At 43.5% G+C, this 144,179-nt stretch overlaps 2 protein-coding genes across 5 annotated transcripts; one reads left to right on the top strand and one right to left on the bottom strand.

Moving 5' to 3' along the window:
- The first annotated feature begins 23,109 nt into the window (after positions 1-23,109).
- Asip (agouti signaling protein) lies at positions 23,110-113,508 on the top strand. 4 transcript variants are annotated; one of them, XM_051192675.1, is made up of 4 exons: positions 23,110-23,265; positions 109,249-109,418; positions 111,119-111,183; positions 113,283-113,508. In XM_051192675.1, the coding sequence occupies exons 2-4, from the start codon at positions 109,259-109,261 to the stop codon at positions 113,448-113,450; spliced, it is 393 nt and encodes a 130-aa protein (XP_051048632.1). In that variant the 5' UTR covers positions 23,110-23,265; positions 109,249-109,258; the 3' UTR covers positions 113,451-113,508. The 4 variants fall into 4 exon arrangements, with proteins under 4 accessions (XP_051048632.1, XP_051048657.1, XP_051048642.1 ...); XM_051192700.1 differs by lacking the exon at positions 23,110-23,265 and adding an exon at positions 24,062-24,127; XM_051192685.1 differs by lacking the exon at positions 23,110-23,265 and adding an exon at positions 93,172-93,255.
- A 5,535-nt stretch (positions 113,509-119,043) lies between these two features.
- Positions 119,044-133,447, bottom strand: Ahcy (adenosylhomocysteinase). The gene is made up of 10 exons (XM_051192602.1): positions 133,295-133,447; positions 127,564-127,754; positions 125,862-125,937; positions 124,134-124,283; positions 123,491-123,603; positions 122,855-123,062; positions 122,685-122,772; positions 122,476-122,593; positions 121,075-121,269; positions 119,044-119,872 (listed from the first exon to the last, which is right to left on the bottom strand). The coding sequence occupies exons 1-10, from the start codon at positions 133,320-133,322 to the stop codon at positions 119,741-119,743; spliced, it is 1,299 nt and encodes a 432-aa protein (XP_051048559.1). The 5' UTR covers positions 133,323-133,447; the 3' UTR covers positions 119,044-119,740.
- Positions 133,448-144,179: the final 10,732 nt, after the last annotated feature.

The raw sequence follows: 144,179 nt of genomic DNA, 5'->3' as shown, positions 1-144,179 counted from the left end.
ATGACCAGTATACAAAGAAATAAAATATAGGCGCTGGAGAGATGGATCAGCGGTTAAGAGCAGTGGATACTCTTTCAGAGGATCCGGGTTCAATTTCCAGTACCCACATGGCACAGCTCACAATATTCTCTAACTCCAGTTCCAAGGGATCTGACACCCTCACACAGACATACGTTCAGGCAAAATACCATTGAGCATGAAATAAAAATAAATAAATCTAAATGAAATCAGTCCTGATGCTTGACTGATCCAGCCCCTGACTCACATATAGCACTAACTTCTACTATGGAAATGGAAAGGACGATCAGAAGTTCAAGCTTGTCTTTTGTTTGTTTGTTTGTTTTTCAAATCAGGGTTCCTCTGTGATGTTTTGGGGGCTGTCCTGGAACTAGCTCTGTAGACCAGGCTGGCCTCGAACTCACAGAGATCTGCCTGCCTCTGCCTCCCGAGTGCTGGGACTAACGGTGTGCGCCACCATCACCCAACACAAGGTTGTCTTTAACTACATAAGCAAGTTCAAGGCCAGCCTGGGATACCCGAGATCCTATTGGAAGTAAAAGAGGCATATTTGTTTGTTTGGGAAAGACACTGAAATGTAATTACCCTCTGGAGTGAGGTCTAGCAAGAGAAAGGCCCTCAAGCCATAACCAGACCTTGAGGTGGGAAAGCAGGAAGAAAGGAAGAAACCAAGAGGCAGGGGCCTGAGAAAAGGGCTCAGTATTTAAGAGTACTTACTACTGTTCTTGCAGAGGGCCTAGGTTCAATTCTTAACACTGACATGATAGCATACAACCATGTGAAACACGGAGTCTGCCAGCCTCTCTTAGAAGTGTGTGTGTGTGTGTTGTGTGTGTGTGAAACAAGTTGCATTACAGAAGGTAGTTTAAAATAAGAGAGGATAGGTCAGGATGGTAGAGAGGCAAGCTTTCAGAGAAGTCCCAAAGCAACTTTAAATTTTTGAGATAGCCTATGTGACAAAGGAGACAGGTAGAGGAAAAACCATAAATTTGAGGCTGTAAAAACCATAGTACAAAGCAGACTCTTTATTCTCTGTTCCATAGAGAGAGAGGCGTGGTTTGATTTCTTCAGGCTTCCAGATCTGACCTTCTGACCAGTGTTTTAAAGGGGTGTTTTTTGTCTTACTTGACACAAGACAGAGTCATTAAGAAAGAGGAACTCTCTCCAGGTGGTGGCGGCGCACACCTTTAATTCCAGCACTCGGGAAGCAGAGGCAGGAGGATCTCTGTGAGTTCCAGGACAGCCTGGTCTACAAGAGCTAGTTCCAGGGCAGCTTCCAAAGCCACAGAGAAACCCTGTCTTAAGCAAAACAACAACAACAAAAACAAACAAACAAACAAACACAACGCCTCCTCCCCCCCAAAGGAAGATGAACTCTCAGTTGAGAAAGTAAGATTGGTCTTTAGGCAAGACTGTAATGTTTTCTTAGTTGGTGATTAATGTGTGTGTGGTGGGGGGGGCTAGCCCATTATGTATGGGCCTAGGTGCTATAAGAAGGCAACCATAAGGAACAAGGAAGTAAGCAGCACCCCTACGAGACCTCTACTCTGTTCCTGTCTCCAAGCTCCTGCTGACTTCCCTCAGTGATAGACTGGGATGTGGAACTGTAATTTGACATTATCTGCCTTTGGTCATTGTGCTACTGTATCACAGCAAAAAGAGACCCTCGCTAAGACAAGAGGACAGGCCAACGACCTAACAACGACCTGACAAAAACAACCCCCCCCCCACACACACACACAGTGAAAGCTTCCCAAAGAAGCAAAAGATGTGTAGTGCTTTGAATGTAATTGGTCCTCATAATCTCGTAGGGAGTGGCACTATTAGAAGGTGTGGTTTGTTGGAGTGGGTGTGGCCTTGCTGGAGAAAGGGCTTTGAGGGGGGCAGGCTTTGAGGGTTCATATACTCAGGAAACTGCCGAGTGTCAGCTTCCTGTTGCCTATAAGATGTAGCAGTCTCGGTTCCAGTATCACGTCTTCCTGCCTGCCACCATGCTCCCCACCATGATAACTGACTGAACCTCTGAAACTGTGAGCAAGCCTCCTCAATGAAATGTTTTCTTTGTAAGAGTTGCCATGGGCATGGTGTCTCTTCATAGCAATAGAAACACCAACTAAAACAAGCTGTCAGAAGTCAGGTTTGTGACTGTCCTTGGGACAATAAGAACCTGGAAGTAGGGAAGAGGGGGCCTCTCAGTACCGGCAATTTTCATTTTCTGTTTCTAGGCCTAGGCTTTGAATTTCTAGTGGGTTCATAGTGAAAATTCATCAAGCTGAACACTTTGTGTGTTTTCTCAATTAAAAAGAAATGCTACTTACAAGAAAATCCAAGCTGGGCATAGTGGCACACACCTTTAAGTTAGCTGTCCCAACCTGTAAGGTCTGAGTCCATTTGTCCTTCCTCAGCTAAGGCAGAGTCTTTCTGCTCTTTTCTTAACCACATGAAAGTCCCTGCTGGTAGAAGAGGCGAGTCTGTTTTCCCAGCAGATGTGGAGTCAATGATGGACGCTTGGGCAGGCTATGTTATCCTTACAAGTAATGAGACATGGAGGACAGTAACTTTTAATACAGGAAATTTGGGGTTATCTTAGAGTTCATTGGAGATGTTCTCAGCTCCAGCTTAGCCTGGAGGTCTAGGTTCCCTGAAAACTCAACAGCCATTCAAGCCACACTGAGCTAGTAGCTTTTGAGTTTTTGTCCAGAAAATTTGAAGAATGAGATTCATAAACTGTAGAGTTTGTAGATTACTGGGGGTGGGAGGGAGAAAAACAGAGCACTGTACAGTAAGTGTATAAATGGTGGCTTTCCTGTCCCACCCCATTCTGCAGCTGCTTTTAAAATAGTCACTCAGAGGCTTAATATTAATTACAAACTGTTTGGGCTATTGCTCAGGCTTGTTACTAACTAGCTCTTACATCTTAATTAACCCATTTCTATTAATGTATGTGTGTGTGTGTGTGTGTGTATGTGTGTGTGTGTATATATATATATATGTATATATATATACATATATATATATAGATGTTTAATAAGGATCTGGATAAACAATTAGGCCGAACAGATGTTTATTCAGGGAGAAATAACTCACAACATAGACAGGTGAACACCAGCAGGTTCCTGCTCCCAAGAATTCCTCCAGAAGTCCTCTTGTCCCTGTGCAGCTTGCAAGAGAGCATCCCCCCCCCTCCTCCTCAGACCTAGTTCCACAGATCACTTCCACCCCCGGCTCCACCCCTAATGGGTGTGGTCAGTGCCCCAGAAGGAGACAAAGTGAATATCCCACTACATATATATAATTTTTTTTTTTTTTTGGTTTTTCAAGACAGGGTTTCTCTGTGGCTTTAGAGGCTGTCCTGGAGCTAGCTCTTGTAGACCAAGCTGGTCTCGAACTCACAGAAATCCACCTGCCTCTGCCTCCTGAGTGCTGGGATTAAAGGCATGAGCCACCAATGCCCGGCTCTATTAATATATATTATGTATCTATATATAATAGGCATTACCTGTCTCTAGTACATCTTGTTGCTCTGGCAGTTGCTGGCATCTCCCTGACCCCGCCCTTCTTCTCCCTGTATCTCTGCTTTGATTTCCCTCCTGGCCTTGCTATAGGCCAAAGTAGCTTCTTTATTAACTAATGGTAATAAATAATATTCACAGCATACAGAGGGGTCTCAGGAAATAGCGTATCATTGAGCTTCTAGTCCAGGTTTGGGTTTTTTGATTTTTTACTTTTTCTCTCTTCCTTTCTTTCTTTCTTTCTTTCTTTCTTTCTTTCTTTCTTTCTTTAAGTCTTAAGAACAAAACATAGGAAGGGGATAGCTGATCAGTCCAGTTGGTCTAGTCAGATGTCCATGTGCCCACTCTCTGTTTTGGTCACACCCTCACGTATTATTGCTCCCAGGCGAGGCCAAGAGATAACGAGGAACTAGGAACTAGAACTGTCTTGGTATTCCAGGCCTCCAGCAGGGATATTTGTAGAGCTGATGTGTTGGGTTCTGTATTAGTTATTTTTTTTGTTACTGTTGTTGCTGCAGTAAAACACTCTAACAAAAGCAACCTAAAGAAGAAAGGGCTTATTTTGGCTTGGTGTCCATAATGGTAGGGAAGCCATCACATCAGCAGCAGGAAGCAAAGAAAGCAAGAACAGGAATTGGGTCAGAGCAATAAACCCTTAAAGCCCACCTCCAGTGACCTACTTCCTTCAACAAGGTTCTACCTTCTAGAGGTTACATAATTTCCCCAAACAGTGGCAGCAACTGGGAGACCAAGTGTCATTCAAATTATGACTGAGTCCTTTCACTAAGTCACTGGTTTCTTCAAGCTCCTATTTGCCTGACCTAGAATCCAAGGCTTGGAAAAGTCATAGGGTTGAGTAAAGTCTTGCCCATGTCCCTAATTATTGCAATGCCAAGGGTGGAGAGGGCCCTTTAATGTATTTAATATTTGAATTGGCTTGAAATAGATACCAAGACAATTATCATTGCAAATGTTGCCCTAGAAACAAATGGCAAGAAGAGCTGCTATAGGACATAAACAATTTTAAATATCGATCCCCCCCCCTTCTAAAAGCCCACCTACTGACGTTTTGAATGAGTCCTGATGGCCCTGGAGAGCAGAGTAAACATACATGGAAAAGAATGATGCCTGGAATCCTGTCTGCAGAGCTATTTCTCAACAAGGGAGAAGTCACACCCTTCACCCTCTGGCACCCTCAACAAGATCCATTGGTCAATTAGAACATTTCATATTTAGGACTTTTTTCCCAAACTGACACTTCTAAAAATACCCATAAAGGAGAGGAAGAAATTCTATAAGAACAACTTGGGGGGGGGGCAGGTGAAGACTGAGCAGCTGGCTCCCCAGCAGGCAATTTCAAAGCCCTAACACAAAACGAGTGTCACCACACTGGCCAGAATAGCAGCCTATTAAAACCAATTGTCTCCATTTGGCTGCATGTTTCCTTATGTCTGACTCTGCAAGGGCTCTAAAGTAATAGTGTCCCGTGTTTGGATTCCTGAACACTCACAATTTTGCTTTGAAAAGCCTCAACCTGAAGAAGGCTGAAACCAAATACTTGTACCTATAATTTACTTCTGAGTTAAGAGTCGGCCCCTTTTCTTCATCTGCCTGACTGGATCCTGGAGGGACCAAATCAAAAGGCTATAATGACCCCCATTTCCAGGTAATTGCCTTTGCATGGGCTGTCCTGCTACAGACTGTGCCCAAAGCAAAGCCACCAGCGCTAGAGTCCCCATGATGGGATGGATACCCGTGTCTTCAGAGGAGGACACGCAGACGCACTCTGTGCCTTCAGTGTGGGGCTCACTCTTTCCCTTCATTTTCACAGAGCTGTTGGAGGCTGGCTGGATCTCTGATGTCAGGTTTCCAGGTGCGGGTGGCTCCCTGCCTGCCTGGCTTTGCTCTCCTCATGGTCCGTGTTGCTGGCTGACCCTTCCATAAGGGACCTTCTTCTCCTTTCCCCGTGTATCTCAACAGGGCTCTGCCTTCTGCTACCAGGCAGGGTTCGGTCCTCCAGCCTTCTCTTTCCTGGTGCTGTTTTGGCTACCTGCCTATAAGGTGTGCTCCGTGGCCAGCTGCCTTCACAATGATTTAAGTGCTTACACATTTGGGGGAAGTTTGTGCCCAAATAACAGCAGAAAGTGTGGTTTTGGAATTCCAGTAAGCAGAATGCACTAGGGCAAAACCATCTACATACCAAACCTGGGAGGAAGTTTTCTATAGGAGAACCAAAGAAGCAAAACTGAATTAAGATGACAAAAAAGAGGGAGAATGGGAGAATAAACATGAATAAATAAGAAACTCAAATATTACTTTATCATATCTATTACACAGTACAAAACTGTTGAGAAGAGAATGTGGAAGAAGTTTCTTCTTTCCCCACTGGGTGGGGCTCAACTATCATTAAACAGGACCCTGTCCTTTCCTTTTGTGTATTTTTGTATTCAATAACAGATAATTCCAGATGGAAAAAAAGGATCCAAAATCAAGATGTAATTTTAAACTCTATGGTTTTACCAAGAAATCTGTGGTTCTCTGTGGCCTGTAGGGATTCTCAGTGTTTCTGTGAAACAATGTAGAACATACTATATTGGGTGATACATTGTTTCTTTTTTTTCCTTGAAAGGCATTTTTTACTGAGAGTTAATAAAAATTTAAATCTAGGCATGGTACAAAACACCTTTAATTCCATCCACTACTGTAGAGGTAGAGGCAGCAGGATCAGTAATTTAAGGTCACTTTGAACTACATAATGAGTTCACAACCAGCCTGGACTACATGAGATTCTGCCTCAAGAAAATAAGTAAATAAACTGAATTTAAGTTAATCAAAATGTACTTGTGGGAAAGTTTGTGTCCAGATAATATGGGAAAGTGTGATTCTGTACTCCACAAGTTTGGAGTGTTTTTGTTTGGTTGGTTTTTTTGTTTGTTTGTTTTTAGTTCCACCTTCACCACGATTTTTTGTTTGTTTGTTTTTGAGTCAGGGTTTCTCTATGTAGCCCTGGCTGTCCTGAATTCCCTCTGTAGACCAGGCTGACCTCTAAGGCAGGAAATCCACCTTCTTCTGCCTCCTGAGTGCTAGAATTAAAGGCATGTGCCACCTGCACCTGACTTCTTCTTGTTCTTGTTTTGCTTTGGTTTGGTTTTATTGTTTTTTTGAAACATGGTCTGATGTAAATCCACACTGGTCTTTGAATTGCTGTGCAGGCGAGGATGCCCTTGAACTCCCAATGGTGCTCTAGCTTCCCTCTCCCAAGTGCTGGATTTGTAGGCATGTGTTCCAGCTAAAAAACAGAAGAAAACAAAACAACAGAAAACAAAACAACAAAAACAAAAAACAAAACAAAACAAAACAAAAAAATGTTGAAAGAATAGCCAGAAGGGATTAGACAAAACACCTCAACAGTCTTTATTCCTTGGTGTGTACAACTGGTCAACAGGCAAGACTCTGGCTTTCTCGCAGTCTGAGGACTAGAAGTTTGAAACTCACCAGTTCAGATAAGGAAATAGAAAATCCCATATCCTGAGGACTGGAAGAAAGTTCCCTTCTTCGCTGAGCTTTCCACTCCCAGTGCCACTGATCCCTGGTCCTGCCTCAGCTTGCAGTCAGGAGCTGCCACTGGCAAGATCCTCCCTGCCATCAATAACCCACAGGTAAGCGGCCTTTCCTCAGGTTCCTTCCTCTTCCAGGGAGCAGGAGCTCAGGTGTGGGCGGAAGGGCAGTCAAGTGAGCTTCAGTCTAGGAAGATCTGTTTTTCCTCATCCTAGCCCCACATTAAGTTAACCCCAGGAGGGCTGCAGGAGAAGAGTTTTTGTGAGCTGTCTAATGTCTGTCTGTTCCCTCCCGGGGATGATAAAGTTACCAGGCACTCATGTTCAGATGCCATGAGATCCTCAACAATTTGTTAAGATAGTTTGAGCAGCAATCATTTCCTAGAACAATTTCAAAACTGGTGGGGCCCCACAACTGTAGGTAAACTCTTGGGAAGTTGTATATTAGAGTGCACTAACGGAGATCATTTACCTGTCTAATAATGCTGCTTATGCAAACAAAGCACTATTTGGCCCAGATGTTTTTACCCAGGAGAGAAGAAAGCAATGCTCTTCACATATCCTTTGATGAGATGAGAAACAACTTGTTCACTCTCTGAATTGAACAAAAACGGAGGAGGAGAAGACAAAGTACAAAATCAAACTCAACATCTGGATGGAATTTAGTACATACCTTCTGGGACCCCCTGGCTCCTGAATGTTTCAGCTAAGGACTCCCTCTTCCAAGGCTGCAGAGGCTCAAGGATACAGCCTGGCTGGAAATGGTACTTTGATGCCAGTTTCTGCAAGTTGGTTTAAATAGGTTGTCGGGATGCCATAGCCCTGACCAAAGCCTGCTAAGTGGGAGGGGAGCAAATGCCACGCAGGCATGATTGTGTTTGGGTGGACACCTAGCACGGAGGTGATTTATCACTTGTGTCTCCAGACCTGAAAGTGCTCTTCTGTGTTGTATGGTAGCAAAGGAGGATTCTGGCTGGGAAGAGGAAGATCCCAGAATTCCAGTGTGAGCCCAAGGGAGGAGTGCCATGATTCCCTTGTCCCGTGTCTTGCTGCCAACCTCACTGAAAGAAAGTCAGCATTCTATTCCTAATTATTGTGAAAGCACTAACCTGTTACATTTATTTCGCTTCACGTATCAGAGCAATGACCACATTCAAACACGCACAAATAGTATTAGTGTTACGCTTCAAAATGATAAGGTCTACTCAGCTACACGCTGGGAAAGGAAGAAAGGTATAATAAAGTCTATAAAGCATGAAGGTATACATTATTTTAGCCTCATCCAAAACAGTCCTGCCAACCTAGCCACCTTCCATGCACTCTGAAAAGCACTGCCTAGTTTAGTTATTACAACTCTTTAAACTGAGTTGTCTGTAAATAAAGAGGTTTATTTTAGTTTATGGGTCTGCAAAAAATGAAAGTATGAAAAAAGCTTTGTTGAGGGTGTTGTGCCAGAAAACTTCTAAGGGGAAATGAGTATGTGTGCAGGAGCATGGCAAAATGGGACAGTACTAGCCTCATCTTGTGGCAGAGAGGTGACTCAACCCTGTAGTGCCAGCTATTTGGGAAGCTGTGGAGGAGTTGTAACTTGAGTGGAATGATTTCACTATTCTCATGAGAACTACAGCAATGCCTTCTGGTAGGGGAATCTAACAGGGTTATACTATCGAGGAAATCTCAACGTAAAATCTGATGCAGGCAAACTGTATTCAGATCATAGCAGGAGTTTATCTAGAATTTATTCCTGTTTCAGTGGCTGAAAATGAACTACAGCTGGGTGGTGGATGTGCATGCCTTTAATCCCAGCACTTGGGAGGCAGAGCCAGGCAGATCTCTTAATTTGAGACCATCCTGGTGTACAAAGTAAGGTCCAGGACAGCCAGGATTGTTATACAGAGAAATCCCATCTTGAAAAACAAAACAAAAAACCTGACAGTGTCCCATTAAACTTATCCCAGAAACCAGCCCTTGGGTTTAATGCGTAGTCCTTCAAGTATGAGCATTAACATCAGGAGATAAGTACAGATTGGCTCCAGCTTTTCTAAATTGCCTGCAAGAGTTGAAGCTTCTAGAACCAGGCCCATGTTTTTGTTGTACAGAATTAAAGAGAATGTTTGGAACCAAAGGATATCAGAAACTTGCCACCTTTTTTGGGCAGAAGATGTAGGAAGCACACAAGGTCTTGTCTTGATCTTGGGGTATTATGGTGACTCCAATCTTGCTACTTTGGGGAGACCTGAGACAAAGTCCCACAAACAAATCACATACTCATTTTCAATAGCACTCTAACAGGAATGCCCTAGTTAGCCAACTTGGGCTATGATAAACATCATGACTGGAAGCAACTTTGGGAGAAAAGGGTTTATTTCATCTTACAGCTTGCAGTCCATCATGAAGGGAAGTTGGGGTAGGAACTCAAAGGCAGGAACCAGGAGGCAGGAACTGGAGCAGAAGACATGGAGGAGTTCTGCTTACTAGTTTGTTCTCCATGGCTTGCTTAATTTGCTTTCTTACAGAACTCAGGGCCATCTGCCTAAGGGTAGCACTGCCTAGAGTGAGTTGGATCCTGTCACAATTATCATTGATCAAGAGAAAATGACTTTTAGGCTTACCTACAGCCCAATCTGATGGAGGGATTTCCTCCACTGATGTTCCCTCTTTTAAAGTAACCCTAGCTTGTATTAAGTTGACTATTCAGCACAAGGAATAATCTCTTAATTAGATATTTTTTCCTTCTTAAAAAAGGTATGAGAAAGTGAAGGAACCCCATGTTTGTTGTTTTCTCTTTTTCTTCTTTGACCCAAGACATTTAAGACTTCCCCCGTGTCCTTGTTTTATTTCTGCTGCTACTCTAATAAAATATCCTGAGGTCATAATTACTATGACCTCATATGCTATGAAGGGACACCATTACCAAGGCAACTCTTATACAACAGAGCATTTAATTGTAGGCTGCCTAGCTACTGAGGACATCTACCCCACCTGAGAGCTGCATGGAAGCAGTAAGTGGAGAGAAAAGTTTTTACGTTATTCATGAAGTATGCTGGTTAATAGATTTTTAGCTTAATACTTAGCCACATTTAAAGAACATAAATAAGTACACAATTTCTCCCTTTTAGATTCCCTTTTTACTTAATCCTAAGAAGCCTTCACTTACCATTCCTACCTGGTGCCATAAATGATAGCTGGCAGTTATAGTGCTCTGTGTGTGAACCTTACCTGCCTTGGTGACCCTGAGAAACTCAAGCCTCACATTGCATTGCCAAAAGAATTACTGTTGTAAGTGTATTTATACCAGTACCCTCACTGTAGAAGAACTTTTTTGTAGTACAAAAAAGAGATGAATAGAAAGAACATGTGAGCAGATTCTCGTCCTTAGCCCTTAGATCCTAGTTCCTTCACTTATTGTAATGTCTCCTTTGGACCCTGAGGGGGGTTATGGCTGGTCCTTACAAGCCACTGATAGAACACTATGGTAGCAGAAACACAGAGAGGCAGGGAAAGAAGGTGCTGGGAGCAGGCACAATCATGAAAGGACTTAGTGACTCACTTCCTCCAACTAGACCCCACTAACTTAAACACTAGAACTTCTGAAGTAATGCCTCTGGCTAGGGAGCAAACATTTAACTCATGAACCTGTGCGGGTCATTCCATGTTTAAAGCTGATATTTTTCAAAACCAAACACAGTATTCATTCGCCTCATAGAAGCCAAGAGAGAGTTTATCTGAAACAAAATATGAGTGACTGTGGTCAGAGAACACAGGTTCACCCTCCCCCAAACATACACATATGTTTCAACAAGGCAACAATTTCATGAAGTTTTTATAGTAATGAAACGGAGAAAGTTATCAGTGAAGACAGTCTTTAAAGACATTGGTGAAAACAGCAGACGGGTAGGTTACAACAGAGCATCCTTTCCTGTGCTATCAGCCTCAGATGGGGGTCTGAGGACATTCTTAGCTTTTGAGTTGGTGGACACTGGGCACCTGTTTATCCAGTTCAAAAGGATTTACCCAATAGTTATACAGATGTTAGGTCACACACAGAAGTGGACAGTAAACAGTTAAGATGTTTGGCTCTGGCTCCAAACATTCCAATTACTCCACAGTCACAGAAGTTCTAGTCAGCCAATCAGCTGTTGCAGAATGTTCAATGTCAATGCGACTCCTTTCCAGGAACTTAAGTTCCTAGCTCCCTTGTCATCCAAGCATCACATTTTGTGCCTGTGGGTGCTAGATATGATTCCGTGTCTCGACAATGCTAGGATGACTCCGTGGTCCGATCTGATAAAGATGAGGCTGAGTGGGCAGGAAATCGTACCTTTAGAGACAGAAGCACTGCCCAGTCTTCTGTATGAGCATAAGAACATGGGTCTTCTCCCACAGACACTACCTTTTGTCTGGAACAAATGTAGTGGGCAGGTGTAAGTGGGTGGACCAGAAAGGCTACTGTGGACCTGGTGTGGTGTGCCTTGCTCCAACCAGTATGCCTAGAAACAATCTCTGCTTCCGTATCAGTAAAGATGGAAACTCAGTAGTTCTAACATAAGTGCTGGCATTTAAAGTCCCCAGGCAGAGATGCTCCGTGGATAAAAGTGCTCTCTGTGCCTGAGTTTCATTCTACACAGTAGAAAGCAAGTAAGGGACCGATGGCATATTATTTCTGGGGTTTGTCAGTTTACTAAATAGGAAAGGCATTGTGTGTGGCAGGGTGGGGGCATCTGACCAGGAAGATGTAGGGGAGCATGATGCTTCAGAGAACAGACAGTTTCATCCTTTTAGCCTTTATTGTTTGAAGCTTCCACTAGTCTGGGCCTCAGGAAAGTCCAGCTGGCCCAGGGGTCCAATAGGAATCTAAGAACAGGGAGCCTGTGGGGTAGGAGGCCTGCACTGTTCATAAATACAGGCATGCCAGGATCTTCACTCCAAAGAGTGTGTCCCCTGGCTGGCCTTCCTTTCTCATATTTTTCAGGCCCTATGATCTTTACTGTAAATCAAACCATATGGTTTTGAAATGGATTCCTGGCTTACTGAAAGCTTTTCATGTCTCTAGCACCAGGGTGCTCTTTAGCCTTTTTAAGCAACCACTTGGGCATCTAAGATGATTTTCTCACAGGCTGGGTGTGAAAGCCCACTGGACAGCACTCTGTGTAGTAGAGAAAGGGTGGTAAGAAACTATCCGTGTGAGATGAGATACCTCTGGGATTCACAGAGGCGAGAGCACCTGGCTCAGTCACCTGCCAGTGTGGCAACTTTCTCCCTCCTCCATGCTCCAGCTAGATCTGATTTCTAGTGAGAGATGGCCCTTTCCTGTAGAGAGCAGGACCCAGACCTTCTTGAAGAAATCAGGGAAGGAGGTATAATCTTAATAAGGGACCACACAAAGTTCAACCCCCTACATTGGCTCTCTAGACACCAAGGTCAGATTAAGGGATCAGGTATGTGTGGGAGGAGCAATGAGATTCACTGAAAGAAAACTGTGATTGGAGCAGTGAGAAGGTGAAGGATCAGCCACTTTCCAGAATGGGTCAAAGCTACAGGTACCACGAAGGGATGATGACAAGCTAAGGAAAACACCTAAGCAATCTTTATGTAGTTGCATGTTTCAGTTTTCAGTCACTTGTTCTTATTCAGGGCCAGTGTCCCTGTTCACCCCTCTGCATGGAAGCCTGTCTTAGCACATTTGCATATAGCTGGACCTTTGCCTCTAAGATTTCGTCATTCTCTGTATCGTGCAACCTCCCTTCCTTCCTAGAAATTACCTTGTTTGTTTACTTGTTTTGGTCTCATGCTCTAACCATAGTGTGAGTGCTAGGAAAGTGTCCCATTGATGCTGCCTGCTCAGGGTCTAAAATGTCACCCACAGAGCAGCAGGTTGAGAAAGATGCTCAGCAGGGAGGGGTGTGAGTAGGCAGATGGTGAGGAAAGAAAGCTAGCACCAGAGAGCCAGATGAAATTGGAATGGGATTCATATGGCCAGAAGAACTATAAATGATAAGGAGAGGAAATTGGAACCGGTTACCTAAATCTCCTGAGAAGTGGAAATAGAAAGTGAAAATAAAAGAACAACCACATTTTGCCTGATGCCTTCCAGCTTTGATCATAGCCAACAGGACTGAACACTGAACTTCCTATGTGCCCAGTGTTATGCTAAGAATTACAGCTTAAAATGACAGATGAAGTCACAGGCTTAGACAATGAGGCAAAAGTAAACTTGGGACTAGCTCTTTCCCGAGTTTTAAATCCCTGCACGGAATTGATCATCTAATGGTGAGAAGACAATTATAAAAAGCTCAGCTACATGAAAACAGGAAAGGAACCATAAGAGATGTCAACGAGCTTCAAGGGGAACATGTCAAGGGAACTATAAGAGAAATGTTTGTTCGTTTGGGGATGTTTGAATCCAGGCTGTCCTTGAACTCCTGATCATCCTTCCTCTATCTCCCAACTGCTGGAATTGCTGATGTAAAGATGAGTGAAGGGTTCATCAGGTAGAGAGACAGAAAATGTATTTCAGATGAAGTGACCACATGAGAAAAGGTATGGAAACCTCAGAATACTTGCTTACACGCAGAGAACAGTAGTCATTCCAGAAAAGGAAAAAAAAAGAGATCAACAGAATCTTTGTTTCTAAAAATCATTCCAGAGCATTAGAAATGGAAAGCGTTTTTGACTAAGGGAAAGAAGGACTCTTAAGGTTAAAGGAAAGCAGGGAAGAAAGAACTTCCCATGCCGGGCTTTGAGATGGTGCTGAAGAAGGGTGTGTCCTTGTGTGGCTAAGTCCCAGGGCAGCAGCCCTTTCACAGACCTCTGGGGTCACATGGCTTTGAATGGGTACCTGTGTACTCAGAGAGGCCAGTGAAGGCATTGCCTCCACCTCAGACCTCACAACCAGGCAGACCCAGAGAGGCGTCCAGGTGTAAACCACTGGGGACAAAGCACCAAGGACAGCAGGCATTGACTAAGGATGTCTCCACAAACAGTTAAAATCTCCTGAAAGGGGGCCAAGATTTTTTTTTTTTTCCTATCCATTATTCATGGAAAATCAAGAGCAGTTAGAAAACTAAGAAACTGGACATTTCCACAGCCTATACTTGTTAACAGTGTTTAACACCAGCCTTCACACTTACCTTTAAATCAGTTGTTTGTAGGCCCAAAGATGCCTCCAGCCTTATTTAACTCTGCCTTTCAGAAATTGGAGCCTTGACACATTCCAGGATGTATGCATATGGGTGTGCAATCTGCTGTGTGAGTGAGCCTCACCCTGGGCTACAGATTCCAGTTCCTCCCTCAACAACTCAGTGGGGACCTGAGGTAAGGGTGAACTCAGACCAGGATCTCACTTGAAGAGAAAGGGAAAGAAACTGGACAGAACTGGGGTCCTCACACGCTACTGTGAAACTCATCCGCAAGACTGCACTGCCCCCAGGTGGTCACAGCGCTCTGCACGACAGACTTACAGTGCCTGTCTTCCAGATGGATCTCTTCCCAGACTCAGTGGAGGGAAGAGCCAAAACCTTGTGTATTTCTTTCTGGCCTGTGCTGTTATCCACTGTTTGGCTGTCCTTGCCTCCCTCCCTCCCTCCCAGCTTCCCTCCCTCTCTCCTGCCTCATTCTCTACTACCTACCTTCTTCCCTTCCTCCCTAGGAGTTAGTTTGCTCCTTTTACCATGTGGGATTCAGATTGTTAGGCTTGGCAGCAAGCACCTCAACCCACTAAACCATCTCATTACCCCTTCAACAGTTTTCCCATCCATTTTCTCGTGTGTGTGTGTGTGTGTGTGTGTGTGTGTGTGTGTGTGTGTGTGTTATGCATATGCGTATGCAGGTATGTCTGCACATGAGTATGGATGTGTATGGAGTCCAGAGGTAAGTTTTGGGTACCTTCTTCTATCACTGCCCACCTTATTTTTTGAGGCATAGTCTCTCATTGAACCTGGAGTTGCCATTTTTGCCAAATTCCCAGAATCTGCCTGTCTCCCGTCTTTCCTGCAGTGCTGTGGTTACAGACATTCGTGGGCTGCTGTACTTGACTTGATATGTAGGTGCTGGATAAGGTCCTCATGCTGCCCCAGCAAGCACTTAACCCACTGAGCAAGAGTGAGAGTGTGTGCATACGCTCTTGGTTAAGAGCATGACTGGCCTATGTCTATGGGTAAGGAAGGGTGTTGGAGGTGCGGGGGAGCACTGGCTGCTCTTCTAGAGGACCCGGGTTCAATTCTAAGCACCTACATGACAGTTCACAACTGTCTATAGCTCCAATTTCATGGGATCTTATACCCTCATAGACATACATGCAGGCCAAACTCCAATGTACACTAAATAAACAAATAAGGAAAAGAAGGAAGGAGAGGTTGTTGGCGTAGTGACAGAGCTGACAGGAGCTCTTCAGGGGCCTCCTGTTTGTCTGACTTAACACATCCTGAAGACAGCAGCTCGGTAGCCCCCACTTAGGACACTTTGAGACACAAAAATAATACAGCAAGAGTACCTGCTCCCTCCTCAGTTCTGGGGGCCAGCGCGAGACACCGCCCCCTGGTCTTACGGGAACATCTGTGGGACAGTGGGGCACATGGCAAGGCAGAAAGATGTGTGCTGCCGGGTAACTGCCATTCCTGTGCCTTCCCCTAAGTCCCTGGTCTCGTGCCATCTGCAACTTTCAGTTTCACTGTGTTTTACTTTACTCTGCTTGTTCACAAGCAGTGGGAGCTCTGGGATTACAGACGTGTGCCACCACACCTAGCTTTCTGTTGTTACATTTATTTGTTTGTGTGTAGAACTGATGGTATATGTGTTCTCCAGAGTGCTCAGGTGCACATGTAGAGGTCGAGAGAACAGTTTATGGGAGTTGGTCCTCTCCTTCCACCATGTGGGTTCTGGGGATGGAACTCAGGCTGTTAGGCTTGGCAGCAAGCACCTTTACTCACTGAGCCATCTTGCTGACCCCTCCCCCCACATCCAACTTTCTGTGTGGGTTCCGGGGGGTCAAATTCAGGATGTCAGGCTTGTGTGACATGCACTCTTACCTGCTGAGCTGTCTCCTCAGTCCCATATTATTAATTTTTAATAATTTATTATTGTTTTTGCAGTGCTAAGGGTTGAACGTAGGGTCTCATTCATGCAGGTAAAGCACTCCACCACTGAGATATGTCCCCTGCCTCACCTAATATATAGTATTGTTTACTGGATGTTTAAAAAACTCAACTAACCCTTCCAAAACTTAAAGACATTCCAGTAAAAAGGGAAATATATATTATCTATCTGTGCCATTTTTTATAAGCAGAACATAATTCCAGAGGAAAAAAACAGTTGCTAAATTCTAAATAATTATTGCTACCAGAAGAAAACATTAAATACAAGTTTGTTATGAACATGTTTTTCTACCAACCTGGTCCCACAGCTGCGCCAGCCCCAAATAACACACAGAGACGCTGTATTAGATATAAAGCTGTCATCTATCCTATCTTTGTGAGTCTAAAGTCCTATATGTAACTTATTTTTGATCTTCACTAAGGAAAACTATAACCATAATTATGTGTCTTCAACTCCATCAAAGACCACAGACAGTTAATATATAAACTCTAGAAATGACAGAGACAACTAGCCTGCCTGGTCAGTCACCCAAAGTTCTTCTGTAATGTTCCATGTTCATCCCATAGGCCATAGTGTGTGTCTGGCAGACTCCTCAGCAAAGCAGGAAACTTTAAACTGTCCACCTGTATTGGCAGTTTGTCAGTCACTTTTCTCTGTGTCCTGTAGACTGTCTGGCAGATTCTTCCATGATGCAGGAACCTGTAACATTGTCTATCTTGTATCAGCAGTCACTTTTCTGTGGGTCCTGCATGTCCAGTTTATACAACATAAAGTCAAATAGTCCAGATAAGAGCAAATGGTTAGTCTTGCCATATTGAAAGCAAACTGCATAACACGTTTCTTCAATATCCATCTTCCTTTCTGATGCAGGTGGTATTGCCAGTTATGTCTCACTGTTAAGAAAAACCCTAAGCCATTTTAAATGCCATATTCTGTAGGTCTTTGAAAGGTTTGAAGAATGCCTATCCATCTCAAATACATCTTGAAAACCTAACTAATTTAACTCTAAGTTTTGACTATAATAGGTAACTATCTATAATCTGTACTAAATTGTACATTGTATTTCTAAATGAGCTATATAAACACAATACCTAAACAAGATGAGAAATATACATATCACAAAACTAACCTTAAATTTGTGTCAATAAATGAAAATCCATTCCAAAACAAAGTATTTATATCTATACCATAATCCTCTTTTTACCTTTAAAAAGAGATTTTTTTATAACCAACCCCAGTTAAATGAAAACAAACATTTATAGACAATATTTGGGAATATGGGTGTCGTTCTTTCCAAACTGCTTCCTGCTGGTAGGGAGTGCTGTCTTGGGGATCCTAAGAAGACACAGAAATCCTGGCTGTAGTAGTCTGCAAGGCTGCCTTGTCCCAACTGTTTTGAATGTTGGATCACCTGGGACACTGTTTCAGGGGGTCTGGCTTTGATCAAACCATGTTAGTCTGGAAGGAATCCATAGTTTTCTATTTTCTGTGGAAACAAAAATAGAAATCCTTTCCCCCAATAACCTGTCCTTGAACTTAAATTTTGAAGTCAAAGAATTTTTAAAATATATAAATTGGAATAATCTAGTAGCATTTCCTCAGCAGTCAAATAATATAAAGACAATACAATACCATATAGTATCGAGACTCTTTTTGTGCTTTCCATCTGTATGTGGCTTTTTTTTTTTTTTTTTGACACAGGGTTCCTCTGTGCAACTTTGGCTGCCCTGGAATTTATTCTGTATACCAGGTTCACTTTGAAATCACAGAGATCTGTTTGTCTCTGCTTCCCGAGGCTGGAATTAAAGGTATGCACCATTATACCCAGCTCATCTCTCCAGCTGCTCATACACACCATTGAATTGTTAGCAGTGCATCTTAAAAGCCCTATGGTTTTTTGCCACTATGCTGAGTCAGGAAATATCCCTTAAAAGAGCTGCGCAAATCTCTGCTTGTCTCTAGCAAAACAGAACCCAACCGAGAAAAATGCTGCTACCAAGAAGCCTTGCTTCTCTCTGTTCTTTTTGTTTCTAAAACCCCTTAAGTGAAAGTTCTCGGGTCCATGTTATGGCACCATTTTGTTATGAGTGGTTTTCCTGACCCACTGGTCCCACACAAGTTTATTTTCTGATTTAAAATGAAGTGTTGGCATCTGGCAATGGCATATCAACCCTGAATGTGATGTTTTCTGGGTTGGAGAGGGACCTTGCTTTCTCACTAGGATGTGATTATTTGGAAATCACCTAATGTATCTTTTTTTTAAAAAAGTTCTACATGTATTAATATTTTGCCAAGGGTGTTAGGTCCCTTGAAGCTGGAGTTACAGACAGGTGTGAGCTGCCACCAGGGTGGCTGGGAATTGAGCCTGGATCCTCTAGAAGAACAATCAAGTGCTCTAAACCCCTGAGCCATCTCTCCAGCCCTCACCTTCTGAATCTTAGGCATCTCATATATGACCTGCACTTTCGAAAACAAAAGATCCATTCATTAAAATGAATCAGGCCAGGAAGCTGGGCATAGTGGCACACACCTTTAATACCATCCCTTGGGAGGCAGAGCAGAGGCAGAGGCAGGTAGATCTCTGTGAGTTTGAGACCAGCCTAGTTTACTAGTGAGTTTCAAGACAGCCAGAGATACATAGTGAGTCTTTTGAAAAAAACAAAGCAAAAATAAAAGAAAGAAAATAAGGCCATGGGAATGGGGCTGAGGCCTAGAGGCTATCCTTACCCGTTTTTCAACCTTTTTACAGTCGTTACAGGGTAGCTTGGCACACATAACGCATGTTCAATAAATGCCTGGAGACTGGCTTCTTGAATTAACTGACATTAGAATAACTCAATCCAATTCTTGGTCTCTAGGAAGCCAAGAAGAAGATAAATTTTCTGAATATGCTTTCTCAACTCCCATTTATTCCAGTAATAGATTCAGCCTAAAGTCTAAGCAGGTTGCCAACATGCCGTAGGCCAGCATATCAGAATGGGTTCCATGCACCAAACCATACAAGTAACAGTTCTTTCTCCTCTTTTGGACTTAGGTGTATGGATTTTACAACTGCATTTAGTCTTGGAATGGTCTTACCCCACTAATCAATAAAATGACTTCCAAGTAACCTTTCCTCTTTAAGAATGTGTTTTATCATTACATTTGTTTATGTGTGTGTTAGGGGCATGTACTCAGAAGATAACTTGTGGGAGTTGGTTCTGTCTTTCCTTATTTGGTCCTAGAAACCAAACTCAGGTCATCCGGCTTGTGACAAATGCCTGAGCTGCTGAGCCATGTCAGCAGATCTATAATTTCCCTTTTAAAGGTCATTTAGAGAAAGTGGTGTGCTCTGAGTGTGTCTTACACTGAGATAAACTACACTACTGATCCAGTCCTCATGATTGTTTGTCAAATACCTTATCCACTGAATCATGTCACCAGCCCCTTTGTTTATTTTGTGGGATAGAGGGTGGGGCATGCCTTGCTACAGTCTGCATATAGGTCAGAAGGCAACTTGTGGGAAATGGTTCTCATCTTATATCTTGCAGGTCTGGGAAATGAACTGGATCCACCAACCTGGCAGCAAATGCCTTTACTCAGAGTCATTTCCCAAAGTCCCCCTCTCATTTGTTTTGGTTTGTTTTGTTTAGTCTCTTCTTTGTGACCACAGCTGCTAATGACCTCTAGCTATGGGACTGCTCCACTGGGGCTTCTGGGTGGATTTGGGGGGTAGTTTAAACTCTGCACAAGTTTCTTTGGTGTAAATCCTCTTTTTAGTTGTTTTGGGGTTTGCTTTGTGGGAATTTTGTTGTTATTGTTTTGCTTTGTCTTTTGACGTCACTATGTAGACCAGGCTGACCTCAAACTTGTGGCAATCCTCCTATCTCTACCTCCTAGGTGCTATCATTACAAGTATATGCAACCACAACTGTCCTGATGTGAGTTCTTTTGCTTATGATAGCTTAGTTGTCACACTTCTGATTAGGAAGCTGCCTCAAATTAAGGTGCAAATCACAAATTGTGGAGACCAGAGGCATTTGATGGACTTCAGGCAGTACGTGGATCTCTGTTAAGCCCAGCCTGCTTGTGTGGGAACATCCTGTCTTTGGAGCAGTTCGGCAAAGTTAATTAACTTTCTTGGGCTTCCCTTTGCTCATCTGTGAAGTGGGGAAAGTGATAGCTGTTTTACAATACAAAAGTGAATTTTAAATGAGATATAAAATCACATGCAGACAGATGCTCTGTTAAATAGAGTTCCTTCAAGTCTATCTCCAACACTCTAGAGGGAATGTATTCACCTGCTTTTCTCTCCTTATGCTTTACAAGCTGGAGGAGGCTTTAGCTCGGGGAAATATTACTCAAGGGCAGATTTAGAAAGGGTGAATGCCATAGGAAGCCAAGGCAACGGATGACTTTCTTCCTCGTGTCTCACGATACAACATTAAGAATGAAATGAGTTCTCTAACATAGCTCAACCCAGAACCTCAGAGATTGTGATTTTTCTTCATTTTTCTGATGCTGGTGATTGAACTGGAGCCTTGTATGTGCAGAGCAAGTGCCCCACACTGACTTGTGTGCCCAGCTTGCTAATGAAGTTAATGCTTTGTCCCTATGGCCTCCTTTCCATCCCTTGAACATATACCAAGCTAGTTTAAGCTGGCAAACGTGTGGAATGTGGAATACTTTTTTCTAGATGATTCTAGGGATTAAACCCAGGGCCTCTGACTTACTAGGCAACCCCTCTACCACTGAGCTACATCCTCAGTGTGATGAATTTAACCTTATGGAGTGAAATATGCCAGATCATACATATGGCTTTTTATCTGGCTCTCAAGAGCTTAAGGACTCATCACAAAAACATGGTATTTCTTGGTCCATAGTAGATATAATAATTTATAAGCTTTAACTTTTTCAGTAAGGATCTTGTTTTTATCAATATGTATTCTCTTAAATGTGTACTCTATAGGTTTGCAAATGAAGTTGCTTATTACACTGAATTAACCTGTTATCCCAGAGCATGCACCAGGCTTTGCTCACCTAACTCTTCTCTGTGGACTTTCATTATATGTTACAAAGTTATCACTATCTTCAGGTGGGAATGTGCTATTGGATAAGTGATTATAACTAGGCTAAATATAATAGTCTTATTCCTAGAGCCATGCCTAGTTAGCAGAAAATGATACCCCTCCACCCATGGGACTGATTAGGACAATGGTATGCCGGCACATATTCGGTACTGCCACAGGGTTAGGACCCCGGCTCAAACCTCCTCTTCATGGGAAGAAGGGCACAGGAGAATTTACGTTGCAAGGCATCTGTCAGCTGTCTCCTCTGTGTTTCATCATTGGATATTATGGAATAGTTGCTGATAAAATGCCTTTGTGTGATTTTTTTTCCTTCCATAAGAGCTGAAATGGAAGTGTTTCAAACTGAGGGAAAGTGACTTGATCTTGAATGGAACAGGTCTGTATAAACTAATGAGGAATTATTTCCACCCTTGGGTTTTAGCTGTGATGGTCAAGCTGTCTTACTCATCTTTGTCTCCCCATTGCAGAGGAAGTTCAGTAAATGTTTATTAATAAATAAGTCTGATAAAACACTGCAAAGACTTATAGAATGAAAGTGGTATGCCAGTAATAAGAACTTAGCGAACCCCAAAAGAAGAGATCAGTGTGGGCTCAGATAGTTAGGAAGGGATCTGTGGGAAGGGGAGGAGTTTCAGGGAAGGATTGCACTGTTTGGACAGAAATGGATTAAATATGGAATGATCTTCCAAACCACTTCAACTCAATGAACCTCGTTTTTCTCACCAAAGCAGCACAAGTGTGTGTGGGTATTTTGTTTTTTATTTTAATTTGAATTATTTTTTAGACAGGGTCTCTCCGCATAGTCCCAGCTGCCATGCAACTCATGCTGTCTGAGTTCTGGGCTTAAAGGCATGTACCACCATGCCTGGCAGTAAAGAAAATAAACTTACACCATAGGCAAAGGAGAGATGAGATCCTTGCAGGAGGGATTGGTGCAGAATTGATCTTTTTTTTTTTTTTTTTTTTTTTTTTTTTTTTTTGAGTAGTTTATTTTTCCTTTCTTGGCATATGTTGCCATTCCACAGGATTTGAATATTTTCCTGACAGAGTTCTGGAGTTCATAGTTTGCTGAGTAGTGCATTTCCTGTCACCCTACCTCACAGCAAGCATTTCCCAGAAAATGCCAGTAAGGACCTGGGAAGCGTCAAACCATTTCCCCGGACACACAATATAATAACCTGGGGAATCTTTGAATGCTCTGGAATTTTTGAATCCTCCTCTTCTGTTTTTGTTTTTCTCCTGTTTTAGTTAGTTGCTTTGTTTTTAAGATGGGACCTCATGTAGCCCAGGCTGGCGTCAAACCAGCTGTGTACCTTAGGATGACCTGACCCACCTTTCTCCACCTCCCCAGTGGTAGGATTGCAGGCATGCACCACAACGCCCAGCTCAAGCTTCTGCCCAGCCACAGTCCTCCTTTGCCTCACTGGGCTCCCCCAGGTTCAGATGCTGTCCATGTGTCTCAGGCCACACCAGATGCCACTAGCTCCATTCACTCTGCAGCAGCTCTGCTGAGGGCACTTTATTTGCCCAAAACGCTGAGGGTCCGAGAGGACAGATAACTCAGCTCAAGATCACAGAGTCTACGAGGGGCAGTTATTTCTGAAACCAACCCTTTGACTCTGATTCTCTTTCTACTGTGCCCTGGGTGTCCAAAAACACGAGCCAGAACAGGAACCAAGGATGATCTCCCAAAGTCATGAGCATAGTCAGACTTTACCTGCATGAGGCGAAGCCTTCGTACAACACAGAGCACTTCCAGGTCTGGAGACACAAATGACAAATCACCTCTTTACTAGGTGTCCACCCAGTCGCAAGTAAGCATGCCTGCACGCCATTTGCTCCCCTCCCACTTAGCAGGCTTTGGTCGGGGCTACGGCATCCCGACAACCTATTTAAACCAACTTTCAGGAACTGGCATCAAAGTACCATTTCCAGCCAGGCTGCGTCCTTGAGCCTCTGCAGCCTCGGAAGAGGGAGTCCTTAGCTGAAACATTCAGGAGCCTGGGGTCCCAGAAGGTATGTGCTAAATTCCATCCAGATGTTGAGTTTGATTTTGTACCTTGTTTCCTTCTTCTTTTCCTCCCTAATCATACTCAAAGAGTGAACAATTGTTTTCATGTTATCAAATAATGAAGAACGCTGGTTCCTTCTTTCCTGGGCAGGTCTGCACCGAATAAATGAACAAGACACGTACAGTGTCTGGGTGACACAGACAAGCATCTGAATTCGAAATTAGCATTCTAAACATTCAGCAGAATTACCAGGTGTGTGGACTGTATTGCAGACATTTCAGTAAATCCAATCAGCAACCAGCAAGTCCACTGTAATCTATAGCTTCCAGAACCATTTACCTGTGCTATAGTAAGCCCGTCTATTTTGAAATCTTCTAGAAAACTACTGTTGCACAAATAGGTCAAACAGTAAAATGTACATGTTACTTTATTAGAACTGGAGAGACTATCAATGAAACTTTGTAGTGACATCTGAGCATGAGTGCCTGGCAGTTTTATCGTCCCCGGTAGGGAACATACGGACATTAGACAGCTCACAAAAACCCTTCTCCTGCAGCCCAGCTCTCCTGGGGTTAACTTGCTGTGGGGCTAGGATGAGGAAAAACAGATCTTCCTAGGCTGCAGCTCACTTGACTGCCCTTCAGCCCACACCTGAGCTCCTGCTCCCTGGAAGAGGAACCTGAGGAAAGGCCACTTAGCTGTGGGTGCTGATGGCAGGGAGGGTCTTGCCAGTGGCAGCTCCTGACTGCAAGCTGAGGCAGGACCAGGGATCAGTGGCACTGGGCTGGGAACAGGAAGCTCGGCGAAGAAAGGAACTTTCTTCCAGTCCTCAAGATATGGGATTTTCTATTTCCTCATCTGAACTGGTGAGTTTCAAAATTCTCGTCCTCAGACTGCGAGAAAGCCAGAGTCTTGCCTGTTGACCAGTTGTACACACCAAGGAACAAAGACTGTTGAGGTGTTTTGTCTAATCCCTTCTGATTATTCTTGGCTTTCTTCAAGAATGGTTTTTCCTTTTGGGTGGGTGGGGGACTTTTAAATTTGATTCTTTAGTGGAAAATAGGTTTTAAAGGAAAACAAAACCGAGCCACCCACTGCACTTCGGGTGCCTTGCATTTGACCCAGCGCACAGAATGATTCCGAAGAATCTCTGCAGGCCTCCAGAGATGCTTGTAATCTGTATGAAGGACCATGGATGTGAAAACTCCATCTTCATTTCAGAGCCCTTCTTTTCACCTGGAACTGTCCTCATTGACTATAGAGATCGGTTACTGATGAATCCTGGGACAGGCCCTGTATAGTGAGAGGTGAGCGCATCCAGAAGAATTCTTTCTCTCAGTGAGTGTTTTAATTAATATTGTATCTATGCTGTAGTTACATAGCTTATAGGTGGCATACTTATTTCCTTTTCCTTGTCAAGCCCTCGCAACCTTCCTCAGTATTTAATTCAGTTTTGCTTCTTTGGTTCTCCTATAGAAAACTTCCTCCCAGGTTTGGTATGTAGATGGTTTTGCCCTGGTGCATTCTGCTTACTGGAATTCCAAAACCACACTTTCTGCTGTTATTTGGGCACAAACTTCCCCCAAATGTGTAAGCACTTAAATCATTGTGAAGGCAGCTGGCCACGGAGCACACCTCATAGGCAGGTAGCCAAAACAGCACCAGGAAAGAGAAGGCTGGAGGACCGAACCCTGCCCGGTAGCAGAAGGCAGAGCCCTGTTGGGATACACGGGGAAAGGAGAAGAAGGTCCCTTATGGAAGGGTCAGCCAGCAACACGGACCATGAGGAGAGCAAAGCCAGGCAGGCAGGGAGCCACCCGCACCTGGAAACCTGACATCAGAGATCCAGCCAGCCTCCAACCGCTCTGTGAAAATGAAGGGAAAGAGTGAGCCCCACACTGAAGGCACAGAGTGCGTCTGCGTGTCCTCCTCTGAAGACACGGGTATCCATCCCATTATGGGGACTCTAGCGCTGGTGGCTTTGCTTTGGGCACAGTCTGTAGCAGGACAGCCCATGCAAAGGCAATTACCTGGAAATGGGGGTCATTATAGCCTTTTGATTTGGTCCCTCCAGGATCCAGTCAGGCAGATGAAGAAAAGGGGCCGACTCTTAACTCAGAAGTAAATTATAGGTACAAGTATTTGGTTTCAGCCTTCTTCAGGTTGAGGCTTTTCAAAGCAAAATTGTGAGTGTTCAGGAATCCAAACACGGGACACTATTACTTTAGAGCCCTTGCAGAGTCAGACATAAGGAAACATGCAACCAAATGGAGACCATTGGTTTTAATAGGCTGCTATTCTGTCCAGTGTGGTGACACTCGTTTTGTGTCAGGGATTTCAAAGGGGCTCTTTCAGGTTTTACAAGACAGTCTGGAGGAATCTCAAAGTAGAAGAATTCCAACAAGCCCTATGTCACTTGCACAGGGACTGTTTCTCTCTTTCTTCAAGCTGTGGGTAAGCATTCAGGCATCAGGCAAACATGCCAAAGATTACCGTCAGACTCGGGAAGCAGTGAAGCCAAATGTTCAGACTGGACATAAGTGGCTGAGAACCAGATCCAGGATGCTAAGCAAACAAGAGAAATGTTCCCATAGGAGAGAAATGGAGCTGGGAACCAGCAAGCTCAGATGTCTGCCACAGGAGTTCAGGCCAATGTGGCACCTTTGTCTGAGTCAAGAAGGGCTAAACTGAGGAGGAAAGTGTGCAAGGGCAAGGAACTGCTTTCTCCTGGGCGGGGAAGATTTATTCAGCTTTGGGGGGAATCAGAAAGCTGTACAGCTGGAGTCTGCATCCAATCTAAATACCTGTGTAGCTGGCTCTAGCGGCAATGTGTGGAGCTCTTGGTGGGTTGTTTTGTGCTCACAGGCAGCTAGCTAGTTTGATGAAAAAGCAGAGGGATGGTCACTGGGATAGGGGAAGGGTTCGATTCACTCCTTTACTGGCCTCAGCCAGTCCTCTTGTAAATTGCTGGCTGGGGAGCCAGCCGCTCAGTATTCACCTGATCCCCACCACACACACACACACACACACACACACACACACACTGTTGTCCTTATAGACTTTCAATTTCTTCCTCTCCTTTATGGGTATTTTTAGGAAGTATCAGTTTGGAAGAAAAGTCCTAAATAGGAAATGTTCTAACACACCATTTTAATTATATTGCACACGTGTCAGGATACCGGGTGACACTCCTTGGATTTAAAGTTAGTTTTGCACTGTCTCTCTCCCCGCTATTGCCTGTGAGGCTTTTCTGCGCTCATTGACCTTCCCCGGCACCATCTCTGTCTTCATCTACTGGTAAAGTAAAAATGAGCTGCTTCTGCTGGTGGGGATTTGTGTAGGTGAGATGAGAGCGGAGCCAGTCTGTCTCAGCTGGGAGAGAGGGATGCCACCCCATGCTGTTGGTGGTGACAGTTGGTTATTTTAGAATCACTTAATTTTAAAAGCCATCCTCCTATCCTGCCACCCCCCAAAAATGCTGAATGTCCTGGGAATATTTAGATTTTTTTATTTTGTTTTGTTTTTATTTTGAGAAATGGTCTTATTTGGGCCAGGTTGGCCTGACAACTCCATGACCTTGAATTCTTGGTCCCCTGGATTTCTGGTGAGAAGTCTGTGGATTGAAGTGTACAACCAACATTGACTATGCTTTAAGTAAAAACCTTATTGAGAAAAATACAGTATTTGGCTTAATAAATTTTCACCGTGACTACTCCCAGAAAAACAGAACCTAGGCCTAGAAACAAGAAATGACAAGCACGGAGAACCCATCCCCTGCAGTCGAGACCCACCTCCTCCTAAGAATAGCCGCAACCCGGAGTCCTGACACCACACACTAAGTCTTGTCTGTTTGGGATCCGTGTGTGTGCACATGTGTGCATTTTTATAAATGGCTTCCTGCGCTTTTTGCAACAAATCAGCCCCATCTTGTTTTGTGATTTATATATTGGAAAGTTCAACTCAACTTTCCATCAGTACTGGCAACCCACATTTTGGAGGACATATCCATTTATGTGGAACCATTGGCCCATAAACCAAATGTCTGGAAGGATCAAATGATTAATATAAGACATTCCTTCTCATTCATAATTTCTGACTTATGTAATACTCTTAATTCGGTGATTTCTTGTATTTCAGTACTGTTTATTTATCCATTTATTTGGGTATGGGTTTTGAGTTTAGGGCTTCGTTTATGCTAAGCACTCTGGCCTGCATATCTTAATACTTGGCTTTTATTCCCATGATAATTTTTCTCAGCTCATGTATCAGATCCTTTTGAAAATTTCTAGGGCACTTACGTAGATGAAATAGACTAAAGGAGTATGTCCTTCTACTATGTTTCCTATATTCACTGAGGAATTACCTCCACCCTTTTACCCTCAGAAGGTGGTTCATTCTTTCAACCAACAGTATTTACTGAGTGCCTTCTATGTGATGGTTCTTCTATTCAAGACCATAAGAATACAGTGTTTTATTTTGAGACGGGTTTTTATTTATGTAGCTCATGCTGGTATCAGATTCTCAACAGCCCATCTGTCTCAACTTCCTGAACATGAGAACTACAGGGATGCCCACCATCCTCAGCTTACAATTCAGTGTTAAAGACAGAAAACACTGGGGTAGACACGGTTAGAAAAGCACTTGCCACACAACTGAGTCGGCACATAAAAATCTCAGTGCCGGAGAAGCAAAGACAGGATGATCTCCGGGGCTGGCTGTCTGGTCTAGCTGAATCCATGAGGTTCAGGGTCAATGAGAGAGAGACCTGCCTCAAAAATAAAGTAGAGTGATTGAAGAAGACACCTGATATCCACCTATGGTGTGCACATGTGCACGTGCAAAAGAGTGCACACGCACACATGAATGCACACTTGCATAACATGCACACAACTGGCATACTTAGTGCACACACAGAAATATGCACATATACACAAAAGAAAGTATTGAAAATGGAATATACATATATATGTATATATGTGTATATATATATATATAAAACTAGTATACAGAATTCTCAAAAAATAAAAATTTAAATTAAAAAAGAAAAATTGAAGAACAAACAACACAGGACAAAATTTAACAGATAATGGCAGTGCTAACAGGGAAATAAATAGGATAAGGTCAAAGGTTAACTGGGAGGTACTTACTTTGGAGGGAGCAGGAAAACTCTGAGGTGATGCGTGGGAATAAGACTTGGGGAATAAGAACCAGCTAAATTTGCCAAGAGCCATGGAAATCATGTTTCCAGCTGAGGAAACAGCAAGTCCCAGGACCAGGCATGAAACAGAAAGACCTGTGTGGCTATAAGTCAACTCGGAGGATAGAATAAATTATCCTGGAAAAGACAGATGGAGGCCAGATCATATAGGCCCTTATAAGCCACGGTAAAGAGTTTGGACCTAGGCAATAAAAATCATAGAGTTTTCAGCAGTGTTCCAATGTGTTCTCAGTTTTCCTTTTTTTTTTTTTTTTTTTTTTTTTTTTCCTTTCCTTTTTTTAAACATGCAGATACAGTTCACAGGTAGGGGACAATGTAGATGATATGTGTAGAGTATGATGGGTTCTGACATCTGCACTGCCAGGCAGGTTTCCAAAATGGCTAAAGTTTTTATTGTTATTTTAAGTCAGGTTCTTATGTTGCTCAGTTGCCTGAAACTTCTGAGCTCAAGGGATCCTGGCCTCCAAGTAACCAGTACAACAGGCTCCTACTGCTGCCTCTGGCTACAGTATATTTTTAAAGTTGTGCCAGCAGACGTGTAAGAATTCTCTTGCCAACTACATTGGTACATGCCAGGTTTCAAGAGACTGGGATGAGAGTAAGATTTTGAGGCACACCTGAGCTACATAACAGGATTCTACCTCAAAAAACAAAGCGATACAAAAAGCAAGCAAGCAAACAACCTGAAATTCTCACAAGCATTTGTTAATGAGAGATTTGGGGTGGAAGTGCTTTGGTTTTTGTTGTTTTGGTTTGTTTGTTTGTTTGGGTATTCTAAGTGAATTCAAATGATGTCCCACTTGGCTTTGTTTCTTTGCTGCATAATGTTTATTGGTCATTTATGTATCTTCTTTTACTGTCCCTGTTCCAGGGTTTAGTATTTAAAGAAAATTGTGTGGGTGCACATACATCCATGGTGTGTGTGTCATTGTGGGTACACATGCATGCCATGGTACACATATGAAGATCAGGAGATAGCTTTTTTGAATCACTTCTCACCTTCCACCTTTGCATGGGTCTGGGGATCAGGTCTTTAAACTTACTCAAGTGCGTTTACCAGCTGAGCCCTCTCACTAACCCTTCTTGTTTGCAAAGATAGGATCTTGCTGTGTCCCCTGGGATGGGTTCAAGCTCCTCAACTTAAGCCATTCTCCCACTTCAGCCTTCTAAGCACCCAGAGCTACAAGCACACACCATCACACCCACTGGATCTTTAAAAGTTGTACGAGTTTGCCTTTTTACTATTGAGTGGGTGTTATTTGTATATAAAGGTTGTTATTTCATCAGACATTGTGTGTTGTAAATATTTTCTTCAGAGTATACTTTGTATATTTATCTTATAACAGTATATTTTGAATCTGAGAACAAAAAAAGAAGTAAGCAAATAAACCCTTGTAGTTAGAAATAATTTAAAAATGATTGAAAAAGTGCATGAATCTTTTTATGAGTTGACCTTTTTATAATGCAATACCTTTGTTTCTGTTAGTTCCTTTGCTCTGAAATCTACTTTGGTTGCTATTGATTCAAACATTCAATTGTAAATAGAATTCTTCATTAGTCTAAGTAAAAAAAAAAAAACAAAAACAAACAAACAAAAAAAAACCCACAAGATATCACCGCATTCAATTTTGTTTTGTTTTGTTTGCCTAGTGTTTTCATGCTATGAGCTTTAACTTAGCTACGTTATATTTGAGGTATTTGAGGGTTTTTTTTTTTATAGATAGTATGTAGTTGACTCACTTAAAAATTCTCCTGGGGCCTTTAGAAATGGCTCAGTAATTAAGAGTACTTACTGCTCTTGCGGAGGACCTGGGTTCAATTCTAAGCACCCACATTGATGTCCACAACCATCTGAAATTCCAGATCCAGGGAATCTGATGCATATATATGTATGTGCAGGCAAAAACACACATACAATAAACTTTAAAAATCCCATTGTGACAATTTTGCACTTTGTGGTGTTTGATATAATAATGTATGCTAGAATAAGGTCTATATTTTCTCTCTTATTGACCTTTGTTTTTATTTCAGTTTCCTAAGTATTGGTTTATCATCTTGGACAGTTTTAGTGAGTGATGAAGGTATTATAGCATATACATTTAAAATTGCAGTCTGTGTACAGCCAGTGTTTTATCAGCTCAAGGGAGTATAGAAACATACCATTAGTATGTTGTTTTTTTCCTTTACTTCCCACTTTACAATGCAGTTATCTGTTTTTTTTTTTTTTTTTACACTTACACATAGAAAACCCCATCAGAGAAAATTATAGCCTTTGCTTTTAATCCTCAAGCATTTTAGATGCTTTTAAACCGCATTTATTTATTTTGGGGAGGAGACACATCTGAGGACTTGCAGGGGTCAGTTCTCACCTTCCACCAAGTGGGTCCCAGGGATTGAACTCAGGTTGTCAGGCTTGGCAGCAAGCGCCTTTCCCTGCTGAGCCATCTCACCAGTCCTCAAACAGTGGGAAACCTCAGAGAGTAGGAACTGAGAAGTGTATTTACATAGCTAGTTCCCATTTTATTGCTCCCCCTTCCTTCTGGCATTGTATCCTTCTGGCATCCTTTCCCCTCGCTCTGAAGAAAGCCCTTTCAGCAGCAAGTCCCCAGCCGCGTGTCCTCATTGTCTCCTTCTACCTAAGGGTATCCTTACTTCATGCTCATTTATCCTGGCTATAATCACTGCACATAGAATTCTGGGACAACATGTGTTTATCATGTTAAAAATGATATTTCACTTCTTTTTGGTGTGTATGGTTGTCGGTGAGAAATACACAGCCATTAGATCACTTTGTCAGTAACATGTCATTTTTGTGTTGTTCAATTTCTTTTGTTGTTGTTATTTTTCCATTTAAATTTTTCTCTTATTGTATGTTTCTTCTGTGTGTGTCTCTGAGTGTGTTAAGTGTGTGTGTGTTTGTCATAAAGTGAGGCTGGAGAAATGGCTCAGCAGTTTAGAGAACATACTTCTTTTTCAGAGGAGCAGTTTGGCTCACAGAACCCACACCAGGGGTTTTACAACTTCCTGTAACTCCAGCTCCAAGAGACTGATCCAATGTCTCTGGCATCCTTGGGAACCCATACTCACATCCACATATCTGTGTGGGCATGCACTTGCACACACACACAGTTAAAATAAATGTTTTTTAAAAGTATCCATTTCCTTCCAAACTCTGCTGCATGTCCAACCCACTCATGTCAATATGTGGTTTCGATTATTTTTCCTTTCAAGTAGTTTCTAACTATTTTTGTACCCGTGGATTGGAAGAGACAGGTGTGTTTATTTTCGAGACATTTGGAAATTTTTTCCATATAACTTTTCATTGTGGTGCTTAATTTAATACGGTTGTGGCTATATCAGACTCAGTAAGTACGCTTTCAGTCTTTTAAAATGTACTAAGATTTTTTTTTATGGTCAAGCATATGGCTTATATTAATGAATAGTCCAGCTATATTTGAAAAGAATGTGTACTTTTCAGTTTGGAGTGGAGGATTCAATAGCGGCAGTCAGGTCCATTTGGTTTACATTGCGTTATTGGCAACTTCCTAACCGATTCTGTGACTCTCCATTCCATCCAGTTCCAGGAGGAAGGCACAGACACCCAAGCAGCCGCTGTTATTCACCTACTTCTTCCTTTCCTTTGGCAACTTGTACTTCTATTTTGAAACTCTGTTGTTACATGAATATATATTTAGAAGTGTTACTTTTTTTTTTTTTTTAATTGTTTGGCAGTACTGGGAATTAAACTCAGGGCCTCAGCCATGCTAGGCAAGTGCTCTGCTCCTGAGTTATAGAACAAGACTAAAATGCTATTGTTTAAATTATATACTCTTCTATAATGAAGAAATATTCCCCTGCCTGTTGCTGTGTTCCTGTGTCCTCGGTTACTTTATCGGGTGTTTGTAGAGCCACTTCAGCTTTCCTGTGACGCCTCAGTACACTTCTCCTTTTCTTCCCATGTCCTTATGCATGAGCCTTTCTTGAAAGCAACACCCAGTGCAAAAGTCATGGAACCATCATTGGATTCCACCTACTATGCCATTCCTATTTTTAAAGTCTTTTTATTTTGAGATAATTTAGGATATTTACGAATGTGTGAAGTATGTATGTGTGTATGTGTACACATGTACGTGTGGTTACAGAAGCCAGGTGTTGATGTCTTCTTCCTCTATTGAGCTCCATCTTACTATCTGAGACAATCGCTTCTCTGAACCTAGACCCCTTCGATTTAGCTGGGCTGGCTGACCAGCTAGTGAGCTTCAGGGAGCCTCTTGTCTCTGCCCCCCCTCAGTACTGGGGTTACCAGCTTTTGTATGAGTGGTGGGGATCTGAACTCAGGTCCCCATGCTTTTTCGGCAGGCATTTAACCTCCTGAATCATCCCTGTAGCCCCTAATTTACAATTATTTAGGGAAAGCTGCAAAGCCTTCACTGCTGCACACCTGTGGTCTCACTTGTCCTTTGTCCTCTGTGTGTGCATGTATGTTCCTGCTCGTATGCATTGCGTTATATGGAGGTCCAAACACAACCTTGGGTGTCGGTCCTCTCTCTGTTTCTTGCTTGAGACAGGGTCTCTTGTCGGCATCTGGGAACGCCAGAATAACGGGCCCATAATTCTGTGGAGGCTCCCACCTCTGCCTTTCATCTTGTTGTGGGAATGCTGGGATGACAACAGACGCTCCCAAGTCCGGCTTTTTATGGGCTCTGGTGCTGTGGAATATTATTTCAACAGGGTGAAGGTGTGGTACATTTTTCTGCTGCTTTTGTTAACGATGGCAAGATGTGTTACAATTGTTTGATTAAATACAATTAACCTGGGGTTGGGAGTTTGAGTCAGCAGCTAGCTGACAGGAAGTGGTAAAGAGGCATTAGGTATATGGAGGATTCTTAAGGGTATATGGAGGGTTAAGCAGGACACCCTATTTTTCTGGAGACACAAGCAAGGAGGAAAGCTTAACTACTTGCTCTTTAGCCTCTCTGAGCAAGCAAAAGTTCACCTCAGCCTTTGACTCCCGAGTTCTATAGACGGATAGAAGTCTAGATAAAGTTTTCTTTAGTGGCTGTGATAGAGTTGCTGCCTGAAGGAACAGAATTCCTGCCTGGCTGCAGCCAGTGTGGCAGAAACGCCGCTGGTAGCTGTGGAGTTGCAGTAGCTGATTAGGACAGCAGTTGCTCAAAAGGGCAGCTGCTGAATTTAATGAAAACAACAATGTGTTCTGGGGCTCAGAATGCAGTGGCAAGCACTTTACACTGAGATCTCGAAGCCCTGTTTTTGTTTGCTCTCAGCTCTGGGAATTGGACCAAGGACAATTTTGTTTTGTTTTTGAGGCAGCATCTTTATATTAAGCAGCCAGGCTGGCCTGGAACTCAGGCTCCTCCAGGTTTAGTCTCTCAACTTCTGGGATCACAGGCATGTCTCACCACACTTGGGGTCATTTCTTTAATATTAACAACGTATAGAACCATAGTATAGTGATCAAACCTAGAACAATTGTATTGAGGGAACAGTACAGTCAGGGACGTTCCAGATCTCACCTGGTTTCTCACCAATGTTCATAATCTAAGAGCTGGTTGAGGTTTGCAATGGCTTTTAGTTGTCATGGCTCCTTGTTATCCTCTAATTGGTGACAGTTCCTCTGGTATTTTACTTCTTTATTTATTTATTGTCTCTTCTGACATGATACTTTGAGGAATACTTTGAGCTACATATTTTATAAAATTTTCCTGAGTTTAGATTTCTCTGATGCTGCCTCATGATTATGTTAAAGTTTTTTTTTTTTTTTTTAGCAAGAACACAGAGGTGATGATGTGCCCTTCTCCCATGGAATCCACAGCCTTGTGTCTTATTATTGGTGATATTAATCCAAAAATCCCAGTTAGTGTGGTATTTCCCGAGTTTCTCAACTTTGGAATTATTATTATAATAATATATAATAGACAGACATTTTGTAGGAATATTTTCAAATGCACTATTTTCATTACACTTTCTTTTAACTTAGCATTTATTGATGTTTTCTGCCTGCCTACTGTGATTTTCCACTTTAGTTATTTTCTATCACTCCCCTTCTTTCTGTGTTTTTACAATTTTTTTTTCTTACACTATTTATTTTACCAGTATTACATTAGGAACTTTATTTTGTGATCTTTATGGGTTTCTGAGTTCAAGGCTAGCCTGCTCTATATAGCGAATCCGAGCCCAGCCAAGGCTACATAGTGAGACCCTGTCTCAAAAAATACAAGAGAGAGCTATTTTATTTTATGTGTATGAGTGCTTTGACTGTGTGTGTGTATGTACACCATATGCATGCAGTACCTGCAGAGATACGAAGAGGGCAATGTTTCCTGGAACTGAAGTTAGGGATGATGGTGAGCCACTGTGTGACTGCCGGAACGGAACCCCAGTCCTCTGCAAGGGCAGCAAGTGCTCTTAACCTCTGAGCCAGCCCTCTGGTTCCTTTTATTTTTATTTTTAAAAGAGTTATTTATGTGAGTGTCTAAGTTATATATGTATGTCATATGTGTGCAGGTATTTACGGGGTCCAGAAGCAGGCACTAGAGCCCCTTGTGAGCCACCTGATGTGGGTGCCAAGAACCAAACCAAAGTGCTCTTAACTGCTGAGACATTCTGCAACCTGAAAGGAATTTTAAAATGAAAAATAGTTTGCCATTATTTGAAATATTGCATTTATTTTTCTTTTCTAAACCCAACTCCATATACATATATATATAAAACTTTTTCACCTGTTCTCATAAAAAAAAAAAAAAAATGAGTATAAAGCAACATTTTCTCGAACCCAGAGGTGTTTGGAGGCTGCAAAAACAGAGGAATTAGCACTTCTATGAAAGTGAAGATCCTGAAAACTTTTCTCTGGGGTATTGATTTGCAAGTGTACTCGCCATAGGACATGAGCTTTAGTTAAGAGAGAAAGGGGCCATGCAAAACGCCTGAGATTAAGGAGAAACAGCTGTAGTAAAGAACATTTGGCTTTAATTGTGTGAAAGATAATTGGGCCCAATTGATGTCTGAAAGATTTAGAAACAAAGAGCTCCAGAGGAAACAATGACTGGAGAATTGCAGGACAGGACTGTGAGCTTCCAGCCTAAATTATCTATTCTGAGGCGGATTGTCTGCAAACTAAGAAAGCACTTAATTAACAACCTCCAATCTGCCTTCCAGCTTTATTAAAGAAACAAGAAATATATCAGATTGTTCAGAATAGTCTCCAGTAAAACTTTAATTATTTTCCTCATAAACAGACTTTATGTCCTAGGTTCTTTTTTGTTGTTTGTTGTTTTGTTTTTTCAAGACAGGGTTTCTCTGTGTAGCTCTGGCTGTCCTGGAACTTATATGTAGACCAGGCTGGCCTCAAACTCACAAAGATCTGCTTGCCTCTGCCTCCCAAGTGCTGGGAATAAAGGTATGTGCCATCACCTCGGGCATGTCTTGTGTACTTTGGCTTAAGATTCTCATCATTTACATGTCAGAAGTTCTGGAGATTTTAATATTAGCTCATAGCTTTAGATTGTGTTCTCATAAAATTCCATATTTTTCTGAAATTTTTCCTCCCTCCCTCCCTCCCATCCTCCCCTCCTTTCTTTTTTCCCTATCCTGGCCCTTGTGCAAACTGGGCAAGCACTCTACACCCAACTCTTGGCATTGTGTCATAGGATCCATATTTTAGTCAGGTTTTCTATTGCTCTGATAAAACACCACAATCAAATGCAACCTGGGAGAAAAGGGTTTACTTGGCTTACACATCTCTAAGCCACATCGGGGAGGCAGAAGCCATGGAGGGGTGCTGCTTACAGGGTCGCTCTTTCAGCCTGCTTTCTTTTTATTTATTTATTTGTTTGTTTGTTTGTTTGTTTGTTTTTACTTACGTATCAGTGTTCTGCCTGTATATATGCTTGCATGCCATAAGAGGGCACCAGATTTCATAGATGGTTGTGAGCCACCGGAATTGCACTCAGGACCTCTGGAAGGGCAGTCAGTGCTCTGAACCTGTGAGCCATCTCTCCTGCCCCAGCTGCTTTCTTGTAGAACCCAGAATCACCTGCCAAAAGGATAGCACCACCCACAATTGAGCTGAGCTACCTCCCACATCAATTACTAATTTGCATACAGCGTAATTCTTTTTTTTTTTTTTTAAGATTTATTTACTTAGTATGTACAGTGTTCTGCCTGCATGCCATAAAAAGGTACCAGATCTCATTATAGATGGTTGTGAGCCACCACATGATTGCTGGGAATTGAACTCAGGACCTCTGGAAGAGCCCCCAGTGTTCTTAACTTCTGAGCCATCTCTCCAGCCCCACAGCCTGATCTTACAAGAGGCATTTTCTCAGGTGAGATTCCTTCCTCTCAGATGATTCTAGCTTATATAAAGTTATAGAATGAGCCAGCACAGTTCCCTTGTGTAGTTTAGGCTGGCCTTGAACTCCTGGGGTTACAGGTGTACCACCCCATCAGCAATTTTCACTGTCTTGACCATCTGCTGCTACTGTAAAGGCCTTGTGAAATATAAGTTCTTTGTGGCAATGTCTCAACTCTTTCCAGGAAAGCAACCACCCTAACATGCAGAGGAGTGAGCTAGGTTAGGCTCCAATAATACTTTATTTACAAATCAGGAGGCGAGCTAGATTTGACCTGCTAGCTGATGCAGTTTGCTGACACCTGGCCTATGTGACCACAGTTAGTGTCTCAAGCTGGCATCTAAGCAGGGCATGTCATCTTCAGTCTATGTCTAGTCATCTGTGGTTCCCTAACCTTAAGGTCTATAAGGATGAAAGGTTAGAATCCAGCAGCTCTTTCTCTTTCACAGATACCAGCAGGAACCCACTGAGACATTGCCTGTGAGCTTTTAGCTAACACTTTCGGGTGCCAGCATCTCCCACCCAGAGAAGTGGGTTTGCATTAACTCAGGTATTGGTGGCTGTACATCCTGTTGCCTGCCCCCTCCCTGCTTTTGCCTGTGAATCAAATTCCTGATTATATGCTAGAGCTGTGGAACCTGTCCAGAAAGGTATAAAGAGATTCACTTCCACCATGTGGGCTCTCTGAATCTTCTCTTTGGAGACCCTGCCATGCTATCTGTCCCCGGCCCTGGATCATGATCTCTTCTCAAGTCCTTGCTATGCTATTGTCTATCTGTCTGTCCATTCCATTAAATAAATCTTGTGGTGTCAAGGAAAAAAATCTTTGTCTCAATGTCCTATATTGTATTTAAGGTCATTCAAGGCCTACTCACAAAGTCCTTTCTTTACTTCCCAGATTCTGTTCTCAGGACTTGACATATGCAGACACTTCACCAGAGTGGCCTCTTGCCTTCATCCAGCCTTTCTACCACATCCTTGGGGTCTTGCCATCTTTTCTTTTTTCTTTTCCTTTTTTTGGTTTTTTTTTTTTGTTTTGTTTTGTTTTTTGTTTTTTGCCCCTGTGGATAGCTCCCACAGGCATCCCTCTCTCCTTTTCCCTCAGCCCTTCCTGACTGTACAAAGCCTTAGTTTAATACTAAACTACTTTGGACTCATTCTAGGCCATATTCAATTGTGGCACAGCAAGACACTAGTGCCTGCAGGTCTCAGCCATCCATTTTAGGCAACCCCCCCCAAGGCAGGGGTCTCCTCAGAGTTGGGTATTCTGCAAAGATAAGGAAACATTTGCTTTAGTGACCTCTTCTTGCTCAGACCCCTGTACTTAATTTTGCATTTTTAATTTCACATTCTCTTACCTACAGAAAGCTTACAAAAGCATGTAAGCTTCAGAATCGATGAAACCTGGACTTGCTGCTGGACTCACCACAAAGCCTGGCACTGAGTTTTATTGCCAAAACCATCTGTCCCTCACCAACCCACCCCAGTTGTGTGATTGCTCAGTAGGTGTCTTTCTATTATTATGATTCTGTTCTTCACAGGACAAATGTGTAAATATGTAGATTCTGTCTCTTCTCCTATCCAGAGAGTTAACCTAGTCAGAGGGGAGCTTTCCCAGTTTAGGGCTCACCCTTCTGTCTGGTCTCTTACTGACATCTTGCTCATCTTTTCTCTCTTCTGCTTTCATTCTTTTTTAAACCTACTTATTCTTGCCTGTTGGTAACGGTATACGCCTTTAATCCCAGCACTTGAGAGGTAAAGGCAGGCCAATTTCTGAGTTTGAGGCCAGCCTAATCTACAGAGGGAGTTCCAGGACAGCCACGGCTACACAGAGAAGCCGTGTCTTGAACCCCACCCCCAATGTATTTATTTTTTTCACAATTTCATACGTATATAATGCACTTCAATCACATTCATCTCTTCCATTGTCCTCTCTTACTCCTCTCCTCTCGGTTTCATCTTCCCGACGAGCTCCCTTGCACTTTCCTGCCTTCCAATGATGGGACAGACTTTGATGATTCCCTATGGGAAGCCTCACCCTCCCTGGGGAGTGGATGGGAGGTAGGATGGGGGGGGGGGTTGGTGGGGAGTATTGGAGGACAGGAGGGAGAGGGACCTGGGATTAGTATGAAAAATAAGATTGTTTTTAATTTAAACAAAAATTTATTTTAAAAAGAAACATAAAAAAGATAAAGAGAAAAAAGCTGACTTCTGTACTCATTTGAAAGGGGTTTAATAGCAAAGCTGAGTTACCCTGTGTGATTACAGAGGCTGTGGGCTGTGAGGTACTCATATTTAGGATGGCAACATGAGATTTGCCTTTTGAATATGTTTGGTTTAGTCACACATGCATTTCTTACATTACCATGCTATTGTAAAAATTATGGAAGTCTTTTGACTTCTGGGGGGGGGGATTAGGAAATGCTGCAGTGTCCCACTGGGGAATCTTCTCCAGTGAGGGCATATTGGGAGCAATCTCAACCAGCATCCTCTGGGAGGTCCTTCAGCTGTGGCAGCCCAGGAAGATGACTTGTCTGAAGTTGCAAAAGGTCCTTGAGAGCAATGGTCAGTGGTTAGTGCTGAAGGACAGGCCTGTGTGATTTCAGCAACATTGCCAGGAAACTTGACAGTCGCTAGTCACTAAGTCAGAGCTACAATTGCCAGTCTCAAAATCCTGTTGCCAGGGGGGATCATCGCAGAGATTTAAGAAGCCATATCACTGAAGCCTGGTAGTGCAATCCTAAGGCTGCCTCTGATATTTCGGCTTTTGTATTGTTCCCATGAGCTTTAGCTTTGTGCTCTCTTGCTCAAAGGTTACAGTTTATTTATTAACATACAAGAACCATCTTGGGTGGCTCATTGGCATATCAGAGCCTGCCTCAGGCTTGGCTCATAGTTGGAGCTACCTTGTAGTTCAATTCTTACCTTGCAAGCACTGCATTTGTGTGTTCTCCACACACAAAATGGTTTGCAAGGGACACTCAATGGTTCCACTCATGTTCCTAACACCGTGTTCTCCACCAACGACACATGTTTCCAAAGCGCTCAGACTTCAGCAAGGCTGGGGAAGGAAATCAAGACAGATGGCTTAGAGACACAGAAATGCCAGCTTCCTGCTGGGACTTCATAGGAGCCTACTTTGTCCTCTAGTGCCTCTCTGATTTACCCCAGGACCAAGGAGGGTTCTGTCAGTAGCTCAGTTACTCTGGAGGAGGCAAAGAGCATGGACAGATGTCTGGCCTGCCTTCAAGACAGGCAGCCCCTCCTCAGATGGCTGTCAGTCGACAAGAACAGCAACATCACTTTGAAGAGCCACAGCTTTTCTAGATGGGAGGAAACCCGCACCGGCTTCCAGAGAAGACAGAGCTGAAGTCTGTAGACTCCGGGAGATGAGCAGAAAGGATACAGCCTGTACTTTGAAGTGTTGTCTCTGGGCCTTCTCCACTTGCTTAGCAACATTGCTTCATCCACAGCTGCCCTGCAAAGCAGATGTTGATGGGAAAGAAGGGGGGCAGCACAAAGAGATTTCCAGTGGGGATTCCCAGATGTGAGCTGTCAGAGAGAGGAAGTGCAGCCATGCTGTCAAGTTCAGGGACAGCAGTGCTCATGTTTTCTTGAGATGTGCAGCCAGGCAGTTTTGAACAAAGGATCGGGAAGTAGGAATAGGTGGTAGAGTTAGTTCCACCCTTCCTTCCATTGCCTATCTTCTTAGGCTACAATGATCTTACTTTCCCAGTCACACCTGATTTCTGTGTGGGAAGTAACTGATCTAAGGTTAGGGCAATTAAATAGAGCTTGGTTTTCTAGTCCTGCTATGTTTGTCTTTAAAATAGTTCTATGAAAGTGGCAAGACGAGCAGGAAAATAGGAATCTTCTTAGGTGCTGTGAAGAGTCGTTTTAGAAGAGGCAGTAAAGAGGGTGTTACAGGGGCCGGGCTGTGGCGTAAACTAATAGGCCAGGTTATAGAACAGGAAGAGGAGGCTCATCACACATTGCTCGCAGGCAGGGTTTCTAAGTGGCTCCTCCATATTTGAGGGCCATTACATGCTCAGTGAAGATCTCAAACTGTGTTTAAAACTTGCAATCTCGACATTCAAGACACCCTTAAGTGCCATTTCGCAGCACTAACTTTCACCAGACCTATGACGGACACCTTGTCTATTGGCTTGCCAATCTAATTGCCAACACCAACTTTCAGGCTTAGAAATTTACCTAATCTGGTGTTGGAGTAATCTCCCTGTCTTACATTGGCTTGATATAGTCCTTTGCTTAAAATTCTGACATAATTTTGTGAATGTGTAGGCTCCACAAGGGCAGAGACGGGGTCTCTTCTCACTGTGTACCTTCAGTGCCTGTCACTGTCCAACATGTAGTAGACACTTGACTCATATTTATTGAAGAAATGAATGAATGAATCAAAGCACGCCTTAGAGCACTGGAAATGAGTAGAATCGAGATGGCCAGAGACTGAGGGGCTGTGAGAGAAGACAGAGAATGAGAGCAAGGCTGACCCTGCTTCCTGGCATCTAGGGAGGAGCCAGCTTTGTGGGAATTCCTCTACAGAGGAATACATTCCGCGCTTAGGGTTGGAAGAACTGGGATAGACTTCAAAAGTGAAATGGGACAGGGACTGAAGGACAGATTGAGCTGGTGAGGCCTGAGCCAGAGAACTGAGCAGGATCAGTGGCCATGAAAATCAATCACCAAAGCCACAGGGCCAGGGTGGAGCTATTGCTCCTGACAAATGGTGGAAGAGTGACTCTGACACATCTGGCCTGGGGAATGTCCACAGAGCGGAGGATGGCAGCAGCAGGAGAAATCCCAGAAGGGGGTGTGGCAGTGGAATGACAGGTTACCCAATCACCACAAAAACTTGCACAGTGTAAAACAATGGTGGTATGTCAAGAAGATCCAGGCAATTACATGTAAGTGTCTACCTCTAAGGACAACTGGGCCACTCCAGCTATGTTGGCTCCTACAGCTCAGCTCATGTCCCCATAGTCTGTTCTCATACCAGGCTGGGTTAGGCCCGGCCTCATGGGTAACTCTGGCCCAACTGTTGGCAAAAGTTTCAGCCCTGTCTCCAACAAAGATATTTAGCAGTGATCAGTGTGAACTCTGAGGACTTGAGAGAGAAGTGGTCTTTGTACTGAACGTTGCCTGCATCAACTAAGAAGTAGTTGCCTTGATGAAATCCACAGTTGAACTCATTCCTCGTTCTGGACTATTCTTTGCCCATTCTTGTCAGGACTAAGCCTTACTCAGCCTTCAGGTTTCAGTTTAAAACTCTTTGCATTGTATTCCTGGATCTGACAGACCTGAGTGAGGTACAGCATTCACAAAAAATATTATAAATGACAATGAGCCTGTCCAAATCTCTTAGAATCTCTCCTTGCAAACAACAATATCATTAATAATGAGTTGATGATAACCAGGCATAAAACCCAAATGATGCTTCAAAGAACAGCTTCCCCCTTCTTCCCCGAGGTTCTTACACTTAAGGAAATGAGACATGAATACTTTCTGGGAAAGCCTCTGTTTTTCCAGTCTGTTCTGATTTGGTCTTCTGCTTTCATATTAGCACTCTGGCTTTCTCTCCATCTTTGCCTCTGCTTTTGTCTACTTGATCCCTTCCTTTTGTCTGTGTGACATTGCACATGCTCTCCAGATTTCAGCATCTACTGAAATCAAGCTTCATTGTTTTTTTTTCCTTTCCTGGTAATTGGATTCAAACAGCCCAGAGAAGAGTCTTGTTTTCTCAAGTGTTGATACAACTACCACCCAACCATGCTCTGTGACCCAGTACCAGAAGAAGGAGGTGCGTGCGAGTCACAGCCGGCAGTCACACGCACCACTCAATAGATGGCGGCCTCTATGATGTTCTCTAAAAATTATCTGCCTACCATTCCTACCAACGGACATAAATGCAGTTTTCAGGGGTGCCAAGTGCAATAAATATCAGCTATACAGCTCTTTAAAATACTTTATTGCCTGTCAGTAGTGATGCATGCCTTTCATCCCAGCACTCAAAAGGCAGAGGCAGGCAGATAATCCAGTCTGGTCTACAGAACAAATTCTAAACCAGCCAGGGCTACACAGATAAACCCTGTCTTGGGACAAGCAAACAAACAAAACAAAGGAAAACAAAAATTGTATTTTTAGCCAGGAATTTAGGCCAGTTAGTGGAGTCTTTTCCTAGCATACATGAAGCCCTGGGGTCAACCCATAATACCATATAAACTTACTAGTGATGCCCCCTTGTAACCCCAACTTTTAGGAGGTAGAGGCAGGAAGATCAGAAGCTTACATGGGGAGATTCAAGGCAGTCTGGGCTAAATAAAATTCCATCTCAAACAACAAAACAATTAAAAAATAAATGTAAATCTCTATCTCATTTAATTCTTCCCACATACTTGGAACAACAGTGGTGTTATTATTTTCATCATTATTTACCTATAAGGAAGCTGAGGTTCAAAAACTAAAACTCCCCAAATCAGCCATCTACTAATTGCCACATAATAAACTCCAAGAAGCCCATTTCCATATGATCTGGTCATTATTCTACACCAAAAATAATTCTGCATTACAAAACTAAGACTGAACATAGAACTATGACAAATAACAAAATACTTTCTACAATGAGAGCCTAAAAAGCTTTTGGAAAGTCGTAACGCAGTGCAACCCTTCCTAGACCTATACTGCTGCACACATCTCTCTCCCTTGCTCAGAGGGAATATGCAGAAGTATCTTTTGGGAAGTGAGCAGCTACTAAGAAGCAGTTTGCACTTAAGTGATTTATCTTCTAATCAGGCAGCATCTGGAGTAGGCTTTCAAGATCTCAATGACATCATTTTTATTTTGGTTTTTGCTTATGATTCCTCATTTACAAACTCCCTTCTCAGGAGAGGTTTTAGACGCTAGAATTTTCTTCCCCATGGAGGGCTACAGCAACTCTAATATTTCCTACTTTCTTCACTTCAATTCATCATAATTTAAGTCTCTGACCTACCTTGTCTGACAAAAGGTCATCAGACCCTCCTCATTCCAAAAGAATCCAGGAGGAAGGAATATTGTAGAGAGAACAAGGAGAATATGTTATGCAGGCCTTGCTAGGTCTCCCTGTTCTGTGTATTCACAACCATGCCTATGCAGTAAGTCTCCATACAAAGCCCCAGAAGGATTGTTGGAGAGTACTTTTGGATAGTGCAACATGTGGTATCTCGATGACAAACCTAGAAACAGCGTGGAAGCTCTGCAGCTTTGCCCATATCTTCATGCATGTATTTCTTAATCTATATTCACATTGCCATGTCTTCTACAATAAAGAGATGGATCTAAGTGTCTTTTTGAGTACTGTGGGCTGCTGGCACTCACCAGTCAAACCCATGCAGAGGATTGTGGGAACCTCCATATGTAACTGATTCATCAGAGCCACAAGAAAAACAACCTAGGACTTGTAACTGACATCTGAAGTGTGTGAGTGGTGGGGGCAGTTAGAAGTGTGCTTTCAACCTGTGTCAAGAGGTGCTGTCTCCAGGTTGACTGTCTTACAACTGAATGGGGGAATGTAGCTGATTCTGCTACTGCAGGGTTGTATACAAGCTTGTAGCAAGGATTTTCCTATATGCTTTAGGGTCACAGCATCTTCCATGTTGGCTATATTGTGACAACCTTGCCTGGACAATCCCTGAAGCCTTGAACACACATTCAGATGGCTGGTCTTGTCCTCATTCAACCCGTCCTTCATATGGTCACCAGGAATGATTCAGAAGTGTAGAATCTGTTCATGTCCCTCCCCTCTTAAGATCATTTAATGCTCCTGCTATGGGCTAAATTGTGCCCCTCCCAATTTGTATGCAGATGTCCAACCCCCAGTATCTTTGAATGAGTCAGTATTGAAGATTGGGTAATTTAAGGATAATTAAGTTAAAAAGCAGTCAGAAGGGTGAATGTACCTCATTCTGACTGATGTCTTTGCAAGAAAGGAAATGCAGACATCGACAAACACAGAGGAAGACAGTATGAAGACACATGGAAAGCACAGCCATCTTCCGAACAAAGAGAGAGGCCTCTGAAGCCACCAAACCTGCCATCAAATTCTCACACTAGTGAAAGAAAAATTTCTATGGTTAAAGCCATGTGCCTAGTCCCTGGTGCTTTGTTATGGTAGCCCTTGTGAAGTTTTCAAAGTCTACAACATAAGCTTCACCTGGCATTCGGGGACTTTCCCACGTGATCCTGCTTCCCAAGTGGCAACCCCAGCATGTCCCAGCTTCCTCCACACCATCTAGAGCCCTGACTGTGTCCTGACTCCTACTGTGCTCCTGTCTGCTTCTCCCTTTATCTTCTAAGTGTCAGCCTCCACTGCCCCCACCCCAGGCAGCTTGAGCTTCCCCTCCTCTGTGACCATGTGGGGTTCTGGAAGGCAGACTGCAGATCCATCTCCCTATCCTCAGGTTCCATCACAAGGCACAGTAACAGGTACATGTCCATACACATCTGTCAAGCCAAAGTAAGCATGGGCAGAAGGGGAAAGTCAGGGACACCATTCTCCATCTTTCTTTCCTCACAGATGAAGAGCCTCTGTCACCTCCTCAAGCTAGCACCTTGTCTCACCTCAAGTTTAAGGAAGGGCTGGCCCTGTGGTTAACAGGACACTGAGAACACGACATGACTTAGGAGTTGAACTGTCTCTGCCATGCCCTTCCTCCTGTGGCCTCCAGTCCCTTACTCACTGGCTTCTTTGGATTTCAAGTTCTGTCTCAACAAGGGTGTTGCTGTCATGGGGGCTTCCTGGGGGAGGCAGGGGCTCTCCCTCTCTCTCTCTTTCTCTTTCTCTTTCTTCCTCTCTCTCTCTCTCTCTCTCTCTCTCTTTCTTCCTCTCTCTGTCTCTCTGTCTCTCACCTGTATACAACTAAAACAACAAGAGCAAAACCTTCATGCAACCAGGTTAGACGGGCATGGCAGCTCCAGGTGTCCTTGGGAGCAGCGTTTCAGCAGCCCAAGAGGACGAACAAACCCTCACTTCAGAAAAGGACTCTGAACACCATTCTTGCCTCACAAGACTGCTCCTTTTTTTCAAGAGGAAGAGGGATTCTTTTTCCAGTGCTGAGGCAAGTTCTTCCTGCCCTGCTCCCAGCCCCACACACATCTACTCTGGCTAAGGGAGTGTGTGTGGGGGGGTCTTTCTAGACTTATCAGCTACAACACGTGTTGTAGTGAGTGCTGACAAAGGTCTGCACACAAATGTTCATAGCATGTTATCCCAGCCAGTACCTGGACATGACACGGATGTCTAGTCAGTGAGTGCTGAGATAAATAGTCTGTTATACAAACCCAATGAAAGCTCAGCATGGGAGGGTGTGAGCGTTTCACCCTGAGTAAACTTCAAGAACGGCAAGCTGTGCAAAAGAAGGCAGACACAAAAAATGCACAGTGTGTGGCTCCATTTAGTCGAATCTTTAGAAAAGACACATTTTACTGGTTTCCTGCAAGTGCGCAAGAGGTAATAGACTTAGACATATATAAGCAAAGATGTAAGGTAATGGTAAAATCCTGGTGACTGAATGGTAGTGATTTCACAGATGTATATATTTGTCAACAGTCAGTCCCCAAGCCTACACTCACATAAACAGATGCACTTAATGGATGTTTATAATGTATCTGTATAAAACAAGCACTGAGGGGCTGAAATGACATCTCAGGATAAAGCCCAGGAGCTGGGACCATGCCCCCATGCTCTGGCTGTACAGCCCATTCTTTGTGGTGATATATTACTTATGACTTATTAAAGTTTGTCTGAGGATTCAGAAAGCAAGCCAGCCTAAAGCTATAGAGATCAGGCAGTGGTGGTATACACCTCTAATCCCAGGACTCAGGAGACAAAGTCAGATAGAACTTTCTGATTTTAAGGCCACCCAAGGCTACAGGAGACTAAATCAGTCTAAAAGAGTAACAGAGCTCATGCTTTTAAACCCAGCACTGGAGAGATATAAAAGATAGGAGCAGGGTGTTCAGGAGTCAGGCTCAAGATTCTCCAGCCACGTTGAGGAGAACATAGCAGTCTGGGATTACAGTCTGAGGTTTGGTGGAGCCAGGATCCCCTTTTAGTCTGAGGTAGAGATAAGAGTTAGTGGCTGACTCCTTCGCTTTTCTGATCTTCAGCTTGAAGCTTGAACTCCATTAACTGTCTCTGGGTCTTTTATTTTTCATGCTACAATCCCTCTGTGCACCCCTGTCATCTCCAGCACTTTGTCACCATGATAATTGTAGTTCTGCACACTCCTATTGTCACCATGGTAATTGCAGTTCTGCAACACTCCTAAGCTGCCTGTCACCCGAGTTTTTACAGGGGCTGCTCCTGCTGCCCATCATAGTCTACTAAGCCAGAAGATTTCTTCTTATTCAGCCCCAAGTTCTTGAGGAATGGAGGCATCTCTGCTTCCTTCTTTAAGTAGAATGCAAAACCTATCTCCCTTTTTTCTATAACAGACCACAAATGTTCTCCTTTTAAAATTTTCTTGTACATTGACTACTTTACAATAGTGGAAACTTCTAAAGACAAGCGTGAAAGAAATTTCTTCCATAGAAATAAACGCTGGTCATTTGAAACAAACATTTGGAAAATGGGGATTAAGGGAAAGCACCTTAATGACTTACCCTGAGCCTGAGACTATACTACCATTCTTTACCTCCTGGTCAGACCAATGACATCACAATTTCAGAGGAAAGCTGAGGTCTGGCACAATTATGGTCCAGAACATTCTTCCTTTCTTCAGGCATCTTAAACATTATTCTCAAACATTTTTTTCTAATTATGAACAGCTTTCCTGCTAATTATTAAATCCATATGTATTCCAAGAGGAATTGAACCCTGGTTTGCTTCATTCACACTCAATCCATCACGGTTTTACTTTCAAGAGTTATTTGATGTTCAAGAAGCCATTAGAACCCCATAATGCCTCTTTCTGAGAAATAGGATATGGGCAAAATTAAGCAAAACCAAATGCTCACAAAATCCTCTGAGATTAAGTAGAATCTTAACGAGGGGAATCATGCTACACTATTCACCGTTTGGGCTCTTCAGACTCCAAGGAAGTCTGTGTAACTGGAGAGGCCTCACATCTTTATTCCACATTTTCTCTGTGGAAAGATGAGAAAAAAAGACAGAATTTTTTGACATTCTGTTCCCAGCAGTATTTCAGTCTAGAGTATATGAAGACTTTTTGATATGAAACATCTAAAATTGTGACATTAGGCACACATTGAACTTTGAAGAAATTAAAATAGAAGTCCAGGACATCTCCCTTCGTCTCTCTCAACTAAAAATCTAAAAGCACAAAGGGAAACAAAACTGGGAGAAAACCAGGAGTTGATCCTAAGACAGGGGTAGTAAAAGATGAGAGGTCTGCTTCTGGGCCTGTCCTTGGGTGTGCATTGTGCTTGATATGTGAGATGACTAATCTTGATTGTCTGTTGCTGGGATTTAGATCGCCATGCAAACATACTTCTGGCATCCTGTGAGGGGATTTCTAGGTAAATTAGTTGAGGTGGGGAGACCTACTATATGTGAAGGGTTTCCTTCCCTGTGCAGGGGTCCCGGACTGGTGAAAAAGGAGAAAGCCAGGTGAGCTGGAGCATTCCCTGACCTTTGCTTTCTGGCTGTGGACACAGCATGGCCACAGCTTGGTGTTCTAGCACTATAATTTCCTCCCCAAAATGGGCTGTATCCTCCATAACTTCAACCAAAGTAAACTTTTCCTTCTTCAAGTATCCTTCGTCAGATATTCTGTCATAGCAACAAGAAAGTTAACTAATATAATAGTAAACTAGCCAATCCAAAAACGATAATGTATGCATTTCTACGAGTGACTGTCTTCTTCCTCCATCATCCCAGGACCAAGAACCACTCCTGTCGCTTAGAGCTCACTTAGACTATTCAAGGTAGCCATTAAACTGCATACCGCAAAGCCCCCTCCAAATGCTCTACCCTAACATTTTCCCCTTGCCCCTTCCTGCTCTCTGCACCCCGAGCACCATATGTATTTTCATCAAGTCTCCTGTTTCTAGGACTATTGTGTCCCTGATTCTCTCCTTTGTCTCCTCTTGGGCTGCACCTGACTGCCCACCACATTAAAAAAATCCAAACATCTCTACACACCATGTTCAATTCGATTTTAATCAGCTCACCGAGCTCATTACTAATGAGGGACAATACATTGAACATATCATGAAATATTGAACATATTCTGCATTGCAAGTCATATTGAAAAATCGATTTTATGGTCTAATTTGCCTATTTTTCCAGACTTTATGGCCCCTCTCTATTATGCAATTTTTATAGTATTAAGATAGATCTGTTGGTACTGGCATAGAAAAACCACAATTTATTAACTGAAGAAAGTATTGACTAAAATGTATCTTAAGATGACAGTCTCATAGAAAGAAAAAAACACAATGTATGTGTATTTGTATGTACATAATAAAATTCTGGCAGAGTTTCATTTCTTATTTCTGCATATTGTTCCATTTTTATGAGTCTTTATTTTCCTTATAACAAGAAAAACAATATAAATTTATAGTTAGAGAACCCTGAGTAAGCAATAGGCAAGACCACACTTGGGGCTGAGTGAGGGTGTGTGATCACTGCCAGCTGGCCAAGGCTTTGTCCCAAGCATCTCTTTGGATGCTCAAACGGAGGCTGATGGAAAAGAGGTACTAATGTAGGTGAAAGACTTATTTTTTCATAGGGGAAAGAGTTAGGGAAGGGAAAGTGCACACTTTCTCTCTCACACCTAGTGGTAGTAGAGCCCAGAATATGGAAAACATAGGTCTGCCTAGAAAGAATACAGTGCTACCCAGATAATAGATTATCAGATGATGATGATGACAACGGTTCTCTTGGTGATTGCTGTTTGTCATCATCCTCCTCATCTTCCTTCTTCTATGTCTCTCTTCTAATTACATGAAAATCTTGCTAAAAGGTGGAGGATATACAGCTGGTCTGAACCCTTCATTCTACTTTTTATTTTCAGACCCAGACTTAGGACTAATCAGATATTAGCTGGTAAAAGAAATGAGAGTAGGGGATCTCTTCATGGCCTCCCCAGTGATCATCTCAGCTACATCTGTGTAGTCAGCACAGAACTGTCTGGTACACAGGTCTGTGAGAACATTTTTCAGCCCGACCCACTGAGATCCTTGAGGGTTGCTATCCCATCCCAGGCAACCACTTGTTAAGGGTTTATTTTACAGCCATTCTCACCAGATCCTATTTGTAATTTAACAGCTTAGAATTAAAATAATAAATTTCCTATCTGCCTAAATTCTCTGTGTATACCCCTGTGTAACTTCTGTGGGATTTTTAATTCTTGTGTCATCCACAAATATAGTCAAAATGTCATTGTTTAGACAAAGATAAATTTTCTATTGTAATAATACCAGTTGTCGTGTGTGTGTGTGCGCGTGCGTGCATGCATATGCTATAATCTATAAATTTAAGACTATTTTTTGACACAGTGTCTCACTGTGTAATCTGGGATATCTTAGAACTTACTAGACCAGGATGGCCTCAAACTCAAAGATCCACCTACCTCTGCTCTTGTGTGCTGGGATTGCAAGTGTGTGCCACCACATCCAGCTTTGGTTTTAATTTTTTAGTTTCATGTAGCATAGGTATGACACAAATTTGCTAGGTAGACAAGGCTAGCCTTGCATTCCTATTGCTTCTGCTTTACAAATGCTAAGATTACAGACATTAGCTACCATGTCCAGATAGAGTCCAACTGTTGGATAGTAAATTGGCTGATTTGAGACTAAAGAGAGACAAAAGCAAGGGAAAAGATGGAAATGGACAAGTGTATAATCCTATGAATGGGAAGGGTTTAGGGATTTGTCAGGTGTACCAGATTCCAGATTTAAAATACCCATGTGCTCGCTGCTTATGGACAAGCTGGAAAGTAGAATAGGGGAGGAAAGTACACTTATTCTGAGGCTCTATGAATTATGCCTTGTTTCATATGCATGTTTAATGAAAAATTCATAAGGAATTTAAATATTTTAGCTATTCTGATAGATATTATTGCTCATAAATAGTCCAGATTCTCTCCCTGTTATCTCCTTCCCTGCCAGAAGATTGTGCATTCTGTCTTATTGTACTCATGTGAACCTATGTGTTTGTCATACTGCTGTGTAACATACTATTCTAAAATCTAACAGCTAAAATCGCTGCATATTTATGATCTGACAACTTCTGTGTGTCAATAACATGGAAGTGGTTCAGATCTCAGTTCCTAATTAGCTGCTGATAAAGAACAGTCAAGGTTCCTCCACCCTTTGTCTAAGCATTAGGACTGAGTGTCTTTGTGGTATATGTCATTTTTTAATTGTCAATGTGACAGCCTAGAATCATATGTAAGGGAGTCTCAGTGAGTGATTGTAAATTAGGTTGACCCGTGAGCACATTTGTGAGAGATTTTCTTGATTACATTAACTGAGTGGGAAGACTTACCCACTGTGGGTGGCACCATTCCATAAGCAAGAGAAAGCAAGCTGAGAACTTGTATCCGTACATTAATTTATTGCTCTCTGCTCTTGATTGTGGATGTAATATAACCATCTGTTTTAAGTGCCTGCCACCTGATGTTCTCACAGTGATGTACTTGTGAGCTAAATAAACCTTTTTTTTTTTTTCTCCACAAGCTGATTCTATCAGGATATTTTATCCCAGCAACAGAAAACTAAAGCTAAAACACATGACAACTGGTTTCTAGGACCAATAAATCTGATGACACATGTGATTTCTGGGAAGACACATTTAAAAATCAGGATATGCTTAGAAATCCTACTTCTTTTGCACAGGACAGGCATGTTTCAGAAAGAAGACCTGGACCCTAGAGCAAAGGAAGTGTGGATCAGAGCTGCATGGGCATGCGGCAAAGACGAAATGTAAACCAATTCTACTACAGGCCATTAAGATTTGAATATGATTTGTCACCACAGCATAACCTTGCTGCCATGACTACAAAAAAACATTTGTTATTGGCCGCAAAGAACTACTGTGGGCATAATATGAAGCATTTATCAGGCAGTATCCCATTCAGTGCTGACAGACAGAAGTCATAGGTTTCATTCTCCCTACAACAGATTATAGGCGGAAAGGCCAATGTGCTGAGTGGTCGCAGCAGAAGTTGTATAGCTATTATGGTGGCCTTCTCTTCATAGCCCACTTCATTTCACAAAACGTTCAATTTGCATATAAACAGTTTCTTGGAGCTCAAAACAAACACCAAAACATTGCAGATTACAGAATCCCAAGGTTGAAAGAGATCTTAAAGATTTCTTAGTTCAAATGTCTTTAAAATATTGAGTTCATGGCTGGAGATGCGACATAGTGGAGTGCTACACATAACAAATTCAAGGTCCTGGGTTCAATCCCAGCAGTGAATGAAGGAATAAACAATATATAACAGTTGTAACCCAGAGTTCAGTGTCATTGTCAAATATATGTGATTAATTAACACCAATTAGGGAACCCATTCCATCTTGGTATTGTTCATATTGTGTGGAAAAATTCTACTCTATTTTCCTCTATATCATCATATCCTGTAATGATTACCCAGTGGTTTTGTGTTGGGAACCATCACCATCCTCACAGCCTCAGGCCTCTGAGATAGAAAATTACTGTCTCTTAAGAAATAAGCAGAATACAGATACAGGCTTGTAGTTTTACAGCCAGTTAAAGAATAGCTAACCAGCTCAGGGCTATCTCTCCTGCTGCAATTACAGCCAATTATAGATTAGCTAAACAATGTAGGGCATTCCTTCTAATGACCTTCTCACCCTGCCTATGTGCCAGTGCCCATGCCCTGACTACAGTAAACCCTGCTCACATCCTTTTCTAGGTGTTCCCCAGTTTTTCATTGACTGCCCCGTGGTTCAGGACAGTTTTGGTTTGGGCTTACACAAAAAGTCTGAAATATATTCTGCCTAATCAGTTTTCCAATAGTTTGAGACAATTCTAACGTGTTTTTCCTATGACCAGCATTTGATCCTCTTCCTCTAATAAGATGAGCTTGCATCCTCCAGATCCCCATAGATTCCAGGAATAACTAACTCCCTTTGCTCATTTCTTCCTCCTCCTCCACTTCATTCTCTTTCCTCCTCTTTCTTTTTATTAAAAGAAGTTTCACTTTCTAAAAAGAAAAAAGTCAATGGTTATATTTGTCTAGCTTTGAGAAAACAAATTTTTACCAGGGCAGTGATCTTTTGCTTATTGGTGTATTCCCCTATCAAGAATAGTACCTGGCACTTATTAAGGGCTCAATGGTGTTTCTGAATGGTAAATCCTGCTTCCTGTCTTCTCCCATTAATGCAGTCTAGTTTACCTACAGATTTTCTGAATGTTTTTGGTCAAGCCTGATCAGCACAGCTGTTCTTAGTAATTCTGACCTCAGAGGTTAAATGTGTGTGTTAGTTCCTGTTCTCATTGCTGTGACAGAATGCATGACAGAAGTAACTGAAGAGAGGGAGAGGTAACCCTGACTCATGGTTTCAGGGAGGATAGTCCACTGTGTGTGTCTGTGTGGGGGGAGGGGAGTCAGGGAGAACTTCATTGCAGCCAGTGGAAACAAATGACCTTCAGCCTGGGCAGGCTTTCGCCCAAGGCCTGTTCTCAGCGACCTACTTTAATTAGCTGGATTCACCTCTGAAATGTTCCACAACCTCCCCAAACATCTGGGGACAAAGTGCCCAAGCATGTGAGCCTGGAAGGCTGATTTGACATCCAAAGTTTATCTTATATTTATAAGGGCTAACTGAACTCTCCAGTAAATCTATTGGATCTGGTCAATATTTCCATGATATCTTCTGGTTGTCACTAATTCCAAGTTGTAACAGAAACTTCACATTCTTCTTAGATATCTCTCTATTGTCCTTACATCTATTTTTATTCATCTGGAGTTGTGATATTATTTGAGTACTTGTACATTTTAACAAGCAACTTGATCAGATAAATAAAAATGAGACTGGGTGGTGCCTCACACCTTTAATCCCAGCACTTAGGAGGCAGAGGCAGTCAGATCTCTGTGAGTTCAAGGCCAGCCTGGGTCTACAAAGCCAGAACGGTTACACAGGGAAACACTGTCTCGAAAAACAAAACACAGTGAGTAATTTTAGGCAACAGGGCAAGTCTTGAGAAAAATATTGCTAGCTAACCATGTCAACCCAGAAGAGACAATGGCAACACTGTCTGCCTGACATTCACACTAGTTCTTAGAGAAAACACAAAGACGTTACAAATCTGTCCCTGAGCTTTATATAGGACGCTTTAATGAAACACATTCTCCATTTATTAAATATGGTTTTACAGAGCTAATAAAGAAACATTAAAGGCAAACGTTTTTTTAATCAAATAACGCTCAGGAGCTGGATCTGCTTTTTCTCCCAAAACAACTGCTTAGTTAAATTGATTTGTAAGGAGAACATAGCCTAGAGAAAACTGTGTTCTGTTTATTGACACCCTTAGTAATGACTACAGCCTGAGGAGTCTTTATGGCCATCCTTGGAGCTGTAACAAGGAATGGAAAAAGATAAAACAAGATACAATGAAGTTTGTGTCAGAGTGAGAGAAGAAAAGACTAGAAATCTAAGATCTGCAGTCTGGTCCCTGCTTTGCCACTACATGTGTGGTATGAGCAAACTGCCTGTCTTGTCCAGATTGCAGCTTCTTTTTAAGGTGTTAGATTTAGAATTGGTGTCTCAGAAAGTCTTTTACATATTAGTGTGAATGTGGGCATGTAGAGGACAGAGGACAACTTTCAGGAGCTGCTTCCTCCCTCATTCCACCAAGGATTGAACTTGGGTCATCTGGCTTACACAGAAAGTGCTATTCCTTCCTTCCTTCCTTCCTTCCTTCCTTCTCCCTTCCTTCCTTCTCTTTTTCTTTTTTAAAGAGGTCTTGCTGTATAGCCCTGGCATGGCCTGGACTTTGCTGTGGCTATATAAACCAGGATGGTCTTTAACTCACTGAGATCTGCCTGCCTCTGCCTCTTGAGTGCTGAGATTAAAGACATTAGCCACCATGCCACCATCAAGCTCATCAAGTGCTTTTATCTGTCACCTCACTGAACCTCTGTTTGTTACTGGTATTATTACCTAAATCATTTTATTTGAATGAACTCTCAAACAAAAGCATCACATGGCTAGAGTAAGGTAACCACTCACACACTAGTTCAAACTGTGTCCATCTCAGTGAACAGCTGTTTAGTCACAGTGGCCATTCTAAAGCAGTGGAGTGTATATACACATCTCTGGTATCAGAAAGGCATGTGGAAATATGCCTGATTATCATCATTTCTGGGTCTCTTGGGGAAATGAGTACAACAAACAATGGCATAGCTGTTTACACTATGGTCAGTTTTCTTTTCTTTCGTTCTTTTCTCTGGTTTTCAAACTATTAATAGCCCACTAGCAAAATTCCTGAGACTCTAACCAGAAGACAATGAGAGCAGGCTGTTGAACATCACTAGACACCCATCACTCCACTTATTTAATTGACTGTTCATTCATTCCTCAGCAAACACTCAGCGTTTCTCGTGTGCAAAATACTAGACAAAATAGAATGCATAATGGCTCTTGTACCCCAGGGGCTCAGCTGCTAATAAACAGAAAATAAATACAGATAAGTAAAAAAAAGACAAACAATATAAATAAGATATAAATAAAGTCATTAAAAATTCATGGGACAAAAAGAGTGTTTCCTACTGAGGTTATTTGGGGTCCTTGAGGGGAAGAAAAGAGAAATTAAAAAAAAATAAGCTGGTTATTTTAAGAGGGGTTGTTTTGTTTATCTAGTAGAATGATAACACTAGGCTTAGAGGAAGCTAGAGGTGAAGAGGAAGCTAGAGGTGAAGAGGCCAAGAGGCAGTTTTATATCTGGAAGAAAAATAAACGCTACCAGGTATGAAGCTCCCCTACAACATCAGACCTGAACAAGCTGACCAGACTTCCAGGACATTCCAGGACATTGGAATGCAGTTTAGAGAAGGCCATTTGAGAACTATGAATCACTCCAAATGGGGGTAATTTGTTCTTTAGAATTTCATCCCAGGTTTCTTAAAGGTTTACCAATGAGGTTGTAGACTTGCTGTTAGTAACCTCCAGGGTAGAGACAAGTAAAAATAGCCACATTTTCACACCTTAAAAAGGTATAGCCTGGTAAGTAATTTGCATTCCGAACAACATTCTAAAATCCAGCCATCATTTATGAACACCTAGAGAAATGTGCACTATAGTAATGAACCAAAGTGAAGTACAGCCAGCCACATCAGGTAACCTGCAATTCCTTGATTGCCGTGGCTGGTGAAAGCTGGATGAAAAACATCCTCCAGAACCTAGACAAAAGTTTATGTTAAGGGCATGTGCTTGGTCTTACCACTTCAACAGCTTTTAAAATTTATGTTGAAAATACATTCTTCTTTCATACAATACATCCCTGCCACAGTTTCCCTTCCCTCTACTCTTCCCAGCTCCCCTGACCACCCCATTTTCCCTCTTCCCTGAATCCACTCACCATCCATCTCCCTTCAGAAAAGAGCAGTCCTCCAAGAGACAATCAAACATGACAAAACAAAATACAATAAGGTAAGCCAAAAGCCCTCACACCAAAGCTAGGCATTGCAACCCAATAGGAGGAAAAGAGTCCCAAGAGCAGGCAAAAGAGTCAAAGACACACCACTCCACAGTTAGGAGTCCCACAAAATACCAAGCTCTCAGCCACAACATATACAGAGGACCATGCTTCCCTGGTGTCTTCTGTCCCCTCTAACTCTACAGTCTTTCTGCTTCCTCTTCCATGAGATTCCCTGAGCTCCAAGAGGAGGAACCCAATTGAGACATTCAGTTAGACCTTCAGTTAGACTGTGGGTCTTTGCATCCACTCCAATCTGCTGCCAGAGGAAGCTTCTCTGGTGATGATTGGACAAGGCACCCATCATGTTTTTCTTTCTGGGTCTGGGTTACCTCATTACAGATAATTTTTTCTAGTTCTATCTATTTGCCTGCAGATTTCATGATGTCATTTTTTTTAACAGCTGAGTAATATTCCATTCTTTTTCTATTCTTTGGTTGAGGGACATCTAGGTTGTTTCCAGTTTCTGGCTATCATGAATAAAGCAAAAATGAATGGTAGTTGATCAAGTACCCTATGGTAGGATGGAGTGCCCTTTGGGTATATGCCCTAAAGTAGTATAACTGGGTCTTGAGATAGATTGATTCCCAATTTCCTGGAGGAATGGCCGTATTGATTTCCAAAGTAGATATAGGTAGATATGTAAGTTTGCACTCCCACCAGCAATGGAGGGGTGTTCCCCTTGCTCCACATCCTTGCCAGCCAGCATGAGCTGTCATTTGTGTTACTGATCTTAGCCGCTCTGACAGGTGTAAGATGGAATCTCAAAGTAGTTTTGATGGACATTTCCCTGCTGGCTAAGGTTGTTGAACATTTAAGTGTTTCTCAGCCATTTGCAATTCTTCTATTGAGAATTTTCTGTTTAGATTTGTACCCATTTTTTCCCATTTTACTTATTGTGTCTTGTGCATCATGTATCGTGATCCCATCCATTTCCCCATCCCTTTGCATCCACCCTCTGCCTCTGCACCCTCCCCCCAAAAGAAAACAAAATTGAAGAGAAAAACAGAAGAGAAAAAAGGGGAAATTTAAAATCTCATCATAGAAGTTGCAATGTGACTCAGGTCTGGTTCAAGGCCTCTGGTTTCTACCACACTACCAATGTTGGCCCTCACTGAGACTCTTCTTGGATATCGTATTATTGCCCTCTGTTGTGGAGATCCTGCATCTTTGTGTCTGTGGGTCAGATTCCTTCACATGTTCCTATAGGTCATAGATGGGGTGGCTGTTAAGTCATAACCCTGGTTCTGGGCCTGGGCAGCTGCAGGGTTGATCTGGCCGTTAGTTCTCCCCAGCCTCACCATCAGGACGTGCTCTCCAGCATTGCCCCCCCACTGTTACCCTCCCCCCCCCACACACACACACTAATTCACCTCTTTCAGCAATGAGTGAGGGGTGAGGCCGGCTTTCACATCCTCAGGCTTGGCTCTCCCACACCCACACCATCAGGGACAGCTCTGTTGTGTTGCTCTGGTGAGTACAGGGGCCACTCTTCAGAGTGCTATAGTTGGTGAGGGCTGGAACAGCCCTCTGATCTTAGGGCCCTATGGCCAGCTACTCCACCTGTCCCAGGCATTGATGGTTGGAGGGTGGGGGGTTGCTCACAACAGCGGGCCAGACCAGCTCTGCTGCCTAGGCAAGGGGCAGGGCCCACTTTCCTGAGTGCTGCAGCTGGTAACAGGGAGGATCAGCTCTCTTATCTGTTGCAGGTAGTAAGAGGCAAGAGGAAAGGAGGCACATCTTTCCCCCACCCATAATGCCACAAGACAGACGGGTACTGACTGGGGACGGCTCTCCTATGCTTACAACCTGGGGCTGGCTCACTCATACCTCCACCAGCAGGTTGGCTCTGTTGTTACCCAGGTGAGGTGCAGGGCCTGCTCTCCCAAGTGCTGCAGCTGATGGAGGGTAGGGACGGCCTTTGTGACCTCAGGGCCAGTTCTCCCACCTGCCTCAGGCATGGATGGGTGGGAGAGAAAGTGCATCTCTCCAGAGTCCATGTCACCATGTGGCAGATGAGAAGTGGGGTGAGGTCTCCTGTGATCGCTATTTTCAGGCTGGCTCACCCACACCTCCAACTCTGTCAACAGGGTGGCTCTATTGCGCTGTCCAGGTGTCATGCTGGGCATGCTCTCCCAAGTGTTGCAGCTGGTGGGGGTCAGGGACAGCTCTCCGGTATAGACTGAGTTTTCCTATCCTGGCAGCCACTCCCAAATAACCAACACAGAGGCTTAATATCAATTATAAATGCTCATCCAATAGCCTAGGCTTGTCTCCAACCAGCTCTTACAACTTAAATTAACCCATTTATATTAATCTACATTCTGACGCATAGCATTACCTCTCTTTCATATTGTACCTCCTATTACCTCTCCACGTCTGACTGGCGACTCCTTAGACTCTGCCCTTCTTCTTCCCAAAATTCTCTCTGCCCCAAAAATCCTGCCTTGATATCAGCCAATCAACTTTTTGTTAACAGTGAGAGCAACACATTTTTACAATGTACAAAAGAATTATTCCACAGCACTCTAGTTCTTATGGCAACAGAGCCAAATCTGCCAGTTGCCTTGGCATTGATGGGTGTGGGGAGGTTGTACCCATTTTTAATAGGATGATTTAGGTTTTTTTTTTTTTTTTTTTTGATATCCAGTTTCTTGAGTTCTTTATATGCTTTGGAGATTAGTCCTCTATCCACTGTGGAGATGGTAAGAATCTTTTCCCATATTATAGGCTGCCACATTGTCTGAATGACAGTATCCTTTGCCTTACAGAAGCTTTTCAGTTTCCTGAGGACACATTTATTAATTGTTGATCTTAGTGTCTGTGCAATTAGTGTTCCATTCAGAGAGTCATTCCTGTGACAATGAATTTGAGGCTATTCCCCACTTTCTCTTCTATCAGGTTCAGTGTATCTAGTTTTACAGCATCTTTTGTTAACAAATCAGAGAAGGCAATATAACCTATGCCTACAGAAATAATTTATGGCTCAAAAGTAGAAAATGTATCTAAAATGGCGAGTAGCAGAACCAGACTAGAGAAAAAACATGTCTTCAAAGACTGTACCAGTGGTGTGATACAACCATGATGAAAAGAAAAAAGATTGTGAAATACATTATCTAGTAACATTTAAGAACCCATTTGGAGTGTAATGTTTAACTACTTAATCTCTTTGAACCCTTCTGTTGTTTATAATATGGAGATAACTATAGTGACTAATGGTAGAAAAATAAGATCATGTATTAAGGAAATTAGCAAGAGAGCTAGGAAGATGTCTCATTCATAGCAGGAGAGTTAAGATGTCTCAGTCAATTGCTTTCAGTGCAAGTAAGAGGACCCAAGTTCATTTCTAAGTACTCACATGGCGCCTCATCACTATCTGTAATTCCAGTTCCAGGGGGGCCCAACACCCTCACATAGATATACTTTGCAGGCAAAACACCAATGCACATAAAATAAAATCAATAAATTAGCTGGACAGTGTGTCACACACCTTTAATACCAGCACTTGGGAGCAGAGGCGGGTGGATCTCTGTGAGTTTGAGGTCAGCCTGATCTACAGAGTGAGTTCCAGGACAGGCTCCAAAGCTACAGAGAAACCCTGTCTTGAAAAACCAAAATTAATTAAGTGCAAATAAATAAATAAATAATTAGCAAGTGCAGTGTTGGAGTCTGAACCCAGAGCTCTGTGTGGCCTGGTCAGACATTCCAGCAGCTGAGCCCCATCCCCAGCCCTACTAGGCTTTGCTTACAAACTGTGTCATGCTGTTTCCTCCTACCTAGACCACAGAGGCTCTTACTTATCAGGCTTTATATTCCTTGCTAGAATTTTCTTTGTTTAATGACCACAAATTATATTGGTCATACTAATAAGAACATGAATAGAAGTAAGAACAGGAATTAAAATGTCTAAATCTATGCCACAGAGTTACTTTTCCTGTACTTTGAATGATTTTTTTTCCTTTCTATAAAAAAATATGAATCATTAAGAAGTTCTTTCTTTGGGGAGAAAATAGATCATTTTGTTTTTATGGGTTTTTTTTATAGCTCCAACTTAATCATAAATTTAACAATGAAAATAGAATTTTCCTGGAGCAAATAAAGTCTCCTATCATTCCAGAAAAGTGGAGGGAATTATAAGGACATGTAATGAGAAACATTTTCCTTATATTAACAATCAATAAATCTTGGGAACATTTGGGTGCCCAATTAGTAGCAGAACAATAACAAGAGGTATCTGGGAAATTTCAGAAGCAAAGATGGAGTTGGTGATTTTAAAGTACACACAGTTTAATAGGGACTGAGTTATCCTTAACAAGTACCCAGGGAGAACATGTGCAGTCAAGAAGGAGGTAGCCAGAAGCAGCTATTTTAGACATTATTCACCCAATTAGCTTCTGGGGTGAACAGAGGAAATGGGAAAGACAGAGAAAATAGTAGAGTTGAAGTCACAGAGCTAGGAAGGTGGGAAGGAGACTTAAACGTAGATTTTTCTAGGACCATATGTAAGATAGTTTCATGCTATTTTCTTGAGGAAAATATCTCATGGATGATTCAAAATATCTACGACATTAATTGAATAGACATTTTAAAAAGTGAGGTACTGTGACTGAGTAGAACTAAAACAAACAGCAACAAAAACCTTCTAGCCCCCTCCCCCTCACATTTGGGGACTTGTAGGACTTCTGAAATCCCAAGCTAACTATAATGCCTCAAAGAAAATGGCTTAAATAGTTAGGATTTTCTCGTCCTCAGACAACTCTCCAATATTCTTCCTGAACTTCTCTGTAAAGGACACTCATGATGGGCTGGAGTGATGCCTCAGTGGTTAAGAGCATTTGCTGCTCTTCCAAACAAACTGAGTTCAGTTCCCAGCACCCACAGAAAAAGTGGGACACAATTCCCCTTCTACCTCCAGACAGAGACATAAATATACATATAATATTAACAAAAGCAAAAAGAAAGTTCATGTTACTTTATATTGTAGGTCTGGTAGATACTAAATCTCTCTAATGTTTATAGAGAATTCTTTCAAAGGTTTTTTTAAAACATATGTGAGACTATGATGAAGCTGCAATAAAAAAATTACTGGAGTATATTTTAACACACACACACAATACACAAACACAAATCCATGAAACACACATACAAAACTTAAAGGTGGGGGAACAGTATCCTCCCCAAAGCTTGAAACACCCTGTGGGACCCTTTTACTTTCTTCTCTTCATGTTTGCCAGCTTTTTCCCAGATAAAACCTCTTGCCACCATTTGCTGTAGACATTTTAAACATTTAGGGCTACCATCCATCTTGAATTAAGTTTTGTATATGGGGCACCACAGAGCCCATAGCGCTCTTTCCCACAGACATTGTTGCAGCATAGAATATTAAGTAAGCTTTCTTTCCCTCATGGGGCTGATGTGGAAGCTGGATCATAAACACTCAACTGCATATGTGTGTCTAACTATAAACTTAATCCTGTTCCATTAGTCTATTTACTTGTGTAGTAATAACTCTTGAACTCAGAGAGGATGTTCTTGGCTGTTTTTCAGTACTGCTTTGATTGCTCAGCATTCTTCGCATTTCCATATACGTTTTAGAACCACACACTGTCAACATCTTCAAAAGAACCTACTGAGCTCTGCAGATGATATGAAATTCTAGATCATGGAAACTGTCCCCAGGGAGAACTTACTTGTGTTTCTACCACATAAAGAGGTTGACAGCTGAGCACCTAATCTGAGAAACTCAAAATTGAGCTTGTGAGAGCTGGTCTGCTGCAGGCAGTCTTAGAAATATGGATGCCTGGACCTTTGCACAGACCTGTATCTTCTCAGCCTCCTTCTGGAGGTATCTTCTGTCGTGCTGGTAAGGCTAGGACACTCCCAGAGTTCTTTGGGTGAAGGGTCCCCAAACACTAGCCTTACCTTTCTTGGCCTCACTTGTCTTCTAGATCTTGAACTGGCAATCTTCATTAATTTTGTAGCTCCTTCTTGCTTTGGACTTGCTGTTCAAAAACTATAATTTGCTCAACTTCTCTAATTGTTCTCAGCAAGAGGTTTCTCTGAAACAGCCTAATTAGCCAGGCTTTGCTGGAAATGGTACCATAGCATACATTTCTTAAAACTTTAAGTTCATTAAAGTTAACTTTGTTTTGGAAAAATATGTTCAGACTACCCTAATGATTCTGGAAAGAACTGGAAATTCCTTAGAGGAGTGGGTATTGCTAGCATGGAAGTTTGGTTTTAGTATTGTTAAGGAGAAAAACTACCACAGACCCTCAAATTAGAGAGAGAGAGAGACCACAACAGAATGTGATCTTGGGAATTGCCCCCCCAAGGCTACTCCATGTGCCTCCTGGATTTACTGCTCCCTCACCACTATTTTCCCCCAAAAGAGAGGCTGGGAAAATATCCCCCTTGCTCATTACATCCACCCAGTCCCACTGAGGCAAAGTGGCGTCATCCACTCATCAATTTTTATTACTGAGCTGTAGCCACATGTGGGTTTACAGGCTCCAAACATGTCCATATTACATGTCTAATATATCTAGATATAAACTCAAAGCTCCTAAGGAGTGGGTCATATAAGATCAGGAAGCCAAACCCTATGTTCAAGTAGACAGTGTCACATAACCCTACTGAATGTTGTATAGAAAGAAGTGACCCAAATGACTCCTTAGAAAGAAAAGAACCAAGGAATAAGACCCAGCTTTTGCTAATCCTTATTATGAACCACATATGATGCTAAGGCATCATTAACGATTACTATACTTATTCATTTTATGTGGGATAGGGGATGTGTGCTTTCTCCACTATGTTGATCCTGGGGATGAACTCAGACTGACTTAACAGCAAGCATTTTGTTAGGGTTTCTCTTGCTGTGAAGAGACACCATGACCACAGCAACTCTTATAAAGGAGAGCATTTAATTGGATCTGATCTACAGGTTCAGTGCTTTAGTCTGTTATCTTCATGGCAAGAAGTGTAGCAGCACACAGGCAGACATGGTGATGGGGAAGGAGCTGAGAGTTTTGCATCCAGATTGGCAGGCAGCAGGAAGAGAGAGTGAGACACTGGCTTGAACTTCTCAAACCCCACAGCCCACCCTGAGTGATGCACTTTCTCCAACAAGGACATACCTTCTAGTAGTGCTACTCCTTAATGACCAAGCATTCAAATCTATAAGAGCCTGTGGGAGCCATTCCTATTCAAGCCACCACATACCTTTACCGATTGTACCATCTTTAAGGCAGCTTATAAAGGAGAGTATTTATAAGATCTGAAGAGAAGGCAGAGTAGAGGGCACCTTATATTTAGTCACATGTTCAATCCTCATAATGATTATCTTTTGTTTGTTTCTTTTTGGGTTTTTTGTTTGTTTGTTTGTTTGTTTGTTTGTTTTTTGAGATAGGCTCTTCATGTATAGCCCAGGCCAGCTCTGGTCACAATCCTCCTGTCTCAGTCTCCTAAAAACCCATTCTAAATTTAAAAACCATAGCAAATATCTGGTAGCTAGTGTCTTGCAGATTAAAGATTTGGATCCAGTTCTTCCAGATCCCAAGCCTCTTTGAAAGAGAAGCAAAAGATCTGATTTAAATGAAACCCTACCACAGTCCCTGAACAGAGGTATAATCACGGTGTGTGCTTGTAGTTTCCCTTTCACAGGCTCATCGGCATTATTTACTGTGAACAGCAGTCTGCTGAACACTTCCTAAATCTTCCATTCTGAGGTTTCCACCACTGAGGGCAAGGTTGTCAAAGATCATGTGAGGGACAGAACTATAAACACTAGCACTCACCAACTTTTCCTGTCACTTACACATTTACAATAAAAAGAAGAGATGCATAAAATACAGTTCCTATCATCCAAACCTTTCTTTTCTTTTTTGTTTTTCAAGACAGGGCTCCTCTGTGTAGTCTGGATGTTCTGGAACTCACTTTGTAGATCAAGCTGGCCTTGGACTCACAGAGATTCTCCTGTCTTCTGAATGCTGGGATTAAACACATTCACAGTATCTCCCCCCCCCCCCCGCAAAAAAAAAATGATCTTTCAATCTAGACATTTGGCAATTGTTTATCGTGCACACAAAATCTTATTCCTGTAAAAGGTACAAAGAATATAAAACAAGTAAGCCCGGACCTTACCCCATGAAACTGTGTGTAAGGGTGAATAAATGGGTACCGTCATTAAGAGAGACCAAGTTAAAAGCACAGACAGTGAGATGGCTCTGCACAAGAACTGACATAAGGTGGAAAGAGAGAAGGGACTCCACAAAATCGTCCCCTAACCTCTGCATACACTGTAGCACATGGGACCCCATCGTATGAGGCACATACACAGAAATATTCTTTAAAAGTCTTTAAGTAACAACAGTATGATAGGCAATGTTGATTTCCAGCTTGACAGGATCTGGAATGCCCTAGGAGACAAGCCTGTGACATGTCTGTGATGAGTGTCTCAATTAAGTTAACTGAGGTGAGAAGACTCACTAAATGGGGGTGGCAGTAGCCTGCAGGCTGATGGCCCACACCAAATACAAAGAGGAAAAAAGCTAAGCTAAATCTCCTTGCTTTCTGTGGACACAATGTGACAGACTGCCTCAAGCTCCTGTGGCTGTGACTTCACCGTGTGAGCCCAAAGCAGCCCATCCTCCCTGAGCACTTTTGTGGGGCCTTTGTCACAGCAATGAGAACAGTAACTAAAGCACACAAGGTATCACAGAACCTAGAGAGGGGCCAAGGAAGCAGGAGCAAACCACCCCCAGGCTTACATGGGGAGGCAGAGTGCCTGGCGGGAAACACTGACATCAGTTTGGGATGGAAACATACGGATTATATGGTACTACAGAAAGTCCATTAGTGTGCTGAGACAGAGTGGGCCATGAATATTTGCAGTCAGGCCACCAACCTTTCTTCTCTTGCCCTGGTTTTGCAACTCTTAAAGCTCTTCTCTGTTGAAAGGTTTGTTTTGGGTTGTTTGGGGGGGGGGGGAGTCATTTGTTCTTTTCTACCTTTTAAAAATATGTATGTATGTATTATGTATGTAACATGTGAAGGATGTGTGTGCGGGTGCGAGTGTGTGTGTGCGTGTGTGCATTTGTATGTATCAGTACAGTGCACACTTGCCACCGCATGCACTTGAGGCCAGAGCACAACCTCAGGTGTTGGTCCTCACCTTCCATCTGTGTGACACAGGCCCTCTTTGTGGCTCCTTGTGTATAACAAGCTAGCTGACCCACAAACTCCCATGGGTCTGTCTCTGCCTCCCATCTCGATTGTAAGAGCTCTGGGATTACAGGTTCCAGCAACCACACTGGCTTTGACGGAGAGTCTAATTCAGACTCTTACACTTGCCCAACAAATGCTTTACCCGCTGAGCCATCTCCCAGCCCTTCCTCCTTTCCTTTATATCTTTCCCTTCTCACTCCCTGCCAGCGACTGAGGAAGTAGATAACCTTCAAGGAGACTGTGAGGCTTGACTGTGGGGGTAGAAACTGTTGTCTCAGTTGGCCCCAATCTTGTCTTTGCCTCTCTGTAGGGACACTGAAGTACATCTATCCCTAAGTTGAAACCAACAGGACATGTCTGCAGGCAGTAAATGCGCAGTCCATATGTATATTTGTGGGAAATAAATCTAGTAACAAAATGCATGACAAAGGACTTGGAAAACAGAGACATTTAGATTTATGATTATTCTTAAATTATTTATTTTATGTATATATGTGTAGATCCACCACATGCATGTAGGAGCCCAAGCAGTCCAAGCTTTGATTCTAAGTACCCACAATGCACTCTTGTTCCAGGAGATCCCACACCCTCTTTCAATCTCCAGTGGCTCCTGCTACACTTGCAGGCAAAACACTCATACATATTGAAATTTTTATTAGCAATTTTATGTTTCTTTATTTACTTTGTGTATGGGGGGGGTTCTTGTGTGCCGGGGGTACACAAGTAGAGGCCAAACAACTACTTTAAAAAAATTGGTCCTCTCCTCTTACTATGTGGGTCCTGAGAATCAAACTGAGGTCATCAGGCTTGGTGGCAAATGTTTTTATCTGCTAAGCCACCTCACTGGCTCCCTTGAAGCATCTTCTTAAAAACCAGGTATGAAGCTCAACTCTGAACCACGCTTAGTGGGTAGTGTCTATCAGAGTGTGCAATACTGAACATAGAGAAACACTTAGTGCATATGTTAAAAGCAGCTGGTGAAGGGCACCCAGGAATGTTTGGCAAGCTCTGAAATAGTGGCAATGCAAAAGGTACTTGGAAGACCCTCCCAAAGCATTCAGGGAAAGATGAGCTGTCTCAGTGGCTGCTTTCACTGGTGGGATTTGTGTCAGGATTCCAGTGACCTCATCCTACCCAGCCTGTGACCACCAGACCCCTCTCTGCCATCAAACCCTGCAGCTCCAGCAATTCTCATGTTCCAGAAGAACAGTTCACACAGACCCACGGAGCACTCCTGAGCCATTTAGACGCCAGAGAGTTCATGAGAACGATCCTAACAGTAATGAATCAGAAACGTTCATACCTCTTCTTAAATGACCCTGTGGGCTGAAGTGAAAAGGGCCAGGACTGCCCAGAGGCAGGGGCAAGCAAAGCATCCAGAGAGGTCTCTCGGGATAGTTCCACCAGGACCTCTGAGGCAGCTCTAATGAGATGATTTAGCAGTGTGGTGGATCAGCCTCCACGCCTCCCACACTGACCTAAACCCAGTTGAAATTGCACAAGGGTGAGCCAACAAACACTGGTTACACAGAGCAAGGGCTAACATTCAAGACTTGGCAAACCTGTCCAAGTTATTTTTTTCTCTTTCTTTAAAATTTTTTATAGTTCCTTAATTTTATGCCCCATAAGTCATTGGAGCTTTTTATTTCATGCTAGCAACTGTATGGAGCTCAGCCTTCTTTGTAGATTGGAGCTGAGTTCCTGTTTCCTCCTTATGCCGTCTTCAGCCCGGGAATTCCTGTGTTTGTTATGTAGGACAGGACAGTCCTCATGTTGTTGAGCCCATCTTTAGATGTCATGACTCTATGGACCTATTCTAGCTCATTTGTGTACCACACAATTGGGGTTATTGCAGCTCTGGGGTTCTCAATGGCTTCTGATAAGGTGTGCTCACTCATCTCACTACCTTAATTTTCAAATTACTCCTGGTTTTTCTCAGTTTCTCTCAAGTTAGCTCTAGAGAAGGTTTTCAAGTGAATCACAATGCCAGGTGTGGTGGCGTGCAGCTGTCAGACTTGTAAGGCGGAGGCAGGAGAATTGAAAGTCCAGCAATATCCAGAGGTATGTGGTAAGACCCTGGAAAGACAAAAGCAAGGGCTGGAGAGACAGCTCAGTGGTTTAAATGCTTCTGATACAAGTATGATCTCCAGAACCCTTGTAAATTTCAGGCTAGTAAGGTGGCCTGAGAGGGCAGAAAAGCAATTCCCAGTGCAAGCTGGCAAGAAAGGCTAACCATATCCACAAATTCTGGTTTCAACTGAGAGACCCTGACTCAGTGAATAAGGTGGAAAGGTAATCAAGAATGATTCCTGACATCAACCTTGGGTAGATACACACACACACACACACACACACACACACACACACACACACACACACTAAATAAATAAAATTTATTTTTAAAATAAATAAAATACTAGATGTTTAATAAGGATCAGGAGAAACAAATAGGGCGAATAGATGTTTATTCAGGGAGAAATATCTTACAACATAGACAGATGGACACCAGCAGGTTCCTGGTCCCAATGATGCCTCCGGATGTACCCCTGTCCCCATGATACAAGCAAGAGAGCTCTCTGAGCCCCTTCCTCAGCCTTAGTTCCCCCAGGTCACAGCTGGCCCTATCTCTACCCCCAATGGTCTATGCCACATGTGCGGACAAAGTGAATATCTTACTACAATTCCTCTTTTAGTCTAAAGAAAAGATTTGGGCTAGATACAAAAACTATATACATAACAGTGAATAACAAGTGTGCTCTAAGAAAAGGAAAATCGAGAACATGCAAACTTAAGACCTAACCATCTAGTCCTAGGGTGAAGTCGAAACAGGGTTTACAATAGAGTTGTCCTAAGCTGGAAAGCTTAATTCTAGTACCTAATATATCTAACTAGGAAGAGAGAATAATAGTTGTGACAATTTAATCTTTAACCTCATCAAAGACCTGAGAAGGAAAATTACAATACTAGGGTAGGCAGGAAGTGCAGATGGGCAACTTCCAAAAGGTACAACAAGGACAGAAATAGCATGCTACCCGGACAGTCACCCAGGGTCTCACAGCAACGTTGGTACAGTCAGTTTTGGCTAAGGCCTAGAGTACCTGACCACAACAAAAACATGGAGGTAGAAAGGCTGTCTTACCCTGACTTGGCAAGGTTCAGATGCCTTCTATGTTTGTCCCCTGCAAGTACATAGGACCGCATGTCCAAATCAGTGGTCGAGGTGGGGGCAGTTCTTTGCCCAAGAGGCCATAGCTAATAGCTGAAGCAAGGATGGAATCCAGGAGCGACAACAGTATCCAACATTTTTCAGGAAGGTAAATGGTGCTGTCAGGAGCAATAGTGTCTCATGTCAACAGAGTACTAATATTAAAACATTTAAATGCCATGTTCTGCAGGTCTATGAAGTCTTTGAAGATTAAGCATCTACTTCTGACTAATCTCATAAGTATAGGAAACATGGATGAAGATAATCTGTAATACTCAGGAACCTAGCTATAACACTGATTGAAACTTCCCTGAGTGAAGCAGGGACAAATACCTAAGCAATATAACTATATATGTATATATACATGTAAATCCCTAAAGCAGAGGTAAAGTAGAAATGTCTAGACCAGAGGTAGAACTATAAAGTGCAGCATGATAAAGATATCCTAAATTGTATCAATATACAAAAAGTCTTGAACATAAGTAAAAGTATACATACATAGAATATGGTAAGGATATTGTGCAAAAACATAACTGTGGAGATTTTCACAACATGACAAAATATACAGTTTATGTACAATTCTGGGAATGGAATAAACTTAATTTTATATAGGTTACCACATATAAGAATCTATAACAATGTAAGCTGTGTAATACTAATATCTCACTGTTACTAAAATAATTCACAAGAAAATAGGCTAATCTACCCATATCCCATCTAAACCATACCTTTCCCAACCATACCCTATCCCTGTCTAAAAGAGATACCCAAGTCTAAGCATCACCTTCCATACCCAACCCTAAGAAATTAATATTATCCCTAAATACCTAGAGTAGGGAAAGGATGCATTGTTTTATCTTAAGATTACTTCCTGCTGAACTGGGACAATGATTGCTCCATGGGATCCTGTAAGAAGAAAATTTTTAGCAACAAAATTTCAACAGGACTGGCTCTGACATATGTAGCTAGTCATCATGTGGCAAGAAATGCTTGACTGGAGTTCTATCTGAAATTCTGGCCAGGGTGTAATAAGTAAGTGCACCATTACAGCTAGCTAGTCAGGAGTTGTCTCAAGCAAAACAGTCTCAAACCGGTTTTAGGGTAATGTTTGTGGTCCAGATGCATCAGTTGAGTCAAGTGGAAATGACAAAGTGGGGCCCCATCTTCTTTCCGGAGAGTTCAAAGACTGCTGTTAGGAATTGTTATTATTCCTCATGGAAAACTTAAACATCAGTATCAAAGTAAAATTTTCAAGTTTTAAGGTATGCATATAGGGAAAGGCAATAATAAGCATTAAAATGTATATGAGAAAATTAGTATTTCAGAGAGAAAATTGCATATACTCAAAATGAGTCCCCAGATTTTGTTTTCTTCTGCCTTACACCAATTGGCTTCTTGATATAAGGCAGAAACTGTGAATTTAATCTTAACAACATGCTTGAATTAAAAGAAGGAAAGCCAAATCCAACTCCAAAGCCAGCATTAGTTTACATGAATTGGGACTAGAGGAATACTAGATAGTAAACTTCTGACGCCAAGATAAAAGAGAAATAGATTTCTGTATAGAAATAGTTTATTAGAATTAAATATTTTTTACCATAAATCAGATTCCTCTTTATTAAGTGATTCTTTCTGGAGATCTATTTTCTCTTCTGTAGGTACCTACATGTCTAGTGTATCTTGGCTGTTTGAAGATGGGTAAGGAGAAAAGAACACTTCCCCTACCTTTGAGAGGTGCCCGCATATCTTATAGGACCCAATTTGTTGGATGACTTGTCATTTCTCTTCATTAAGATGTTTCTCTTGTTCAACTTGGATCTTGATCAACTTAGATGGTATCCATAGTTTTTCTTCCCCTGTAGATACAAATGCAAAACCCCTACCCCTGCGTAACACATATCCTGGTTTCCATACTGAGGTCAACACATCCTTGAAGTATACCAGCTGATTTAGTTCAGAAGTTTTTTCTATTGTCCGATGTCTTTCTGCAGCTGTTTGTCCTTTTTCATTAGCATTAAGAAAGTTTAATGTTAATAAAGCATTATGTAATCTGTGTTTGGGTGTCTTGGTACCTCTTGTCCACTTATGGAGCATTTCCTTTAACGTATGATTGGATCTCTCAACTACTACTTGTCCTGTAGGATTGTGAGGTATACCAGTTATGTGTCTTATGTTATAATACTCAAAATACTGTTTCAATTTGCTGGAAACATATGCCGGAGCATTGTCAGTTTTTATTTGTGCAGGTATGCCCACAATGGCCATTACCTCTAATAGGTGTGATAACAGAATCAGCCTTTTCAGAGCTCAGAGCAGTGGCCCATTGAAACCCTGAAAATGTATCTATAGTGTGGTGCACGTATTTTAATTTTCCAAATTCTGCAAAGTGAAACAGATCTATTTGCCATATTTCATTTCTATTTATACCTTTAGGGTTACTGCCTTTTGGTAAAGGAGTTTGGTTATAGAATGAGCAAGTAGGACATTTCCTTACTATTTCCTTGGCTTGTTGCCAAGTGATAGAAAAATCATTTTTTAAACCTTTGCTGTTCACATGGTGTTTCTTATGAAACTCCAGGGCTTCTAGCACACTTCCTATTAATAACCGATCAATTTCATTATTGCCTTGTGCTAGGGGACCTGCAGACCCATATGGGATTTGATGTGTTATATATATAGGATGAGTCCTCTTTCTGACAGTATCTTGTAACTGTATAAACAATGAAGTTAATTCTGTATCATCGGGAATAAATTCTGCAGTCTCAATGTGTAAGACTACTCTCTCTGTGTATTGAGAGTCAGTAACTGTATTGAGGGGTTCTGTAAAATCCATAAGTACTATGAAAAGGAATACAATTCTGCCTTTACTTATTTTCCTGACTTATATCCTGCCTTACCAGATTTGTTTGCAATAGTGTAGAATGTAGGAACTCCAGAGATAGGTGTTTTTCTTACAATGCATGGAAGGATCCAAATCGTTTTCTTTATGAATTTGATTCTTTCACTTTTGGGATAATTGTTGCTAATCGTTCCCAAAAAATTACTGCATGCTCTCTGCCAATATTCATTATCTTTCCATAAGGAGGAAATTTCTTCATTAGTTAAAGGTACTATAATTTCTGCTGGGTCCCTTTCTGTCAGTTGACGAAGTCTTAATTTACCTTTTATAATCAAGTCAGGTTTATTGCTATATCAGCCACATATGGTCTCAACCTTCCTCTCTGTCCTTCTGGTCCTACACACTCAATCCACCTCATGCTGTTTTATCTGAGACAGGTTCCAATCCCTAAGAATTGAACATTTACCTCGTGCAGGGGCCATCTTCGAGACCAAGATTTATTAGTTATGATAGTTATGTCAGCCCCCCTGTCAACAATCCCTCCAAACAGTCTGTTATTTGTTTTAACTATCAATGTAGGCCTATGACTGTTTATAGACATTTGCCAAAATATACGTTTTTTGTTTCCTTCTTTCATGTTTGATTCAACTTCCATCACTGGTTTGTCATCCAGAGCGGTATGAGTTTTTACAATAGGCACTGGATTTTCTAATCGTCCTGTGGGAGATTGTCCTCCACTGTGACTGGGAATGTCTGGACCACCTTTGACATGGGGGCCTTCGAGAGGCCTCCCAAGGAGTTTCCTGATTGTACAGGGTTTCCTTGCTTACCACCTTTGACATGGGAGCCTTCGAGAGGCCCCCGCAAGGAGTTTCCGGATTGTAAAGGGTTTCCTTGCTTGTCTCTGGTCAATCTACATTCATTGGTTCAGTGTCAGCCTTTGCCACACCTTCTACATAACCCAGAAGGCTGAGGCCTTCTGTTCAATTCATTCCTGGGAGTGTATTTCTAGAAATGATTTGCCTACAATTTCTTTTTAGATGTCCTATCCTACCACAGTTAAAACATCTGACATTATGATATCTTTTCAAACCTTTGGAGATGGCTTCTCCTATCCAAGCTTCTATGTCACCATAGTTAAGACCTCTGTTACCTTGATGTCTTCTCAGACCTTTAGATATGGCTTCTCCTACCCAAACTTCAATTTTATTGTCATTATACTCAAAGTTGGCTGTATATAGGACCCATTCATCCAAGGGTTCTAATCTGATTTTTAAAGGCCAAAGCACTTGTTTGCATTGTGGATTTGCATTCTCATAAGTTAATGATTCTATGAGTATTCACCTAGAATCTGGGTCTGCTACCTCTAATTGTGCTGCCCTAGACAATCTTTCTAGGAATACACTAAAGTGTTCTCTAGGTCCTTGCCTTATCTTGGTGTAGGATTCTATCCTCTCCCCTAGTTCATGAACCTTATCCCAAGCATTCAAGGCTGCTGTACTGCATAGAGACAAGGTGTGGTCATCATAGGCAGCTTGAGTTTCTGGGTCAGCATAAAGACCCTCACCAATAATTTTACCTTGGGGAGCTTTATAATTTCTTTAAGCCCTGTATTTCAAGAACTTTTGCTTCCTCTCTTCATAAAGTCCTCCATTCTAATTGAGAGGAGTTTCCAAGGACAGCTGATATTAATTGATCCCAATCCTTAGGGGTTACCTTGTTATTCCTTGCCCATGTTCTATTAATTGCTTCACATATGGTGAGTGCATGCCATAAGAGACTACTGCTTCCTTTATACCTTTTAAATCTTTCATACTTATTGGTTCCCACACCTTTTGGGTGTTTCGTTGCTAGTTTTCACTAATATATACAGGGAAAACTCCCCTTACCCTAAATGACGTAGAAAATTTTAAGTCTCTTTCATGCTCTGTACCCTGTAGTTCTTCTTCTGATATATCAGATTAAAGGTCTTCTAAGGCCTAAAATCTATTCACCATTGTTTCTTTGAGTGTCTGAACTTCTTGAATCATATAACTTTCTAGGGACTTCATTGAATCAGTCAGTCTCTTGCTTTCTCCAACTACAAATGATTCCATATTTTTAATATTCTCATCCTTAGATATTATCTGAATGGTATGTAAACTGCCTTCCAGAAACAATGTTCTATCCGCTAGTCTGCCATTATCCTCAGACATGAAACAGATTCTATCTGCTAGTCTTTCCATCTGATGTTCCAGTTTTTTAACCTTATTAGTAGCTTCGTCCAACCAGGAACGAGCTGTTTCTGCTAGCATGTTAATGCATTGCATTGTTTCCATTTTGGTTATTGAGGCACAGACATGGAACAAATTCTGTTTTCTAGTTGGTCATTTTTATGTTCCATGTTTTGTATTCTGTCAACTCTCTATTGCCATCTTCAATATTCTGAACCTTTTCCTCTAAGCATTCTATGTTTTGCATTCTAATTTTAAGCTCTCCATTGTCAATTTCAATATTGTGAACCTTTTCCTCTAAGCATTCTATGTTTTGCATTCTAATTTTCAGCTCTCCATTATCATTTTCAATATTCTGAACCTTTTTTTCTAAACAACCTATGTTTTGTGTTCCAATTTTAAGCTCTCCATTGTCATTTTAAATATTCTGTGTTCTGTTTTTTAGCTCTCTATTGTCATTTCCATATTTTGAATCCTTGTTACTAAGTCTCTTATGGTTTGTACAAGTTCCTTATTGTTTGCTCTAATCTCAAACCATTTCTTTAAAAATATCATAATAATGATGAAACTCATTGTTATTACAAAAAAAAATGTATATATTGGTTAAGTCATGGTTTTCTTCTGTTAAAATTCCTTCTATATAAGAAGTAAAAGAATTCCTAAAGTCCTGCATTGTAAGATTATCTGCCATAGGTATGGAACAATTGATCTCAGATATTATCAACTTAAATTACAAAGAATGTTGCAGTTACCGTAGGTGTAATTCTGTTGTCCTAGAACTTTGATGGTTTTAGTTGTAGATCCCAACTTGTGGTGGTTACGCCTGGAGGTGTCCCACCAAATAGCGTCTGACAGCAGACAATCCTTCTGATCTTGGTCCCTGTAGAATAGCTCTTAACAAACTATGGCAAGCGAAATTTTGTTAAACGAATGAGTGAAAGGAGCCTTGTGCAAATTGCTGGGACTGCAGGGCTAACAGGTGTTGCTGGCGCCACTGGGTCGCAGGAAACACACAAGCAGGGCGGGCGCCACCCAGCTCTGCTCGAATGCAAAGTGGGGAAATGGGCAAAAGATGAGAAGCAGTTAGTGCCTTCTCAGGGCCACTGTGGAGGTAAAAGAGTTGTAGGGCAGAGGCAAATGTCCCACAAGCTGTGGTGTGTCCACCCGGTTAGGCAGGGGACCCTGCCCGTTCAGAGATGGTAGGGGAAGGGAGCGGTGTCTGCGCCTGGGTGAAAACCAGGTCCAGTGAAAATCCAGATCCCGCTTCTGACACCAGATATTGATGTTTAATAAGGATCAGAAGAAACAAATAGGCCGAATAGATGTTTATTCAGGGAGAAATAACTTACAACGTAGACAGATGAACACCAGCAGGTTCCTGGTCCCAAGGATGCCTCCAGATGTACCCCTGTCCCCATGCTGCAAACAAGAGCTGTCCTAGCCTCTTCCTCAGCCTTAGTTCCCCCAGGTCACGTCCGTCCCTGTCTCCACCCCCCAATGGGCGTGGTCTATGCCACAGGTGCGGACAAGGTGAATATCTCACTACAAACACTGAAGTCCAGTTATGAAATAATTATTTTAAAATACTTAGGTTTTAGCCAGGCATACTAGCATAGCCTTTAATCCCACCATTCCAAAGACAGAGGCAGTGGGAGTCTCTGCGAGTTTGAGGCTAACCTGGTCTACATAGTAAGTTCCAGAATATCTGGGTCTGTGTAGACAGACCCTATCTCAAAAACAAAACAGAACAAAACAAAAACAAAAACAAAAACAACCACAACAAAAAAATCCCACAGCTTTTGTGTGTATCAGAAAATATAATAAGAAAATGGTGGTTTGCATGAGTGGTCCCCATAGGCTCATAGAACTGTTTGGAAAGAATTAAGAAGTGTGGCCTTGTTGGAGGAGGCATGTCACTGGCAGGTGGGCTTTGAGATTTCAAAACCCTCAAAGCTCAGTTAGTTCTTTCTCCTCTCTCCCTCTTCTTCTCCCCCTCCCCCTTTCTTTCCCCCTCCCCCTCCCTCTCCCTCTACCCTTACCCCTCTCCCTCTGCCTGGCTCATATTTTAAAACATGGGTCTCATATTTGAACTAAACATATCTAGGAAGCCACACTAGAGAGACAGGGCTGGCTTCAGACTTGTGACAGTTCCCCCCCCTCCTCCCAAATGCTGAGATTATAGGTGCAAACCTCTGTGCCTGACCCAGATTTTCTAAGATTGGCCAGGGACAGGTGATGTAGCTCAGGTGGCAGGGTGCTTGCCTGGCATACACAAAGCCTTGGCTTCATACTTCAGCACCACATTAAATGGGTGTGGTAGAGTATACCAGTACCCCAGCATCAGTAAGTAGGAAGTAGGAATGTTGAAAGTTCAAGATCAGTTTTGGCTACTAAGACCAAATACTTTATTATTCAATGTACAGCAAGCCACAGGAGTCTTTTGTGTCCTTTTCTTCTGCTCACCACACCCCCAAGTCCAATCTGAACAACACAGAGGGCCAGATGGATGCTACACCCATAGTGATGTGTATTACAGGGGTGGAGCGTTGAGTTTGGGAGCAAGCAACCTGTAACCCTGCTTTTTGTCCCAAGGACATTATGTCAAGGCAGCTGCAGCAAAAATGACTCTGAGGTGGTGAGAGGTTTGTGCCTACATTCTTGATCACTCTGTAAGGTGACATGGCAGAATGTCTTGAATCTACCCTTGAGTCTATGTCATCTCGGCTTCTTTTTTCTCATGATTATGCTACACTGTAAGCCGTTCAGATTAGCCTGACAGAGACTGCAGTTAAGGTTAATTTTACCCCAAACAGCAGTAGGATACGGCCTGCAGGATTGACCTCAGATGTAGCCTGGTCTATAAATAAGTCCTGGGAGGTTTGGTGGGCTATATTTTAGACATTCAGAATGCAGTGCAAAGCCATCTCAGTTACTGTACACAGCATAGCCAAAGCCTCTGAACACCAGTGCTTCCCATAAAGTCAACTGCTCTCTCCTTTTCTGCTCATACCAGCACTTTTCATCCAGGAAAAATGTGTGTCCAACAAGGGCATTTATCAAAGCCATTTAGATAGCTTGTTTTAGTTCCCCTACCCAACTTCATTAACAAGAAGAATAATCAAGAGTTGCCTACAAACAGATGAATGAATAAAGAAAATAAGGGGTGTTACTCTCCCATATGAAAGAAGAAAATTATATTTTCTGTAGGGAAATTGGTAGAACTGGAGATCATCTTAAGCAAAATAAGTCAGACACAGAGAGACAAGTATCACACGTTTTCTTTCTCATGTTGTGCGATATCCACCAGAGAAGATTGCTTAGACATGGGTTTAAACCAATAAAAAGTCTTTATTAGCTGGGTGTTTGGGATCCTAGTATAGCACCAATTGGTGAGTTTTTAAACACAAAAACCATGTTCTGGGTTGACATACTTCCGTTAACAAGAACAACTAGCCAGAAGTAGAACTACAGAAGCCATCAAGCAAGGTTAGTGCATTTAGAGGCTTTCCCAGAACTTTGGATTTTGATGGACTAGGTCTTTGTTTTAGTTTTGGCAGGTGGTGCTGTGCTGAGTTTGACAGCCTGAACGGTACTTCCATCATAGAGTCAGTTGTGCTGAGGTCTCAGGATCTGCTAAGTCTGAGGCCCTGTTACATTATCCAATCCCTTTGAGTGCTGAAAGGATCATATGGACAGTCCAGGTGGGCTTATTTCATGCAGTAGCTTACATTATAGGGGAGGAGCTTGGGAAACCTGCCAGTTTATAATAAGCACTGAAGCAAACCTGGCTTTTATCCCAGAGAGTAACAATACCACACACTCAAGCTTGCTCACAGCAAACAAGCACAGTCCTGAAAAATGACCTGGGTAGATGGTACCTACTCTTGGCACACCTAGCAAGATATTGGGATGGTGTCTCACAACAATATATTGATAAAAGAACTGCAAAATGGGTACAGACACTCTGAAAAATTGTCAGTTTCCTGGATATACTTTGTATATGACCTAGCCATTCCTCTCCTATGTATTTACCCAAGATAAATGAAAGTATATATTTATACAAAGTCTCTTACATGAATATTAATAGCACTTGGATGAAAGGAGAGAGAGGAGGAGGGAAGGGAAGTGGGGAAGAAAAAAAAATGGCACTTTATTTGTAGCAGCTAAAAACTAAAAATGACCTAAATTTCTGTGAATAGGTGCATGGGTGAACAAATGCAATATCCATACAGGAGATTACTAGTCATCCATAAAATGTAATGGATGTTGGTATATGCAACAATATAAAAAGGCTAATACATGCAAGGCAGGCACTCTGCCACTGAGCTACGTCCCCAGCCCTTTAAAAAACCATTAGGCTGAATGTGGTGGTACACACCTTTAACACCAGCACTTAGAAGGCAGAGGCAGGTGGATCTCTGTGAGTTCAAGGTCAACTTGGTCTACATAGTGAGTTCTAGGACAGCCAGGACAAAAGAAGAAAATAAAACTTTTTAAAAGACAGATAGGAGCTGGGCATGACAGTATCAGGAGGCAGAGGCAAATGGACCTCTTGAGTTCAAGACCAGCCCTGGTCTACAGAGCAAGTTCCAGGATAGCCAGAACTACACAGAGAAACCCTGCCTTGGAAAACACCAAAAATACATAAATAAAAATAATGATAACTGGGAACATGGGGCAGGAGGACTTGGCTCATTTTCTACCATATGAACTGAGGTCATAACTGAATTTGACTGATTCCCAAGCCTAAATTCTGAATGTCTCAATACTACACTATTCTCCACCTGTAGTATGATGTTCCCTCTTTCTTTTTTTTAAAGGAATATGTGGTGCATTGCAAGGAAAGCAAATTTGGAAGAAAATACATTCCAATGATTATATGTTTTGTGGTTAGTTATGGATATCCAGTTTCTAGAAATCAGTCTCCCTCCTTGACTCTGGTGTGTTTTAATAATGAACATATATAAAATTTTAGTTGTTCTAAGCAAAAAGAAATTCATTTTGTAGACCAAAAAGAAGTATTGAACTTCTGTGAATATGAAATGCTGTTTATGAGAAAAATCTCAGGGATGCTGCCTGAGTTTGAACCTAGCTCTATCAGTTTTTTCAGCTGTAAAATTCTGGAGTTCTTTAAATCCCAGCCCCCTTCTCTGTAAAATGCTAGCATCTAGAGCTAGTGTGGAGGCTGAGTGAGGCAATGCACAGAGAGGGTTTATTACAAAGCCAGACATATAGTAAATTGTCAATTAATATTGATTATTTTATCATTATTATTCTGAGTTTGACATGCAAGTTGTCTGACATTGGCTTTTTAACAAACCAGAACATCATCTTAAACACAGGGATCTACTTAGGTATTAAAGAAACGGTATATTTATGTTAGGAAGGAAAAAAAACTTTTCATAACAAAATCAAAAAGTCAGACACATAGCCCATCTCAAGAATCTCAGCACTTGGGTGGTGGAAACAGGAGGTTGAGAGCAAGGCCAGTCTATACCACATGAGACCCTGTCTCAAAACAAATAAACAAAAACAAAGAATCAGTTCAATATGAAGTAGCATATTATAGGAAGGAATGCTGGAGCACTGTTCTGCCCATTATATCTATAATTTCTGATCAGTGCAATTTAAATTAAATTAAGTGAAAATAATTTAAATTAAATTAAAATTGCTGATCTAAAGCTTTTTAAACACAAGTACAATAACATAAAGAAGAAAAGATTTAAGAGAACTAATATGAGTCCTTACCCCACACAATTATGTGTGACGATGGAAGAAACCCTTCAATTGCCTGGATCTGTTTCCTATCCCACATAAACTAAAGGGTTAGACAAAACCAACTTGGAAGATTTCTCAATTCTTAAACCCAATAATTCTCACATTACATATTTGCTCATCTTTCACTGGCCATTAATTTCCCATTTTAGGGCCAGGCCTTACACTAGGACCTGGAGAATCAACATGCTTAAATGTCTCTGTTCCCATTATAAAGTATTCACTCTAAAAAGGAAATACAAATTATTCATATGTGTGTGTTTGTGTATTTCTAAGCAATGTACAGATTGCCTTGAGGGTAAGAGGGAGCCCTCACCAGTGCTAAGATGTATTCAGGCAGCAAGTAGACAAACGGCTTATTCTATCCCAACCTGTAGCCAAGTGTTCAAGTAATAAACAGTAGCATTGAACCACAACATCCTTGGACATCTCCAATAAGTTCACAAGTTTAGAAGACCCATGAAAAATCTGGTGGCAATGTGTTCCTATTAATTAGGCATTGCTAAATCTCTCAGCAATTTATGAACCAGTTAGGTCTATGAAAACAAGGAAATGGCTGTCATGGGATAATCTGTTATATTGTGCCTCAAATAGATGGCCCCTTATTCCAACAGTCCCTGTGATGGCATAAAACCTTTTCCTAAGAGTTTTCTCCTCCTTATTGAAAACAGAGGCTTTCTTATACCCTCAGATTCGACTCAAACTCTGTGAAACTCCAGGTTGTCGAATTCTGAGGCAGGTCTCCCCAAATCTCCCTCATGGTTTCTTAGACAAAATGAAGCCTCTGGAGGTCATGGCTTCAGGGAGATGGGACGGAAATGAAGCTAGGACTTGGGCAGAGTTGGAGTCCTGGGATCAGTGTTAACTGCTAGTTGGGCAGTTCACATCTTGGCTCTCCTCGTTGTGTGACTCAAGTCATGCCAAACACCCTGCTACTCTCTGCAGTTCAGTGTTTTCCAGACTCTTCCTGGAAGAAAGATGAGCTCAAAAAAGGAAGGAATGGAGGGAGGGAAAGAGGGATGGAAGAAGAGAGGGAGGGAGGGAGGGAAGGAGGATGGAAGGGAGGAAGGGAGGATGGAAGAAAGGAAGGAAGGAAGATGAGCTCCTTAAAATCAAGAACAAAATTTACTTTTTCTGTTTTCCCTATAGAATGAGTTCAAGGCTGTTAATTTAAATGTTGCTAAGTGTATATCAGTATTTTTAGTCATTTAAACAAGACCTTCTGCTTTGATTATAATGTTTAGTAAATATGTTTATCCTGAAAACATATTGTATTTTAGTTTAGCTTTTTTATTCAACAAACTTAACACCTACTAAACCAGGAGTAATATGAGGCAATACCCTAACATGTTATTGTTTTTTAAATAACAATTAATACAGTTATTGTGAAAAAAAATCCAGTCCTCCACTGATGATTAGCCAAGCCCCAGACTACAGGAGGGCAAGATGGTATATGAAATCTACAAGCGGCCAGATGCGGTAGTACACACCTTTAATCCCAGCACTTAGGAGGCACAAGAAAGTGGACCTCTTTGAGTTCAAGACTATTTGGTCTACATAGAGAATTCAAGACCAATCAGGGCTACACAGTGAGATATTGTTTTAAAAACTACAGGCACTGAAAGGGAAACAGTATGAATATGTGCCCTAGTAGACAGTGAAAGAGTCTATATACAAATGTATCAATCGTTTCTAAGAAGTCTAGCAAAAGGGTCCTTGGCAACTCAAGAATATAGTCATCCTGGGGAGGTGGTCTTACTAGAATTAAATACCAAAGGTTCTTAGCATCTGAAGAAATCATCTCCTCCACTGCCATGAGTTTTCAATCATCTCAGAACTGCTGGAAACCATGAGAACCATCTCTGGGATAGACAGTTGTATCGAAATCCAACAAGAAACAGACTGCTATGCAAAAAAGCACTCACAAGGTGGAGGCAGGCAGATCTCTCTGAGTTAGAGGACAGCCTGGTCTACAGAGTGAGTTCCAGGACAACCAGGGCTACACAGAAAAGCCTGTCTTGAAAAAACAGCAGCAGCAGCAACAAAAAACTAATTTGAAGTCATAGGGGTGCTGAGCTTGCCACACAATTTCTGCAGCAGGTGTTTGTGGCCCCGGTGACTTTTTATTTCCATGGCCTCAGTATCACCAACCATCTGCCTGGGGTCCTTTCGCTCTGCCCAGGTAAACAAGCTGTGTAAGAGCTGGCCTTAGGTCTCCACTGTCCCCATTGCAGCAATAGGCAGGTGGTAGCTGCAGCAGGGACACACTCCCACATGCCTGAGTTCTCCAGCAGGCCTCAGGTGTCCAGACCCATACTCTTGCCTATGTTACAACTTCTGTATACGCCTGGGATCTGATGGCTCCCAAAGACGTGGCAAAGCTTCTAGTTGCCAGGACCTACTGTCTCTCATCTGGTTCCTTACATACAGCCTTTTATCCTTCAGTCCTGGCTCCTCAGCTTCTCGTGCCATCTCTCTGCTTCTGCCACCCTTCCTTCCTTGTCTGCCCCTGAACTGCTCAGCTGTCGAGCACCAGGCTGCTTTGCTACCGACTGCTCAGCTGTTGCTGCCATAGCCTTTTCTGCCACCGCCTCTGCTGTCTCTTTGTCTCTTATTTCTCTGTGTTATAGAAGAAGAAAAGAGCACTGGAGAGGAGTTTTGTGCTGGGCCTAATGGTACAACAGGAGAAGCAGCTCAGGAGAGTGACTCCCAGCCACGCACTAAGTGAGCCTGGATGGTGCATTTCTATAGCCAGAGAAGAGGCCCTTGCTTCTGTAGCACCCGACCCAGTCGGAGGTTTGTGTTTGCGCCATATGTTTTCTCATTGCTGTGGCAGACCACTAACAAAAGCAACTTAAGGAAGGCAGGTTTATCTTGTCTCACACGGTGAGAATGCTGTCCATCATTGCAGCAGGAGCCAGAGGCAGCTGGTCACATTGCATCTGAAGACAGGAAGCAGAATGATGAGTGTTGCTGCTCTCTCCTTGTTCTGAAGTCTAAGGCCCCAGCCCCGTGGTGAGTTTCCAGGGTGGTTATAATGCCCATGAAACTTTCAACACATTTTGAGCCACCACAGCCTTGCCTCTTTGGCATCAGTCACAGAAGTGCCTATGCTAGGCAACCGGGGGGGAAATGTTCTCCTAGCTGCAGTAGAAATGATTGCAGGGTCACCTAGATTTCTCCCAGGCTTGTGGTAGTAAAAATTCTAACAGCCCTGGCTGAGACTATGTCTCTAGGGGCTGAGGCAATCAGCTGTGATTATCATGGAGTTTTTCTCCAGGCACGTTTTAAAGAGGTGCTCAAAATGGTGCTGGCGTAAGGGTAGCCATTTGATTGACAGCCATTTTGCATCAAAGGAACATCTAACATCTGCCAGTTAGGGAGTCAAGTTGCCCCATCCCATATATCTTTGCTTGTATATAAGAAAATAAACACCAGAAGATTTGCTTACAGTAATAACATTAATAGTGAATTTAGCAGATTTTAAAGTGCCTAGCAGTGGCCCAGTGCCCCATGGAGAAGTGTGTCTCTCTTATCTATCTCATCAGGACTCAAGTTCAGTGTTACAAAAATAACTACAATTTGTATAATACATCTTCAGAAGTTTTTAAATTTTTCAGTCAGATTTGTTAACTTAATGTTGTGTGTTTTGCCTTCATGTATGGGTCTATGTACCATGTGGTTGCTTTGTGGTTCAGGAGGCCAGAAGAGAACATCAGGTCCCCTGGAACTGGAGTTACAGATGACTATGGGTGCTGGGAATCAAACCTGGCTCCTTTGAAGGAGCAGTCAGTGCTCTTAACCACTGATCCATCTCTCCAGCCCATGTCTTCGCAAGGCTTTATCACTTTGCTGTAGGGATTCCTAAACCTTACCCTGCTCTCGGTGTCTGTGAGATGCTTGGCTTGCGTTAGCTGCAGGATCCACCACCTGATAGATACAGAATAGAACCTAGACAACAACACATTCTACAAGTGCTTGCCTCTACACCATGCCACCTGTGCCAACTCAGAGTGGAGAGAACCGCAATGCAGTGTTTGAGGTTGTAACAGCCCTTGTACTGTATTTTGAAGTCTCTTGAACGTGACACCAAAAAGTCATTAAGCACATTACAAATACATGAAAGATGATAAATTCTGGGCTTGGTAGGGACAGAAGGAATGTAAGCTCATGGGCTATAAGAGTGAATTCAAGGCTAACAAGGACAACTATATAAAACCCTGTCTTAAAATGAAAAGTAAAGAGAGGGCTTGGGGTGTAGCTCAGTAGTAGACCTCTTGCCTAATGTGTTCGAGAGCTGGAGTACCATCCACAACATAAGGGAGCAAAATGATGTCTTGGGGACATCGGTGCTAGAGAGATGGTTCAGTGGTGGAGTGCCTGATTCCCTTCTAGAGGACCAGGGTTTGGTCCCCGGAACTCAGGTCAGGTGGTTCATAGCTACTTGTAACTCTAGATCCTGTGGCTCCAACATTCTCCTCTGGCCTGCTCTGGCACTTCCATTCACAAACACACGCACACTTACATGCAATTATAAAGATAAAATAAAATATTTTTTAAACCTTTGGGAACATCATGTTTCAGTATAATATACTCTGCGATTGTCCTAGCTTAAGTGTAAATTCTGTTCAAATTTACTTTAGGCTTTGGGTCCAGCTAGATAGTGAGTATTTAGAACATAGAAAATAAATCTCTCTCCTCAGTACTTAACATAATGCCTGTGAACAGTAGAATTTATGTAAATGGGCTACCCAGATTTTATGCTGTTTACAACATTTTTAAATCATACTATGTTAATTAGGTTTGCTTTATTATCCCCAAAGATGGCTTGGGGCTAGGATTGGTCTCAGTTTCTTAACTTCTGATGCCTTTACTCTTGCAAAACCAAAATTTATTATTCTGTTGCTGTTCTGGTTAAAATTCTTCATTATAGTTCTTGGCTTTTTCCAGGGCATAGTTGACATTTGATATAAAGTTGCTGCGTTGCATCAGGATTTTCTTTTTAAATATAATAAAACTCTTTTTTACTATCAAGATCAAAAAATACTTTGTCATTTACAAGACAATCAGGGTACCGAGACCTCTGTTATGGGAGTGCCATCTGGAGCAAGGCACTACCCAATTACAGTGTATTCTAAACTGCCTTTAATATTATCCCACCTTCTCTAGAATTCCTTCTGTGTTTTATAACCTCTGGACCATGCCCCTTGCTTCCCTATACCACTGCCTAAGCCTACCTTAAAGTTTACGCTTCCATCCTTTCCCTCATCTCATTGCTATCATCAACCCAATGCGAGTTTCACCCTTTCAAATCTATAAGCTCTCTTTAAAATTCAGAATTTGTTCTAACTTTAAAGTCTCTGGCATTTAGCTAAGTTACCAAATTACCAATACTTCTCTCTTACAGCCTTTCCAAGCCATGTTTCAGCCTCTGTTTTCATACCTTCAGTACTGGGGGGGGGGGAACACTAAGTGAGTTCAAGGCCAGTCTGAACAACTAAATAAGACCCTGTCTTAAAATGAAAAATGAAGGGAGGGTTTGGGGTACAGTTCAGCAATAGAGTTCTTGCCTATTTTATTTGATATCTGGAGTGTAATCCACAAAACCAGAGGGCAGAATGCTGATAAAGTCTTGGGGATATCAGGGCCAGAGAGATGGCTCAGCAGTGGCCTGCTTACTTCTCTTCCAGCCCATCTTGGGACAGTTTCTATCATAAATTCCTTCCATATACTATAAATTATCCTTCCTTGGAGATACACACAGTAAGTAAAGATTAACAAAGACTTTGTGTTGTGCCAAGCCCTGAGCTAAGCATTAGAAAGGTGGTAAGTAAACTTCTACCACAGCTGATGGTGAAAACTTTGAAGTCTGACGTCTCAGCTACTGGTAAGAATGTAGGGGAACATAAACTTTCACACACTTCTGTGGGGTTCTAAATTAGTACAAACACTTTAGGAGAGAAATTTGGATATATCTAATAAAGTTTAAAACACATACTTACCTCCCATTTCTGGTAGCACTCCAAATTAATGAAGTAAATATCCAGGGTATGAACTTAAGAGAAGTAATAGAATAAACTCAAAGAAAGAAAAAAGTAATATAAAAGAAGTAAATTGATGAAAAAGTCACAAACTGATGTTTTAAAAATACCTCTAGTACAATTTCGTTAAAAGAGAAAACACAAGTTTGGGATGCTGTTCAGCAGCCAGTGAGCGCTTGGAATGTGCACCAGGCCTGGTCCTGTCCCTAGCTACACATGAACTAGGCATGGTGACTGTTCTAATTTGCTTTCTTGCTGCTCAGGTCTCCATCATTGAGGAAAGTCAGGGTAGGAACTCAAGCAGAAACTAAACAGAGAGTGCAGAGGAATGCCTGCTGGGTGATTCCTTCCTCTGTCTCATGCTCAGTTAACAGTGTCACCCACCGTGGGCTGGCTTCTCCCACATCAGCCATCCATCAGGTCAGTGCCCCTTAGACATGCTTGCACACCAATCTAATCAAGAAAAGAAAAGCTTTCAATTGAGGTTCTCTCTTCCCAGGAGACTCTGGACTGTGTCAAGTTGACAAAAAAGAAAAAAAAAAAAAAAAAAACTAACCAGAAGATTGGCCCTTGCCTGTAATTCTAGCACTAGAGATGAAGTTAAGAGGGCCAGAAGTTCAAGAGAATTTGAGGCTAGTCTGGGATACATGACATCCCAAGGGGGAGGAGAACAAAAATAAAATAACCATTATAAGTTATAAAAGATTTCACTGCTTTGCTGCATAAATATCTAATACAAGCCGGGCATTGGTGGCGAATGTCTTTAGTCCCAGCACTTGGGAGGTAGAGGCAGTCAGATCTCTGTGAGTTTGAGACCAGCCTATTCTACAGAGCTAGTTCCAGGACAGGCTCCAAAGCCACAGAGAAACCCTATCTCAAAAAACCAAAGAAAGAAAGGAAGAGAGAGAGAGAGAGAGAGAGAGAGAGAGAGAGAGAGAGAGAGAGAGAGAGAGAAATCCAGGTACAATAGATCACATCTATCTGTAATCCAAGCACAGGCCAGCCAATGAGTTCTAGAATAACTTGGGTCACAGAATGAGACCAAAAATCAAACAAACAAAAAACTCTTGCCCAATCCCTGCTACCTTTTGCTGCCAGAAACCCTATGGCAGGTAATAAAGAGATTAAATAAGACCAGGGCAAACAATCTCAGGCCAATAAATTTGGAAGGTGTCAAAATAGAGAGAAGAATGAAAAACCTTAAATTGTCTTATGACAATAAAATAAATAGAGTAATAGGATAAAATATGTTACTACATTCTAAACAATGTACTCTGATCAGCCTAGGTTGATGAGTCCTACTAAAGTTTCAGGAAAGAAAAAAATCTTACATACACATACAACATATAATATACAATATATTCATATACAGTGTTTCCAGGTGGGGAAATGTAAAGAAAAGACAGTTCCCAGCACCCACACAGGGCAGCTCACAGCCTCCTATAACTTCAGCCCCAGGGGTATCAGACCCTCCTGCACTCATTTATACATGCCCACAAATAGATGCATAATTGAATTTTTAAAAAAAGCTCTTTAAGGAGGGACAAGCTTGATGGTTAAAGCATTGAAACAAAGCCATGAGTTCAATCCCAATCATGAAGTGAGGGACAATTAGCTCATCTTATGAAGGTCACCTAACTTTTAGACCATACTAACAAAAATAGTAAAACAGAGGAAAGCATGTGTTGTTTCCACTCATGAGTAGATGAAATCATTTTGAATATTAGACAATGAGATCTATAAGACTTAACATTATACTACATTATGCAACATACATTTAGTAAGGGAAATCAAATTACCCCAATTCACATTAACTTATTAAAGGAAAAAAATCATATGACTGTACCAACTGAAAGAGAAAAATAGAACATCCATTTTTGATTCATTTTGTTTTTATTTTTGTTTTTTTTTTAAAGACAGGGTTTCTCTGTGTAACCCTGGCTGTCCTAGAACTCACTATATAGAGCAAGCTGATCTCAAACTCAGAGAGTTGACAGCTTCTGCCTCCCAAGTGCTGTGATTAAAGGCACACACACCCACAACTCAGCCATTTATTTTTTGGTTGTGAGCCTAGCCTTTAATGGCTGAGCCATCCCTCCAGCCCCAGCCATTTTTTTTTTAACATTTATTTATTTGCGTGTGTGTGTGTGTGTGTGTGTGTGTGTGTGTGTGTGTGTGTCTGCATGTGTACACTCAAGGGAGTGTGTCATGACATGGATGGGGATATCAGAGGACAACTTGGGGGAGTGAGTTTTCTCCTCCTGCCATGTGGGTTGAAGAATCAATCTCAAGATGTCAGGCTTGGTAACAAGTGCCTTTTCCCACTGAGCCAATCTCTCTGGCCCCCATTCGAGACTTTTTTTAAGGCAATAGAAAAATTTCTTCCTCATCTACCAAAAAATGTGTTCATATAAAAAGAAAAATGAGTGATGGCATACACCTAAAACCAAAGCACTTGGCAGGAACAGCAGAAGTTCAAGATCATCCTCAGCTACATAGGGAGTTTGAGAACAGCCTGGACTACATGAAGCACTGTCTTGGAAAAGGGAGTAGATGTAGATAGATTTTTCTTTCATCCCACAGCTCACAAAAAAAATGACATGGAGACTATTACTAATTATATTACTAATTATAAAAGCTCAGCCTATAGCTTAGGTTTTTCCCACTAGCTCTTATACCTTAACCCATTTCTATTCATCTTCGTATTGCCACATGACTTCTACTTCTCCTATATGTCTTGCTCCCTCTGCATCCAGCTGGCAACTCTCCTTTCTTCTTCCCAGGGCTTTCTCTGTCCAGAAGTCCCTGCTATACCTCCTGCCTAGCTATTGGACATTTATCAGGTAAGAACATCCAGGACATTGGCATTTGGCAATCTTAGAGAAAATACTCCATTATCTATCCTATCTTAATGAGTCCAAAATTTTATACCTAACCCACTTTTTATCATGACTTGTATTACCATTCTAAAAATGTCTTTTTAGAACTTAAAACAACTTCTTAGATAAACAACTTAAACTTCTTTGTTTCTCAACCTTATAAACTTTACATCCCTTCTGTAAATTTCTTTTCTGAATTTAGTAATAAAGAATGCTGTAAAACTTTAACTATTTAGTCTTCAATTCCCATCAAAGACACAAGAAGGATAAAATATTACCTAAGTGAAAAAGAAATGCAGAGCAAGCAACTTCCAGAACTATAGAAATGGCAGAGACAGCTGGCTGCCTGGACATCACCCAGGGTTCTCCTGCAATGTTAGGACATCCATCTTTGGCCTACAGACCTAGAATATCTGACAGACTTTTCTTTGACTGTCCCACCTTGTCTTGGCAAAGTTTGACAGTCTTTTCCCTTTGTATCCTGCTTGTCAGTTTATACGTTATACTGTCAGCAGTCAAGGCAAAAAGTTTCTTGCCCAAATGGCTACTTTTGCCACAATGAAAGCAAACTCCATAAGAGGTTCTCTGATGTCTATCATCATCGTTTTTTGAAGTAAGTTGGTGCTGCCAGGAACAGATGTATCTCACTGTCATGAAAACCTTATGTTATTAAAACATTTAAATGCCATATTCTGTAGGTCTCTGAACTGTTTGAAGATTACCAATCTAAAATATATCTGTTTGACCTTGAAAACATACTTAGCATAACTACAAGTTTGATTGTTGTAAGTGAATAACTCTTAGCCTGCACTTGTCTTAAATAGTTTGTAAAAATAACTTTCAAAGATTAGAAATTTATATTACATTGTAAATAATCTGCATAGGTAGAATACCTTACACAAGAGTAGAAACATGTATAGTATATTCTTTTTATATTTAAAAAGTTTTTTTTCATTTTACACACCAATCCCAGTTCCCCTTCCTTCCCCTTCTCCCTACCCCTCTTTGTCCCCCACCCTTCCTACTCCCCATCCACTCTGCAAAGGGGGTAAGCCCTTCCTTGGGGAGTCAACAAAGTCTGGCATACCAAGTTGAGGCAGGACTAAGCCCCTCCTCCCTGTATCAAGGCTGAGCAAAGTATCCCATCATGGGGAGCGGGCTCCAAAAAGCCAGTTCATGCCCCTGGGATAGATCCTGGTACCACTGCCAGGGGCCCCCACAACAGATCAAGTCACATAACTGTCACCCACATTCAGAGGGTCTAATTCAGGCCCATGCAGGTTCCCCAGCTGTCAGTCTATAGTCCATGAGCTCCCTCTAGCTGGGATCAGCTATCTCTGTGGTTTTTCCCCATGGTGGTCTTGACCTCCCTTGTCATATAATCCTTCTGCATCTGCTTCCATCAGTTACTGGATGTAGGTTCTATGATGACAATTAGGGTAGTCATTAATCCAATTAAAGGGGAAGACAGGCCTGTCCCAACAGCCTCTCCATTATTGCTAGGAGTCTTAGTATTGTTCTTTGCTGCAGCTTCTGGTGATAAACACGATCCACCAAACTCAACAAACCCACATGGGGTTTATTGGGAAAGGGAGCAAAGGGAGGGAAGCAGAAATGGAAAGAAGAAGAAAAGAACAGGCAGGAGGGGGCTTGCTTATATAGAGAACAATAACAGTCTTTGCAGTTGGGGCGTTTGAAGCTGGAGTCCTGGAGCTGCTGTTGGTCCAGCTCCACAGGGCCTCAGTTCCACGTGGTTTTTGCCTGCAGAGAACCCTTATGCAGCCACCTAACACATGCGCAGCACAGCCATGCAACCTTTGACGGTTGTCACTATGTGAGACGTGATCACCTGTCAAAGGTGCATCCCCAGGCAAGAGAAGGTAGCTCAGAGAAGAGTGGGGTGGGGAGAGCCTGAGGGTTAAAGAGACTCCATGACCAGGAAAGGTTCCCTAAGGAGAAGACATAGTCCCAGGAGAGTGTTGAGGAGAAACCATGGGTCAGGAGAAGGAGAGGAGTTGGGTGCAGGAACAGGCACAGGTTGCCCAAGACCCAGGGAGAGGGAGAAGCCAGGATATCAACACTTACCAGGGGTCATCTTTGTGGATGACCCACAATGGCTCCCTCTATCATGATATCTCTTTCGTCGCTTTCCCCCTCGGCCCCTCCCCCAACTCAGTCTTCTTGATCTCTCACGTTCCCATCCCCTCCCTTCTACTCCTTCAAAGTTTACCCAGGAGACCTTAACTATTTTCCCTTCCTGGGGCCTTCCATGTATGTCCCTTTTATGGTTCCCCTTCTTCCTAACTTCTCTGGGGTTGTGGATTGTAGCCTGGTTAGCCTTTGTTTATATCTAATATCCACTAATGAGTGAATACATACTATGTTTGTCTTTCTGAGTCTGGGTTGCCTCACTTAGGATGGTTTTTTCTAGTTTCATCCATTTGCCTATGAATTTCAAGATTTTGTTTTGTTTTGTTTTACCACTGAGTAATATTCCCTTGTGTAAATGTACCACATTTTCTTTATCCATTCTTCAGCTGAGGGGCATCTAGGTTGTTTCCAGGTTCTGGCTATTACAAATAATGCTGCTATGAGCATAGTTGAGCAAATGTCCATGTGGTATGATTTTACATCATTTGGTTATATGCCCAAGAGTCTTGCTGGGTCTTAAGATAGATTGATTCCCAATTTTCTGAGAACCTGCCTTACTAATTTCCAAAGTAGTATACAATGCATTCTAACAAAAATAACCTTACATTGGTATTAATGTACAAAATTCCATATTAATGTAAAATATTTGAGACTAGTGATTGTTCAAAAGTAGACTCAACAATCCACCCTTTTATTCCATTTCTATACTATAATCACTTTTCCCTTCAGAAACAGATCCCTGAGCCTAATCTCCCTTGTTTAGACTTTTCCCTGACCATGATCATTAATAATTGTAACCAACCTCCCAAATGATGACAAATATCCATAACCCACTGAACTACCAAAACCCATATTCTCTAGACTGCTACCTGTTGTCTGGGGGTGATGAAACTTTTGGGGGACCCTGAGAAAATCAGGATAATGGTCAAGTCCTAGAATAGTCTAGGAGGCTGAACCATCTCAGCCAGCAGCCTTGAAGCTGTTCTGGATGCAGAACTCTGAGGAAACTGTAACAGAGGCATCTGAGAGGCTGGATACGTGGGACACCTGTTTTCATTGGTGTCTGGTCCTCTTGTTCTGAAAACACACAAACTTTCAAAGCATGTGTGTGTGTGTGTGTGTGTGTGTGTGTGTGTATGTATATATATATACATATATGTGTGTGTATATATATATATACATATATATATCTGCATTTACACAAGTATGGAGTGTGCAATGTGTATAAGTCAGTTAAAGACGATTTTTTGTTTTATGGGGTTTTTTTTTTCCAGATAAGGCTTCTCTGTGTAACCCTAGCTGTCCTAGAACTCACTCTGTAGATCAGGATAGTCTCAAACTCACAGAGGTTATGCTTTTATTTCCACAGAAAATGAAAGGCTATAGATTCCATCAAAGTTAATAAAGATCAGGTTTGATCAAGGAAGACCCCCTGAAAATCCTGGCTACAAACATAAAGAAATAAACCTAACAAAACTACAATACAGGTGACATATATTTTACCTCCTCAAACATAAAACAAAAAGCCAGGTGGTGGTGGCACATGCTTTTAATCCTAGCACTCAGGAGGTAAAAAAGTCAGAAGATCAAGCCACTGTTGATCCAGTCTGTGCTGCAAGAGACCTTGTCTCAAACAAAAACAAAAACAAATCAAATCAACAAAAAAGATTCACGTCATCCAGGGTTCATAAATTGTGACCTTATAAATTCTAGCTTATTCAAGGAAAAACCAAGAGAAGAAAGTCGAACCGCAGCCTAATCCTCTCCGGACTCGGCACGGGACCCGCTCCTTTCGATGCTGAAAATGGTAGAAATTTGTAAATTATGAGACCATATTGACAATCCCCCAAGAGAGGCAACCAATTGGGCAGGCTCAGGCCTTAGCCGTCTGCATATCTAGTTGATTTAGTTTCTCTACCAACTGCTGCTTATGCCCACCCAGAATCTCCCAGAGAAGCTTAATTAAACCTTGCCTTAATGGGATTTGTTTCTGCAGGTTAAGTACTAAGCCTAGGTTCCTTTTGTCTCCTGGGGTTAATTCTGAATTAAATCCTCATTAACTGTGCCTATGGAGTAACCTCAGTACAGCCACTTCTCTTCCATCCTCTCCTAACCTCGTGTCAACACCAATTTCCATTCCTAAGACTCAGGAGAAATATAGGGTGAGCAGACCACAAAACTTGCAGCCTCTGGGATGAGGCTGAACCCACGGCGTTTACTGGGCTGAGAGCAAAGGGGTAAGACGGGGAAGGCAGCTAGCTATTGGGGACTTTGGGGGCTTTAAAATGTCTCACAGCAATACTCCTTGCCTCTGCTACCCAAGGACAGGGAAGCCCCTCTGGCCTAGCTTCGCTCAGGGAGGCTGATTCGGAGCCGAGTCACTTGTACTGTAAGTAAGTAGGTGGAAACTATTTTCTTTATTCTACTGTCTTCCAGGACTCTATCTCCTTCTCTGGGTTCCCTTTCAGACAGCCTGGGCTTCTGGAGATCTGGCTATAAAATAAAAAGTGCCCTTCCTTGGGTTGTTTCTGGAGAATCTGTTCTCATCTGTTCTCATCTGCTCTCGGATGTTCTGAGGATGAAGCATTGCCTCTTCTATGTGGACCCACCAGTACATTACCCTTGAGACAGAGTGAAGTTTGAGATCATGTTTGTAGTACAGCCTCTTGATTTCTTGTTCTTACATTTTAGATACCAAACAAGTGGCAAGCCTCCTCTGTTAGATGACATCCACTCTGGTAGGGTGCAGATGAGTTCAGTTGGCAAATTTATCTGCTTCCATTATAATAAAAGAACTACTTAGCCACCCTTTTCTTGGAAAGTTAAACAAATCTATTTGATTCAGGAGTCAAGGTCGGAGCTGTCAAAAGATTAACATAAAAGATGCAAAGCAGCTTTTTGCAAATTGATCATGTATGTCTCTTTAGCCTGCTTTTGCCATTCCATAGCCAGTAAAAACATACAACACAAATTATTCTGAGAAGTGCTCTTAAGTGTCAAGTGTCAACAATGACCCACGGTCACATGTGAATGCTTCTTTAGGTTTTCTTCAGAGAAAGGCTTGTAGAATCTGAGTTAAACCCACTCATACAGAGCAAAATCATGTTTTGAGAATCCATCTGTCTGTAAATCAGTTCACTTGGTATTCATTAGAGTCAAACCCAGTCACCCATATACCATCTATTCCAATCTGCCTTTTCTTTCATATGTGTTGAATGTTTTAGAATTGACACCCGGATAGCCTCAATGTCCATTAGATGGAAGCTTGGGTGATGTCTGCAGTTGTGGATGAGTCTGCTGTGTTTCACTGATATTGAATAATTGTTCTGCTGCTTCCTGTGGAGAGGCTGTAAGACGCTAAATGGATAGCACACTGATGTCACTTTTGGTTTTCTTTGTTTGGAGGGAGGCCTTAATGGATCAGCCAGGCATTAGTGGTGAATGCCTTTAGTCCCAGCACTCAGGAGGCAGAGGTAGGTGGACCTCTGTGAGTTTGAGGCCAGCCTGGTCTACAGAGCTAGTTCCAGAACAGGCTCCAAAGCAATACAGAGAAATCCTGTCTCCAAAAACCAAAGAGAGAGAGAAAGGAAGAGAGAGAGGGAATCTTGGCCCACTCCTGAAAGCACCGTTAAAGTGCTTTGGAAGCCTTTGTGCTTCCTCCAGAGTTGTCTCATGGGTATTCTGAAGTGCTCCTCAGCTGGATTTCCCCAGGCTCTGGCCTGATTCTTTCCAGCAGGAAGCTGCATAAAAGCATAAAAGCCTCCTCCCCTTCTTCTGTAAAGCCTGGGGAGCTGAGAAGACCTACTCTTTCCTGTGGCTACACGGAATTCAGAGAGGCTGTGATGTAGCTCATTTAATAGAGAACTTTGCCTAATGTGCATGAAACCCTGGGTTTGGTCCCTAGCACTACATAAAATTGGACATGGTGCCAGAACTCAGGAGGCAGAGTCAGGCAGATCTCTGTGAGTTCAAGGCTGACCTAGTCTACATAGTGAGTTCTAGGCCAGCCAAGGCTACATAGTGAGCCTCTGTCTCAAACAAACAAACAAACAAATTAAACTGGATATAGGATACATGCCCAGGTAGGAGGATCAGAAGTTCAGAGTCATCCTTGGCTTTGAGTCTATCTCAAACAAAGAAATAGAATTCAGAAAACCAAGAGATAACATGTCTCCTGGGAAACAAAAGTGGGAACATGATTTCAAAAGATGTTAGGTAAGCAGGCTGAAGGGAATGGTGTGATCATTCATTCAATCAACCCCCAGCAGCAGAATATTCACTGTACCACAGGAATAAGTGCCTGGGACTTGGGAGACAGAGTCCATCCACACTAACAAGCATCATTTCCAATCTTCTCCCACTTTGAACTCAGGGGCCTTTAAGCCATACCCGGGCCTCAGCTGAATCCGGAATCCAAACCACCTGAGGATACAGGCAGGATAAAAGGACCACAGACTCATTTTCTCTTGTTTTCATGCCCAAAAATTAACAGAATACTTGAGTGGCAGATATGGGTGAGAGTCCCTCAGTGTACCAAGCAAGCTTACAATTCTGAAGCAGACACCAAATGGGTATCATTTAATTCAGTTGTGATACTCTTAGAGACAGTGCCGGGTCCCAAAGCTGAGGGCATGTCCAGATGCCATTCCTATGCCTCAGATTGTTTTGCCCAACTCATCATCCATTGATGAGTTGGGATTTTCACAAGCCCTGCCTCAGAACTCAGGGGTATTGTTAAGGTATATTGCAGCTTATTATAGAAGGCATCATACAGGATACTGATGGACAGCACATGAAGTAATGCATGGGGCAAGATTTAGGGCAGAGGGACACAGCTACTGTACCCTCTCTAGGTGTACCACCATCTGGGAATCCCCATGTGATCGACTGGACAGTTCTCTGCACCCTGCCTTGGGAGCTTTCATTATATTGGAATGAGTGATTAAATAATTAAATAATTAGCCAGATCCTCCACTGGAAGATGAAGGGTATAGTGCCAAATGATCCAACACTAGACTCCTGCCTGGGTTCTTCCCTGACCAGCCCTCACTCAGAACTTCCATTGCAGATTCTGAGACCTAAGAGGTGTGTGTAGGTATCTGATATATGTTTTACAACATCACTGTCAGGTTTTGAGGAGGAAGAGGAGCAAGGATTCAAGAGAAAGGTGCTCAGTTGAATTATCTTCAGGCAATAGACTTCCTGATGTTGAGCTATCAGTATAACAGGGTGTGAAGTAAGAATCTTCAGTGTTGCTGGGCAGTAGTGGTGCACACCTTTAATTCCAGCACTTGGGAGGCAGAGGCAGGTGGATCTCTGTGAGTTTGAGCAAGCCTGAGAAAGCAAAATCTTGCATTTGGGCAAGCAGGCTGAGTTAATGTGATTTATGTCATATGACAGAAGTAGTAAAGAGGGTCATATCTGACTTAGGCTATTTGACAGGAGTTATTCTTTCTCTGGGTAGCCATGTGGGGCTTGGTTAATGTGTGACCCATGCAATGACAGACTGCCTTTGACTCCCAGGCAGCAAAGGAGTTCCATGCATTTCCATCCTGCTAAAGGCCCTCTCTGATTAGGGCCTGTCACTTAGTCTGTTTTCTCTAACAATCACACCATCCATTAGCATATCATTCCTTTTGGCATCTGTTACGCACAATGATCAGACTAGTTGATTTAGTCACAATCTAATCTGGACATAGAGATACTGCTCAAGAGACCACAAATAATTTTAATGTTGTTAAAGAAAAACAATTAACTTTTTATTTAAATAGTAAGAAAGAGTTTATCCAATAGCATTTCAGCCTGGACCTGATGACTAAGGGCCTATAATTCTAGATATTCAGGAAGGTAATACAAAAGGTTCATAAGTTCAAGGTCAGCCTGGGCTACAATGTGAGTTTAAGTACTGCCTAGGCAACTAAGTAAAACCCTCTCCCAAAATAAAAATAAAAAAGAGAGAGAGAGAGATCTGAGGGTGTTATGAGGTAGTAGAGTGCTTGCCTGGCAAGTGCAAGGCCCTAGGTTCAATCCCTAGTACTAGCAAAAAAAAGTACTGCTATGGAAGAGAGGAATTGTACTCAACCCTGAACACACCAAAGGCAACTGAAGAGAGCAGAATAAAGAAGATGATGAGATGGGTAGGGGAAAAAAATGGCTTAGAGCAGTGGTTCTTGACCTGTGAGTCATGACTCCATTAGAGGTCAAGCAACCCTTTCAGAAAGCACAGATTTGTACTATACTATTCATAACAGAAGCAAGATTATGGTTATGAAGTAGTAACAAAAGTAATTTTATGTTTGGGGGACCACCATAATATGAAGAACTGTATTAAAGGGTTACAGTTTTGAGAACCACTGCCTTAATGGGAACACCAATTATAAGGGGATTCATGTTAACATAATGGAGTATTTGCTATAGGGCAGGTCAAAGGGACTTAGGAACTTAGGTATCGGATAGTGAAAGGTTGCTAAATTGACTTAGCAAGACTGTTGCTAAAACTGGATCAAATCAAAGCCTAGCTGAGAAGGGGCTCAGAGGAGCCTAGCTGCAGTTTGTTCAGTCCACAGCCTTCTCCTTCCCACTCTGCTGTCCCAGCTCAACTACAAAACAGGGAGAGGTCTCTGCTTCCTTCAGGCAGCCCCTTCCTTCAGCCCTCCCAGACTCTCTCCTTGTGAAGAGTGAGAATTGGCAGACTCCAGATTTGGCCTCTCAACAGACAGAATTATTTCTGACTCAGTCTAGTCTCTGATGAGGGAACCAGAGAAGCTTGCTTCCCAGAAGCGGAGCCCCATCTCTGACAGCCCCGCTGGCAGCCTTAGTCAATGGAGACAGAACCAGAGTTGACTTTGCTGGCTTCTCTTCAGTCATCTACTGTGTGAATGGAGCTGAAAGAATCCTAAATCCAGGCCTTAGGACAAGAACAGCTGTTCTGGTTTTGTTTTGTTTTAATTTCCTCCATAACAAATTAAACTTGGCCAGGACAGCAAACTGCAGTCCATAGAGGTTTTTGGTTGTTCTTGTTCTTGTCTTTGAGACAGAGTCTCATGCAGTCAAGGATGGCTTTGAACTGCATGCAGCCTTCACATGCTGAATGCTGGAATTACAGAGCGTTCTTTGACAGCTTGCTTTGTTTTGCTGTGGGACATTGTTCTTTGTTCTTTCATCTTATTTGAGACTGTGTAGCTCATAATGGCTTCAAACTTGTGAGCCTCTTGCCTCGCCTTCCAGGTGCTGTACTGCATGCTGGTGTGCTACATGGATCCTTAGGCTGGTCTTCCTCCTCCCATCCACTCCAGGAAAAGTGCAGAGCTCCAGAGTTGAAAGTTAGGGTTCGCTCCTTCTGCTGCCATGATGCTTCTGCACAGTTTCTGTAATAGGAAGGGAATAAATATGTGTGTGTGTGTGTGTGTGTGTGTGTGTGTGTGTGTTATGGACACCACATGTACACAGGAGTCCTCAGAGACCATAAGAGGGTGTTGGATCACCTGGAACAGGAATTACAGATAAGAGTGAGCTAAAATATGGGTGCTGGGAACTGAACCTGGTCCTCTGCAAGAGCAGTACCTGCTCTTAACTGCTGAGTCATCACTCCCACCCCAAGAGCTATACCTTTAGAGAGGGTTAAATGTATGTAATGTTCCTACAACAGAACCTATCATATAGCAGGCACTCCTGTTTTTTTGTTGTTGTTGTTTTTGTTTGTTCGTTTTTCAGTAAATAGTTTGTTCTTACAATAGAGAGAGCAGGACAGTGATCTGGACCCCTGCGTTTCTACTTACTTCTCCTTACTCTGCACTTGGGTTTCCTTATCTGTGATTGGGGGGGGAACCAAATTAGTGTTTCTCACAAATCACAATCACCTGGGAGCTTATTAAAAACACATCTCTTGAGACTGGGGATGTTGGTCAATGGTAGAACACTTGCCTAGCATTCGGGGAGCCCTGGGTTTGATCCCGTCTTGCATAAACTGGGTATGGTGGTACATGCCTGTAATCCTAGCACTTGGGAGAAAGAGGCAGGAGGATGGGGAGTTCCAGATTATGCTTAGCTACATATTGAGTCTGAGGTCACCCTGACTTACAAAACAAGCTGAATTAGTGGTGGTTCATGCCTAAAATTTCAGCACTTGAAAGGCTGAGGTAGGAAGATGGCTGTGAGTTCAAGACCAGCCTGGACTACCAAATGAGTTTCAGGTCAGCCTAGGATAGAGGAAGATTCTGCCTCAAAAGAAAACCAAGCAAAACAAAAAGGTGTGGTGGGGGGTACTGCCTCCCTGGCTGCAGGGTTCAGTGATACAGGGCTCATTTAGAATGCATGAAGTCCTGGGTTCAGTCCTTATTGGGGTGGGACTGAGGAAGAACAGTCTGGGATAGAGGAAGGACACTTTCACATGAAACAGTCAAAGGAGATGGTAAGGGTACCAGTGTTGGCCAATGGTCAAGCCAGGTGAAGAGATGGAGGGAATCAAACTTAATGCTAGAGAAAGAACATTAAGGGTCAAGGGAATAGCTTTGAGGAGTTTGGCATATCCCACCAAGAAGAAGCACCATGTGTCATAATATGATGATTTATAAGGGAATCTATCAAATGAACTCAAGGTAGCAAGACCTTATAGGAAATGTGAATTTTCCTTCAAAAACAGTGACAAGCTAGCTAGGTATGGTGCCTGTAATCCCAGCATTCAAGAAGTGAAACAAGAAGATCAAGGGTTCAACCCTAAGGGATGAGTTTGAGGCCAGCCTGGGATACATTAGACTCTCAAAAAAAAAAAAAAAATCAAATACACCTGGCATAGGCCTTTTTTCCCAGCACTCGGGAGGCAGAGGCAGGCATATCTATGTGAGTTTGAAGTCTATAGAGCTCTACAGAGTGAGTTCCAGGACTCGCAGAGCTACACAGAGAAACCCTGTCTTGAAAAAACAAGAAACAAACAAAACCCACAAAGAACAATGAGAAGTCTAAATGTTTGTAAGCAGAAAGTAATATGGTTTGAACTGTTTCAGGAAAAACAAAACAAAAAACCACTACATGAATAGATGGGACAGGGCAAAATGGAAAGCTGTTGAAGTGCCATTCATTTGTCCAAGCGGCGAGGGTGGCTCAACCTAGGGCAGTTAAGTTTTTGGTTAGTGGCTCAGCAACAACTTCTAACATTGGGCTAACCAATGACAGCAAACCTACAAGCTCAGACGTTGACAAATTCTTCATGCTTAATGGGCCTTGACTTTCTAATGTCCATCAGTCATGGCTTACGCTGTCTTAAAAATCCCTCGGCATACTGGGCCCAGTGCCTTGAGTTGCCTCTCTTCAGACCCACTCTTAAGGAGGCAGTCTTGCAAAGCAAGCAAGATTTATAGCCAGGGCTTCTCCTTTTCGTCAGTCCTTCTTCCTTTAAATGTTCCTTTCCCAGCCTCAGCAGAATCTGTCCCCCTGACACCACTTCCTCAGAATGCTGCTCTTGGGAAAATACAAAAGTAACCCAGTAACACAAAGTGCCACCAGCTTAACCGCATCTGAGGTCATTTGTTCTATTACTTCAGTGACCTATAAGACATGCTGTGGCAACTTCGTAAATGAAGGTGGCTATTTTGAGGTGGGATGACCTTAAATTCCATTTTACTCTGGGGACATAGCTCAGTGGAAGGGTGTTTGTCTAGTGAGGACATTAGCTAGAATAAACGTGGACTTCTGTAGCTTGACTCACAAAGTAGCAGGATTTCAAACCATGTACAGGGGCCTGGCACTCCCCCGGGATCTCAGGAAAGATGGAGGGCTCTCCAAAGGCGAGAGTCCAGAGGTGACCTAGAGAACTTGAATAGACAGAATAGCCATGGCATGCTAGACGAGCTGAAGGGAGCCTCACTGGCAGCAATACAGAGCTCTGCCCCCAGCTTGTCCCTACTGCCCAATAGTGGTTGTAGAGAGTAAGGTTAGAGTCAAGCATTAGCCCACATCTGACAACTTATTCTAACCAATGCTGACTGATCGCGATTCCCCCCCCCCCACATACACACACAATTCCTTTTCTACCTGGAAGGCTGGAGCCCACTTTGGGGTGAGCAAAAGGAAATTATCATCCCTTGCCTTACAGGTAGGGTAAGCATGCTTCATTTTGCTTTGGTTACATCATCTTTTCATTTGTTATGTTCTCTAATCCGCAGATGCTAATTAACTTCACGTTGAATCATCTTTGTCTTCCATACTTGATAGTTTCTGATTATTTCAAGCTTATTTATCTGAGTTTACTATTATTATCTCAGGTCTTTCCCTTGTGATAATATCACTTAGTTCTTCTGGAGTGTGTTCTCTGTAGTTTTAAGTTATTAGTGTCATAATGGTTCAGTTTAGGCTCTTGTGTGTGCATGTGTGTATGTACATGTGTGCTGGTGCATGTGGAGGCCTGAAGCCAGCATCAGGTTTCTTCCTCTGTTGTTGTCTACCTTAATTTTTTTTTCTTTTTGTTTTCTTTTTTCTTTTTTTTACTTTTTTGGGGGGCTTTTTGTTGTTGTTTGTTTGCTTGCTTTTGTTTTGTTTTTCTAGACAGGGTTTCTCTGTAGACCGGGCTGGCCTTGTACCCACAGAGATCTACCTGCCTCTGCCTCCCGAGTGCTGGGAGTAAAGGTGTGCGCCAAACCCAGCTAATTTTTTTTTAAGATGGACTTTCTCACTGAGCCCAGAGCTCACCGATTCCACTAGACTAACTGGCTAGCAAACTCAAGGGATCCAGCTATCTTTATCTCCCCAGCACTGAGGTTAGAGGCACAGATAGAGTGTGGGGATCCAAACTCAGGGCCTCACATTTGCTCAGCAGGCACTTTACTACTGAGCCTCTTCCCTAGACCCCCAAGACAGAGTCTTTTTATGCAGCCCTGACATTTCCTGTATAGCCTAAGCTACCCTCAAAGTCGAATCAATCCTCTAGCCAACACAACACAGCCCTTGCTGGGATAACAGGCTTGCCTCACCACTCCTGGTTTACATGATGCTTTTTCTTGTATAACTATTAGGTTGCCTCTGAAGACATGTCTGAAACCCAAAGATATTTTAAGCAACTTGCAACATTAGAGCAAATTTATGGCCTCTCAAGCTGTATAGCTTAGGGGGAAAGCACTCAACTTGATTGTCACAGTTTTGGTTTCATCAGCTACAAATTATGTTATTTCTACAATTAAAAACCCCATGGTTTAGGCCACACCTCATTTATTTCTTAAGCAAAAAAAAAAAAAAAAAAAAAAAACTGCTATTTTTACCAGAGTAGTGTGCAAATCATTATCTATTCCAAAAACCAGGCTACTTGTCAGAGGGGGAAAAACCCTTGTCCTCAAAAGAAAGGCACCATGTATGAAACCCTCTCTGAGAAACGGAAGTGCCCTTAGCCATTGTCCCCAGCACTGTTGCCCTGTGGTAGAGCAATAGTGTATGACTATCTAATACCAACACACATGTATGAGCCCGTAAATCTTTACATCCAATTGCAAAATCTCCAGTTCTAAAACCTGTAATTCCTTTCCCTCGTTTGGCATCAAAATCTGACCTTTCCTGAATTCACATGACAACACAATCTCTCCTGATTCAGAGGGGTTAAATTCATAGTCTTTATCACGCTTATTATAAATATCCCTTTAAAATACTCCTGTTTTATGCTGTGGGAACATCAGATTTTCTTGAGATAGGGTCTGGCCTAGAATTCACTATGCAGATCAAGCTGGCCATAAACACTTGGGTAGTCCTCTTATCTCTGCCTCCCAAGTATCACCTGCCCAATTCTCAGTATGTTTTAGTTAGGTACACCTAGACCCCTTATGTTGTTCAATATAATACATAGGTGATAGTTGTTTTTCAAAGCATCTACAAAATTACAAATTCCCAGATCCAAATTATAATCTCGGATCCTAACACACCAGTGTGTTCTGGTTCAGTGTCACAGTTAGCCCTCTCCCAACAACCAAGTATAATGAGTTACACCAAAGCTTTATCTTTCTCAAACTCAGCCCGTTTCTAAACATATCAGAACTTTGCTTTTTTTTTACTTTATTATTCATTGTGTGTCCCAAGATTATTTGGCCTGGTCAAATCACCCACCCCCTCCAGTCCAGTGCAGTGTTTGTGACCAACTCTGATGACAGAGATCTTTCTGCATTACAAGCTATTCAGATTAAGTGATAAATGTGCACTTTGGCTGCACCATGGATGTCCATAACCCCAGGTGTTGTCCCTCTGCCCCTCAAATGTGATGTTGCATTAAACTATTGATTTAATACCATCACACATGTTCTGTCTCATGAGCTCTGTCCCTGGGTCTCAGTTGTCCCCCAAATCCTTTTCTAAATCTGATTTCCCAACCACCCTTACTCGTCTTTGCAGGAATACACAGTAGGCATGTGCCGCAACATCATGTCATGTATGGTGGAGAACACAAGGAGCCACACTGCCTCCTGACCAGTGGCGCTGCCTCTTGTGTCTTGCCATGATCAGAGCTGCTTCCTGACCCTCCCATCATATATCCGTCCATTTGTTCTTCTAATTAGTACCTATAGATACTACAGCTCTGCTGTTTGGGGGATGAGGGGACACACTTAGAGGTCCAAGTTAAACATGAACTTGTTTTTGGAAGACAGTGGAGTTACATAATAAAATTTAAAATACATATTTACCTGCATGCAACTAATAAAAATATTTTTCTGATAGTTAGATTTTTATATGTAGTCTAGGCTTTATTAGACTAAATCTTTATAATTCTATGCAGCATAGGCTAACTGAAAGCTTCAGAGCATTGTGCCAAGTATTCATGATACAGATTTTGTTTATCCTAACAATACAAACTCTGCAGTCCTGACGCTTGTCTCATTAGAACCCAACTCTGTATGTATCTGAAGTCTGATACATTAATGAGAAATATTATGGGTTAATAATAGCACCAGTTGTGTTTCTAAGATCACATCTGCCTTGTTGTTAATTATTTGTATTTATTTCTCTGTGTGTGGGGCCAGAGATTTACATTAGTTGTCTTTTTCTACTGCTGTCTGCATTATCATTATTGTTGGTGGTGATGGTTTTGTTGTTTTATTTTATTTTGTTTTGTTTTGTTTTGTTTTGTTTTGTTTGACAGAGTCTCATATTAGTCCTGGCTGACCTGGAACTCACTATGTAGACAGGTTGACCTCAGACTCACAGATCTACCTGCTTCTGCCTCCCAAGTGCTGAAATTGCAGATGTATACCACCACATCCAGATCCCATCTTAGTTTTTGAGGCACAGTCTTTCACTTAACCTGGTGTCTGGACTGGCTGGCTGGTGAGTAAGCTCTGGGGGATCTACTTGGCTCTACCCCAATACTCTACCTCGGGATTACAGGCAGGCTCCCCCAGCTCTTAAGGGGGTGATGAGGACCCAAGCTCAGGTCCTCACGCTTGCACAGCAAGTACTTTATCCACTCCCCAACTCCTAAGTGCTGCTATTATATGTGCATATTTATGGAGTAGAAGGTGGGCAAATCCAAGCCCTATTTGTTAGGCAAGCACCCTCCCAACGAAGTTATATCCCCCCCATACATCTGACCTTTAGGTTGTGGGGGGGGAGCACATGTGTATGCTTACATGATGGTGAGGTATACAGGGACACAAGTCACAACACTTGTACCTTTCCATCCTGTTTAAGACTGGTCGTCTCACCACTGAATAGGCTAGGCTAGCTGGCCTGGGAGCTTCTGGGGGTTCCCCTGCCTCTCCTCCTCCACAGGGGTAGGCTAGGATTACAAACACTCATGTTTCTGTGTCTCACTTTCACATGGGTTCTGTAGACCCAAACTCAGTTTGTCATGCTTTCATGGCAAGTGCTTTTATCTACTGGCGCACATTCCGAGCACTACATCTGCTTTTTTGTTTGCCTGGTTTTTTGTTTGTTTGTTTTTTGAGATGGGTTTTTCTGTGTAACAGCCCTGACTGTCCTGGAACTCTATCTGTAGACCAGGCTAGCCTTGAACTCACAGAGATCCACTTGCCTCTGCCTCCCAAATGCTGAGACTAAAGGCGTGCATACATCACCACCTGGCTAGTACATCTGCTTTTTAATTAGGGTCATCAATATCTTTACCCAAAGCAGCAATTAATTATGCCATAATAATTACTCATAGAACAAATAAGATGTTCTTAACTAAGTATGAGACCCTGTCTCAAAAAGGGGGGTGGGGACAAGTTTAAAAGAAAAAAGTAGGAAGAATTGCTTTCATCCAGGGGCCAGGAAGCAGCTAAGTTTGACTGGGACCTATACTTCTGCATGCTCAATCACTCCGTTCCCCTGAATGATTGGGTGCATGTAAAAAAATGAACACAGGAAAACTAAGGCTGGAAAGATGGCTCCAAGTCCCGCAGCAAGCTCCTAATTGTTTTCCTTCCTCCAATTCTTATCCCTTCCATTTCCACAGCCACCAGAGTGATTTTTTACATTGCAGATCTGATTAAAGTCCTTTTTCTCATCCACACTCTTCAGTCATTTTCAGATGAAGATATTGCTCAACTGCTTAGCATCATTTGCAAGACTCATCCCCTTGTGTCTACCTGCCGTCTCCACAAACCTTCTGTAGCCTCTCAAATGCAGCATCCTCTCTGCCTTAGTTTTCCCTCACCCCATTTATCTCTTAGCAACGGTTCCATAATTTACTCCTTTTATCCAGATAGCCAATTGTCTTGTCATTACTTTACAAATTTATTGTTCTTTGTCTAAAGAATATGAAAGCACCATGCTTTGGGCATTTCTTCAGACTTCATTCTCTTGTGAACATCCCCATATACACGTAAATTTAATAAAACTTTATGCTTTTGCTCTTATTAATCAGTTTTTATACTAATTGGGTTTCTAGATCCAGCCCAAGAGCCCACATAAGAAATAAGAGGGGGTCGAGAGAACCTCTTTTCCCTCTACACTCATTTAATTGGTAAGTGATGGAGTCATGTATGTCTGACCACAGATCCGACATTCTTTCAGCCTCACTGTCCTACCCTACCTACTTTAGACAAAGAACTGTGTCTAACTGATGAGAATATCCCCTGTGAACAATTAAAGAACAATGGAGTACTGAACAATGTCCATGGTATTGAACTGAAGAGCAAAGGGGGGTTCAAAAAGGGAGAGGATACTATTTGGGCCGGCCTGGCTGAAAGAAAAACGTACTTAGAACCAGCCTTTGAACAGGCCCTGGAGGAAGAATGAGACAGAACCAGGAGTAGTTGAGAGGATGAGATGATACATAAGCAAGAGAAGGGGGGATGGAGTCAGTGTGAAGCTTGTCCTATTGGGAGTCATTGGAGCCTTTAATCCCAGCACTCAGGGGCAAGGGTAGGCAGATCTCTGAGTTCAAGGAGAGCCAGGGATGCACAGAGAAACCCTGTCTCCAGGAAAGGGGGGGCAGTGAGGCTTGGGTAAAAGACAAGAGAATTGCTTGAAGGGAACATAAAATAAAACTTGGTGAGATAATAGAAAGATCAGGAAGAGAGAGACCAAGATTCTTTCCTAGAGAAGGTGGTCCCCGGAGGAAGGCCTACAATAGAGTCAAGTTCTGCACACACTTCCCATATTCAAGGCCACCTGTGTGCTGTGAGTGAGGGAAGCTGAAGCTGGGAGAGATGCTTTCTGCTAGTGTAGATGGTTCTGCTCAATGTCCTGTCCAGAGACGGTCTTTAGGGAGGGAAAGAAATAGTCACTTGTGTTCAGCCAGTCTCTTTCTGTAAGTCTTCTGCTATGTGGGCTGTGGTCATGACATTCAAAGAAAAGGAATGTTTTTTTTTTAAGTATGAACCCTGAGCTGGGCATTGATGGAGTACACCTTTAATCCCAGCACTCAGGAGGCAGAGGCAGGAAGATCTCTATGAGTTTGAGGCCAGCCTGGTCTACAGAGTTAGTTCTAGGACAGCCTCCAAAGCAATACAGAGAAACTGTCTCGAAAAATTAAAAAAAAAAAAAAAAAAAAGGATGCACCCTGAAGGCAGCCTAATATAGACTATCTCATTCTGCTGAAGCCTGAAAAGGTTATCAGAGGAGACAGGAAAAGATGGGAGAAAGGAGAAGGAAATGTCAGCCATTATTTACCATGTTGGAGAAAATTTGAAAGCTGACTTGTTTTTGTTTAAAGTCTGGCTTTAGGTCTAAACCACTTGTAAGAGAAAACCCTATTTCAGATGACAGGGTAGCACTTTTGAGGACACCCTGGGGTAAAAACTGGGTATGGTGACTCATACCTGTAATTCCAGCACTTGGGTATTCATATACTTGCTACAAGCTCAAGGTCAGACTGGGAAACGTTGTAAATTTCAAGTCATCAGGGGTTACACAGTGAGAGCTTGTCTGAAAAAAAGGAAATCCAAAACCAAAACAAATAACAACCCACATAACACACACACAAGACAGGTTGAGACTAGCTTAAAACAAGGGAAATGTTGATTTATATCGGAGTCCAGGTATAAGATGGTATTCAGGTGAGACATGATCTAGTGGCTTCTGTGTTACCTATTTGTTTGTTGTTGGGGGTGGGGTCTTAGTAACAACCCAGACTGAGTTTGAACTCGCTATGTAGTCAAGGATGACCCTGGATTTCTCATTCTCCTGAGTGCTAAGATTATAGTTGTATACTACTACCCCAGTGGCTAGGAATTGAACCCAAGGCTTTGTGTGTGCTAGGCAAGCACTCTACTGAGCTACCTAGCCCCATTTTACATATACTGTCACTTGTTTTGAAGAGTTAGCCTGCATATGAGTGCAAACCACTGATGTAGTCCATGCCTCTCACTTTACCAGGAGAGAAATTGAAGCCTGCCAAAAAGAGCAATTTTGTCCAGAGTTGTACATCTCCTTTAATGCTGAGCCAACACTAGAAACACAGTGGTTGGGCCAGTGCCCACTCTCAACTAGGTTTTGTGACAGCATTTGGTGGTGAGTTTATGACAGGCAGTGCCCAGTGACGAAAAAGATCTGAGGTGATCAGAACAGGCATTGGAGCCACACGGGTGGGTGAACCCCTAAAGGTTAGGACCGTCCCCTATACTCCTGCAGTGTAACACACATGCAGAAAACATGGTGCCAACCAGCTGGAGTCTCTATTGCTGCTGCATTCAAACACCATGACCTGAGCGACTTGTCGAGGAAAGGGTTTATTCCAGGTTACAACGTTCAGGTCTTAATCCGTCATCAGAGGAAGCCAGCACAGGAACCTGGAGGCCGGAACTGCATCAGATGCCATGGAGGAGTGCTGCTTACTGTCATTCTCTTCATGGCTTACCCATCGTACTTTCTTGTAGCACCCAAGGCGACCAACCCAGGGGTAGTACTGCCCCTCGTGAGCTGGGCCCTCCCACATCAATCATCAATCAAGAAAATGCATCACAGGCTTGCCCACAGGCCAGTCTGGTGTGGGCAGTTTCTCAATTAAAGCCCCCTCTTCCCAAATGACTCTGACTTGTGTCACATTGTCATAAGACTGGCCAGCACACCAACCAAGTGGAGAGTGGAGAGGAGAGGCTGGAGCTGGCCAGACGGCCACGCAGCCAGGAGTGGGTAGGATCAGGGTGAACAGACTGTTATTGTCTTCTTTTCCACAGCACTTGTGTCCCTGGTGGAGGGAACCTTGGAAATGCAGACCCAGGCTTTTCCAAAACCAGAGGGAAATGGGGCAGCTGGGTAGGGAGCGGTGGGGATCCCATAGTGACAGAAGGCATTCTAGGTAAGAGAACTGCTAAAAATCCATCAGCCCCTTCAAACTCTAGTTAGCAAATTAAGAAATGCACTTAGCTTAAGTTGCCATACCCTAGCAGAGTCTGATCTGTGTTTGTCCTCTCTGGGTCAGCAGGGAATCTGGTATGAGATGACAGCCACTTGTCTTCAGGAGGTTTTATCCCTCATCCCTCTCACTGAGCTTTAGTGTGTACTCTCTTTACCTTAGTAAGACCTCTGCCACTGTGAGGTACTTCTTTCTGTGTGTGTGTGTGTGTGTGTGTGTGTGTGTGTGTGTGTGTGTGTGTGTGTGTGTGTTTTCAACAGCTCTGCCTAGGCCTAAGATCTCCTGGGACAAGATCTACAGAAACAAGAAAAGAAACAGAAAGAGTCAGTACTCCACCCTCTGGACAGCACAAACCAACACAATGCATTCTTGCCCTCTTTGATTCAATCTCCCCCCCCCCCCCCCCACACACACACACACTTCCTTGTCTTTCTCTTCTCCCCATCTCTTTTCTGTCATCTCCCTATACCAACATCCCTGCCCTCAGCTTTGCTAGACTTCTGGACCTGGTGAGATACGTGTGTAGCCAAGTCAGCCAGCCAGCCCAAAGGCACATCCTTCTACCACCACCTCCTCTCCGAACCCACCGCCAACCACCTTCTCTGTCCAATTTAGGCTTCTCGGGATGGATGTCACTCGCCTACTGCTGGCCACCCTAGTGGGCTTCTTATGCTTCCTTGCCATCTACAGCCACATGGTACCTGAGGAGACGTTCAGAGATGACAGGAGTCTGAGGAGCAACTCCTCTGCAAACTCAAGGGATTTCTCTTCTGTTTCTATCGTGGGTAAGTAGCCTGGCCTGGGACCCAGCCTCTAGGTCTGACCCATGAGAGCTGGTACAGCAGGTCAAGCCTGCTGCCAAGGCTGCCACCGGCATAGCTATGGCTCTTTCTTGCTCATTCCTAGGGAAATGCAGTGTCCTTGAGTCATTGCATTGGAAAAGCTTTACATGCCACTTGAATTTGGTATGTCATAGATCTGAAGAAGCCTCAAGTCAAGATGCTTGGTGGGCTTAGTTTAACTTAGCATTTATAAACTTAATGAATAACAAAACAAACTGTAGGAAAACTGTGGAATAGAACTAAATCTGCAATAAACCACCCTTGCCATAGGATGTGAATTTACAAGAGCATCAAAGTCTGGCATTGGAGATCTTGTGGTTTGATCTCACCTTATCATAAAGGGTATGGGCCACGGATGAGGCACAAAGGCAGAGTGCATGCTTAGCATGCATGATGCCGGGATCCAGTTCCTGGAACCAAACTAAAAGTGAATGTGTGTAGGTTCTGTGAGTTGGCTCTCAGCTTTATTTATATCTTACACCTGACAAACTAGAGCTTGCTAACATTAGTTCCTAATGGGCCGAGCCAAAATTCAAACGACATCGAGTTATACACATAAGCTCACAACTCTGTGTTGACTGGCATTTTACTGGGCACAGGAAGATGGTCTAGGGCAGTGATTCTCAACCTTCCTAATGCTCTGACGACTCTTTAATACATTTCCTCATGCTGTGGTGACCCCCAACCATGAAATTATTTTTGTTGCACTTTCATAACTGCAATTTTGCTATTGTAATGAGTGGTAATATAAGTATTTTCAGAGGTAGAGGTTTACAAAAAATGGTCACAACCCACAGGTTGAGAACTACTGGTCTATACGCATCAGGGAAGTCAAAGGAGGGAAAAGAGACACCAACATGCCTTAATCACCATTGATATGTCAGACTTTTAAAGATGTTTTTCTTTTCTATAAATGGGTGTTCTGCCTTCATGTATGCCCATGCTCCGTGTGCAGGCCTGGTACCCTCAGAGGCCAGAAGCAGATGTCAGAGTCCCTGAAACAAGAGTCACCATGTGGGTGCTGGGAAGTAAACCTGGGTCCTCTGAAAGAGCACCAAATGCTCTTAACAGCTGGGCCAGCTCTCCAGCCCCATGTCAGACTTTTTGTTTTATAAATATACCTTGCATGATAGAACCCTTTTTTTTTTTTTTTTTTTTTTTTTTTTTTTTTTTGTAGATGAGGAAACTGATTGGGAAAAGATGACACCGTTGTTGTATGAATTAAGTCAGGCATACCTAGCTTTGAGCTGAGAATTTAAAAAAAGGTAACACAGATGTGTCCAGTAACAAAAGGCCGAGCCCATTCCCAGAGACTCACAATGCTCTTACACCTGCATGGTTAAAGGCTAAAACAGAGGCCCCTGTGGTGATCAAGGGCCAGAAGGTCGAAAGATCAGGAAGGTCTCTAACAGGCCACTGACAGTTCCCACATCCCTCTTGGATTTCCTCTTTGCCTTCCCTGGGAGCACACTGCTCTTAGGTCTGAAGCCAGGCTAATAAGAACCTGCTGGCTTGATTCCCCTAATGTGATTCATCCCACAGTCCCTTTTTCTCCTCCACTCTGAGGCTTCCCAGAGTCCCCCTGCTCCTCCCTCTTCATGACTCGGCCCCCAGAAACATCTGGCTTTGCTCTTTCTTTGAAGCACTGAACAAGAAATCCAAGAAGGTCAGCAGAAAAGAAGCTGAGAAGGGGAAGAGATCATCCAAGGTAGGCCTGGGGGTTCTCACTGTGGGGGTGGGAGACCCTAGCAAGCCATGGCTGAGAACTACATGTAAGATAGCTCCAGGCCTACATGAAGTAACTGAAAACTACCTAAAGACTTCTGGCCTAGAGCCCTGAGGCAGACTTTCATAGAAGCCAGAGAGCCTGCGTTCACTGAGCAAAACAGCTACCTGCTACAAAAGTTTCCGCTGCTAGTTAAGCACCCCCACCACTTCCTGAAACTCACCCATTCTTTCGGATATTTACCTCAACCCCAACGGCTGCAGCACACTCCTGCTGTGCTTTCTTTTTGTTCCTCCTCCTCTGTAGGGCCTTGTGCAAGCTAGGCAGGCGTTCTACCCACCTCCCATACTCTCAGCCCAAAGCTCTTTTCAGCAAGCTTTTGCTGTGTAGTGCCCGCTGCCTGTAAATCACTGCTCCTCCTTGTCCACTGTTCAAGTGCTGAGATTACAGGTCCAGGCTACTATGCCCAGCTGTCTCGCCTGTCTGAAAACCAGAACATGTCAAGAATAGAAAACAGAAGTTGGGTGTGGTGGCACTCCCAGTATTTGGGAGGTGGAAGCAGTAAGATCAGGAGTTCAGCGCCACACCAAACTACACGCCAAGTTCTGGATGAGTCTGAGCTGCACAATCACTGCATCTACAGTAAGAAGCTCAATGAAAATAAAACACTGGTAGAGAAGCCTAGCAGCACAGGCTTTTAACGCCAGCTGCTTAGGAGACAGAGAGAGGACACTCCGTTCAAGGGCTACTGGAGCTATGCGGCAAATTCAAGGTCCATCTGGGCAAATTAAAACAGTCACAAAATAAACATTTTAAAGGGGTGGGGATATAGTAGAGTAGTAAAGCTTGCCTGTAACAAAGCCCTGAGTATAATTCCCACTAGGGAGAATGTGTGTGTGTGTGTGTGTGTGTGTGTGTGTGTGTGTGTGTGTCACAGAGAGACAACAGAGATTTAATGTTGAAGTCAGCTGGATGTTATTACTTGCTAAAGGCTCTGAAGTTTGCTTTGTTAAAAGGCAGTTAGACCTAAAGTACATGTGCCATACCAAACCAAAATTAGAGCTAGAATTAGAGCTGGCAATTGTTACTTTCAACAAGCAGTCTAGATCAATCTAGCAAGTCAGACAGGAAAATGCTTGAAGGGACAAGCAATTTGGAAAACACTGTTCTACAAACCCCCAAAATGGTCTACTTTCTTGTGAGTATTCAATATATCTCTGTGCTTTACTACTTTCCTCAAACATTGGTCTAGTTTACTAAGAAATGCATTCATTAAATATATTTACTAAGTATTTAAAACAAGGACAAAAAAAAAAAAAAAAAAACCAGTGACTAGTCTTCCCTTGCGCCAAAAAAGAATGTGTTGGAAAGCAATAAAGACATGTCAGCACCAAACAGAGCCTTTCAAACTAAAACGGACAGAAAAAGAATGCCTTCTCACTAAGTGGTTGAGGACCATTTAACGTTTTTGTACCTACCACCTAAGACCACACTGCCATGATGCAGGTTCCCAGTTTGATAAATACCAGATTGAGGCATTGTTCAAACTCACACACTATTCACACACTAATTGGACCAACTGTAACCAGAGCAGGGAGGACAAAAAAAAAAAAAAAAGTACATTCTAGGTGCTGGGAACACAGCAATGCACAAGAGATTACTGTTGTGTGGAGTTTACATCAGTATGGTAAAACCAGGCCTCGAGTAAATTAATACACAAGTTTAAATTTTTAGATGATACACACTGTGAAGAAAATAAAGCACGGTGAGGATCTAAGTGCATTTAAATAAAAAATCTAGTAATCTAGAGTAGCGGTTCTCAACATGGTATTTCCATTACGTTTCATAACCGTAGCAAAATTACAGTGGGGTCTCCTAAGAAAGCGGCCAGATCGGATCTAGGTAGCTTGACGATGAAGGAGGTGCAGGTTGGGGTGGCGGCCAAGGACCCACTAGGATGGCCTGTGCGTTATGAGAACAGATAGGTAGCACGGCAGAGGTCTCCAGCCGCAAACCTCCACAGATGAGGACGCGCGGAACCAGCGTAGCCCCCTCAGCAGCCCTCAACGTCTTTCCTACAGAAAAAGGTCTCGAAGAAGGTGGCACGGCCCCCGCCACCCACGCCCTGCGTGGCTACCCGAGACAGCTGCAAGCCGCCTGCACCCGTCTGCTGCGACCCATGCGCCTCCTGCCAGTGTCGCTTCTTCCGCAGTGCCTGCATCTGCCGCGTACTCAACCCCAACTGCTGAACGCGCTCTTGCGCTGCGCACGCAGCTTCCGGGACGGGTGACTGGGCGGGGCTTCAGGGTCAGGCTAAGGGGAGGGGGGGGTCTCTGATGGGTGGGGCTTCGTGGGTGGGCGCAGCCTATGGTAGTGGGTGGTGGGTGCTTTCCGAATACAGGTGTTGAAGGAAACCTAATGGAGACTAAAATCAGAATACAATATCTTTAGACTGCTGGGAAAGTATGGCTGTTTCTTTAAAAGAGCCGAAAGCTTTCAGCCCCTTTACCGAGCTCTGGTCCTTGCAGAGACCCCGAGGATCTCGCGTGGCTGGTACCTTTGCGTCTTGGCAGTGGTCACGATGATGCCGGACTCCTTCCAGTCCCGGCTGCCTCCAGACTAGGGGAAAGGGACCATTAGGGAACGGCTTTCCAGTATTTTCAACATTCTCCTCCTGAGGAGGAGCACAAAAATCCCAGACATGCTAGAACTGCACAGGCAGTCTCAGCCGGGTGGAGACGGGGTTGTGCGTTTGTTGTGGGTTTCTAAAGCCAGAGGGTCTGCGTTGAGTATCCCAGAACTTTTTAAGTCTCCCAAACAAAGGCACGAATGAAACCCACTCCTCCCTTGCTCCCAAGGGCACATAGATGTTTGGATCTTGAGAGTTTTCCTGCGCCGGACATTAGTCCCCATGCATTTAAAAATTATTATTCTGATAGCCTAGAGTTTGGGCTCCTAAAGAAGCAAAACTTTACGCCTTCCTTGATCTTCACCCTAGTTGGCCGGTAAGAAAGCTGTATTGGAGTGGAAAGAAGCGGCAGTCACATTAAATTATCAAGGACCTGTTGCCAAAAATGTTCCAGACTGTTCCCTGAAATTCCATAAATTCTCAGTTTGCAAGGTTTGAGGTGCAGCGTTGACTTTGGAAGAACCGAGGGAGGGAGAGCACCGGGAGAAGAGTTTGGGGAGCCCATTCGGAGAGGAAGGAGCAGCAGGGAGAGGGCAAATAGAGGAAGGGTTCTAGATAATGCCATCTACTCGGCCTCTGCTGGGGCGCCTAAGGGGGAGGTGCTGAGAAGAGGACTCACAGGGCTCCCTAGTCCAGCCTGAGCTGCCCCCACCCCAAATTATTACAGCAAGTACCAAAAGAAAAAGGGCCTTGCCTCAAAAAAAGAAAAATTCATAGAGAGACCTTAATACAGAAATATATGCAGCTCTCTATTGGGCTAGGGAGGTGAAGACAGGTGTAAGGTCTGAAACAGGTGTGACCAGCTTTTCAGGCCTTTGTGCCCGTTTGCTAATGTTCTCTTTCAAATGCTGGCAAAATGGCTCACAAGCCTGCCAATCTGAGTTCAATCCCCAGGACCTTGTAAAGGTAAGAGAAAACAGCCTCCTCAGAGTTGCCTAACTGCCACAGTACACATGCATCCTCATACACACATCACACACACAATAAGTATAATAAACATAAATTTCAGTCCCTTAAAGCACCCTTTTTGCCTCGGGCCTTTTTCTAGGTTGTACTTTTGGCAACATACTTACTTACCTAGTATGGAAACAAGGAGGCAAATACCTCTACCCAGCCCCCACCACAGAGCACAAGAAAAGACAGGTGCTCCAGGCAAAGCTGTTCACACAGGCCTGACCCTGGGCAAGTCTTTATGTCCGTCTCTCTCATTTACTTATCTTTAAAATGAGGAGTAATTCCAGTTGTTCTTGGTGAAAACCCAGGAAGTTATTTCTCAATACCTAAATACAGCACCAGCACACACCCACATCCAGGCTCACACACATCCATGCTCACAGAAAAGCTGCCCGTTGTTTGCTTTGTTTTCTGTCGTTTAGGCTGCAAGCCCACAAAGCAAGAACATGTTGTCCTTGTACCACAGCTGCTGCTGAGTAAATGTCATCAGTAATGAGAATATTGAGAACACATTGCAGCAACTGCTCCTGTGTTTGCTAGACGTTGCTCACCCACCAGGTACTATTTGGCTCCTGGCAGTGATTCAGGATAAAAAGCTGAACACTCCGCCAGTTTGATGTTGCTGCTGTGTGTGGGTTTGGTTTTGATGTTTTTGAGACAAGCATCACTATGTGTAGCTCTGGCTGGCCGTGGACTCATAGAGATCCCCTTGGTTCCCACTGCTGGGAACTAAGGCAAGTGCTACCACCCCTGCAGCCCACTAGTACAAAGCCATTGATTGAGTTACTGGATTTAGACAATGACACGGAAGACAAACCCAGGGGTTCACTCATTCAGCATATGGATTGGCCACCTGCTGTTTTCTGGGAACTGTAACTACTCTATTGAAAAACTCCAAATCCGGGTATTGTCCCTACAGAGCTTAATGGTTCAATGGGTCTGACCACTGTCCCTCATAAGAGGCAAGAACAACTGTCAGCCCCACCAACCAGTTTGTCTGTTAGTTTGGTTTTAGAAGAAAATTTGAATCACCAGATGTAAGGTTTTAACAGCTCACCCTTTACCTCATACAGCCTTCTATTAAATGGAAACAGCAGGGTTTATGTCAGAATTTGGTCCAGGTGGTTTTTCAACATGTTAACCTTTCAAGCATAGATTTAAACGTGTGTGTTTTTTATTGCAACTTTTTAAAGGCTTTGATAGTTTTAAAAGAAATTAAAGCTTATGATTTCACAAAAGCAGTATACTTCAAAAAGTCAGTAGTCTCAGAGGTAGAAAGCCCCAGGGCGCCAGATGCCTCAAACTGTGGACATTAGGTCAATCTAACTGCAGTCACTAGGTCCTGATTCTAAATTCTTCCATCTGTTTCAATGAGCACAGATGTGGACCACTACCCACTGACAGGAAATTACCCTTCTCCAAGGGGAGCTTTATAAAGAAACCTAGCTCCCAGGGCCAATTCCCATGTGTGGAGGGAACAGGGTAAGTGAAGAATAAGAAAGCGATTTGAGCCAAATTAGACAGACCATCTGTAGATTCATCTAGAGTAGACTTTTATATTTCTTCTTCCATGGACTAAGGGGATAGATGTGTGTTGAAAGAGATGGCAGGTGAAAAGAAAAGGATTTTGTTTTATCAAGTAAAATATTTAAAAATTGTAAAATGCTGTGTTCATCTCTGGGGGACTTTTCTCCTGGTATCTTGCAGAAAAACAGTAACTACTTGCCAACTCCCCCAGCCGAATCTGGGAGATGCATCTGGGAGATGGTTCCAGTGGTGCTGATGGTGTTGTTGGCGGCCTTCTTGTTGGGGAAGCTCAGCAAACACCCTTCTCGATGAGTCTTAAATGTTTTCACACCTTCCAGGCTCTTTAGAATTCCTATGCCTAGTGGCTGTGTAGACTACTAGAGCAACAGTAAATTACAGCTACTTTAGTCCACACTTGGCTTCCAGAGCAAACTACTGGCTCACTATTCACTACACCAGATTTCTAGTAAAATCCCTAAAGTCCTGAGTTTGAGTCTGGACCAACTTGAGTGCTTGTTCTTAAGCCAATTTGCAGAGTTGATCGATGAATTGATTGAAGTTAGCTAGCTGGATGCCTCAAGCTGGTCTCTGTCTCTTGGGATAGTTCTGAATCTCCAGGGTGAGAATCTGTCTTCTTGGGACTTCAAACCTCCAAGGCAGAGCTAAGTACTCACTGCCTGCTGACCCCCCCCCCCCCAAGAGTTCTCACTGCTATCAGTGGGCCCTGTAACTTTTCCTGGGTTTTAACCCATGTTTCCTCCAGCCCTCATTACTGTTCAGCTAAGACTTGGGGATCTCCCCCAACAACCTGACACCTGGAGGCAGAAGTATCCAGACCTACAGGGGGACTTCAGATAAATCGCTGAAGCTCTGGGCAGCCATCTCTCCATGTCTGAACACTGACTTCTACTTTAGTGATACTCTAAGGTACTTAAGGTTCCAGCAGCCTGTGGTCTTATAACTGGACCTAACACAAGGGCAAATGCCACACACTGGATCCTTAAATGGGGCATTTTTCTGAGAAGACCTTGGGTTGCCATCCTTAAACTCTGCCTTCTGTCTCATCGTTAGCCAGCAGATTACATAGGAAGGAAACACAGGCCTTGCCCTCTGCTCAGGTGGTCATTGTCTTCCAGAGATCTGTGATGTAGGGGCATCTCTCATTGCCCCCACTCTGTAGCAGGGGAGGACTGGCTTTCCCTCTTTTTATCGTCTCTGTGTATATGGGAGTTGGCATACACCAAGGCCACTGAATCTTGCAGTCCTCCCCCAGAGGCTGTCTGGACAACTTGTAGATGGAAGGTTAACTCATATTAGCAATGTGTGCAGCAGATTCCTTCCTACAGAATAGAGTAGGAACATGCTTTTATAAAATATGGTTAAGTATTGTGCAGATCCCAAGTCTTCTAAATGCCTTGCTCTCTCTCCCTAACCCCTGCCCTTAAAACTTGACATAGAAGTTGAGCATTAAGATGACAATCTGAGGTATTTTTCACTATACTGAGTGGGACTTGGGTCTTCTCCTTAACCCCCAGATCACTGCCCCACAATCCCCCAAGCCTTATCTTGTTTTTTTCAGGGTAGAGAAGCACAGTGAGGGCTAGGCCAGATGCTGCAGGAGCCTCAGCTGGTTCTTCCCTCATGAAACTTCGACAAAGAGCTGCGGGGGGGGGGGGGTGGCAGGAAATACATCATCCTTTACTGTGGGTATCTGGTCATTGTCACACCTGTGATAAGAGTAGTACACCTGAATACAAAACTAGGACTGTATGACCCAGGGGACAGCTTAGGGTGTATGGGACTCTTACATTTTCCATTTTATGATGATCAGTTGAAAAGTAGGTCCCTGGCATTTATTAAAATTTATAAATTATTTTCAGCAAAGTCATCATAAACTCTTATAGTTTCCACACCTTCAACTACATGTACTGCAGGGAGGGGAAAAAATTATTTAAGGGCCAACAGCCTAAGCTGGAATGAGCATTCTCAGTCCCTCATCCCTGAATGACCCAAGGGTTTGTTTGAAAGCTTTAAAACTTTGAGGAGCTGGGGCTGGAGATGCATGATTTGCTGTGTAAGCCTGAGACCTGAGTTTGATCCTTAGAACCCACATGAAGATGGGAACCAACCCCCAAAAGTTGTCATCTGACATACTATACTCACATCACACTGGCAGGGAGATGTCGTTCGGCTCTCACACTTCCAGCATCTCCAGTGGAGAGCACTCAGAATGTCACACTGTGCATTCAGGTTGTCTTTCATTGACTTCAGGGTCAAATGGGCTCACTAAATGATCACTTGGACAAAAAAGAGGGAGCTCAATTTCTCATACGTCAAGTTATGAGACCTCGGACTTTAGAAGACATTTCTGTAGGACTCCCTGAAGAGATGGCTCAGTGGGTAAGACTACTTGCACTTGTATGTAATAAAGCTAAGCAAAGCCATGTTCTACACCTCAGTACTAGGGGGCAGGGGACCAGAAACATCCTGGCTCTAGGTTCAGTGAGAGACCCTGTCTCAAAGGAATACAGAGAGCAACCACACACCCAATGTCGTCCTCTGGGCTCCCTGAGCACAGGTACATTTACCTGCACACACATGCACATACACCGCACACACTTAAAAATTGGCATACATGGTGGTCAATATGGAAATCAATAGCTTATAAAATAAAGGGTCAAAATTCTTTAGGCACCAGAAATTTTATTTAATCCACTTTCCTTTTTTAACATTCTAGACACTGTAAACCAAATTAATCTTTTTGTTACCCAGGCTTGTGATAGGAACCATTGATTACAAAGCAGTGACAGACCTTAGCCTATTTGCTTTTTCTGGTCCCTTTCAATCTCTAGCTGTCACTTGTCCTTTCTTGGTTATCTCTTAATCTATTCTAACCCTGTGAAATAAGAACCAAAAGTGCCAACCTCAGTATTCTGAGATTTAAGAGATGATCCAATGGTAAATAAGCTCTGAGGAAGGCCCTTCCAAGTCCAGTGGCTCCTGCCCTATGGTAGTTTCTTCTTGGGAAAGCACACAGATCTAACAAAGACCAAGTGAAGGTCTGGATGGTAAGGTGCATGGGCCTGTGACCGCCACTAGCCACATCTAGCCTCAGGACTTCAAAGACTCCAGAGCTCATGTCCCCTGTGGAGGGCTCCCAGGTACCTCTCTCTTGACTGGAGACTCTCAGTTCCCCTCACCACACCTAGAACAGTATGAAGGACACAAGAGAGATCAAGGACAGAGTAACCAGCCCCAGCAGGACGAACACTGGCGAAGCAACTGCAAAGTTGGTGACATGTGCTCTTGGGAAGAGAGGCAGGGCCTGGAACAAGGATGGCAGCGGAAGGTGAAGGGCAGTCCTGTCTCTCAGTAGCGGTAGTGATCAGGCTTGAAGGGGCCATCAATGGGCATGCCCAGATACTGGGCCTGCTTCTCAGTCAGCTTGGTCAGCTTCACATTCAGCTTGCCCAGGTGGGCTTCAGCCACTGCCTCATCCAGCTGGAGAGAAAGAGAAACCTCGAGTTAGTGTCATGCTCTGGTACCCTTTCCTGCATCTACCCAACAGAAACTGTTCTGGGGGTACTAGCAAGTGGTGCTACCCTCAGTACAGAGTGCTTTTACATTCCCAAGCAGCTGTATGCCTAAATTAACAGACATGAGCCTAACAAAAATGATAAAACAGTTTCAAGCTAGATGCAAATAAAGGCAAGATGGGCCTAACCTGGCACCCATATTAGTTAGAAGCAGAGTGAAGGCCTCCTATGCCTGGCCAATGTGCCACATAATGGGTAACCACCTGGGCAGTTGGAGCTGGATTCCCAGTAACTCCCAAGAACACACTAGCCTCTAAACCTTGGTCTCACTTGTAGGGCACACATAATAAATACCTTTTGAAGTTGTCACAAAGATCAATGACATTCAGATTTTTAGTTCAAGGGGGTTTAGTCATTAACTAAGATACCTAATAACCCTTAGACAACATGCATCTTACAGACATACCCAGCTGACCCACCCAAGTACTAAGGATGCAGCTAACCGATATTTGTGTAGCAGGTACAAGGACCTGGGCTCCATGTCCAACACCACAAAATGAACAAACAAAAATCCCAAGTCAAGCATGGAGGCTCTTGGCTTTAATCCCAGTTCTCAGGAGGCAGGAACAGGCAGATGTAGGAATCAAGGGCAGCCTGGTCTACATACTGAGATCTAGGCCAATCAGTGCCATAATGAGACCTGTCTCGAACCCAAACAGATGAACAATCAAACTAAATGGGGCCCATCCATTCTTTTTAAACTACAGTATGTTGCCTATATTTTAAAATTAGACCTTAGTATATGGCTTCCCTTCAGGGCTCAGAAGCCTTGTCCACTGGAGCTGTGTCCTGGGCTGGTGACAGCTACCCCTTTATCTGGAGTATACGTACTCTTCAACTTTTCACTTCCCATCCAGCCTACTTTACCAACTACCTCGCCATTATTAAGAAACATTCTTGCCTTCACCTTACAACTGAGGGACAGAGACACAGCTCCAAACCTGGCAAGTCACGCTTCAAAGCCCATACCACTACAGGTGTGCTCCAGGGAGCACTAAGGACAAGGAAGAGAGCAGACAGAGAAGCACTTAATATACTCTAGCAAGCCCACACAAGGAGTCCAGGAACAGCACATGAGCCTTGATTGGGGTAAAGTCAAGAGCTTACCTTCTTAGGCAAGAAGTGAACCCCAACGGGGTATTTATCTGGGTGGGTCCACAGCTCAATCTGTGCCATCACCTGGTTTGTGAAGGAGTTACTCATCACGAAGCTGGGATGGCCCATGGCACAACCCAGGTTGACCAGCCGGCCTTCAGCCAGCAGGATGATGCGGCGCCCATTCTTCAGCCAATAGCGGTCCACCTGCAAGTCCCCGTGGCAACAGTAAGGGCTGGAAGGCACCGCCTGACTTTGCCCACCTCCTACCCTGCACAAGATGGCCTGAAATGCTCCCAACCAACCACCCTACAGAGCTAGCACACACAATTAAGAGTATCCAATCACAGGCCTGTTATGAGAACTTAATGAATTCAGACCTATAAAGCACTTGGCATACTGTAGGTACTCAGGAGGTAGCAGCTAGTACTGTCATACACTGTGTACACAAACCTTCATATATGTAACTATCAGTTTTTAAAATGGATTTTCATCTTATGTGCATTGGTGTTTTGCCATGGGTGTTGCATCCCTTAGAACTGGAGTTATAAACCCTTGTGAACTGCCATGTGGGCTCTGGGAATTGAACCCAGAACCTCTGGAAGAACAGTCTGTGCTCTTAACCACTAAACCATCTCTCCAGCCCCTCATGATTATCATTTAAGTGCTTCATTTTCCCCTTTTCACAAATAAACTGACGTTTATAGGTTGAGTCACTTGTTCAGAGCTACATCTAAGAAGTGGCTGCAATTTGAGCCTTAACAGTTTGAGGCCAGGTCCCATGCTCTCAATTGCCATTAAAAAACTGAATGCAGGATGTGAGATGGTTCGGTGGGTACTGCTTGCTGCCAAAGCAGAGTTCAATCCTGAGAACCACATGGTGGAAGGAGAGGAGAGAGAGAGAAAGAATGCTTATATAAGATTGAAGGCAGGGCTGGGGACGTGGCTAACTTGGTAACAGTGCTTGCCTAGCTTACATGAAGCACTGGGTTTAATCTCCAGCTCTACAAGGCAAAAAACCGAGCTCAAATTAAAAGCTCTTGATGTACAAAGCCAAAACCTTTTCCAGGTAAGAAATAAAAAACCAACAATAAAGAAAAGGCAAATAAAGCTGCATGTACTCCAAAGGAACACATCTCTCAATTCCCTGCAGCAAAGCCGTCCTTTCTCTAACTCAGTAATGGCCTACATTGCCCAGAGCAAAGACAGAAATGCAGTGTCCCTTTGCTGTCCTCCCCCACCCTGACCCTGCTGCCAGTTCAGCCCACGCACTGCAGCTGCCAGCATCCTGTCTCTTTGGCCACCACTGTATGCACTCTTCACTCCCAAGCACACTGTGACCTTGGTGAAGCAGCAAGGTCACCACACTCCACACACATGCTGACACCTTCAGGGGCTTCAGAGGCCTCTCACCTGGGGCTTGATGTTCACCTTCTCCACAGCGTTCTCATTGAGCCACTTCACATCAATCTCCACATCGAAGTGTCCAATGTTACACACAATGGCATCGTCTTTCATCTGTTCAAAGTGCCTATGAGGGAGCCCAACCCCGTGAGAGACCAGAGACGAAGAACAGCCCCAAGCCTGTGCACCTTTGCTCCCTAGGACTCCCTGGCACCTACCGGCCAAGGATGATATCAACACAGCCTGTGGTGGTGACAAAGATGTTGCCCTCCTTACAGGCTTCGTCCATGGTGGTCACCTCATAGCCTGCACAGACACCGAGCATGAGTTATCAAAGGTGGCCTCACTCCTCCTCTAGCCCCAACAGCCAGCCCTCAAGCTATCATACCCTCCATGGCAGCTTGCAGGGCATTGATGGGGTCAATCTCGGTGATGATGACTCGGGCCCCAAAACCCCTCAGGGCCTGGGCACAGCCCTTGCCCACGTCGCCATAGCCTGCTACCACCGCCACCTTGCCCGCAATCATTACATCTGTGGCCCGTTTGATGCCATCTATGAGGGACTCCCGGCAGCCATAGAGATTATCAAACTTGCTCTGAAAGGAGAGGAGGTAAGGGGATAAGGGGCAGGCAAGGCCCTGAGGCCAGGCCTCAAAGCATCCCACAGGCCTGAGACTTGAGCCCAGTCGCCTGGACTGATCCCCCCCATGCCCCAACATGCCCCTCCTCCCCATCAGCCTCCAGGCTGTCTCCTTAGCCGGCCTCTGCTGCTCTAGAAGCCTTTCTAGGGAAGCAAGGCCTGAGACAAGTTACTGGGTCAAAGAATGTGCTTAACTTTAATAACTTTAACTTCATAACCAAAGCCACAGTGTTCCTGAAGCAGCCATGACCGACTGTGCAGGTCTCCCTTCAATGCACTCTCCACCCTCAGGCAGTGCCCACCCCCCCTCAGGCAAGGGTCTCGTGCCCCTCTTCAGGGATCCACTCCTCAGCTCACTGGAGCTGCCACTACCCCAGGGCTCACCTTGGTGACAGAATCGTTGACATTGATGGCAGGCACCTTGAGTATCCCATTGGCCATCATCTTGTAGAGGTTGTGGACCCCAGTCGTGGTCTCCTCAGAGATGCCTCGGATGCCTGAACAAGAGAGGGGGCACAGAACACATCCCTTTTCATCTGCACCTGACTGTAAAGGCCACCCAGTCACCAAGGCCCAATGACTCAACCTCCTGACACTGTCCACCCACCACTGTGCTGGGCCTGACACCATTCTTCACCCAGCTGTCCTGTCATAGCCTACAATACTCTCAAGAGAAGGCTTCCTTCACTTACTAGTCAGACTAGTTTTTGTACAGTCCATCTTTTCCTACCCCAGGGCCTTTTGTAGTCTCCATACTCCATCCTCCTCCTCAACAAGGCTGCTTCTCTGCAATCATTCCTAGCACTGCTCTATACCGACCTTGGCTTATGAGCTCAGCCAGCTCTGCCCCGACCCGTTACCCTGGCTTCACATCACAAATAAATCAGAAGGCAGACTCCATGCCCGCAGGAACCTCTTGTCCTCCAGTGCTATGGAGAAGGTGAGTGGGTGTTTGGCCAAGCCCACTGCCTCGTCTATGAAGGAGCAGGCTCCCTTCAGGCCACTAGCAGCCAGCCCACCCACTTACCTGACAGAAGCTGTGGGTATTTGGTGTGGATGAGGTTAGTTAAGTCACCACCATCGTCCAGAATCATGTTGAGGGGTCCACCTTTGAAGTGCAGGGTCTGCTCAATGCACCACAGGTACTCTTCGTCTGTCTCGCCCTTCCAGGCATACACTGGAGGGTGAGTGGCACATGAGAAGCTGGCAGGGAGGTCCCAGAAGACTACACTGAGCCAGTACTATCCCCTGCCTGATCCCCATCCCTAGGTATGTCCAGCCTATGAGAACACGGCAGTAGGAAGTATACAGAAGCTAGACAGATCCAAGCTCAAACACTGGCTCTGAACTTTAGCCACGTGACCTTGAGAAATTCACTTTACCAGTTTCTTCTTCCATAAACGGGGCTTGCAATAACATAAATCAAGTGACACAAAGGCCACAAACAGCCCTAGACATATGTGTCTGGAAGAAGTTATTTCCTTTTGTATCTCCTTCTTCCTGGGCTCTATGGACTAGGCTACCGACCCACACAGAAGAGGACTCCCACCCAGAGGGACAACCTATTCACTGGGCACCATCACATAGGATCTGGAAAGGTCTTGAGGGCCTGGCAGTCTCAGTAGTGGGTAATTTCCGGTGATGCCTGGTCAAAGTTCCCCAGTAAAAGCTACTAAAGATGGAGCATTCTCTGTGCCAGGTACATGCAAAACCCATGAGGAGGCACTGCATCACCACTCACAAAACCCCCAAGAGAGACTAGGAAGTGTAACACTTATAACACTTAGCACAGCACTTAGAGCAGCACCTGAAACAAGGGAGCTGGCTGCTGGCCTTGGTCCTCCCATCATGTGGAACACCACAGGTGTGGGGTTCAAGAGTCTCCTGTTTGCACAGGACGCAGGCCAAGCAGTTGGCTGTCTCCCTCCCACAACTGTAGAAGATAATGCTGTCGAAAGCAAAGCCTCTTTTGAAGGAGGGCCACTGAGCCTCTCCAAGGTGGGAGCTGCTGACAGGCAGTTAGCCCTATGAGGCTAGACAGGAACCCCTCCCGCTTCCCCTCTCCCACAGCTGATTAGGATCCCCCACCAAATGTGTGAGTGTTTTGTCTACAAATATGTCTGTGTGCTTGCCTGGTGTCCGAGGAGGCCAGAAGTAGATATTGGATCTCCTGGGTCTGGAGTTACAGGTTGTGAGCTCCCATGTGGGTGCTAGGAATCAAACTTGGGTCCTCTCGAAGAGAAGCCAGTGTTCTTAATCACTGAGCCATCTCTCCAGCCTCCCAATAAAAATTCTTGTATACTCTATTTAATAATCACCACTGAACCTAACACCACCCCTCACCCCCCACTGCCCACCGCCGAGTCCAGACAGACATGCACCACTCTGCAGCAACTGAGACGGTCTTTGCTCTTTAGCCCTGCTCCTTTTGCATACTCCTAAACGACCACACCTCAGCCAGTGTACCCCGGAGACTCTAGCTCTGCCTCACACCTCACCAGTTAGTTCTTTAGTAAGTAACTTCCCTATCTGTACCATGGGGCTCCCAATCTTAAGATTCTTCCACTAGGGACCACATAACTCCGTGGGATCTGAGATGAGGTACGAGGACAAAGCAGCTCTTCACTAAAATCAATAGGCTGAGGGTCTCTGTCCGCATATGGAAGCCTATTACTACAAGAATCAGTAAGAGAAACAAGAAAAAGCAAAGCGCTTTCTTTATCCGCTCCCACATACCCCACAGTAGCCCACTCACCTGGAATGCCAGCCTTGGCAATGGCAGCCGCTGCGTGGTCCTGAGTAGAGAAGATGTTGCAGCTGGACCACTGTACCTACAAGGTCCAGGAAAACAAGGCTATTGGTCACTTGTGGCTATGAAGGAACACAGAAAAGGAAGCCCTGAAGCCAAGAAAGAAAGGCTGGGACTCTGGGCAAGTGAATAGCTAGAAGCCAGAGCAGTAAAAAGATACTGCTAGAGCTTAAGGTGGGGAAAAAAAAAAAAAAAACAATAAATCACTGAGCCAGGCTTGGTGGCATACCTATAATCCTAACAAGATGTAGTGGCAGAAAGATCAGAGTTTCAGAGTTCAAGGCCAGCTTGGGCTATAGGGGATTTGCTGGCCAGTCCAAGTTATGCAGTGAGATTTTGACATAAAATGCACACAAACAACTAGAAAGATGGCTCAGCAGTTAAGAACATGAGAGGACCCTGGTTTGGTTCCCAGCACCCACAGTACAGTTTACAACCACCTGTAACTCCAGTTCCAGGGGACCAATTACCTTCTTCCAGCTCTGTGGGTACCAGGCATTTGTGTGGAACACATATAAACATGAAGACGCAGACAAAACCCTCACACACAGAGAATGAAATAAATAAATGAGACGTCACTCTAGTGCTGTGAACAGGAGACAGGGAAGGAGCTACTGAAGCAGGCTGCAGAGAGCAAACACAGCAGCAACAGGGGAAGTGATGCATGTCTGTCAAAACGCCAGGGCCCGCATGCACAAAGAGTCCAGGCTAGACTTGTCGTTTATTGATGTGCCAAAGACTTCAGGATGCGGAGGGCAGAAAGTTTGTCTGGATTTGCTCAGCCTGAGACATGTACTTGATTGCCAAGAGGCTTATATCAATACTTAGACATGTAAGACTGTGGGTCCAGGTCAGGTTTGTACTGAGTCATCACTACACAGGCAGTATGTAAAGCCAGGAGATCAGACCGCCAACAAACTGAACGTTGAAAGGTAATGGGGACTGGAAAGATCCAGTGGTTGAAAGCACTGACTGCTCTTCCAGGACCTGGGTTCAGTTCCCAGTCCCACATGGTGGCTCACAACTAACAATCTGTAACTCCAGTTATAGGAAAACTGACACCCTCTTCTACCCTGCTTAGGCACTGCATGCAAATGGTACATAGAAGTACATGCAGGCAAACAAACACACACGCAAAATAAAAACAAATCTGAAAAAAAGGTCAATGAAGATGGGTGTGAGCAGTCAAATCCCAATACTTGGAAGGCTGAGGTAGAAAGATAGCTTGCGCCTAGCCTGAATTACAGTAAATTCCAGGGCAGCCTAGGCTATACAGTGGGATGCTATCTCAAAAAACAAAGAAGTCCTCAAGTATTCTTTTATTGTTTTGTTGTTGTTGGTTTGTTTGGGGTTTTGGTTCTTTTTGTTTTGTTTTGTTTTTGTGAGACAGAGTTTCTCTGTGTAACTACTTTGGCTGTCCTTGAACTCGCTCTCAGGCAGGAAGATGTACTGAGTTATCAGCTGTCTCTCCAACTGGAGGAAAGAAATACTTGAGACTATCTGCCACGGGTGGCAGCACTGGGGAGCGGAGAGAAACCCAGGTGACCAGTAGGGGCTCTGCCGGCTGGGTCTCCCTACCAGTCTTCTTCCATGGCTGAACCCAGAGTGGGCAAGGGACTCAAAGGAGTCACACAGCTGTGGACCTCACCTCCGCACCCAGGGCCACCAGAGTCTCAATGAGGACAGCCGTCTCCACAGTCATGTGCAGGCAGCCAGCAATGCGAGCACCCTTCAGGGGCTTGGACGCCGAGTACATCTCCCGCATGCGCATCAAACCCGGCATCTCATTCTCAGCTATGTCCAGGGCCTTTCGTCCCCATGCAGCCAGTCCAATGTCCGCTGCAGGAACAAGATGGAGAGTTATGAGAGCCACCTCCTCCCATCAACCATGAAGCACCATCCCTGTGTAAGGAGTGATCCAATTGTGACCCTATAGCCCTTAGGCTGAGCAATCTGCCATAGCATTCTGTCATCCACAACAAAGAGAAGTACAAGTACTGCTTTGAAAACCGCTGACACTGTGAATGCCACTGTCAATCACTTTCCTGACACGTACCAACATTGCTCCCCTGGGAAAGTTCAATTCCAGCAGGTATAATAGGATGGGCCTGGGGTTCATGGTGGATTTTGTTTCTAATTATTATTTTTCAAATTAAAGGGAAACAGCCTTTCTTCTTCTATGTGTGCATGTACATAGAGGCCAGAGGTCAATGTCAGTGTCTTTCTCAGTTTCTGTCTTATTTTTTGAGACAGGATCTCACTGCACCTGATCTGGCTAGGTAGACCCTCCTGCCTCTGCCTCCTCAGCACTGAGATTATAGGTCCTTGCAGTTTTACATGGGTGCTGGGGATCTGAACTCAGGTTCCCATGCTTATAAAGACAGGCAAACTTGCCAACTGAGCCATCTTCCCACCTTTGGGGAGCTTAGAGCTCACTCACCTAGGAAATGAAGGGTGAAGGAGAAAGGAGGCTGTTACAGAAATTTTAATAATTTAACAAAAGTTAAACGGGCCAGGAATGGTAGAACATACCTGTAATTCCAGCTCTTGGGAGATGGAGGCAGGAAGGTCATCCTTGGCTACATAGCAAGTTCAAGGCCAACTTGGGCTACATGAAGCCCTGTCTCAAATACTACTACTACAATGATGAAACTTTTATTATTCTGCTTCCTACATTGCATTAAATAATTTCAAAGGAGCAGTAAGAGGGTGTACCCAAGGCCCCGAGTTCAACCTCCAGCACTAAACAGTTCCCAAGGTCACTTGACCCTACCGGGGGTTTAATGAGCTATACACACAGCTCCTTATCTCACACACACACACACACACACACACACACACACACACACACAACCTACTCCTGCTATACAAACACAACTCCTTCATCTCACATACACAAACCTGCTACCCACTCCTGCTACATAAACACAGCTCCTTCATCAAACACACACACACACACACACACAACCCCAGGCTATCAACGATGAGAACTCCTTCAGAAATCTGAATTTCCAGCAACCACCTTTGGCCATGTCTTCCCCCTGTACATTCCCAGCTCCAAGAGGGAGTAGCTCAGACCCTCTCTAAACCACTGATCTTGTCAATTTCTCGTGTCTTTTACCATGCCCCCTTCATCGTCCCCTTCTTTCTGCAGTCTAGGACCCCACTGCCTATTCCCTGCTCTCTTTAGTAAAGCTCACACCCAAAGCTAGGGTGGGTGGGTTCATGCCTGTAATCCCAGCACTAGGGAAGCTGAAGTAAGAAGAGTTGAGGCCATCTTGAGCTTTAAAGAGACCAAGTCTCAAAAACAAAACAGCAGCCAAAACCAAAGTTTCCACCTAGTTAGAGCCAGCTCTTCAATGTAGCAAAGGCCCTGAACCAGCAGGAGAATGACAGCCATGGAAAACAGCCTTGTTTATTATGAACACCTGGCACACCCCAGCAATCCTACATTTTCCTAATAAGTTCGCCCCCTTCTCCTCTCCCCAGTCGTCTTTCCCCATCAACTGATAACTATAGCGCCTATGCTACAATCTGTTCCACTAATCGGTGAAGGCCTAGACATTTAAATAAAAGACGACAGCGGGTCATTCGTGTAACAGGAATGCCAGAATGCCGAATGCTGTTTATTGAGGGGAAGGTGCAGGCTTATTTACTGACTCACAACACAGTGGAAAACAATCAAGGGTCAAGAGTGAAAGCTCTCAGGCTTAGTTCCTCCCCAGCAGATGTGTTAGCAAATCAGGCAGAGTACCAGTAACAATTCTGGGGCAAGATGTTCCAGCCAACAGCTTCAGGCTTGCTCAAGGTGCCTCGGGGGTCCACGCAGGGCCCTACAGATAACATTACTTCACAATTCACCGAGGATATGGAATCATTCACTTTCCATCCTAGAACTCCATCCTCATCTGTGGTTAGACTAGGTATTCTTGTCTGTTGCCAAGGATGAGCTGTCCCATATCCCTGATTTTCTCACCCCTCAGACCTCATCACTCTGTCCCGGTACCACTGGGATAATTACTTATGCTCAGGTTTCTCACAGGAGTTAAGAAACCCCACTAACAACTCCCTCATTTCTGAAATGCTTGCTTTTCCTTGGCATTTGATTCTGCCTTCTCCCTCCTTCCTTCCTAGCTGCCTGACACATTCTAAGAGCCCTCGGGGACCCATCAGCACCTCTCCAACTCCTGCCACATAAATTCTATTCAGATGATTGTGAATACCTTCCCTGTGGTAATGACTCCCACGTATTGACCTCCAGTACAAACTTCTCCCAGGAATCTGAGATTCAAATAATCCAGCTGCTGACTCAGCACCTCTAGACTGGTGTCCAATTATTTATTATCCATCAAATATGAGCCCTCAAGACTTCTTGGCCACACATCCTCAGTCTTCCCATTTTAGGAAATGAAACTGCCATTCAATCAACCTGCTGGCCAAAAACCTCTAAGATTTTGTTTCCATTTTTGCTTGTCACCATGTTTTTCTGCTTGTTTGGTTTCTTTGCTGTTGCAGGGTTACTGGTTTTGTTTGATTTGGTTTGGTTTTTGAGACAGGGTCCATCATGTAGCTCCAGCTGTCCTGGAACTCACTATGTAGAACACCCTGGCCTCAAACTCACAGATACTGCCTGCCCCCACCTCCCAGGTGCTGGGGTTGAAGGTGTGGGGCGCCACCTCCATCAGGGTGTCCTGACTGAGTATGTCACCCTTGTCTAAAGAAAGCACTTCTCGGTTGGGGCTACAAAGCATCTCCATGGTCCTCGTTATCCCACATACCATACTCCTCATTACAGCCTGGTGGAAAACAAAAATTTTAAATCCTAACCCTTACCTGAGCTTCAGGCCCTACCCCCTTCTATCTCCACCTTGCTCCCTCACTCAGCCCACAGACCTCTCCTATCATAGGGCTTTAACACAATAGTTACCCTGGCTGGCTCATACCAAGTACCAGATGCAGTACCTGGCTCAGAATATGCTCAAAAGCACCTGGAAATGGAGGGGCTGGAGAGATGGCTTAATGGTTAAAACCACTGACAGTTCTTCCCAGAGTACTGGGATTCAGTTCCTAACAGCTCATGGACACTGGTAGAGACAACACTAACTCCAGTCCTAGGGGATCCAGCACGTTCTTCTGGCCTCTGTGGGCACCACACCCACGTGGTTTGTCTTTGGAAAGACCCCAGTGGCCAACCATAAAGACATGCACTTATAAAAACAGTGCTGTGGAGGACAAAGGAAGATCCTGAGTTCAAGGCCAGCGGAGGCCAAAAAACAAGCCAACAAAATGGTAGCATGAGGGCCAGTGACCTGTGAGGAGGGTGGGGCAGTAGCCATGGAAAGTGAAAAGGGACAGATCTCTTCACACAGAAACTACACTATGCGGGCCTATCTGTCCCAACCTTGTACCTGAGTCACTTTTATATCTCCAGTGACCAGCAGGGCCTGGCACAGAGAAGGAAGCCAGAAAATGTTAACTGAACAGCCATCTGCTAAAACTGAATGAGCACAGATTCACAAAGGGTTGGAACAGGGCAAGGGTGGTAAAAGAGAGAGAGGAAGAGGAAGGAAGGAAGGAAGGGAGGGAGGGAGGGAGGAAGGAAGGAAAGAAGAAAGGAAGAAATAAAGGAAGGAAGGCAGGAAGGCGAACCTGGTGTAACTCAGCATTTATGTCTCCAGTGAGGCATTCTATGGCAAAGCTGCTCTCAAGGCCTTCCTGGAGAGGACTGGGTTTTGTGCCTTCCTGCTTAAATTCCACCCCATCTACTATCACCTGTCCCTCTAGCTAAAAAAACGATTCTTTCAATGGTCTTGTGGCAGCTGTGCCAGTCCCAGAGCTCTCAATGGGACTTCCACTCCAGAGGGACAGGAGGGGCTAGTGTACCAAACTCTGGAGCTTTTGGTGCCAAGAGAGCCAGAGAGCTGCAGAAATCACAGGGGCACCTGTCAAAGAGCAAGGGACAAGGACCTGTGTTGACCCTTTCTCAACTTGCTTCATCAGACTAAGGATAATCAGCCCGAACCTAGCTGTACACCCAAGGGTTGTAGAAACACCACATGGAGAAGGTTTAGCATGCAGCATGCCCTCCTTGATGGACCTCCACCACTACACAGCCAAGAAGCCAGGCTCTAAATTCAGCCTCATCTCTACCCACACAACAGTCCCCAAGCCCTCACAGTATGGCATGCCTCCCTTCTAGCTGTTCCACCAAGACAACACTGATCTACAACATTTCTGGGCCTCAATTTCAGCCTCTACCCAATGGAGACAATAATCTACTCTGGTGGCTGAACTTCCTCAAGTTCCTCCTCTGTATAATGGGATAGCATCCGTCTCATGCTGGTGACCCTCTCCAATTTAATGGAGTCTTGAAATGATTTTAAAAGCTAGTCAGCCTGAATTACTTTGTTTTTTTTTGGGGGGGGGGAGGAAGGGGGCGCGTTGGTTTGTGGTTTTGTTATGATAGCCTCTCCTTATTTTGTCCAAGTTGGCCTGGAATTCACTGTATGCCCAGGCTGACCTCTGATCGATCCCTCAGCCTCAGAAGTGAGTGCTTGTATTAAAAGTTTGTGTCACTAGTCCCAGCCTGAACCGAATTGTGCTGAATTTCATTAGTGTGTCCCCTTGCATACATCCCTTTCAGTGAAAGGGATGACGTGTTGGGTCCAAATTCTAGGCAACCTCTACACCTCTGGATTTCTATCATAAAAGGAGAGTCGTTCCTTTCCCAGGGAGCTACAGTAATAAAACGGATTAGTCTAGAATACTGGCAGCGCCTATGCCATTGTAAACGCTCAACTGAACGTTTATTTACTCAGTCAGCCTTCCATCACTGGAACAAAACGAAGGGTAATTTCCAACCACTGCAAATTTTCTTCTGGTCATCCACCAGATAACCCCACAGACTGAGCTGACCCCAAGTCCCCGGTATACCGGAGCTTCCCTTCCAGGCCTCTCCTCACTGGCACCTAGAGCACCAGTGCGCTCTCCGGCCCCACTCAAGGCCCAGAAGGTGGTAGACCCTTGTTGGGGGGGACCACACAGGCCACCAGATGCCAAGGCAAAAGCCGCTAGGGCCACTTCCCAAAGGCCAGTCACTCCACGAGGTGCACGCTGCCGAACCAAGGATCGTAGCCCGCGCAGCTGCTCAGGGTGCCTGGCGCAGGGCACGCTGGGACTTGTAGTCCGTGCCTGCTTCCCACAGCTAGCTCTCTGCGGCGCGTGGACTCCAACCCCCAGGCACCTGCACGGCCAGGCCAGCGATTCTAGGGGTCGCGGGCACCCCGAGGCCGCTTCCCCGACCAGACGCGGATTGGTACGGACCACAAACCCAGAGCGGGCAGTCGAGTCGCCGCGGAGGACTGCACCCTGGGACTCACCGACTTTGTAAGGCAGTTTATCTGACATGCTGGCGGCGCTTCCGTTAGGAAATGATGAACTCAGTGAAGGGGGCCGGACAGCACGGGGCAGGGATCTACGCCGGGCGCCGGCGTCTTTAAATATCTTCTTATTTGCATATTCATGATCCCGCTAGGGCTGAGGCTTGGAGGTGGAGCCTAGCTCGAGGTGAAGAGCTGAGCGGCAGTGGGGCAGGACTTCGATCTCTACCACAGAAATTATACATTTTATGCTCTGTGGCCTTTGGACCTCTGGCACCCGGCTGGAAGAGAGCATGGAGAGAGGCGGTTTTTCTCCCATTCGTTCAGCAAGTGAACCAGAGGTCAAAACAATGCAGAACTTTCAGGCACTACCCAATTTACTTCCTTGAGCCTTACTTCTTGTGGTCATCAGTAGGCTGTCTACTGCACAGGATACAAGTATAGAGCTGGGCCTAGTGGTACATGCCTGTAATTCCAACACCAGGGAGACAGAGCCAGGAAGATTGATTGCCACAAGTTCAAGGCCAGTCTGGTCTACAGCTAGTTACTTCCAGGCCAGCCTACAGAGTGAGGCCCCTTCTCAAAAAGAAAGTAAGAAAAATTATAGGTTACAGTGTGTACCTCTCTCTCCCTTCCTCCCTTGCCCACCCCCACCCCCTCCTCAAGTCCCCATCCCACTATCTTGTCCTTTTATTGTTTTTGTTTGGTGACCCACAAGCCATCCACATGGAAATGAGTACAGAACTACCCACAAGAGCACAGATAGCTCACCAGTGGCTTTGCAGCCATAACTGCCAATAGCTCTCATGATGGAGCCAGACCCCATGTAGTGTGCAAACACCATCTCTGGGGAGTTCAGTTGGCTCCCCTTGTAAAAGGATTAACCCAGTGCACTTGTGTACTGTTTACATCTCCTCAGGGAGTAGAGAGGAGGGTCACAAACTCTCCTGAGTGCCCAGCTGCACCCTACTACCTGCTATATGCAACTCTGCCTTAACTGAACGTGACTCAGGGAGAGGTTTGAGTTTATAGCCAGGGAAGGGGGCTCCAACCATCTGACTATTGGAGAAGCCCTCAAACCTGGGGGGATAGAAGCTTTCCAGGTGTGGGTTTTGGGGGGCAACTTGTAAGGAATCCCTCCCCTACATATGCTTGTCAGGAAGCTCGGTGAGCTCATTGGATCCTCCAGTGAGGAGGGTCTTTGGCAGAATCATGAAGGACTCAGTTTATGTGGGAGGAAGAGTAGACTGCCTATGTCTCCCCCCCACCCCCCCGGAAGGGATTTTAGCAACATCTCATGACTGACTGTTGCTGGGGACCCAGCCTTGTGCAGGCCCTGTGCAGGTGACTGCAGTTGATGTGAGTTATGGTTGCAATGGCCATGCCATCCCTAAAAAGAGTGCCACAGTCCTTGTCCCCTTTATTCTTGAACTGAGAGCTGCTTGCTGAGTGCTCACCAGTCACTTCCTCTCAGCCCCTCGACCAGCCGTGATTGGCTGCATTAACTGTCATTTACTGCAAAAAGAGACTCCTCTGACCAAAACTGGGGGACATTCCACTCTGTGGGTGTAAATGAGTATTTAGGAGACTACATATTCATTTAGCAAAACAACAGTAGTAGGCCCCTCCTGAGGACCTACAGTTTTTTTGACCAGGCTCACAGAAACAAGTATGAACTCCCTCTTCTCCTCTCTCTCTCTCTCTCTCTCTCTCTCTCTCTCTCTCTCTCTCTCTCTCTCTCTCGTAAATTTTAAAATCCCCAGTTACTGGTGTGATGAAAAATTAATAACTAAAAGGTATAAATTAGGGCTTATGTCAAGAAGGGAAAACTAGAGAGGACAGGAACTCCAGCCGTAGATAACTCCCTGACTGCAGAGTACAGGACCAGAGCCCACATGCAGTTCTCAGGAGATAGAAGAGAAAGCTGGAGCCCACCACCAGCAGCCTCAACATGCTCCCTGCCCCATTATCTTGAGAACAAGATCACTGAGCCTGCTGATCCTGTAAAGTAAATAAATAAACCCTACAGGTGTGCTAATCAATCTTGCCTAAACGGATGACAGTTACTATTCACTTTGATCCATGATGACCTTGTAAAGAAACTTTGTACTCTGTGAAATCTCTGTTACCTTGAAAATCTTGTGGGCTGAGACTAACAGTCTCAAACCTCCCTCACTTTTTCTTTCTTCTGATAGAGTGAGGTTCCAGCTGGTTTGGTTCTTAGCAATAAAAACCTTTTGCTTTTGCAGTCAGGAGTCACTTCCTTGGAGGTTGAGGAGTTTCCCTGTAGGCACAATTGGAAATCCACTGCCACTGATATAATAACTCAATCAAACCGAATTAATAAATGCAGGTTTAATTTGAGCAAAGTATTCCTGGGTGGTCCTAGGAGAGAGGAAAAAAACATGAGGTGAACCCAGAGTTGGGGGCTTTTAATGCCCTCCAGGGGGTGGAGCTGCCAGTGGTGGGCTTTTTAGGGGCAAAACCTGGAATGAGGCAACTCGGGGGAAGAGCCTGCCATTTGACACCATGGGGGGGGGCAGGGTTAACCTGGAGTTCCCAAACATCCCAACCTCTTTCTATAGCTGTAGATGCTGGTAGGACTTCCACCTAAACATCCCAGACTCCTTGGGTACAGGGGTGCCGGTTTAAGTCTGGCTTCTTCCTGCTGACAAGGGATGATGGCAAGACTGGGATTTGGGAGTCAGTGGGCTCATGTTCAGCAGGAGGTATTAGTGGAGAAGTATTCAGTTAATTGCCATTCTGGAGACCTCAAGAGAAAAAATAAATGTTGTCATCAGCCCTATGAACAGAGCTAGCCATGGGAAGGGTGTTACTGTCAGAATGGATATAACCTCGATTGGGTTGGCCTTGACCCAGGAAGGAGTGAACCTGCAAAATATGTATGAAAATAGGTAGGGTTAAAATGGGCCCTGAAGACTATTTTGACCAGACCAGATTTCTCAATACAGTAGCAGAGCTCTTTTCCCAGGAACATTAGGATGTCTGTAAAGCAACTGGAACAGATTTACATCTTGGTAGCATAGCAAAAAGCTATGGGTTAAAAGACATGAACATTTTTAGAAAACAATCAGAGGAAATTTAAAACTCTGAACCTCTGAAGTTACCTCTACAACCTGCTAACAATAGTAACAGGCCAACAGTTTTATATCTAATACAATGTCTCTATGTGTTATTTGGGGCTGATGCGACTCTGGGACCAGGCTGGTGGAAAACTGCACATAACAAAATGGCACAAACAACATGGTACTGAATTAAATAAGCAGAAGTGAAACAGCTTTCCAGCTAGGTAAGCAGTCATGTTCTTTGGGGGATCAGCCTACCTGTCTTGGCAGGTGGGACGATCAATCCCCCATTGCTCCATTTGTTCAGTCTGGACAGGGTCTTGGCACTTGATGTGAAAAGCAGTTAGTTGTTGAGTGTCTGGTGTTGTCACACTCAAAGCAAGTTTTCAGGTGGAGGTTCTTCTGAGGCCGTCCATCTTCTTGGAGGAGATACAGGATGCTGCCAGGAGCTGGCATATCTCTCTACCATTAAAAGCTTTTTTATTAAATGTCACAACCTCATATATGTAAAGGCACCTGAGGATCAGGGTACCATTACCTACCTGTTAGGTATATCTAAATTAGACAAGTGTTGTTTAGATATAATTTTTTCATGCTTCCATACAATTACTCTTCCAGTTTCTCCGACTTGTTCCTTTCTTGGATGCTCACTTTAATTCTGTCTCTACTTCTCAGACAGGCTGGGATTCATGCCCAGCACATGGCTGTTTGCTCCCCCTCCTCCCAACAGCCTTAAGCTACAACCAGCTGTGTCCTCTTCATTCAATTCCCTTCATCCCCAATAAACCTTTGTTCCGCCGATGTTCTCCTTTTGGCATACCTTTACCAGTGCCCACTAAAAGGTGCACACTTTAACTTTGCCCAGCAGGCTTCCCTGGCCTTCGATCTGGCCATGTGGGGACTCTCTCTGTCTTGGCCTACAGATCAGGATATAGCTCTCAGTCACTGTCCCACTGATGTGAGTGCCACCACACCTCTGAAATGCTCTTACCATGTCCCCACCACGATGATAATGGACTCACCCTCTGAAACTGTAACCCAGCCCCCAGTTAGAAGAGTTGCTGTGGTTATGGTGTCTCTTCACAGCAATAGAACAGTAGGACATTGACTCAGACACTGACTTATCCTGGTGGGCAAACAACAGCAGTGAAAATAACCTGTATTATTTTAGGGCCCTCTGGAGCCTTTGTGGACAATAATTCATAGGGAAGTATCACATACTTGACTGTCCTGGTTGGGCTTTTATGTCATTTGTTTATTTATTTATTTTTGTCAGATTGACACAGATAGTCATCTGGGAAGAGGAACCTCAACTGAGAAAATGCTCCCATATGTATTGCGTGTAGGCAGGCCTATGGGGGGGGGATGTTCTTTATTAATGATTGATGAGGGAGGACCAGTCCATTTTGGGTGGTGCCAGCCTGAGTAGTTGTCCCTGAGATTATAAGAAAGCAGGCTGAGCAAGCCTTGGGGAGCAAGCCTGAAAGCAGCCGCTACCCATGGCTTCTGCATTGCTTTCTACTTGCAGGTTCCTGCCTGACTTCCCTCAGTAATGCACTGCTACCAGGAAGTGTGAGCTAAAATCAATTCATCTCTCAAGTTGCTTTTGATTGTGGTGTTTGTCAAAGCAGCAGGAAGCAAACTAGGGCATCCTCCTTCTCCCTACTCCATCGTCTTCCCCATTCCCCTGCCCCACCCTTGTTAACCCATTGCCATCTCAGGTTGCTGACTTTCTGAATAAAGTACACACACTAAAAATTTAATCCTTATCTCTGCTCTAGTATTCTGGTTTCAGATATCACACACTCTATATTCTGGTTACAAAACCATGAACCAAAATCAATCAGTCAGTCTCTCTCTTCACACACACACACACACACACACACACACACACACCACTCTTCCCCTTCCTTTCTCTACCCTCTCTTCTTTCTTTGCTCTCTTCTGTCATCCCTCCTCTACCTGACTCATATGTAGTCCAGACTGGCCTTGAATTTAATGTGTATCCCTGTCCCATCTCAAACTTGAGATCCTCCTGCCTCAGCTTCTCAAGTAATGAGATTACAGGCTTGGGTCACCATGCCGAGCTAACCATTTCTCCTGGTAAGTTGATTGTCTGGAGTATTTTATTATAGTTATGGAAAGCATAACTATACTAACACAGAAGTATTCCTTCTGTTTTCTGAAAGAGACTATACAGAACACATACTATCTCTTTTAAAAACTTTTATTTGTGTTTGTAGTGTGTGTATGTGTGTGTTAATATGCACCTTCTGTGTGTAGCTGCCCTTGGAGAACAAAAAGGGACCAGATCCCCTGGAATGGAAATTACAGGGAGTTGTGACCCACCTGCCTCTCAACTGAATGTGTATCAACCTTTAACTCAAACCCGGGTCCTCTGCAAAAGCAGTAATCACTCATAACCACTGCGCCTCCTCTCCAGTCTCTACTAACTCTCTAATCTTCTTAATTGTTTTGGTTTTTGTTTTTTTGTGAGACAGGGTTTCTCTGTGTAACAGCCCTGGCTGTCCTGGAACTCCCTCTGTAGACCAGGCTGGCCTTGAACTCACAGAGATCCAGAGTCTCTGCCTCCAGAGTGCTGGGATTAAAGGCATGTGTCACCACTGTCTGTCAAGAGCATTTCTTTTTTGAGAGTGTTGAATATACATACAGTCAATTTTATTTTTTACAATTTATTTATGTATTTCTGTGTGTGCTTGCAAGTAGGGGTCAGAGGACAACTGTGGGATACAGTTCTCAGGGATCAAACTCAAAGCATCAGGCTTGGTGGCAAGTACCTTTGCCACTCAGCCATCTTACTAGCCTATGATTTGAGTTTTTGTTTTTCCTTTTTTCTTTTTAGAGACAGGGTTTTTTGGCTATCCTGGAACTCACTTTGTAGATCAAGCCAGCCTTGAACTTAGAAATCTGCCTGCCTCTGCCTCCCAAGAGCTGGTATTAAAGGTATGCACCACCACTACCTGGTTCTTAATTTATTTTTAATAACATTTAAACATTTTTATAACACTTAAAATTCTTACTACTATTATTATTAATGATTATGTGGGTGTATGATGTATGTGTGTAGGTATGCATGCCTGTAGGTAGAATTTTCTGTCCTACCAGCCAGCTCCCAAATAACCACACAGAGACTTATTATTAATTATAAATGCTCAGCCAGTAGCTTAGGCTTGTTACTAACAAGCTCCTATAACTTAAATTAACCCGAAGTTCTTATCAACATTCTACCACGTGACTCAATACCTTTCCTCGGCGTGGCATGTTCATCTTGTGCCTTTCTGAGTGTCCTGGGGACTCCACCCTTCTTCACTCCAGCGCTCTCTATCTGCAAGTCCCACCTAATTTCTTCCTGCCTAGATATTGGCTATTTAGCTCTTTATTAAGCCAATGAGAGCAACACGTCTTCACAGTGTACAAAAAGATTGTTCCACAATACATGCCTCAGAATGCATGCAAAGGTCAGAGGACAACTACTTGGAGTTGGTTCTGAATTTGATTCCAGAACACATTTTTTTATTACTTATTTATTTATTTATTTTTAGATAGGTTTTCTCTGTGGTTTTGGAGGCTGTCCTGGAATTAGCTCTTGTAGACCAGGCTGGTCTCGAACTCATAGTGATCTGCCTGCTTCAGCTCCCAAGTCCCGGGACTAAAGGCATGCACCACCACCACCCAGCCCACATAGTTTTTAAATTGGTCTGAAAGCCCCCTCCCTGAGAACTAAATTTCATGATACCTGAAGGCACCAAGCAAGCTTTCTAAGGAGGGAAGGAACCAGTAGTCCTACCCAGTTATGACAACTTTGAACCAAAAGAATGACCAGCATGGCACAGTCTGTGCAGCAGTGGCACAGATACTTTGGCAGTAACCAACAGCTCTCAAATTAGACTTACAGCCTACTCAACAGGATGGAAATCATTCCTGGTACTAGAAACCAGCCAGCTACTCAGGGCTAGGGAAGTTGTGGATGTTGGAGGAGAACTTACAACTACCACCTTACTAAACTATCATAATCCATAACTACATCCTAAATATTTATCCTTATGCCCACCCATCAGTGTAGTTCTCATCCCTCATTGAGGAATCTTTACAAAAGACAGAGACCACTACTGATCAAAATGCAGAAACATAGAGCCCAGCTCCTACTGCACATCGACCTGTCAAGCCTGCACCTAAGGCTCAGGATCATGGATGAGGGGGCAGGAAGGTTTTTGTTTTTAAGATTTGTTTATTTATTATGTACATAGTGTTCTGTCTGCACATCAGAAGAGGGCATCAGATCTCATTTTAGACAATTGTGAGCCACCATGTGGTTGCTGGGGATTGAACTCAGGACCTCTGGAAGAGCAGCCAGTGCTCTTAACCTCTGAGTCCTCTCTCCAGCACCAGAAGAAAGGTTTTAAGAGCCAGAGAAACAAGAAGTTTGGTGTGTAATTGTGTGTCATAGAAATGTCAGAGGAGCTGCACCTATGAAGTTTCAGCAATATCCCGAACAAGAATGATGCCAGTAGGCATGCTAAAGTGGAAAAGGGAAAGCTAACCAAGTCTCAACCCTAGACAAAGAATTACAGGCAGCTAAGGAAAGCTGAGACTAGGAGAAACAGTCTTCCCCAGGAAAGAACACATCAATTTTATCTGATATCAAATAGTCAGCCCTGAGAACATATACATACAAGTGACATTATATGGAGTGGGTAGATTGTATTTATGTATTTAGGAATATATATGTGTATATATGTATACACATATCAACAATTAAAGAAAATAAGATCATGAATTTTAAGGGGGTGGAATGGCAGGGGGCTTCTGGAGATGGTTGGAGGGAGGAAAGGGAAGGGGAAATTATATAATTATAGTGTAATCTCAAAAAATAAAACAATAAAAAGATTCTCAAGACAGACATAGTGATGCACACCTTTGATCCCAGCACTCAGGAGGCAGAGGCAGGAGGATCTGAGGACAGCCTGATCTACAGAGTGAGTTCCAGGGCTGCCAGGGCTACACAGAGAAACCCTGTCTTGGGGGGGAAAATTGTCCTGTGGTTCAATTCTAAAATAAAGTTATCAAGTAATCAAGTAACCATATAGTACCACACATGAGACAAAAATAGATGTGGTGGAATGTAATGCATCTGTTATTTCTGGCACTTCTTTGGCAAAATGGGAGATAGAGACAGGAAAATTACCTAGAAGTTTGTAGAAATTTTCAAAGCTTAAGCACAAACAAAAATGACCCTGACTTGAAGGTAGAAAGAGAGAACCCAGTCCTGGAGATTGTTCTCTGACCTCTGCATGTGCACTGTGGCATATGTATACTGGCACACACAGGCGTGCGCACACACACACACACACACACACACACACACACACACACACACACACTATGTGAGTACACACAATAATAAATTTTCTCAGGCTTCTTTTTTACCTGTAAACTATTTAGACATGTGTTGTCTAGATTTGAAAGGTTCAGACATTTTCCCATTATTGTTTTGTCATTGATTTCTAGTTTGATTTTATTGTGGTTAAAGAATATATTCTATATGGTTTTAATTCAATTTATGGAGATTTGACCCATATGATGGTTAGTGTCTCAGAGCTTCTATTGCTGTAAAGATACCATGACCATAGCAACTCTTATAAAGGACAACATTTAATTGTGGTGGCTCACTACAGTTCAGAGGTTCCGTCCGTTAGCATCATTGTGGGACATAGTGGCATAGAGGCAGACATGGAGTTAGAGAAGTAGCTCAGAGTCCTACATCTTGCAGGCAACAGAAATCCACTCGCTCTCTTCTCACTGTGGACGTGGTGTGGCCTGCTGATACAAGCTACCTTGACTTCCTTTCCACGATGGACTCTACCCTGAACTGTGGGCAGAAATGAACCCTTGATGTTCCTTTGGTAAGGATTTCATCCATCACAGCAGGAAAAGGACAACAACCCAGGATGACGTCAATCTTGGTGCACCTTTTTTCAAGCACCTGAAACAAATGTGTGTTCTGCTGCTGTTTAGTGAATCAGCTAGATACCAGTTACATGCCACTGCCCAATGGTGATGCAGAATTCTATACTCTTGCTGATTTTATGCTTGCTCATTCTTCCAAATGATGAAAGAGCTATTGAAATTTGTCCTTTCCAATCCATCATCGTTTGCTTCATACATTTTACAGATCTTTTCTCTTTGCACATACATGTTTAGGACCCTTATGATGTCTTAGAGATCAGCTCTTTTACCCTTTCATAATGGAAGGAAACAAGGAAAGAAATGTGAGGGGACAGGGTATCTCATTAGCGCCTTATGAGAGTGGAAGGTCTGCTGCTACGTTGCATGTGGCTGCATGAGGTTTGGAAGACGATAATATTTGGGTTTTTTTTTTCTTTTCTTCTTCTCTCTTTTTTTAAAGATTTATTTATTATGTGTCCAGTATTCTGCTGCAAATATACCTGTAGGCCAGAAGATGCCACTGGATCTTGAAGGGCAGTTGTAGTTGCTGGGAACTGAACTCAGGACCTCTGGAAAAGCAGCCAGTTCTCTTAACTGCTGAGCCATCTCTCCAGCCCCCTGGGTTTCTTTAAGTTTACTTAGCTGTGTATGTTTTTAAATGTGACTGTACAGTGTTGGTAAGGCTTTAGGGAAACAACCCCCCAAGACATAGAATTTAAAAAACTTTCATAAACTACACTCTGGTAACTGCTGACAACAAACTCACATATCCTTTGATCAAACAGCTCCTCTTCGAGGAATTTAGCCTAAAGATGCACATACGTGTGAGTACTGATGGTAAAAGTCAGAGCCTGGAAAAGGTGTGCACAGCCTTCAGTAGAGGATTTGTTAAGTAATGGTACAATCCCCAGGGAAAAATAGTGAGGCTATTTTTTAAAAGTTTAGTTGTGCACACATGGGTGTGAGTGAGTGTGTGTGTGTGTGTGTGTGTGTGTGTGTGTGTGTGCGCGCGCGCGCGTGCGTGCACTGTGTGACATGTGGAAGTCAAAGGACAATTTGTAGTAGTCTCTCCTTCCACCAAGTGCATTCCAGGGACTGAACTTGGGTCGTTAGGCTTGGTGGCGAGTGCCATTACCCATTGGGCCATCTTACAAAGACTGCTGGTTTTTAATGGGAGATGTTTGTTAGTATTACACAAATTTCAAGGTGTATTACATAAAGAATTAGAAAACAATGTATAGAAAAATTGCTCTATAATGCTATTACTTGTGTAAAATTTAAAGGGAACAATTGGGTCTGATAGCACACACCTGTAATCCCAACACTTGAGAACAGGAGGATCAGAATTTCAAGGTCATCCTTAGGTACATAACAAATCTGAGGCCAGCCTAGGCTACTTGAGACTCTATCTCAATGTGAGCAGGGGAGGAGAAACAGACAAACTGGGATTCACCTATAATCACACACGTACCAGGCAGGGCACAAGGGACTGCTAACGTGCAGTGAGGAGGCACACGGGCTCCAGTGAAAGGCACAGTGACAGTGGCTGCCAGGCGCATCTTCCTCCAAGTCTAAGCTCCAGTGAGGCCTCTGGCAGGCTGCTAGGCTCCCAACCCCTGGGCGGAGACGAGCCGCCCCCTCCACTTGCCCTTTGCACCTCCCTTGCCCTGTGTGCCTTCTCAGACATGGAGGCCCCTGTGCCAGGGGTGGGGAGAGCAGGGTTCCTGCTATTGGCTAAGGGCTGTTCCAGGCTGTCCACTCCAAAGCATCCTCACTTGCCTCCTATGGTCCAGCCTCTCACTGTGGGCCCGTTGGTGACAAAACAGAGGAAT

The sequence above is a fragment of the Phodopus roborovskii genome, unplaced genomic scaffold, assembly GCF_943737965.1.
Source record: "Phodopus roborovskii unplaced genomic scaffold, PHOROB, whole genome shotgun sequence".
In the NCBI taxonomy this organism is placed as follows: Eukaryota; Metazoa; Chordata; class Mammalia; order Rodentia; family Cricetidae; genus Phodopus; species Phodopus roborovskii.
Note: the sequence above shows the minus strand (reverse complement) of the source record. Positions and strands in the feature narration are given on the sequence as shown.

Bases quoted from the DNA above. Each gene is read 5' to 3' on its own strand.
- Asip (XM_051192675.1), top strand. From the start codon at position 109,259: ATGGATGTCACTCGCCTACTGCTGGCCACCCTAGTGGGCTTCTTATGC. The intron at 109,419-111,118 runs GTAAGTAGCCTG...CTTTCTTTGAAG, and splicing joins CTCTTCTGTTTCTATCGTGG to CACTGAACAAGAAATCCAAG. The intron at 111,184-113,282 runs GTAGGCCTGGGG...TCTTTCCTACAG, and splicing joins AGGGGAAGAGATCATCCAAG to AAAAAGGTCTCGAAGAAGGT.
- Ahcy (XM_051192602.1), bottom strand. From the start codon at position 133,322: ATGTCAGATAAACTGCCTTACAAAGTCG. The intron at 123,063-123,490 runs GTGAGCCCTGGG...CTCTCCTTTCAG, and splicing joins TCAACGATTCTGTCACCAAG to AGCAAGTTTGATAATCTCTA. The intron at 122,594-122,684 runs GTAGGTGCCAGG...GCTCCCTCATAG, and splicing joins GTTGATATCATCCTTGGCCG to GCACTTTGAACAGATGAAAG.